Source organism: Talpa europaea (assembly GCF_964194135.1).
Source record: "Talpa europaea genome assembly, chromosome: 5".
NCBI lineage: Eukaryota > Metazoa > Chordata > Mammalia > Eulipotyphla > Talpidae > Talpa > Talpa europaea.
This window is the reverse complement of record NC_140071.1, coordinates 120,211,705-120,355,883: the sequence shown is the minus strand read 5'-3', so window position 1 is coordinate 120,355,883 and position 144,179 is coordinate 120,211,705. Positions and strand designations below refer to the sequence as shown.

At 38.2% G+C, this 144,179-nt stretch overlaps 2 protein-coding genes across 3 annotated transcripts; both read left to right on the top strand.

Annotated features, from left to right (window-relative positions):
- Positions 1–22,639: 22,639 nt before the first annotated feature.
- TMEM33 (transmembrane protein 33) lies at positions 22,640–42,044 on the top strand (the record flags this gene model as incomplete). Its single annotated transcript, XM_084233309.1, has 7 exons — positions 22,640–22,684; positions 26,205–26,299; positions 26,752–26,939; positions 32,036–32,103; positions 33,342–33,475; positions 37,494–37,577; positions 41,915–42,044. 7 exons carry the CDS (start codon positions 22,640–22,642, stop codon positions 42,042–42,044), a joined length of 744 nt encoding a protein of 247 aa, XP_084089435.1.
- Positions 42,045–65,376: 23,332 nt separating this feature from the next.
- Positions 65,377–139,157, top strand: SLC30A9 (solute carrier family 30 member 9; the record flags this gene model as incomplete). Of its 2 annotated transcripts, none has more annotated exons than XM_084233563.1 (18): positions 65,377–65,488; positions 76,233–76,397; positions 87,314–87,373; positions 89,012–89,111; positions 90,426–90,518; positions 90,888–90,970; positions 98,358–98,416; positions 99,640–99,707; positions 102,157–102,259; positions 107,089–107,144; positions 108,949–109,084; positions 111,944–111,983; positions 113,115–113,186; positions 113,626–113,733; positions 117,248–117,413; positions 121,288–121,417; positions 124,471–124,584; positions 139,113–139,157. In XM_084233563.1, 18 exons carry the CDS (start codon positions 65,377–65,379, stop codon positions 139,155–139,157), a joined length of 1,710 nt encoding a protein of 569 aa, XP_084089689.1. The 2 variants fall into 2 exon arrangements, with proteins under 2 accessions (XP_084089689.1, XP_084089688.1); XM_084233562.1 differs by having other exon boundaries at positions 87,311–87,373.
- Positions 139,158–144,179: the final 5,022 nt, after the last annotated feature.

Below are 144,179 nucleotides of genomic sequence, written 5' to 3'. Positions count from 1 at the left end.
TTATCCTTTTAAGGCAATTTTTTGTTGTTGTTCAAGTCAGATGAACCAGGTCCAAATAATACCTTCAGGGAATCTTTGACACCAGATTTTATGAAGGTCACAGAAGGATTTATGGAAAATTGCTGAATTCAAACACCAAAATAAGACCTGTACAACAAATTCTAATTTCCTGTGGGTTTCCCTTCCCAAGGGTGTCTGGGGAGCTTCCCTGATCCCAGAGGACCCGTTTTCTGGGTGACCCATGTTGTTCCTCTTGGAATATTTGCTTCTGGTTTCAAGGCAAATATAGACTTGCTTACCTACCAGGGCATGGATGCTGGGACTGCAGCATTCTGGACCTACTCAACTACTTCCTGACTTTGACCTTCAAAGGGGTTTGTTTGATCTTCCTTTTAGTAGCAAGGGCCTCTTCCTATTAGAACCAAAACACCTCCCATTTCACAGAAGCATGCACTCTTGACTTTTACCACGCCTTGCTGTTTAATCTCTTCATGTTCGATGCTATGCAGTTTCGCTGCACACCACTCTGTATGCAGTCAGCAACCTTAAACGTTGTTGGCCATTGCACATACCTGGGGGTACTGCATGAACCAATTTTTTTTTTTTTTGTTCAACCACTTTCCTAGCAATCCAAGTGGCTCTTGGAAACTACTGGAGGAATTTATTTTTGAAGATAAGAGGAGGAAGAGGATATTCCAGTGGCCTAAGAAGAATAACATGGCTTCAAAATAGTCTAATAGGTCCAGCAATGCAGATGTATTACTTTATCTTTAAAGTGAAAGTTACTGGAGCTAGAAATCTCCCTGCTAATCCATGCTTGTAAGGAAACTCATTTTATATGTATTTGGTTGATGCTTAGTAAATCTGAAAAGAGAAATCACTTCTGCAATTTTATAAAACATTACATTTGACACACACATACACACCCCCAAATAAAATTCTGCTAATTGCCAACCCTAAAATATTGATATAATTAACGTAGGTTTAAACCTAATTTCCTTTTTATTCTCCTGTGGAAAAAAAAATTTTACCATCTGCATTCACCCAGAAGCACATGCATGGTTGAAATCAGAATGTCTGGGTGTTTTGGACACAAAAGAAACCTTTGAAAACTCATTTGAGCATATGAGTGTCAAGAAACCCCAAGACAGAGCCAATCCCAAACGTGCCACAGTGTTTCCATTCAGAGGGTATCAATGTGCCTCTTTAATGGTTTTTCAGAATCCCAGGAAATTGTGATTCCATGGCATTAGCTTTTCATTTTCTAAAGAATGGATGAAAAGCATGAAAGTCCTTTTAACAATGTGAAGAAAAGTATTTTTGGTTCTGGTAAACTTCTGCTGCTCTCTGATAAAAACAACACAGAAAATGCTTAAGATACCACACAATTATAGATACAATTGTAGCTCAGCAGTGTGAGTGCTGCAAAGACTACAACCTCATCCAGTCTGAAAAAGACACCCAAATGGCTCTTTTTCTCCCTAAACAGTCACTTAGTCAAGAATGGTATTCATTGTAGTCATATCATGAATTTAGTTTTCCTTTCTCTGTTGGATGTTCTCATTTCTCCATGGATTTGAGGAAGAAATCACTGTTGGTTTTGGTGGAAATTTTGCTTCATCTAGTTGACTCTGTGTTTGCAGGCCAATCTCCCAAACTTGGCCAAGAAGTAGTTACCCTCTGCACCTTTGCTGCCAATTTAATTGTATGTTTGTAGTATTGCGGTGTGGATTCCCATCAATAAATTCCTATTCTGTTTATATGCATTGGGCTTGAATTGTAAGTGAAACTTTCCTACTTCACCAGATTTTTGCAAGAGATTCCAAGTCCGATAAACTAGTCTCACAGGTAGCTTAGGGGCGGGAGGCCTTCCAGGAAGTGGGCACAGGCAGGTCAAGGCCACTGGTGGACAAGGAAGTTCCACGTGACGTAATTCCTTCTATTTTCAGCTCAGAAGGGCAAGTGAAAGGAGTTGCAGGAAGAGCAGTTGCTTCTCCTCAGAGCTGGCTGCTTCTCTGTCTTCTGCAACAAAGAAAATCTCAAGCTTATTCATCATGACGTGGCAACTTTTTCATCAAGATGTGGCGACTCAATTTTCAGTTTAATCAGTAAGGGAGATATTTATCATTGCATTGAAACCCCTTTCCTAGGCTGGAGGCATCTCTCCTACCCTCAGCAGAGCCTACGTTGAAATATGAAAATGTCACTAACTTACTTTCCCAGCCTCCCTCACAGTGAAGGCAGGCAAGCAATGGCATCACTGTGAGGTACTAGAACTGAAAGAAGCAGAATCCATGTTGAAGAAAGTAGCAGCACAGGTGGCAGATACAAGTAATGTGAAGAGCTGGGAGCATATGCAGTTTTAGCGCAACTATTCCCTGTTCTATGTGGGTAGCAGAGGTGGTTCAAGTTAAGGTGTCTGCTTCTAATATGGCAGCTACAGGACCAATTCTAGAGCATCATCTGGGGGCATTGTTCCAGCCATGCGGTCTCCACGCCTTATTCTGAAGGTCAACTATTCAATATGTTAATAAATTTCTCTTCTCCTTAGCACAGCCAGATTTCTTTCTTTCTTTCTTTTTATTCCCGTGGGACCCTCGCCGGTGGCCAGGGATCGAACTGGCGCTGCAGAGGCTGCTGGCAGCCTCGCAACCCAGTGCTCAAGCACTGCACCACCAGGGGAGGCCCAGCACAGCCAGATTTCACTTCTGCTTACGAGCAAGAATTCTGACCAATACTTTCAATTTAATGCAACATGGAGTGCATGTTTATAAGTATTTCAGAACTGAACTTGTCTCTTTATGTAAAGACCAAGTGATCTTGCATAGGTGGTTAAAAATTTCCACGGACTTTCCCAAATCATTTGCTGATAATATTTGAAATTTACTCTGTAGATTGTGGGAGAAAGGACTAAAGTGTGGGAGCCTATCAGAACAGCTGTAAGGAAAGTGAAGATATCCTTGTCTGAAATGGCTCAAATCCAAAATGTTTTGTCCTTTCATGGAATCTGAAGAAATAGATGAAGAGCCTAGCCTCTTTTGTTCTTGGAAGAGATGAAGAGCCTAGCCTCTTTTGTTATTGGAAAATTGATTTATGGACTTTTATTCATTTGGTCCCTTTTGTTTTAAAAAATGACGGTATCTATAGATGATGCCTTTTCTTTTTTTTTTTTTTAAAGATTTAATTATATACAAGAACAGGTGTACAGACCAAAGGTGTGGAGGGTGAGAGGACTCACCAGAGACAGAGTGGGGAACAGAACAGGCAGACTGACTGAAATCCACTGCTGAGGGAAGCAGTGGGTGAGTCAGGCGAGGTCTGCACGCCATATGGGTAGCTCCCTGGCCAGGGATTGAACTCATACTGCAGTGGCTGCTGATAGCCTTGTAGTGCTGAGACTTAACCCCTTGTGCCACCAGGGAGGCCCCATTTGGTACTTTTTTTACTCTAAAATTTATCTACTTGGGGCCTCTCCAGTGGCACAGCAGGTGGAGCACAGTGCTGTGAAGCTGTCTGCAGCCTCTGCAGTGTGGATGATCCCAACCAGCCGGCAATAATCCCACATGGCGCGGCAGACCTCTCCTGTTGTGCCCCACTGCTCCCCTCAGCAGTGTATTTCGGTTGTCTGCCTGTTCTGCTCCGCCTTGTGTCTCTGGTAAATCCTCTCACTCTCCCGCACCTCTAGCCTGTACCCCAGCTCTTGTATAAAAATAAATAAATCTTAAAAATAAAATAAAAATAAAATGTATCTACTCTACATCACAGAATGGCATGGAGATGTGTGAACAAGAAAGTAGTGTTAACTTGGGGCTTCCCTGGTGGCTCAAGGGGTTAAGATGCAACACTACGAAGCTACCCACAGCCACTGCAGCACAAGTTCAATCCCTGCCCAGGGCGGTGACCCAGATGGGAAAGCAGACCTCTCCTGTCTTGCCCGCTGCTCCCCTCAGAAGTGTATTTCAGTACATCTACTTGTGCTGCTCCCCACTCTGTCTCTGGTGAATCCTCTCACCCACCACATCTCTGGCCTGTACCCCAGCTCTTGTATGCATAAATAAATCTTAAAAAAAAAAGTAATGTTAACTTTTACTGTAGGTGAAAAGAACTTCAGTGTGACAAAGAATTCTCAAGAACATCCATGGCTGTTTCTCCTAAGTTAAGCTGCCAACTGAATTGCACTATCAGCAGATATTACCCTGTTATTGACATAATGATCCCAGAAAAGACAAACTTTAAAATAATATGACCTTGGCGCAGCAGACCTCTCCTGTCTTGCCCGCTGTTCCCCTCAGCAGTATATTTTGTCAGTCTGCCTTTCTGTTCCCTGCTCTGTCTCTGGCGAATCCTCTCACCCTCCCGTGCATCTCGCCTGTACCCCAGTTCTTGTATAAATAAATAAATCTTAAAAAAATTAAATAAAATAATATGACCTTAAATTTACAAATTTGATGAAACTATCATATTCACTTCCCCATATGATATAATTTATAATTTAATTTGCAAAGGCTAAGTCTTCAAGCAACTGGATAGAAAGTAGCCTAGAACAATATATATTTATCTTTTGTTTTCTGTATTATAATACAAACTCCATAAAAGTAAGACCTTTGATTGTTTCAATGTACATGTATCCTCAACACATAGTCTATGTTAGATCAAACTTATCTAGCAAGAGGATCATACTTTCAGGCCTCCCTGGTGGCGCAAGGGGTTAAGCACTGCACTGTGAAGCAATCTGCAGCCTCTGCAACATGAGTTCAATCCCTGGCCGGCCAGGGAGAAACCCACATAGCGAGGCAGACCACTCTGTCTCGCCTGCTGCTCCCCTCAGCAGTGTATTTCAGTCAGTCTGCCTGTTCTGCTCCCCACTCTGTCTCTGGTGAATCCTCTCACGCCCCCCCACCGCATCTCTGGCTTGTACCCCAGCTCTGTATGCATGGATGGATAAATCTTAAAAAAAAAAAAAAAATCATACTTTCTTAGAATCTGTGACAAAGAGAAACTGTATGTGTATATTATGTATCGTTTATTATCCAGACCTTCCTTATCTTTATAACGAACTCTTATCATTGAATATATTTAGGAGGTAAATTATATAACAGTGTGGGCTCCATTCTCGGCCATTTCCAAGTAATGAGTGCCAACCAGCAGATCACATCTCACATAGATCTTGTTTGCTGTACCCATCACTCCTCCTTTTTGGGTTTTATGTCTTCAGTGTTGAACACAGAGGTTATTTATACACAAAAGAACTTGACGTGGGCGTTCAGACTTTTCCATGTAAATCAATAAGGGGTTTGCTTTGTTTTACAACATGACAGGATATATGGAGAGATATCGTTTCAAAAATTATTTTAGTAAAGTATAAGCACCAAAATTCCCCTTGTATTTGAAGCAAGAAGTATGTCTTCTTTTTTTATTTTTATTTTTATTTTATTAAAGATTTATTTATTTGTTTATACAAGCACTGGGTACGGTCAGAAGCTGGGGAGGGTGAGAGAATTCACCAGAGCCAGAGCGGGGAGCAGAGCAGGCAGAAGGACCGAAGTACACTGCTGAGGGGAGCAGCGGGCGGCAGGAGAGGTCTGCGCGCCATGTGGGACCCTCCTCCGGTGGCCGGGGAGCAGCCGGGGATCGAACCGGCGCTGCAGAGGCTGTAGGCAGCTTCGCAACCCAGCGCTCAACCGCTGCGCCACCAGGGAGGCCCTGTCTTCTTTTTTTTTTAATAAATAATCTTTTTTTTTAAAGATTCATTTTATTTATACATACAAGTGCTGGGGTGTAGGCCAGAGATGTGGGGGAGGGAGGTCAGAGAATTCACCAGAGACAGAGAAGGGAGCAGAACAGACAAATCTACTGAAATACGCTGCTAAGGGAAGCAGCAGGCTAGACAGGAGAGGTCTGCTGCGCCATGTGGGTTGCTCCCTGGCAGGGGATCGAACTTGTGCTGCAGTGGCTGCCAATAGTTTCGTAGTGCTAAGATTTAACCCCTTGGGCCACCAGGGAGGCCTGAAGTAAGAACTATTTCAAAGATACTTCTTAGACTTTTCAGAGTGAGTAGTTAGTTTCTATCTAAATCGTCAATTTGTGTGTCTGTGCTTTTCCACGTACTTTGCATAATTCATATTGTAAACGATATTAATGACGTTCTTTGATATTGGAGCTGGGAACAAAAACTTCATTTGAAATGTATTCCATAAATAATTTGATAGTTGATTCTGTAAATGTCATTTTTAATGTACTTATAACTGTTTTCCCAATAACTGCTCTGGCAATAAGCCATACTATGCTGCAAATGTTCTTTATTTTCTTGGATTAAATATTTACCTTGATCTTTGTTTGGTCTTTATTTGCTGTGACTCACTTTGGCAGCTCTGAATTTTATTTTATTTTATTTTTTAAGTTTTGTTTTATTTATTATGCATACAAGGGCTGGGGTGTAGGCCAGAGGCAGGGGGAGGCAGATGAGTGGGGAGCAGAACAGCAAATCTACTGAAATACACTGCTAAGGGAGGCAGCAGGCTAGACGGGAGAGGTCTGCTGTGCCATGTGGGTTAATTCCCTGGCGGGGGATCGAACCTGTGCTGCAGTGGTTGCCAATAGCTTCATAGTGATGAGACTTAGCCCCTTTCACCAGTTTTAAATTTTAGGGAGGCACCAGTTCTAAATGTTAGAAATAAATTCTGTTGGGCTTGTAGTGGCCAACTTAAAATAGCATATATAGACATTGGTTTTAAATGATACACACCTGAAACTTATATGTTATAATGTAACTAAAAAAAAATTTAAAGAGTAAATTCTGACATGTAACTATGTTTGAAAAAGATTAATACAAACTTATAATAAAAATGTAAAGTCGGGGGCGTCCCCAGTGGCACAGCCGTTAAGCCCTGGGCTGCGAAGCTGCCCGCAGCCTCTGCAGTGCCGGTTCAATCCCCGGCCACCGGTGAGGGTCCCACATGGTGCGCAGATCTCTCCTGCCATGCCCGCTGCTAGCCTCAGCAGTGTATTTCGTCAGTCTGCCTGTTCTACTCCTCGCTATTGATACCGGAATTGTCAGGCCTAGTCTCCCAGCCAGGAACGGATCCCAGGCTGCAGGGCAGCGCTGAGCCCCAGCCACTAGACCCCCACGGGTTGGTGTCTCATGAAGCCGCAGCAGGAACTTCACAGACGCTCAGGCAAGCAAGCGAGAAGAGGCAGGTTTGTTTAGAGAAAGAAAAGTTTATTGAGGAGAAAAAGAACAGAAATAAAGTGGGACTCCCAGGCCAGGAAACCAGGCCTGGGAGGGGCAAGGAAGCCAAAGTGGAGCTGTGTCTCAGGGAATATAGACCTTCTTTCCCTCATTATTCTAAAGCTCCACCAGTCTCTTTGTGATTGGTTAGTTCTTGGCTGTCTCACTTAATTTGCTACTGAGTGGGGGATCTTCACATTCCTTATCTAACAGGTCTGTCTTTCCCCATTTGTTGCATCTTTATCTTTATGGCCCAGTCCTCTGGATGGACATCCCTGCATTGAAGTTAAACAGCTGCCCTTCTAAGTTATCCATAAATTAAACCACTCTCCATTTCTTCAATCTCCACCTCCCTTTACCACCTGAAGGAAAACAGGACCAGCTTTAACAATGTTGTCCTTGGTCCTGGGATGTTTGTTTTTCCTAGTGGAATTGGTTACTTTCCCTTGGTTTTCCTTATCTCTGAAGATTCCCTAAATTCTTCAGAGGTCCCTTCCTGCACTGTCCCTAAAACTGCCTAATTCCTAGCTAGCCCTGTGTGTCACTATGGCTCTGGTGAAATCTCTCACCCTCCTGCACTTCTGACTGTACCCAGTGCTTGTATAAATAAATAAATAAATAAATAAATCTTAAAAAAAAAAAAGTAAAGTCGGGGCCTTCCTGGTGGCACAAGGGGTTAAGCACAGCACTGTGAAGCTATCCGCAGCCTCTGCGGCACCAACTTCAATCCCCCGCTTGCCAGGGAGCTACCCACATGGCGCAGCAGACCTCTCCTGTTTCACCCACTGCTCTTCTCAGCAGTGTATTTCAGTCATTCTGCTTGTTCTGCTCCCCACTGTATCTGGTGACTCCTCTCGCCCCTGCCTCCTGCACCTCTGGCCTGCACCCCAGCTCTTGTATGAATAAATAAATCTTTTTTTCTACAGAAGGATCAGAAAGATTTTAAGTCTTTCCTTTAGAATAATTGATTGAAAATAACTTCAAAAATTTCCTTTCAGCTTCACACATATGTGAACTGTAAGACTGTATAAGGGCCTTTCAAATAAATGTTGTGTGAAATATATAATCCTTTAATTGGTGAGACTTGTGGTTGTGGTTAAGAGCTTTATATTCTCTTCATAGATGGCAGTATTGCATTCTGAACAAGAAATTTAAATTAAAAATTTTTTCTGACATAGTCATATAATTTACTCCTCTTCATTAATTAATCAAGCAATTCATGATGGCACATTTTTAATTGCACAAGCTGCATTATTGAATGTATTGCTGACAGGAAAGAAATTCCACTTTGACTAGATCTTAATAAAAACCCTATCCTTCACTTACAGTTTTACATGTCAGATGATCAGAAGAATTTTCCAGGGGGACTACCTTCTGGTTCCATACATTTTAGAGCTTTCTTTATTGATGGGTGCTTTAGCTACAGCCTCTCTCCTTGACTTGCCGACGACAGCTGCTTTCTTTCTGTGTCCTTGTGGATTCTTGTGGTCATCCTTCTCAGCACAAGTATCCATAGTGTCTTTAATTAAGTGTGTCCAAATCTCCTCTTCTGAGGTCACTAGTCAGATTTGATTGGGGCCCACCCTAATGACTTCATTTTAATCTAATTACCTTTGTCAAGGTCTTATCTCCCAGTGCATTCACATTCTGAGTAACTGTGAAGGTATGACTTCCACCTAGGAATGAAGGAGGTGGTTGACACAATTCAAGTCATCACAGACTTAAATGGACATTTCCCAAAGAAGATACTGCAGGTCCTTTTATGACAACACTTGGTTCAAGGTTGTTTAACATGGATGAGACCAACAAATCCCAGGGAAGACAGAATGAAAAGACCTTATCTAGGAACTGTTTTAGTCATAATGCCTGTTTCCTGTAAGTGGCAGTTTCCAAGAATCTATCAATGATGTTAAGTGGAGCAGTTACTGTATATAAATGGCCAAAAGAAGCATGCAAAGATGCTTGACATTATTAATCATTAGGAAAATGTAAATAAAAGCCACAATGCGCTATCACTTCTCACCCATTGGGATGGCTATAATTAAAAAAAAAAAAAAAAAAAAACCAGACAATAACAACTACTGGCAAGTATAGGAAGATACTGGAACCCATGTGCATTGCTGGGGGGTGGGGTGTAAAATGGTGCAGCTGCTGTGGAGAAAAGTATGAAAGTTCCTCAAAAAATTAAACTTAAAATTACCATATCATCCAGCAATTCCACTTTTGGGTGTACATCTGGAGGACCATAGCTACCAGCTTGCCCATTTCTCGATGGTGGCAGATGAGAAAATAGGCCCTGAAGCCCATACGTGGGGCCAGGAACTAGTCTTTATTATGTGGCAGCAGGAGATACACAGGATACATGGGTAACAACAGTGACAGCATCCAGCCCAGCAGTCCCCCTGGGCTCACACTGTAAAAGGGTGGTCCCCAGAAAAGGGGGAGGTTTCAGGTTTCCTGTCCCACCCAAGGGAGGGTGGAGCTGAGCAGGGAGAGAAGAAGCTGCAGAGAGAGGGAGGGAGGAAGGGAGGGAGGGAGGGAGGGAGGGAGGGAGGGAGGGAGGGAGGGAGGAAGGGAGGGAGGGAGGAAGGGAGGAAGGGAGGAAGGGAGGGAGGAAGGGAGGAAGGGAGGGAGGAAGGGAGGAAGGGAGGGAGGAAGGGAGGAAGGGAGGGAGGAAGGGAGGAAGGGAGGAAGGGAGGGAGGGAGGGAGGGAGGGAGGAAGGGAGGGAGGGAGGGAGGGAGGAAGGAAGGCAGGAAGGAAGGCAGGAAGGAAGGCAGGAAGGAAGGCAGGAAGGAAGGCAGGCAGGCAGGCAGGAAGGCAGGAAGGGAGGCAGGAAGGAAGGCAGGAAGGAAGGAAGGAAGGAAGGAAGGAAGGCAGGAAGGCAGGAAGGCAGGAAGGCAGGAAGGAAGGAAGGAAGGAAGGAAGGCAGGAAGGAAGGCAGGAAGGAAGGAAGGCAGGAAGGAAGGAAGGAAGGAAGGAAGGAAGGAAGGAAGGAAGGAAGGAAGGAAGGCAGGCAGGCAGGCAGGCAGGCAGGCAGGCAGGCAGGCAGGAAGGAAGGAAGGAAGGAAGGAAGGAAGGAAGGACTGGGTGACACAGATGTGGGTGAGAGACCCGTGGGGAGTTTTGTCTTGATGGTGGGTTTTGTCTTGCTTTTGATTTTGCTCTTTTCCCTCCAGACTTGTCTGGTTGTTTCTGATGCTTTTCTGTGGGTCCCCACTGGAAGATGCTTTAGACTTGTGGCAGGCTTTGGGGCCTTGTTCTGGGCCAATCCTGCTTGGGTGGACTTTTACCCTCAAAGGGATGGGTAACTTTGGGTGCTTGATTTAGAAACTAGATTCTTTGCCTTTCCTGGATTGTTTCCTAATTGTATTAAAATTCCTTCCCATTTAAGTCTCATATGTTTTGTGTTGATGCAGCAGGCGGCAGAACCTTTTTAGAGCAGGCAGGTTTGCGGAGTCTGGGCTGCCCTTCTCTCTGCCCTGTAACAACACCACAGCAGTGGTCCTGTTGATACTGTAATTTCAGGTTCTTAGGCCTGTTCTCCCAGCCAGGAATGGATCCCAGGCTGCAGTGGCCAGCCTGAGTCCCAACCACTAGACCACCATAGGCTGGTATCTCATGAAGCTGAAAAAAGGAAGTAGAGAAAAACAAACTTCATTTAAAAGGGCAAAGTTTATTTAAAGGAAGAAAGTAAGGACTCCCACATACCCTGTACTTGAAAGGGGTAAGGAAGCCGTTGTGGGCTCATGTCTAGGGGTATTCAAACCTTTTTTTCCTCTATTTTATAATCTCATCATTCTATTCTGTGATTGGCTCTTTTTTAGTGGCCATACTCCTCCAGGCAGATGTGCCCATTTTCCCAGCTCTTATCTTAGACTTTACCTCCCAAGGTCTTATTATCTCAAGGTTTACTGTCTTTGTTTAGTCCTCCTGGACTTTCTGACCTCATTTCTAGAGTATATTTTGGTTAGCATGTGTTAGAATTTATTGTTCTTATCTTAGTAGCCTGTTTAACTGTCCCGAAGTCCCTGCCTGTACTGTCTCTACAGCTGCCTACTTAACCCTTACTTGCCTTGGGACTTACTGTGAGAGCCAGCAAGTGGCCAGAAAGTGGCCCCGAGGGCAGTGAATGTCTATTGAGAAGCCAGGAGTGACTGTGAGTGAACCCCCAAGAGGAGCCCTATTAGCTTTTATATGATTTACAGACAAAGCTGGCACAGGGCCAAGTTTAGGCCCAGTTAACAGAAGTATGTTTTGCATGCGGGAACTACACATCACAGTAACATTATTACTTACTGTTTTCCACACATGAGGAGTACATCTCAAGGCTACATGTTATCTACTAGGCTACCTGTGCTTGAAGTTCACTGTGAAAAACAGCCTGAGAAACTCTGAGAAAACTGTTTCCCCAGGGGCCCTACAATATCCCAAAGAATGGAAAGCAGGAACTAAAAGCCATATTTACACCCCTTTGTTCATAGTGGCATCATTCATATAGCCAAAAGGTGGAAACAGCTCAAATGTCCATTTGTTGAGGGGAGAGGATGTCCTGAAAGAACTCCACAAAGTCAGGTTTAATGGACTCCACCCCCACCCCAGGCCAAAGAAATCCAAGGCACCAAGGACATCAAATCCTATAATGTCATCTCCATTGAAGGGAGGATTGCTCAGAACTAAGGGTGCAGTTAGCAGCCAGGCTTGGTATATAACCAAATATGTGGGCTGGGGCTGGTAGGGTTTTGCAGGGCATGCTATTGAGGTCCCAGCTCAGTGGAACTGTAGGGCACATTCACCAATATATCTCTCTTTCTCCCCAGGTTATTCCTCTTTTCATCCCCTCCCCCCCCCTTTTTTTTTAAAGATTTATTTATGCATATACGAACCAGGGTACTGGCTAGAGATGCAGAGGGTGAGAGGATTCACCAGAGACAGAGTGGGGGACAGAACAGGCAGATGTACTGAAATACACTGCTGAGGGGAGCAGCGGGCAAGTCAGGAGAGGTCTGCTGCACCATGTGGGTGTCTCCCTGGCAGGGGATCGAACTCATGCTGCAGTGGCTGTGGACATCTTCATAAGTTGCATCTTAACCCCTTGAGCCACCAGCGAGGCCCGAGAGAACTTTAATAGTGTTAGTGTTCATAGAGCGTGAGAAAGGGGAAAAAGAGGTTAGGCCAGTGTGGGATAAAAGGAGCAAAATTAAAGTAGAAGTTAAGATAATGGCTGTCATTGCCAGCCTCTCCATGTGTTTCTAGAGTCTCCACATGTGTACACTCTATGTCTCCTCCATGTCCCCCAAGTCCCTGGTGCAAGCTGAGAAGTAAATATGTCCTTCTCTACGCGTCTCTGCCTCTCTGCAAGTGTCTCCAAGTGTTCTCTCTTGAGCTCACCTGCCTTCTGTGTTAAATAGCTTCAACTGGCTGCTCAGCCCCGCTCCTCATTAGGTGGTGCAGGGAACATGGAACCCTCCCTTTTTTATGGTGATATCTGTTACATATACTTAGAATACAATATAGAGCCTAAAAAAGGAATGGAATTCTGATTCCTGCTACAACACAGATGAACAGTGAAGCATTATGCTAAATGAAATAAGCAAGACACAAAAGGGCAAATAGTATGTGATTCTTTTTTATATAAGATACCTAGAATAGTCAAATTCGTAGAGACAGAAAGTGAAATATTTGGTTGCCAGAGGCTGAGAAGGAAGAATGGAAGTTAATTGTTAAATAGGTACAGTTTCAGTCTGAGAAGGAAAAAAAGCACTGCAGATGGATGATGGTGATTGTCACACAACAGGAGTGTATTTCATGCCACTGAACTGTACATTGAAAAAATAGTTAAAATGGGGCCTCCCCGGTGGCGCAGCGGTTGAGCGCTGGGTTGCGAAGCTGCCCGCGGCCTCTGTGGCGCCGGTTCGATCCCCGGTTGCTCCCCGGCCACCGGAGGAGGGTCCCACATGGCGCGCAGACCTCTCCTGCCGCCCGCTGCTCCCCTCAGCAGTGTACTTCAGTCCTTCTGCCTGCTCTGCTCCCCGCTCTGGCTCTGGTGAATTCTCTCACCCTCCCGCGCTTCTGACTGTACCCAGTGCATGTATAAACAAAACAAACAAACAAACCAGCAAACAAATAAATAAAGCATGCCTCTATAAAAAAAAAAATAGTTAAAATGGTAAATTTTATGTTATGTGCGTTTACAATATTTTTAAAAGTTTGATTAGAATTGTGGTGACATAAAGCCTTGCAGTGTTTTTCTAATTCACACTCCCAACTTTCCAGCAGAGTATATTTGGGCAATCCTTAGAAACAAGGACGGATCAAGGTCCTAAACATTTGCCGAATAAGCATCTGTTCAGCCTTTGTCAACTCAGGACATTCTTCTGGAGAACTGACATAAATTCTTCATGGTTTCCTTTATTTCCTTTTTTTTTTTCAAATCCAAAAGGGCAGATTTTATAAAAAAGGGAGAAAAGAGTAAGGAATGCTTGCACCGACACAGGCAGGCAGAAAGAGCTGCCCCAAAAGCGACAGGTTTGCTAAGAGAGGCCTGCGTAGTCACAGGCAGGCAGCCCTGGGGGGACAGTTGCCTCTGCTGCTTTACAAAGGGAGGTCAGTGAAGTGCTCAGCAGCACCTGCTTAGTCACAGGCTGGCAGGAGCGCTGCAGCAGTCGCTGCTCTGCAAGGGAGAAGGTTGGCGACAAGGATCACCTGCACAGGCACAGGTGGGCAGGACTGCTGCTGTTGCTCTGCAAAAGGAAAAGGTTAGCAAAAAGAAGCACCCGCTTGGTCACAGGTGAGCGGGAGAGCTGCTACCTACTTCTTTGTTGCTCTTCCTTCCTTTATTTTTTTTAAGATTCATTCATTCATTCATTTATTTATACATAAAAGCACTGGGTACAGTCAGAAGTGCAGGAGGGTGAGAGAATTCACCAGAACCAGAGCGGGGAGCAGAGCAGGCAGAAGGACCTAAGTACACTGCTGAGGGGAGCAGCGGGCGGCAGGAGAGGTCTGCGTGCCATGTGGGACCCTTGCCAGTGGCCGGGGATCGAACCTGCGCTGCAGAGGCTGTGGGCAGCTTCGCAGCCCAGTGCTCAACCACTGCGCCACCAGGGGAGGTCCTCTTCCTTTCTTTAAAAAGTATTTACTAACGACCTCTGATGTGTATACCACTATTTGGGAGATAGCATGGAAAAAATGGCAGTCTACATAGCAATTAAACACACAGACTGAATGTAAGTGCCAGTTTTATCCCGCTGTTGTCTATGGGCATGTGATTTAAACTCTCCCTGCCTCAGTTTTCACATCTATAATATGAGCGCAACAATACTGCCCAACTCCAAGAGTTTGTGCTGAGTATTTTCTGTTTGGGCCTCCAGATCCTGTCTGTACCTTTTCTTTGCCATGCTCTTGACTCTGGGAGTCTCACCTGAACAGGTTGTATCAACAGACACTCTTGCTTTCTAGCTTCAATTTGCATTTGAACAACGGGGATCCCATTAGAAAATTAGAGAGAGGAGGGAGGGAAAGAATTTGGGTTTTCTTTTTTCACCACTGACTTCCTCTCCACGGAGTTGCTGCAGATTGGCTGCCTCCAGGCCAAAGGTTACAGCTACTCCCACCCGCAGCTCTCTCTGCACGACTTCCTTTTTCTAGCTTCCAAAAACATTTCCTCCCTTTAAAACATCCGCACTAGGAATGGCCATAAACTAGCTACACGGAGGACATGGTACCAACATGGGGCGGTGCTTTTTGAGTAACTGCACGTTTTCTGACCCTTTACCTTTAGCAGCCGGATCCCAGAGGGCACTGTATCTTGGGCTAAAGAGTTTGAAGATCTGACCAACTACAGGATGAAGGCAAGGACAGAAACCTTGTCTCTCTTATAATATCCTTCCTTTAATATTTGGTCCCTAGTTAGTGCTCTTTCAATATATAATGGGTAAGTAAATGTTAGAAAGCCAATTTTGAATAAAATAGAAGGAAATCGTGGTTAAAACTGGCTTCCTTTTTTTTTTGGATCATATGCTCACTGTCTATATATGCTTATTGCTATTCTGTTACAGGACAGGGAGAGGTGCAGCCCAGACCCCGCAAACCTGCCTGCTCTAAATAGGTTCTGCCATGCGCCGCATTAACACAAAACATGAGACTTTAATGGGAAGGAACTTTAATACAATTAGGAAACAATACAGGAAAGGCAAAGAATCTAGTTTCTAAATTAAGCACCCAAAGTTACCCGTCCCCTCGTGGGTAAAAGTCCACCCAAGCAGGATTGGCCCAGAACAAGGCCCCAAAGCCTGCCACAAGTCTAAAGCATCTTCCAGTGGGGATCCACAGAAAAGCATCAGAAACAACCAGACAAGCCCGGAAGGAAAAGAGCAAAATCAAAATCAAGATAAAAGCTGCCATTGTCTCCTCCCCACAGGTCTCACCCACATCTGTGTCACCCAGTCCACGACCAAAAGGCAAGTGCAGTTTCTTTACATATCTCTTGGCTCCATGTGCCTCCTCCAGGTCTCCTTCTGGCTCCATCCTGCTTCCTTTCCTCCTCAGTCTCCTCTGCAGCTTCTTCTCTCCCTGCTCAGCTCTACCTTCCCTTGGGTGGGGCAGGGAACCTGGAACCTCCCCCTTTCCTGGGGACCACCCTGTTACAATACAATATGGATAACAATGATCTTCATGCAAAGGAGATATTCTGATTGTTTTTAAAAGTGTTGGTGAATTTGTTAGGGGGAAAAGGATGTCCCAAAGCAATTCCATATAGGCTTTGTGGACTCCACCCCCACCCCAGGTCAAAGCCAAAGACACTGGGAACTCCAAATCCCATCACCACCAAAGGGAAGGTGGCTGGGACCTGAGGGTGGGGTTAAGCAGCCAGGTGGATACAAAAGGCAGACACGTGGGCTTTGGGGGTCTCTCCATTTTTGGGCTCTCGGCCAGCTCAGAGCGTCCGGCCAGCTCTAAGAGTGACTTTGGGTTTCCAGGTCTTCGGATCGGGTAGGACGCATTAAAGACTTTATTTCCCTATTTTCTCCCTGAGTTGTACATTTCCTTATTTCTTTTTCTCTTGTAAATAAACCTTTTATTAACCCTTTTGCGTGTGTCTGTAGTAGAGTATTCATAAGTCCCTTTAAAGCGCGCGGGTGAGGACCCACAGCCAGGAACCCATTTAATATCGGGGTTGCTCTATAACAAATTCATGGATAAATCTAGTGATTTTGTATTGAATTCATAAGCGTTTTTTTTAAGCCTTTATTGAGAAAGTAATCTGAATTTTGTATTTTGAAGTGGTAACATAACTACTGAACTTGAATTTTTTTAATAGTTTTTTCCTTTTAACTTTTTTTTCTCAAGTGGGGTACAGGCCAGAATCAGGGGGGTGGTGGTGAGAAGATTCACCAGAGAGAGCAGGGAGCAGAACAGGCAGATGTACCCGAAATTCACTGCTGAGGGGAGCAGAGGGTGAGACAGGAGATGTCTGCTGCGCCATGTGGGTTGCTCCCCAGCTGGCTGGTGATTGAACTTGCACCTCAAAGGCTGCAAACAGCCTCACAGCGCTGTGCTCAACCCCCTGCGCCACCAGGGAAGCCCCTGAACTTGATTTTTCATAAACTTTTATGTATTGTTTTATAAATATTCTCTCATAATTAAGACTGTTAAATTTTCAAAACATGGTAAAACTATGACAAATACATAATATTTATAAAGAAAGGATTTTGCATTATCTATAAAATAAATCATCAGTTTTTCAAAACTTTTTTTATTTTTATTTTTTAAAAATTTATTTTTATGCGTACAAGAGCTGGGGTACAGGCCAGAGGTGCAGGGGGGTGGGGGAGGGTGAGAGGATTCACCAGAGACAGAGTGGGGAACAGAACAGGCAGATTGACTGAAATACACTGCTAAGGGGAGCAGCAGGGGAGACAGGAGAGGTCTGCTGCGCCATGTGGGTTGCTCCCTGGCCGAGGATCGAACTCTGTGCTGCAGAGGCTGCAGTTAGCTTCATAGGTTGCATCTTAACCCCTTGCACCACCAGGGAGGCCCAGTTTTTTAAACTTTTTTTAATTTTATTTTTATTTTAATTATTATTTTATTATTATTATTATTTTTAATTTTTATTTTATTTTTTTATTTTATTTTATTTTTATATTCCCCATACAATTGCAACCTTTTAAACTTTTAAAGAAATATTTCAATCTCATTAAATAGAGAATTGAAAAATTTGTTAAAATTGGTACAAAGAAGAAGTCAAAGAACTACAGATATATATATATATGTATATATATATATGACATAGGAATGTTTAACTAACAAGAGTTACGCAAAATTGAGGTTTTCTACTGGATTGGTAGAGAAGTCAATTTAGTCTCCACCCTGAGGAATTTATTTGCTTATAGGTGTGGAAGACAAAATAACTGCCTCCCCCATCTATAAAATGTCCAGAGTCCTAATCCTCAGAATCTCACTATGTTAGTTTACATGGCAAAGGGGAAGTAAGTTTGTGGATGAAATTAAGATTGCTTATCAATTGACCTTTTTATAGAGAGATTAGTCTAGATTGCCCAGGTGAACCCAATGTAGTCCCAAACGTTCTTATTTATTTGTTTGTTTGTTTGTTTTGTTTATACATGCACTGGGTACAGTCAGAAGCATGGGAGGGTGAGAGAATTCACCAGAGCCAGAGCAGGGAGCAGAGCAGGCAGAAGGACCGAAGTACACTGCTGAGGGGAGCAGCGGGCGGCAGGAGAGGTCTGCGCGCCATGTGGGATCCTCCTCCGGTGGGGGAGCAGCCGGGGAATCGAACCGGCGCCGCAGAGGCCGCGGGCAGCTTCGCAACCCAGCGCTCAACCGCTGCGCCACCGGGGAGGCCCTCAAACGTTCTTAAAAGTAGAATACGGTACACTGAAGAGAGTCAGATGATGTTGTGAATATGGAATTACTATCAAAAACATGCAACTTTGCTGGCTTTGCGCAGAGAAAAAGGACCCAAGAATGTAGCGGTCTCTGCAAACTGGAAAAGGCAGGAAATGCATTTTCCCCTCCAGCCTCCAGAAAGAAGTGGAGTCCTACAGATACCTTAATCTTTTTGTCTTTTTGAGGTAACATTTGTTTACAACACTATATAGGTTGCAGGTGAAGTTTCTCACTTCAGGAAGTGTACGTATCATACCACACCCACCACAAATGTCCACCACCAACCAATGGGTCCTGGCTACTTACCTCCATTACCACTCCTATTCCCTTTAGTGCTCATCATTCTGTTGTCAGAGTCTAAGTATTGTTTGTTTAAGATTTATTTTATTTATTTATGCATACAAGAGCTGGGGTATAGGCCAGAGGTGTGGGGGGTGAGGTGATTCACCAGAGACAGAGTGGGGAGCAGAACAGGTGGATTGACTAAAATACACTGCTAAGCAGTGGGCAAGACAGGAGAGGTCTGATGCACCATGTGTGGGTTAGCTCCCTGTCTGGGAATTGAACTCAGTCTGAGGTGGTGGTAGCACTGAGATTTAACCCCTAGGTCACCAGTTAGGCCTTTAATCCATTTTGAATTAATTTTATATACTGTGTAAAGTAAGTCTAGTTTTGTTCTTTTGCATATGCTTGTCCAGTTTCCCCAGGGCCGTTTTTTGAAGAGTGTTTCCTTTCTCCATTGTATGCTCTTGGTTCCTTTGTCATCAATTATTTTTCCACACATGTGTGGTCAGGTACCTTAATCTTAGCACAGCAAGATTTGTGTGGGACTTCTGACCTTCTAAGATATATGATACTAAGTTTGCGTTTTTCTTCAATCACCAATTTAGGGCCTTCCCCATGGCGCAGTGGGTTGAGCACAGAGCTCTGAGGCTGTCTGTGGCCTCTGCAGCACCGGTTCGATTCCCAGCCAGTCAGGGAAGATACCCATATGGCAGGGCAGACCTCTTCTGTCTCGCCTGCTGCTCCCCTCAGCAGTGCATTTTGGTCAGTTTGCCTGTTCTGCTGCCCACTATGTCTCTGGTGAATCCTTTCACCCTCCCGCGCATCTGGCCTGTACCCCAGTTCTTGTATAAAAATAAATAAATCTTTTTAAAAAAAGTCACCAATTTATGGTAAAGTTTTAAAGCAGCAATAGAAAACTAACATAACAGATTAAGAATTAGTGTCATTTCTATCAGTTATCTATAATTTACACAGTTTTAAAATAGCCTAGTGTAAGGCATATGCGCAACAGAAACCTTATACTCGTTCTATAGCTGCACAGCTCATGGAACTTACTTTTTGGGCAGCAAATGAAAGTAAGAATGTATTCCTTATTAGATGAATGACTCAGCACTTAGCAATTGCAAATATGCACTATCTAACCACAGGATCATTAATCACTGAGGGAAGCAGAAATGAGCAAATTGATGACTTGATGGCTCAGTAGAATCCCCCTTGGAAACTGGGAAGAGCCAATTCATCAATAACTCTGGAATCAATTCTGGTTCCATCAGCCAATTTCTAACCAAAAGGAATAATGGCCTTTTGTGGCCAACTGCTGCAACTTCAAAGTTTGTGTTACAGCATAATTTCTCTCCTTAAATTAAACTGGGTAACACTTAGCAATTCACCCTTAGCCTGTGCAAACTCTTATCAAGCAGAAATTGACAGACATTAAGAAAGAAAACAACTGTAAAAAGGATCAGATAAATAATGATGATTGAAGTAGAATTATATTGTATTTGATCTCCTGGCAGCCATAACAAATTTTTTTCATAACACACTAAAGCGTTTCAGATGAAGCTGATTCTGTACATATTTCTCTTACTACCCTCCATTCACACAAGAATGTGTAAATTTGACCCAGGCTTGGCCCACCTGTCTCAATGACTTCTTGGTGGCGCAGGTGGTTGAGAGCAGCACTGTGAAGCTGTCCGCAGCCTCTGCAGTGCCGGTTCTATCCCTGCCGGCCGGAGAGGGTCCCACATGGCACAGCAGACCTCTCCTGTCGCACCTGCTGCTCCCCTCAGCAGTGTATTTCGTCAATCTGCCTGTTCTGTTCCCCGTCCTGTCTCTGGTGAATCCTCTCACCCTTCCGCGAATCTAGCCTGTATCCTGGTTCTTGTATAAATAAATTAATTAATTAAAAAAAAAGTTTATGGGATCAGGTTTGACCAACTGAGAACCAAGTGAATCATTATTTGAAAGTATTAGGCAACAAGCACTTTTTATCCAACAGTCTTGCTAACTTGGTGAATACCCACTCAGTTGAGGGGAAATCAGTTTGACAATGAAGTCAGCTCAGAAGGAAACTGAAATGAGAACATAGAACCGAACCACTGTGCCAACAGGGAGGTCGCTTCATTTATTATTTTAATTCAACTTTAAAAGGGAAAAGAAGCTTTTCAACTCATAACAAAGGACTAGTGTCAAAACATAACTTTACCATTTAAACATTAATTTTTAATAAACCAATAGTAATGGATAATAATAAAAGACAATGAACTCAATAGAAAAAGAGACAACAGAAGAGAAAACCCGAATGTCCAGTGATATGAAAAGCTGCTTAACCTCACTGCTACTCAGGAAAATGTCATTTATTTATTTATTTATTTTTATATAGAGGCATGTTTTCTTTCTTTCTTTCTTTCTTTCTTTGTTTTTGTTTATACATGCACTGGGGACAGTCAGAAGCGCGGGAGGGTGAGAGAATTCACCAGAGCCAGAGCGGAGAACAGAGCAGGCAGAAGGACTGAAGTACACTGCTGAGGGGAGCAGCAGGCGGCAGGAGAGGTCTGCGCGCCATGTGGGACCCTCCTCCGGTGGCCGGGGAGCAGCCGGGGATAGAACCGGCGCCGCAGAGGCCGCGGGCAGCTTCGCAACCCAGCACTCAACCGCTGCGCCACCGGGGAGGCCCAAGAAAATGTCATTTAAAACAATATTCATTTCAATGAGAAAGCATACATTGTACAAAAATGAAGAATGATGTAAAAAATATATATAAAAATAAAACAATATCCATTTACTACACATGAGATCGGTGAGAAGTAAAAATAAAAAATGCTGGCAGAGATTAGAGATATTCTCAGACACCAAGCAGAATTATTTAGGGAATCAAATGACTTTAATATGCAAAGTGACTATACCTTATGACCCACCCATTTTACTTCCAAATGTTTACCCTAGATAAACTCCCATGTAAAGTTGTTCATTGCAGATTGATTTTAAAGGTGAAAAACTAAAAGCCCATCATTATGATAAATTAATTTTGGCAATTCATAACTAGATAATAGTTCTATAGGACACAGCACTTATTAGAATAAATGAAGTACATCTAGGTGTATGAACATGGATAGAAATTAAACATAATATTACAGAGCAACTCCTATATAAAACAGGTTGCCTGACTGTGGGTCCTCACCCCTGCGCTTAGCCACACGACCCTGCAGACTCACTGAGGGGCCATACTAATACTCAACTACAGGCACACACAAACGGTTAATAAATGGTTTATTTACAAAAGAAAAGGAAAATGAAGAAATGAATAACTCAGGGAGAAAAAAGGAAGAGCACCTCATGAATGTGTCCTACCTGCTCCGCCCACCTGGAATTCCAGTGGGGCGCTGACAGCTGGCGAAGAGCCAAGAGCCCTGGGGCCAACAGCCAGACCCAAGGCCCACATGTCTGGTTTTAAACCATACCTGGCAGCTTAACCCCACCCTCAGGTTCCAGCAACCCTCCCTTTGGTGATGATGGGCTTTGTCATTCCCAGTGTCTTGATGGCTTTGGTCTAGAGTTGGGGTGGAGTCCACAAAACCTATATGGAGTTTGCTCAGGACATCCTGTCCCCCTAACAACAATATTGACTGAAACCACTAGGGCTTAGCGATCTCTAAAGGAAAACAGCAAAGAAGACTTTTCTGAGGTTTCTCTATTCCTAAGTAGAGATTTCGTGGCTTGGACATGGAAAGGAACAGCCTTCTGTGAGCTACAAAGGAGAGAAAATTTGCCCTGTCAGACTTCCTCCGAACAGTGCAATGTAGACAGGAAAAACTACATTTCCCATCAAGCACCGCGCCCTCTGCCCCCGCACGTCACCGCCTCTTCCCCAAGGAAGTGAAAGAAGCATTTCCGGTTCGGGGAACCCAGGAGCAGGCGGCATTGGGTCGGCTGTGTTGGGCCTTGCTCCGAGGCTCCGCCTTCACTTGGGTCTTTCTAGAAACCCAGCTTTGAGCTCGGTGCGGGACAGGTATTTCCAGGCCAGTACGGGTGTCCCGAGCGCAGCCCAGTGCACCGAGGTGGGAAAGGCTTATTTCTGCGGAGGCTCGGGGTTCCGGCGGGGCGCGCGGGTGGAGGCCCGGGTGGGAGACCGGTTGCCCGAGTCGTGGTCTCGGCGCTGACAGCCCTTCTTTCTTCTTGCCCGGTTGCAGCTTCCCAGAAGCGCGTGTGAGTCCTCCATGGCTGATACGACCCCAAACGGCCCCCAAGGGGCGGGCGCGGTGGTGAGTGAGTCTGCAGGGTCGTGTGGTTTGCTTTGCTCTGAGAGTTAGAAAGGAGCTGGGGGTTTGCTAGTCGGATTTGGGGTGTTGCAGAAGCTGGGTGCTTTTAAGAGTGGGATTAGTGATTGGTGGGAGGCAGGTGGCGGGGAGATCGTGAGCGAGGAGGTAGATGGAGTTTCAAGTTTGTCTTTCAGAAGCTGCCACGAGCCAACCTGAAGCAGGTGGCTCTCACCTGTATGCCTTAGAATTTGGGCCTTCTTGCCGCTCCCTACTCTTCGGTCTCTGATTGTCCTAGGTCCCAAGGTTGAACAGTCACTTGAGGTTGTGTCATGACACGCGCCTCATTCCGCTCAGGCGGGCAGGCAGAGAACACGTTTTTGCCCCATGCTATGCCACAGTGCAGAAATATGAAAAGGAAGGAGAGCACTCATTCTTTTTTTCATGCTTCTGTATATTTTATATTCTTCTCTAAGGCTTTTTAAAAAAGATTTATTCATGCATACAAGAACTGGGGTACAGGCCAGAGGTGTGGGGGGTGAGAGGATTCACCAGAGACAGAGTGGGGAACAGAACAGGCAGACTGCAATATTCTGCTGAGGGGAGCAGCAGGCAAGACAGGAGAGGTCTGCGGCGCCACGTGGATAGCTCCCTGGCAGAGGATTGAACTCCTGCTGCAGTGGCTGCTGATAGTTTCATAGGATGTGTCTTAACTCCTTGCACCACCAGGGAGGCCCCTAGTTACATTCTTAATGATAGTTAAACCACAGATACTGAAGTATTCTATGTGATAACATGATCACAGTGCAGTCATTGCTATCATTTTGGAGTTAAATTTGGGAGATTTGACATTGATATATGTTATTACTTAATGTACAATCCATATTCAAATTTCCTCAATTGTCCTTTAAAGCTGCTTCATCCTTTCCAGGACTCATTCAAAAAGCATGCATTGCCGTTATTGACTTTTAGTTTCTTTAAATCTGCTAGTTCCTTTGCCCTCTTCTCATTTTGTCTTTCTGGAGTCTAGGCTTTTTTTGTGGAAGTTGTCAGATCTTTATCCCCTGATGACTAAATTCAGGTTAAATATTGCATAGGAGGTGATAGTCTATATTACATCGGTAGGAAGATTTCCTAGGAATAATGGCTAGTTTGTCCTTCTTAGTACATTATCTGTCAGAAAGTATTTGTGTTATTTTAGCCCATCTTTGGCGATACCAAGTTTGATGATTTCCTTAAGGTAGTGTTCACTAATTACTCTATTATTTTTATCTCTTTTGCCTTTGTAATTACTATGTATTCTATGGCTGGATATTTGAAACTGAATAGTTTTCCACACAATAAACCACTGATTTTTTTTTTTCCCCCAGAACCATTTATAACATGTTGGGGCAATTGAGTTCAAATGTAAACCAATACATTTTGTAAACCTTTTTTATTGTGTAATATGTGTAAAAGTGTATGAAATGAGACACATGGCTCCATGATTTATCACAAAATGAACATCTTAAACAAGTCTTAAAAGGAAATGGTCTAAAATTAGAGTTTCAGACTGATGGAGAGTCTGACTATAGAGAAACTGAGCATATTAAATTAGATTCATCCTTTCACTTGACTATTAGTTATCATTTAATATAGAGAATTCACATCATAGTAGGTTTGGATACAGAAAAAACAGAAGCATATTTCTCTAATGACTTGTATTATTGTGAGCACTGTTTTAAAAGACATGCATTAAACATTCTTGAATTTTAAAATGTACTTGGATTTTTTTCCTAGAAGTTTTAAGTTCCTTTTTTCAGAAGATACACTAGATTGCTTAGTGCAGTGTTTTTAGACTCCAGGTTAAGTAAGACTTGTTGGTGAGTTCTCAAATTACTCTGGTGAAAATACTTAAGTATTTACTTAAATACTTAAGTAAAACATTAAATAGAATAAAATACCAAAATCCACACACGGTAATGATTGGTTTTGTGAAATTTTTGTTTTATATACGTAGGTATTTTTTTTTTTTAAAGATTTATTTATTTATGCATACAAGAACTGAGGTAGAGGCCAGAGGTATGGGGATGAGAGGACTCACCAGAGACAGTGGGAAACAGAACAGGCGGATTGACTGAAATAAACTGCTGAGGGGAGCAGCTGGTGAGACAGGAGAGGTCTACTGTGCCAGGTGGGTTAGCTCCCTGGGCAGGGATCGAACTAGTTCTGCAGTGGCTGCTGATAGCTTCTTAGTGCTGTGACTTAACCCCTTGTGCCACCAGGAAGGTCCCCACTGTGGAAGTTTAATCTAGAGTCACTGAAACTAGGGGTAAGACTTATGGGGTAGCTTCTGGATGAATAAGAAAGTCATGAAATCTGAGAGGCAGGTGCTATTTTAACACCGAAAAGCTTTGTTTTGAACACTATGATATGCTGGACTCTTGTGTCTGCATAGGCAAATCAGCCATTGGCCATAGTGATTAATATTAAATGACTACTTGTCTTCTTTGTGACGTTTATTTAAACCAAACTGACTTTGTATGATGCCTTTTATTTGATGCCTTTTTATTCGGATCTGAGAATTACCTATTTGAATTTAAGACTTTCTAAGAATAGGCATTGTGGTTCTCTAGGGAGCAATTAGTTCTTATTTAATGTTCTTTTAAAATAGATGAAGTGGGGCCTCCCTGGTGGCACAAGGGGTTAAATCTCAGCACTATGAAGCTATCAGCAGCCACCACAGCACTAGTTCGATCCCCTACCAGGGAGCTAGCCCACATGGCGCAACAGAGCCCTCCTGTCTCTCCCATTGCTCCCCTCAGCAGTGTATTTCAGTGGATCTGCCTGTTCTGCTCCCCACTCTGTCTCTGGTGAATCCTCTCGTGCGCCCCCTGCCCCCTGCCCCCTGCCCCCTGCCCCCGTACCTCTGGTCTATACCCCAGCTCTTGTATACATAAATAAATTTAATAAAAAACTTTAAAATAGATGAAATGCCAGTATTACAAGTGTTTAAGGACTATGATAGTTGTACTTAAATTTGTGTTCAGATTTTTCTTTCCTAATTAGATTTTTCTTTCCTAATTAGATTGAACTCGTGCTGCAGAGGCTGTGGACTGCTTCATAGGTTGCGTGTTAAGCCCTTGCACCACCAGGGAGGTCCCATTAAAACATTTTGAATAGAAATAACATAAATAGGGCCTCCCCGGTGGCGCAGCAGGTTGAGAGCTGCGCTGTGAAGCTGTCTGCGGCCTCTACAGCGCAGGTTCTATTCCCAGCCAGCCAGGGAGAAACCCACATGGTGTGGCAGACCTCTCCTGCCTCTCCCTCTGCTCCCCTCAGCAGTGTCTTAGGTCTGCCTGCCTGTTCTGCTCCCCGCTCTCTGGTGAATTCTCTCACCCTCCCACGCCTCTGACCTATACCCCAGTTCTTGTATAAATAAATAAATCTTTTTTTAAAAAAATAACATAACATACATAATCATCATCTTTAAAAATAATTTCCATGTTTAGTTATGGCAACCTTTTTTTATCTTTTTTAAATTTAGCAATTCATGATGACCAATAAACTGGACACAGCTATGTGGCTGTCTCGCTTGTTCACAGTTTACTGCTCTGCTTTGTTTGTTCTGCCACTTCTTGGGTATGTATTATATTTTTCTGTGCTTGATATTAATTGTTCAGTTTTTTAATGGAATACCTTTTAAGTGCAACTGTTAAGGGGACTGGGACAAATAAAACATGTCTCATCCTTAAGGCGTTAATAGCCTAATAATATTACCAACTGAGGGGTAGTATATATCATCTGCTTATGAAAACTAACATGAAATTGAAAATCTGAAGAAAACTAGATGTGTGAGAATGAGATGGATTCATATTTTTTGCATTTTTGACTTTTTAACTTAGTAAGCAGAATGCTTTATAAAATTCAGTAGGGTAGATAGATGAAGTGATGCTTCTAAGGAGGTCCAAGTACTTTTTTCTATTGACAAGTAGTAGATTTAGGTGTTGTGCAATTATGATGCAATTCACAAAGGAGGAAGAAACATGGTAGTTGTTTATGTCTCATGATAACCTCTCCTCTGATAATTTTAGGTTACATGAAGCAGCAAACTTTTACCAACGTGCTTTGCTGGCAAACGCTCTTACCAGTGCTCTGAGATTGCACCAAAGATTACCGCACTTCCAGTTAAGCAGAGCATTCCTGGCGCAAGCTTTGTTAGAAGACAGCTGCCACTACCTTTTGTATTCACTCATCTTCGTCAATTCCTACCCCGTAACAAGTATCCTTTTATACTTATTTGACAGTGAAATTGCCTACTGAGCGCTTGGAATTTTTTTCTGATTATTTTTTGCAATAGGAAGAGTTTGATAATGAGGGCATTCATGAATCCTGAGTTGGTTTGTTGATACTTCATTTGAATGAAGATGCAGTAGTATAAGAATTTTTGAACCTAAAGTGTGAAATCTACATTTTAAAGAACTGATATGGGAATTTTAAACTTATCTTTGTTCTTACTGCAGGTAAGCTTCTCTATTAGCAGTGGATATTTTAAAATTCAGATTAAAAAAACAAGCCCCTGCAGTACTTAATTTTAAAATTTTCTAAAATTTGAGTAAAAAATGATAAATGTTAAAATAAAAAAATAAAATTTTCTTTCATTTGATTGACATCTTTGGGAAAGTGTCAGATGTATAGCTTTAAAGAGAAATCCTTAGCTCTTTTAAAGTGAGCTAGAAATGAGATTCATCACAAAGTAAATTATTTAAGCAGAGAATGGAGTAATTAACAAGCAATCAGTGTTTGCAGTGGATTGGGTAGAAAATAAGGACAAGTGGAAAATCACTGGAACTAATGATAATTAAATAACATATTTGGAGTTTTAGGTTTATACATTTAAAAAATGATGTTGTGGGAAATGATAATAGGTGTCCTAAAGAGGAAGAGGGAGGGTGGAGGGGGGCAGGCTGCTGCATGCAGGGAGGTCTATAGTTCGGTAGGTTTGGAAAGCAATGGGTTAAATAATATTAATAGGTTTCTTTATTATAAGACCTTTGATATGCTAATATATTTTGTGAGAATAGAAGAATTACTAGTGTTTCCTAAATTAATCTGTTTTTTCTCCCTGGTGGGTCATCCCTCAGGAAAGTATTTGGGCTTTGGAAAGTACTGTTCAAGAATTTTTTAGTATCTGTGATACAACTACACATAATGAAAAGTACAATAAAATTGGTCTTTAAGACAAAATAATGCCTACTGCATTATTTTTACTTTATGAAATTTTTTTAAAGATTTGTTTTTTAAAGATTTGTTTTTGCATACAAGAACTGGGGTATAGGCCAGAGGTGCGAGGGAGTGAGAGGATTCATCAGAGACAGAGTGGGGAGCAGAACAGGCAGATCTACTGAAATATACTGCTGAAGGGAGCATCAGGCAAGACAGGAGATGTCTGCTGCACCATATATTGCTTAGCCCCCTGGCTGGAGATGGAACTCAGCCCCACATGGTGATAGTGCTGAGACTTAACCCCTACTACATCAGGGATGCCCCAAAATATTAAATTTTAAATAATACCTTTAAAATAATAGACTTTTCTTTTAAATAAAGGAATAGGAGGAAACAAATTTTTGGACACTAGTTTTGCAAGTATTTGTGAATTTGACATATTTAATTCTTGCCACACTCTGAAAAAAAATAATCAGTGAGCATCATATTTTTGAGACTCAAGGACTTTATTTATTTATTTTTTTTAAGATTTATTTATGGGTCTCCCTGGTAGTGCAGGCATTTGAGTGCTGCTGTGAAGATGTCCGCAGCCTCTGCAGCGCTGGTTTGATCCCAGCCGGCAGGCGAGGGTCCCACATGACGAAGCAGACTTCTCCTGTCTCGCCCGCTGCTCCCCTCAGCAGTATTTCAGTCAGTCTGCCTGTTCTGTTCCCCACTGTCTCTGGTGAATCTTCTCACCCTCCTGTGCATCTGGCCTGTACCCTGGTTCTTGTGTAAAAATAAATCTTTAAAAAAAAAAAAAAACCATTTATTTATGCATACAAGAACTAGGGTATAGGCCATAGGTATGGGAGGTGAGAGTTTCACCAGAGACAGAGTGGGAAGCAGAACAGGCAGATCTATTGAAATAACTGCTGAGAGGAGCAGTGGGCCAGATAGGAGAGGTCTGCTGCACTATGTGGGTTAGCTCCCTGGGCCAGGATCGAACTCTTGCTGCAAGTGGCTGGCTGTAGCTTGATAGTACTGAGACTAACCCTTCTGCCACCAGGGAGACCCGAGACTCAAAGATTTTAAAATAATTTGCCTGATAAAACATTGGTTAGTAAGTAGTAATGCTGACAAGGTCTATCTAATCTGCAGTTAATGGGTGAGTAGTACTTAAATGTAGTTTAAAAACATTTAAACCTAGACATAGCTATGTCTGTACCTAGACATACCTGGTAGTTCTGCTTATCTATAACAGTATTTGGAGATGCTTAAATTCCTTGCTCTATGAAGAAAAAATAAATGGTTTGTAATGCAAAGCTAAATTTTTTTTTTTCATTTCAGTGCATGATTAGGTCTGTAATGTCTCATCCTAATTTGTATATGTTAGTTTTTAGGTAAAATTCACTAGATAATCTCTATCATTGGATTGCCATTTTGTCAATCCTGTTCATTTAGGCCCTTTATAGTACCAGTATTAAAATTCTTGCTTTTCTGTGATAATAATGGATATTTTGCACAGGTTGCTGGTTCTACTGTTGAGTAGCCTAAAGTTTCATCAGCGAGAAGCAGAAATGATAGAAACTGTTTTACAGATAATTAATATAGAGCAAATTGAATATATCAAGACTGACTACCAGGTCAGTGTATAGCACAGAATAGGTGGTCAGTGAGATTTGTTGAATTTATGTTTTAGATGGTACGAAATGAGACTCTTGTTCAGTGAAGACAGTGTCTCTGCCCTTTTGTGCAATTGATTATTTGCTAGCTCCTCTATGGGAAATATTGAAGATTAAGTGTCTCATATCCCTTAAATTTTTATGGGGGGAGAGGGGAAAGGGAGCAAGTAGAAGTGGTGAGAATAATGTAAAGTAGTAATTGGCTAGAAATACTAATTTGATTCCTGAAGTAGTTGAGTATTATGGTAATAAATAAAAGTGAGCCCAGAGTCCTGTTACTAAGTTGTGTTCTGATCTTTGCTCTTACAAAGGTGACAAATTGTACTTGCTGTAACAGTGATAGGTGCTTAGGGTTTAAACTGTAGACTTTATATCCCTTATGTTTTTGGGTAGTTTAAAAGTGACATTGAAAACTAAAATTATGAATCTCTTATCAATTTTTTTTTTTTTAATTTATACAAGATCAGGGGTACAGATGCGCGGCGGGGAACAGAACAGGCAGACTGACGGAAATACACTGCTGATGGGAGCAGCAGGGGAGACAGGAGAGGTCTGCTTGCCATGTGGGTTGCTCTGAGGCCAGTGGGGATCGAACCGGCACTGCAGAGGCTGCGGACAGCCTCACAGCGCTGTGCTCAACTGCCTCCGCCACCAGGGAGGCCCATCAAATATTTTGAACTATAGAATGTTAGAAGTAAAAAACTCATTAGAAATCTTTAACTTTGACTACTATGTATTCTTTCCATAGAAGATGAAACTTGGCCTAGAGAAATGTAGTGTCAGAACCTGGACTAGAATCCAGATTTTGACCTGACATTGCCTCTTCATTGAATCAGGTGTCAATTGAGGATGTGTGTCAAAGCTTAAGTTGAATTATTTAAGAAGGAACAGAGTCTTACAGTGTCCTTAGAGAGAAAAGGGTTGTAGCTTTCATCAGTTTCAAAGGAATTCATGATTAATTAATAAGTATGAAATTGCTTAATTTGTATGTTATATGTAATATGTGATGTTAGTATATATTATATGTGCTGTGTTTTGTGTAATATATTGATACAATGAATAAAAATTATATTCACGGCCTCCCTGGTGGCGCAGCGGTTGAGCGCTGGGTTGCAAGGCTGCCCGCGGCCTCTGCGGCGCTGGTTCGTTCCCTGGCTGCTCCCTGACCACTGGAGGAGGGTCCCGCATGGCGCGCAGACCTTTCCTGCCGCCCTCTGCTCCCCTCAGCAGTGTACTTCGGTCCTTCTGCCTGCTCTGCTCCCTGCTCTGGCTCTGGTGAACTCTCTCACCCTCCTGCGCTTCTGACTGTACCCAGTGCATGTATAAACAAACAAACAAACAAACAAATAAATAAAACATGCCTCTATTAAAAAAAAATTATATTCAGGAATTTAACATTTTTTTTCATTCTTATGAATGGCAGGGAAGAATTGGACAAGTTATTAATTTGGAGAACTTCAGTACAGAGTTAGGATTCTTCTGATATTTGGATGTAGGTCAATATCTTTCTTGCTCACCAATTGGAAGTTAGAAAATTTTAAATCCTAAATGAGTTAGGTTATAATGAATTTAGTACTCACATTGTGTCACACCAGATTTTCAGTCAGTGCCCAGAAATGTAATTGTTTGTTTCTTAGAAACTGCTAATATTTTCAGGACAAGTATATTTTGTGTCATTCATGATTGATTAACAATCTGTGCTATTTCATGTAAGTACTTGACAAATTTTTTGTTTTTCCTAACCTGGCAGGTATTGGGGTAAATAGGGTCTTCTCACTGTTTTTTTAGAAAGTTGAATAAAAATGTTGTGTCCGTGACATAAAACCAAACAGTTCAATTCAAAATGTAAGGATCCTTTGCATATGTTTGTAATTAAACTGATGATACTTTTAATTGACTATACACAAACCCAAGTATAAAACTTCTCTTTTGTTTGTATAATTGAGGACTATGACAACCTGATAGGTACAGTACCCAAAATAATGAGGCCCTTGTAGGAAGGAAATGAAGGATCTTTAGCTGAGGAAAATGTGGGAACGACTCTTTAAACTATTAGTCCACACTTTCCTAAGCAGCTGACATGATGAAAGCAGTGCAAAAGACTGTCTTTGTACTTGAAAGCTAAGTTAGTTCTCACTAGGACAGCCATTGTGGGGTTAAAAGCTGTATTAACTAACTCTTTGAGGTGGTTTAGGTTTCTGTTTAATTTAAGAAAGGCTTACAGTATTTTATTATCTAATAAAAATAAATGAAAAAAATCTTTAGTATTTCCATCATAAAAAGAACTCTTGAGCTTTAGAAAATGAATAGTTCATTTTTGCCTTTACAGATTATAAACGTTTCATTTGGTTGTAAAGTATGTCAAAAGCCATCTCTGAGTTCAGTTTAACTGATGCCATTTCATACCTGTTTATTTGGACTTAACGTGTAAAGTGTTTTGCAAAGTACTTGATGAATTTTATGTGTTTTCCTTAATTGTTTTCTTCAGTGAGTATTTTTCCAGTCTTGTTATTTTCTTTGCTTCATGCTGCCACATACACAAAAAAGGTTCTTGATGTAAGTAAAACTATGTTGTTTTTTCTTTTTTTTTGACTCCTGATTTATACAATTGACATGAATTTGAGTTCTAAGACATTTTGGCATTTGTCACAAAAGGTTCCATTACTTTTTAGAAACTGTTCTAAATTATTTAGAGATTTGAAAGTTTAGAATTTTTTGTTGTTGGAGTTTCACAAAGCAGTACATTTTGTAGTTATAAAATTACCTGCCAGTGGGCCTCCCCGGTGGCGCAGCGGTTGAGCGCTGGGTTGCGAAACTGCGCGCGGTCTCTGCGGCGCCGGTTCGATCCCCGGCTGCTCCCCGGCCACCGGAGGAGGGTCCCACATGGCGTGCAGACCTCTCCTGCCGCCCGCTGCTCCCCTCAGCAGTGTACTTCGGTCCTTCTGCCTGCTCTGCTCCCCGCTCTGGCTCTGGTGAATTCTCTCACCCTCCCGCACTTCTGACTGTACCCAGTGCATGTATAAATAAAACAAACAAACAAACCAGCAAACAAATAAATAAAGCATGCCCCTATAAAAAAAAAAAAAATATGAACAAAAGGAAGAGTTGTAAAATTACCTGCCAGTTCCCAGAGGAATTTATGAGATGTGAAATAATATCTTTATTTAAAAAAAAAAAACTTTGACTTTAAATAAATAAGTTTCATACATTGCCAGAGATCTCTTTTTCTGTCAATATTTAACTACCAGTAAGTAGTGTACTCGCTTCTTTTGGACTTACATTCAGAACGGCTGCTTTACTAACATTTCTCTTCACGTCACTGTGCCAGGCAAATTGACTGCATATGAACTGAAATTTGAATTAAAATATCCAAATTTTGCCTTGAATTCACCTTTTTCTTTATTCTTAGTGGTGTTTTTTTTTGTTGTTGTTGTTTGATTGTACTCCTAAGTTTTACCTTTGGTTAGCTAAGTAGTCAAAAGACGTTTGATTGTATTACTGGGTAGTCATATTTTGATAGAAATAACCGCCATTTTTGGTAAGATAATGTGATCTTTCTTAAAAATTAAGCTTGAAAACGACTTATTAAAGTTGTTTTTCTTTTTAATTTTTTAAATATACAAATACAATAAAGAGGAAAATATACCAGATACTGTCTTTAGTTTGTAGGTTTTTGTCATCATTTCCAATGGTCTTTTGGTTATAGTGCCTTTAGATATGCTATTCATCTAAAGAATGAATGTGAGTGATCAAAAATGCTGCTTAATTTCTAACTTTTTTTCCTTATGTTTTAGGCAAAAGGTTCAAATAGTTTACCTTTGCTGAGATCTGTTTTGGATAAATTAAGTGCTAATCAGCAGAATATTCTGAAATTCATTGCTTGTAATGAAATCTTCTTGATGCCTGCTACAGTTTTTATGCTTTTTAGGTAAGAATTAAAATATGTTTGTTTGGGAAAGCTGATGATGAAGTTAGTGAACATAATAAATATATTAACTTGAATTTTATCCTCCTTAAATCTGTTGAAGTAACGTGCTGATACACAGCAGTAAAAGGACCTTAGTGGTCATCTTTCCACTTTAGAGCAGGGACCTGAGACATAATAGTAAATCTAGGAATTTGTATTACTTACTGTTCTTTGAGTTTCATTATGTGACATTTTGAAAATTAATTTCAGAATTACTGTATTTCAAAGAACCTTGGGAAGATTAGTTTAAAACATTCTGCTATTACAGAGAAAAATCTTATATTAGAGAAAAATCTTTTAAGATTATAGTCTGGAATTCATGTTGCTTGCTACCTCCCCATATATTTCTGCATTTTATTTTATTTTATTTTGTTTTTTTTCCAGTGGTTTTTTTTTTTTTTTTTTTAAGATGTATTTATTTATACAAGCACTGGGGTACAGGCCAGAGGCGAGGGAGGGTGAGAGAATTCACCAGAGACAGAGCAGGGAGCAGAACAAGCAGAAGGACTGAAGTACACTGCCAAGGGGAGCAGTGGGCGAAACAGGAGAGGTCTGCCTTGCCATGTGGGAATCTCCTTGGTGGGCCAGGAATGAACCAGTGCTGCAGACAGCACAGGCTGCAGACAGCTTCACATTGCTGCGTTCAACCCGCTGCACCACCGGGGAGACCCTATTTTTGTATTTTAATTGTAGAAATAATGCTTGACAAAAAGAAAACTTTTATTTTTAAAATTAGAACATTAAGGGCCTCTTTGTGGCACTAGGGGTTAAGCACCGCACTATGAAGCAATCCACAGCCTCTGCAGCAAGAGTTCGATCCCTGGCCAGCCAGAGAGAAACCCACATGGCGAGGCAGACCTCTCCTGTCTCCCCCGCTGCTCCCCCTCGGCAGTGTATTTCAGTCAGTCTGCCTGTTCTGTTCCCAGCTGTCTCTGGTGGATCCTCTCACCGCCCCCCCCACCCCCGCATCTCTGATCTTTGGCTTGTACCCCAGCTGTTGTATGCATAAATAAATAAATCTTTAAAAAATATATAAATAAAAATAGAACATTAAAATAGTAGTCACCTCTGCATCAATACTCTTGTATTTAAGTTTTACAACTACAGTTCTGCTCATATTACTGCTTTTTCGACTTTTAGTTTCACAAATAATAAGGTATTACAGATAAAAGCTAAAATATCATTTGATTATGAAGCCTAGTGGCAATTTTGTCTTCTTTCCAGAAGAGTTTGATAAGTATACATGTATGTAGTCCTTTAAAAATACTGAAACAGATATATAGAAAATAAATACTGTGGATGTGGGCTTTGTTCTTTTTGGCTTTTACATCAAAATACTGTAATGCATCAATTGTCTGCATCTTGCTTTTTTTTTTTTCACTCATACAGTGTTTTTATGATCTATTTATGTTGGCATATAGCAGTCTGCTTTGTTCCACTTAATGGCTTTTTTTGTGTTTCATTGTATTAGTATGTAGCATTTTATTACCCATTCCCTGCTCTGGACATACTTTTCACATTTTTACTTTTCCAGATACTGAGGCAGTGAACAGCTGTTTACCTGTCTGCTTATATTTTTGTGCAGTGTTTTCTCTAAGACAGATACCATAGTTGATTTTGCTGTGTCTAAGCTAGAAGTATTTTATATTTAGTAGACCTTGCAGTATTGTGCTCTAAAATGCCTTTATCTCATTTCCGTATCTTTAATTTATAATAAACTTATTTTGTAAATGAAATCTTTCATTTTAATGTTCATTGCCTTGAGTAATTAGTGAGGCTTTTTGTATACCTGATAGTTACTCCTTTCTTTGGCAGTCTTCATATTAGTATAAATGCATTTTCCCCATTCTTTTTAAGAATGTTTTCCTCTGAAACTACAGTATCCCCACATGTTGCTTCAAGTTGTAGAGCCCCAAACTAGATATTATAATCTAGATGAAATCTGGAATGATATTACTGAATGTGAGGGATCTGGATTCTAGTTAATATTTGTCCTTAATTTAGTCTTCTGAGCCTTGATTTTGCACATTTAAAACCTAGTGGTAGTTGGAGTAATAGCTTAAAATCCTTCCAGCTATAATCCATGAATGTTGAATGTGGGATTTGATTCAGCTGTATTTGTCAGTTATTCCACTCTAAAATGTTTGCTTTAAAAGGTAGTTTAGTTTAGGGCTGGTGGCGCAGTGGTTGAGCGCTGGGTTGCGAAGCTGCCCGCAGCCTCTGCAGCGCCGGTTCAATCCCCGGCTGCTCCCCGGTCACCGGAGGAGGGTCCCGCATGGCGCGCAGACGCTGCTCCCCTCAGCAGTGTCCTTCGGTCCTTCTGCCTGCTCTGCTCCCTGCTCTTGCTCTGGTGAATTCTCTCACCCTCCCGCACTTCTGACTGTACCCAGTGCATGTATAAACAAACAAACAAATAAATAAAATAAAATAAAAGGTAGTTTATCTCTCTCTTTTGTGATCCTGATCAGATACTCAAAATTTTACTTAGTAAAAGGAACTTACTGTTCTCTTACCTTTACTCATTTTTCTCTTTCTTGGTGGTGATTCATGCCAAGCTCTGTGGTTTGTTTGATGTAACTTGGTGAATGTTAAAATGGTACATACCAAAACTACTACTCTACATGGAGATTCTAGTATTCTATTAAATTACATGGGGATTTTGTCATTTATTCCCTTAAATAGATTAATTTATTCTCATTAAATATAAACTTTAAATAATTGTATAATTTTACTTATGTATGTATTTGCATAGAGGAACTGGGGTGTAGGCCAGAGGTGCAGGGGAGGAGAAGATTCACCAGAGACACAGTGGGGAGCAGAACAGGAGAATTTACTGAAACACACTGCTAAGAGGAGCAGTGGGTAAGACAGGAGAGGTCTGCGGCAGTAAATGTGGGTTAGCTTCCTAGCTGGGGATTGAACTCAGACTGTGGTGGTGATAGCGCTGAGACTTAACTCCTAGGCCACCAGGGAGGCCCTCCACTTTTTACATCTTAATGTATTTCTGCAGAAATAGTGTTAAAATATAATTTTATATTCTGCTTTCTTCACAGTTCCTGTATTATAATCAAGATTTTAGAATAGTTGCATACTACTGCACAGTTAATGAATTTACATTAAATAATCACAGTGTGATTTGCTTAACTCTGCTACTTAACTATCCATGTTAAGTTGTTACATTTTATTTGTAGTTATAAGTGAATATCTTAATCCAGATAATTTTTCCTGGAGAGAATTTCAGACTTAGAATTTTATAAACATATATGACTCTTGGGGTATTATAAATGTGCTTCTCACTGGAAAAAAAAAATTTCGTAGGGCCTCCCTGGTGGCGCAAGGGGTTAAGCACCACACTATAAAGCAATCCGCAGCCTCTGCAGCATGAGTTTGATCCCCATGCAGCCAGGGAGCAACCCACATGGCGCAGCAGACCTCTCCTGCCTTGCTCGCTGCTCCCCTCAGCAGTGTATTTCAGTCAGTCTGTCTGTTCTGTTCCCTACTGTCTCTGGTGAATCCTCTCACCCCCACACCTCTTGCCTATATCCCAGTTCTTGTATGCATAAATAAATAAATCTTAGAATAGTATAGGCTATCTAAATTTATTAGTGAGCCTTTGTGATTTTGTTACTTTTTTGTTTATATAATTTGAGCCATTTTTCATTTTAGTATTTTATAAAGCTTTAAAACTTAATTATCAATTAGTGATTATTATGTAATCATTTATATAACATTCACTGATTTATTTAGTAATTTTTAAAAGTTTAAAAAGTGATACATAAATATATGTTTGTAGAAATTTACACAGCCACATTTTACTGTTCAACAATTATAGATTTATTTTCTAAGAGTAACTTCTGTTAGACAAGAAATTTGATGAATGAAAACATACTCATTCTCCAGTTAAATTGCCTTGTAAGTTTTGAGACTGTACACATAAATTGATAATGTATATTTGTTACCCTGTATTTGTTTATTTCAGTGGTCAAGGAAGTTTGCTCCAACCTTTCATATATTATAGATTTCTTACTCTTCGCTATTCCTCTCGAAGAAATCCGTATTGTCGGTAAGCTGTTAATTACTTTAAATCTATTTTGTTGAGGGTATTGTGAAATACAGTATTTATAACTTTTTAGAGTTACAAATTAGGTTTTATTTTAGAATTTGGAAGCAAGTAGTATTTTGTACCTTTCAGTTTTAGGCCTTAGGACTATGGAGGGTTGATAAGAAAGTGATTGTTATTTCTTTTCAGAAACTGACACTGGAATTATCTTGACCATTTCTAAAATAGTGCCACAGCTTAAGTACTTTAAAGATGTGTACGACATAAGTCCTATTCTCAAGGAACTTTCCTAGTTGAAAGAAAAAAATGTCAGATGATGAAAGAAGGAAACAGAAGTTCATGATACAGTATATACAAGTCAGTATATGATGAATTGTCCTGTATTTGCTGTATCATAATAGTGTAATCCACAGGAGGAAGGGATCATGGAGCTAGAAGATACACTAGTCCAGGAAAATTTCATGAGATGGAGGTTTTTATTTGTTCTGGAATGATTTAAATCCTTCGAGTAGACCATGGAAAAACATTTTAGATAGTGAGACAGCCCAAGTTCAGAGGCAAGAAGATATAACTCATGTTGAAGGGGTCTTGAGATTCTAAATAGTATGAGTGATGGGCCTCCCTGGTAGCGCAGCGGTTGAGCCCTGGGTTGCGAAGGTGCCCGCAGCCTCTGCAGCGCCGGTTCGATCCCCGGCTGCTCCCCGGCCACTGGAGGAGGGTTCCGCATGGTGCGCAGACCTCTCCTGCCGCCCGCTGCTCCCATCAGCAGTGTTCTTTGGTCCTTCTGCCTGCTCTGCTCCCCGCTCTGGCTCTGGTGAATTCTCTCACCCTCCTCTGCTTCTGACTGTACCCAGTGCTTGTATAAATAAATAAATAAATAAATCGTTTCTTTAAAAACTAAATAAATAAATAGTATGAGGGATTAGAGCTAAAATTTAAAAAATGTATTGAAGCCATATCATAAAATTCTTGAGGTTTTGGATAAGCAGTTTAGAATTTACTGTTTCAGGTGTAGAGGAGTTATGGTTTTGACAAGATAATCTTTTGATAGTCTTATGCAGAATAGTTTGGAGTGGAAAATCAGGAAGCAGGGAAATACTTTAGTGAATTATTCTAATGTTTTGGAATGGAGGCTTAAATTATGTATTCTGATCTCAAAGATTGGAATATAATTAAACTGAATAGCTAGCTTTTTAAAAGATTTGTTTTTATGTATTTGTGCATACAAGAACTAGAGTGTAGGCCAGAGAGAGAGTTGGGGAGTATAACAGGCAGATCTATTGAAATACATTGCTGAGGGGAGCAGCGGGTGAGAGAGGTATGCTGTGCCATGTAGGTGGGCTCCCTGACCAGGAATTGAAATCGTGTTGCAGAGGCTGGCGATAGCTTGATATTGCTGAGACATTAACTCTGGTGCCACCAGGGAGACCCTGAATAGCTGTTTTTAATAGTTCCATGCTATTCAAATAGTAGTGTTATTAATATACCAAATTTTTGTTTTCAAGTTTAAAATAAATTTACATGGTGTGGTAACATCCATTTGAACAGGTGTGAATCTTATCTCTGAATCATATAAGGTGTTGTAAACCAAGTTCAGTTAAAACAAAATACAATCTTAAAAAATGCTTGCTACAAGAGAAAATAAATTCTTCATGTACTAGAATTCAGCCAAATAGCCAGTGAGTATATTAGTGCTGTCTCTATTGTGCTTTCATAAGCAAAGTAAAAATAACTGAATCTGAATGCTGCTCATCATTTCCCACATATATGACTTTGGACGATTTTTTCCCCATTTTAATTTCTTTGTTGGTAGAGGAGAAAACCTGGCAGTGATGAAAAAATTATTTTAAAGTTCTTAAAATTCTATTAGGTTCTTAATAAATAATGTTTTTCTTGCTCTTGTTGATTCTTATTTTTCTCCTTTGGAGGGATGTTTTATTCTCTTAGACAACATCTTTTTTGCAATACTATCTAAATTAAAGTTTTCTTAGGTAGATGTGGGGTTTTTTTTTTAAAGATATATTTATTTATGCATATAAGAGCTGGGGTACAGGCCAGAGATGGGGGGGGGGTGAGAAGATTCACCAGAGACAGAGCATGAAACAGAACAGGCAGACTGACTGAAACACTGCTGAGGGGAGCAGCGGGCGAGGCAGGAGAGGTTGCTCCCTGGCCAGCTGGGGATCGAACTCATGCTGCAGAGGCCGCGGATTGCTTCATAGTGCTGTTCTTAACCCCTTACGCCACCAGGGAGGCCCAGATGTAGGTTCTTAATGAGTCCCTAGCTACAAATAAACCTTCAGTTTTGCGTTTCTATTTTATGTATTCATGTCAGACCTTACCTTCAACCTGCCCTAACATCTGTTTTTCATCAGCAGATTTTTTCTGCTTTCTTGTATACTCCATTCACATTTTCTCCACATATATACTGATTGATATACATAGAAATTTAGATGTGTTCAGAAAAGAAAGGGTAGCAGTGGGTCAGGAAAACAAATACGTGCTAATAAATATCTTCAAAGATCTCCCTTAAGCACATATTTCAAGAAAATAGTAGCAAAGTAATGGAAAATATTCGAGCTTGTAAATATCAAACAGGCTATAAAACTGTTTTCAACACGACACTTTTTTTTTAATAAAGATTTATTTTTATTTTTATAAAAGAATTGGGGTACAGGCCAGAGATGCAGGGGGTGAGAGAATTCACCAGAGACAGAGCGGGGAACAGAACAGACAGACGGACTGAAATACACTGCTGAGGGGAGCAGCAGGTGAGACAGGAGAGGTCTGTCCTGCCAAGTGGGTTTCTCCCTGGCCGGCTGGGAATCGAACTCATGCTGCAGTGGCTGCAGATTGCTTCATAGGTTGTGTCTTAACCCCTGCGCCACGAGGGAGTCCCTCAACACGACACTTTTTAAAAGGGTTTTGAGACAGTCTGTATCACCACCCTGTACCATTTTCACCTATCATATTATTTATTCTCAAATGATAGGTTTCCGTCTTTTGTAGATGTCCAGTGCAGACTGATCAGAGCTGAGCTGCCACAATACTGCAGCCACTTATCACATTTCATTGTTTAAACTTTAGATAATGACAGTTCATAAAATTTAAAACTCAGTTCTTGAGTCACATTCACCACATTTCCAGAGTCACATGACACACATTTCAAGTGTCAAAAGACATGTATGGTTGATAGCCACTGTATTAGACTGCACAGTAAGACATTTTCATCATCCCTGAAAGTTCTGTCCCCACTGCTCCGAAGGAATTCTGTGATTTGTGCTAAATTATGCCAGTAATAGAGTCAGAAGGCCTCATCTGTAACCTGAAGGCTTTGACTAGATTATTATTATTTTATTATTATTATTATTGTTATTTTATTATTATTTATTATTATTTTATTATTATTATTATTATTTTCTAGCTTTATTCATTAGATTCACTTTTTCAGAAGACAGTGAATTTGTGTTGTTGATAACAAGTTTATGAAGAATTGAAAATGTGCTTTGTAGGGACTTAGAGCTGTGTGAATTAAAGAACTGTATAAGGATAAGTTGGAAGATATTAGAAGGGTAGGAACTTTGGGTTTGGGAAAGAAGAATGAGTTAAAGAGGGGCTCTAGATTTCTAGCATGAGAACCCGAGAGTTGTGAGTGATGGGGCTGTCACATAGAAAGGAGATACATCTTTCCAAATTTGCTTCCTGTCTTTGTGTGAAAGTACTTTAAATAGTAGATTAAAATACTGACCATAAAAATAACACAGGAAGATACAGAAAGGTAGAACAGGACTTGTGTCTTTATGCAAGATATATTAGAACATAAGGTGAAAATTCTGAATGGGTACAATTACGCTTGGTGCTTCTTCAGATCATTTATAAATTTCAGTACAAAAATGCATGGTTTTGTTTCTGCTAGCCTGTACATTATATGTGTGATGTGTAAAATATGAAATATAGTCCTATTTTTACAGATAAGGAAAGGTCTAAGAAGCACTGTGTTCATTTAAGGAATTGTAGCTGGGGTTGTCCATATTACTTTCTTACTCTTTTAGAACTCATTGAACTTGCTTAAGTTAAATGTGAAAATGATTGTAAAGAAGACAAATCATTTCTAATCAGCACTCTGAGATAATCATTTATTAATGCTTTTGTTAATTCTCCTCTCCTCAAAAAAAATGTATTTACTTTGAGAATTTTATTTGCGCATTCCATACAACATATTCTAGTTATTTCTTTAGTTTCAGATTCTTTAATAATTGTGGAAAATTCCTTCATTAGCATTTGCTTTTACACTATGTTGCTTTTTCCTTGTTTCTGAAAGAAACTATTTTATCTTGCAGAACCTTGTTTAATGAACTGAGGATTGTTGTTGAACATATAATAATGAAACCTGCTTGCCCTGTGTTTGTGAGAAGACTTTGTCTCCAGAGCATTGCCTTTATAAGCAGACTGGCTCCAACAGTTGCGTAGTTTAACATCCAGCTAAGTTATATATAATCTAAGCATTATTTGCAGCTGGTACTTCTGCTAGGAGTTTTTAATTTCAGGTGTAAAACTGACCTCAATCCATTTTACATAACTTACATAAGTACATCTCAATGGGAAGAGATAATTTTTCTGGCATGTTAAATCAAGCCTTTAAAAAGTTTCTGAGAAAATTTTACTGTGTTATGTTGTTAATGATTATAGAAGTTTGTATCTTGTAATAAGTGTACTGAGGATTTTTTTAGATGCTGCTGTGCCTTTATCATGAACATTTATTTCTCTTGTAGAAATGGCTCTAAAATTTCTTTCAACCTAATTGGTACCCTGAATTTATATCTGGCCTGAGTTCATTATGATAATATTACATATATGAATTCAGTATATTTTGAGACAGTATTGTTTTGCTGTTCATTAATTTTGGTTGATGATTTTTCAGAAGCAATTCTCACTATTTACTTTCAAATTATTATTTAGAGTGACTTTGTGCTGCTTTGTTAGAACAGATTTATTTTGAATGTATTATCATGAGAAATTCTATCTTATGCTGTGACCTTCCAAAATTTTGTTTTTCCATACTTACATCTGTGAGCTTGAGTATGGTTTTTAAAAGGCTCAACTGTAAGCTTGTTAACCAATTGTGTAACTATTTGGGGTTCACCTAAACATTTTGCACTGGAAAGCAGAAGTCATACATTCTTTCAGAGATCTATTGAGTAAGTAGCATTTCTTAAGTAGGAAATCCTTATATAGATATGGACACATAGTACTATCATAGTTGGTAGAAGTACCTAGATGAGATTCTTGACTGCCAGTTTTCTCGGTTTCTTAGGCTTGAATTTTAACTGACAATTGCAGAAGTTCAGATGACTTTTGAAAGTGATGTCACTGAAGATTGAGCATATGATATCCTTGATTTCTGTTCTGATAAAATAATGAAGATTATCGTGTTGATTACATACTTACTCATCAAATCCGATTTAAAATGTTAAAATGAAAGGATTATAGGTAAGATAATTGACTGGGAATGGGGCAAGAGGAAGAGTTATGGAGAATAGTGTGCATCTAGTTTTGTAATTCATAGATAGATTTGGGGGAATTGGATGTATTATTCAACTGTGATTTGAGTTGTGCGATATGTTCTGTTCATTGAACTTCCATCAATTCCTTTATAAATTCATTCCAATCTTTATTACTATTGCATGATTGGAAATGTTTAAAACATCAGATTTTAGTAGAGTAATGTGATGATTTTCATAACCAGTTTTTTCTGTCTGCATGTGAATTTCTCAAAAACATTCATTAGTAACTTAGTTACATCAGCTTTCTTTTCAAAGTCTCACTATATAGAAATGTGATATCCTCTTGATAACTGTAACCAGCTATTTTTGTATTTTTGTAATATTTATGTACTAAGTTCAAGAAGCAGCCTCATAATATTCAGTTGATTGTGTATGTGTGGGTGGCTAGCCGCCCTATTTACTGAATGTTTAATTTGATGGTTTAAAGCTAAATTTTCTAGAGCAATAAAGTGATGATAATGTTAAGTAAATAGTATATTGATTTCTAATAGTGTTTTTAAAAATTAAGTCTTGAATTAGATTGTTTTGGCAGCTGAAGGCATATTTATTTTTAAGTTACTGGGTTGGTTTTTTTGGTAATATTTTTATCTTGATAGTCTTAGGTTTATAGAAGAGTTGCAAAATCAGTACAGAATTCCTTATACCCTTTACTCAACTTGACATTAAAAGTTATATAACTAGACAACATTTATCAAAAACTAAGGAATTAATGTGAACAATACTATTAACTGAAGTACAGAACTGAATTCAAATACCCCCACTTTTTCCATTTCTTAATTTTTTTCTGTATGCTCTATTTTTACCATGATGATTTATTTTTCATGACCTATAAGTCTGCCATTTTGAGTTTTTCCTTTTTATTTTGGAAATTTCATTGGCCAAAAAGATTTTCCTAAAGAAAAGAATTCATACTAACTTTAACAGGCATAATTTTAATATTAAAATTGTAATTTGAAACACTGCTTTGAAAGTTTAGACTTTTAATCACATTAATAGGATTCTATTTCTGATTTGCCCATGTTTGGCTATTTAAGGAAGGCTTGATTTACAAATAAAACACACTCATGAAAAAGTAAATTGTACAATTTGAGCATTACTAGATACTTAGTTTGTGTGAATTTTAGATAGAAATTCTGCAATATGATTATGTACAGCTGGCTAATTTGGCATCTGAAATTATAGTGTAACCTGTACACCTATTGAGTTAAAATTATGAAATGTAATAGCACTATATAGAATGAACGTAGGAGGAGGAATTATAGCTCAGTAGCTTTTTACTTGCAGGTCTGAAAAAGGTTGGTTTAATGTCCAGAATATCTAATTCTTCTGAAAATGGTATAGTAATGTTCTTAATAGCACTTTTAGATTACTCTTTTGGATAGGTAGAAGCCACATACAGATATTTTAACAAGGATTTATATTCCTTTATATACTTGATTCCTGCTGAATAACTATCATCAGTCCAAAGAGAAATTTCTTTTTTTTTTTTTTTTAAAGATTGATTTATTTATCCATATAAGAGCTGGGGCAGAGGCAAGAGATGTAGGGAGTGAGAGGACTCACCAGAGACAGAGCGGGGAACAGAACAGGCAGACTGACTGAAATGCACTGCTGAGGGGAGCAGTGGGTGAGACAGGAGAGGTCTGCTGCACCATGTGGGTTGCTCTCTGGCTGGCTGGGGATCGAATTTGTGCTACAGAGGCTGCAGATCGCTTCATAGTGCGGTGCTTAACCCCTTGCACCACCAGGGAGGCCCAAAGAGAAATTTCTTAAGTAACAGTTTATATTTAAATTCATGTGGAATAAAATTCACCAAGACGGATGGTTCATGGGTGTCTTGGTGGTGGTAATTTTATGGGGATTACTCTAAGAGGAGAATGAACAGTGACATAAAAAATTAATTAAATTCACCAAGGCGGATGCATCTGGAAGTAAGCAAGAAAGGGCCTCCTTGCTGGTGTAGTGGTTAAAGACTCAGAACTATAAATTTGTCACCAGCATGAGTTTGGTCCCCAGCCAGGGAGCTAACCCACATGGCACAGCAGATCTCTCCTGTTTCGCCCACTGCTCTCCTCAGCAGTGTATTATGGTAGATCTGCATATTCTGCTCCCCACTCTGTCTCTGGTGAATCCTCTCAACCCCCTGTACCTCTGGCCTACACTCCAGTTCTTGATTGCATAAATAAATAAAAATAAATCCTTAAAAAAAAGTAAACAAGGGCCTCCCCAGTGGCGCAGCGGTTGAGCGCTGGGTTGCGAAGCTGCCGGCAGCCTCTGCAGAGCCGGTTCAATTCCCAGGCTGCTCCCCGGCCACCAGAGGAGGGTCCCACATGGCGCGCATACCTCTCCTGCCGAGCCCACTGCTCCCCTCAGCAGTGTACTTCGGTCCTTCTGCCTGCTCTGCTCCCCACTCTGGCTCTGGTGAATTCTCTCACCCTCCTGTGCTTCTAACTGTATCCAGTGCTTGTATAAATAAATAAATAAATATTTAAAAAAAAAGGTAAACAAGATAACTAATTTTTAAAAAAATAAATTTAGATACATAGGAACCTCCCTAACAGAGAAAGTTAAGTCAATGCTAATTTAAAGCTGAAGTTACACATAAAAATTATAAAATTATCAGAATACTTTCTGAAAATCCGGATCAAAAATTCAGATTAGGTTTGTAAGGTTAAGATATTAATAGTATTCATTGTGGAAAGAAAGATGAGTATGTGAAATAAAACCATTTTATGTGAAATAAAACCATTAGAACTGAGAAATTTAGGATTTTTAATGTTTGAGATCAGAATGAATGAAGTTAATTTTGAGGGATTGTGGTAAAGACCCTTACCTAACACCAAGAAATTTGATTATAATTTTCTAAAATTCCCATCCTTCCACCCGCCATCCCCTTGGAATCTACTAGCCTTAAAATCATTGCTCCTATTTACGCATTTAGTTTTGATACTTCACTGTGTAATGAAAACCTTAAGGGAGAAAGTAACCGCAATTATATTTATGATCACCAGGTGGCACTCTTTCCTCAACACCCCCTTCCATTGTTTCACATGCCAGTTTCAAAGGTAAATGCCACCAAAAGTGCAGAGTCAGCAAAACTGAGGATCTGGGTTCCATGACTCTTTAAATGTGTAATAACTCAATATTTGACAAATATTTAGTAAGCATTCTCTGTGAATATATTCTTGAAATATTGAAAAGGTGAGAGAATTATCATACCTGTTTTCTAGGTAAGCAGTAAAATAGGTGACAATTGAAAGTGGGCATCATTCAGATCATGGTCTCCCTGGTTTCTCTTTTTTTTCCTTTTCAGTATAAGTGCCTAAATCACCCAAACATATCAAATATAAAATTGTTTTTCATTTTCAGGTGTGTAGAAAAATAGTACTTAATTTTTTTCATGGTCACTTTGTAGGTACACAAGGCATAGTCAGTTTAACCTCTTTAAATTTTTAATGGTAACATAAAAGCATATTGAAGTTTTTTGGATATTATATCAAGAAAAGTACTGGAATTTTAAATTCAGTTTGAAGTTACTAAAACAACTAGTTTGTCTTATCACTTCATTGGAACTTCACTAAGTTTAGGAGAATTGTCCAGAGGCTGTATGATTAATAGTATAATTTCACAGATAGCATACCAAAGGCATACATTTATAAATCCAAGAGTTATTTCCAGAGATAGTTTTAATGAATAGTCTTCTTAGAATATTCTGGATGGAAAGTTGGTGTATCTGGTACTAAGGAAGAGAAAGGAGCTGCTAAAAGTTTTGGGAGATTCTCTGGTAGTAATTATTCTAGGACATGTTTATCTTTTAGGGTGAGTTCTTAGAACACACCGTTTCTAAGTGAAGGATTAATGGTAGTCTTTCTCTCATGCAGTGCAAATAGGAAAACTGATATGCACTGGATTTGAGTTCATATAACAAGAGATAAAGTACAGTATTCTTTTAATCTAAAGCAAATTCTTTTTCTTAGAAAATGATAGGAAAAAAGTGATTGATGAATGTCTTTCCTAGAATCTAAAACTTAGTTCATATTCCAGGAGGAAAAAAGGGCCCAAGGATCATATCACTTTTTCCTTATGAAATGGATTTTTCTGATTGCTCAGTACTTTTTAAGTAATCTTTTTTGCTTAGTTCATGCAGTTTAATTCTAAAACTTGACTTTGTGTGTGTGACTTTAAAATAGAACAAAAGCTTTGACATGAATTTTTGCTTATATATATATTTGTAAGTTGCGACCAATGGGCAAAGTCTTGAGCAGGTAGCATTTGTAATGTGTGTATATAGATATTGGAACAAATGTAAAAGGGTCACAAAGATTAGAGAGAGAGTCATAACAAAACTGCTTGATTTATAAATGCATTACTTCTGGTGCTCTATATAATGGGGTATATTGAACTAAAAAATCTTTACATACAGAATGTCAGCATTTCTTAGTCACTCCTCTTGAATCCATTTTTAATATCTAATAGTATACAGGTTGGGGAGTTACACTCTTCAGGCCAATGCCACCCAGACTATATAAATTTATAAAATAAATTGAAAAATTCATCATTCCTCCTGTATTCAAGACCAAAGCACATAAATGCTAATGTAGGGCTCAGAGGGGAAATATATTTCTCCTGAATATTTGAGAAAATGTGAAGTCCTTTCAAGAAAATCTAATAAACATAATAATCATAGCCTGCTGACACTAAGGAAAAAGGACCTCATTCGCTCTTTCTTTTATGCAGCGATTTACTGGTCCCTACTGATTTCCAAATTGGATCACTCTAGTAAATTATCTATGCTGGTACCTGTGAAAGTAAGCCCTGGGATCCATATTTGTTTTGTGTTCTGCTTAAATCAGCAAGAATGATAAATTTGATGGTGTGAAATTGGGAGTGTCAAGGGCTTTCTTTGGTGATTGAGCAAAATAATGTCTCCACTTGTAATTTATTGTGACCCTTTTTCATTGTATGTGCTTTGTATATCTGATATTTATTTCAATACAAATTAAATTGTTGTTTCTTCGTCTGTATTGTTATATCTAAGGTTTTATTGATGTAAAAATTAAATTGTGTAATAAAAATCTCTCTGAATTTAAGCAGATTTTAAAAATGTCATGTTGCAGAAAAAATTACCATTGGAACTCAGCTTCCCATTGTACTTCATTACCTTATTGTTAGAATAAGGTGAATTTGGAAACTTCTGTTTTCCTCAGCTCATCACAAATAATAGAAATGGTATAATTTTGTGGTCTAATGTGAAACTGGAAAAAATGGCCTAAGTGAAACTGAGAAAAGAAAAAGTAGAGTGGATTTCACAGTTGTTTGCTAACTTGCTTCTGCACATTTTTAAAAATGAAATATAGAGCCTAGTGATGGATGAGTTATTTGTAAGCCTAAAATGATTCACAATATACAATACATCCAGTGTCAACACACTTTCGGTTTTTCAAGCAAAATGTAAAAATGTCAGAGGGCGCTTTTTTTATTCTTTTAATATTATGGCACAGTCAAGGGATCAACCTATTAACCATTTTATTTGGGTTTTTATGCTCATATTTGCCCTAAGATGTTTTTGTGGTCTCTATAATTAATGGTACGTATTTATATAATACTAATATGCTTTCAATACTATCAATAAATTTTAATCCTTTTACATTAAAATGTACAGATACTCTTGAGGCAGGTTTATAAAACCATACTTAGTCTAATTTCTATTTACAGTACTGATAGTTATCAAATGCTCAACTTTTATATACAATATGAGACTCTTGTTTTAATTACAAGCCGGCTGCCCCCTGCTGGTAAGTTCTTAAAAGTAATCCTAGTGGCTCTCCATGCAATTAGAAACTGTAGAGGGGTAAAGAAACATAGCTTCTTGATTTTATTTCCAATTGGATTTTACATTAAATATCTAATTAGGCTGTAGAGGGCTTCTTATTCACTTAAACCTTCTAATAAAGTTTTAGGACATTGCTTAGCAGTAACTAATTTTCAAGTTGCCTATGCGAACTAATATATTTTCCCATTGTATTTATGAAACAAATAGATTTTTTTCTTTTAAGATTGAGAAATCAAAATTCCACTGGCAAATAAGTAGGTATTCCTGATTGATAATTTATGTAGGAAACTATTAGAGTACAACCTTAAGTCAGACCATGTTCATTGAGTGTATTTTTATAGTCAAAATGGCAGTCTTAGAAAACAACATCCCGGGCCTCCCCAGTGGCGCAGCGGTTGAGCGGTAGGTTGCGAAGCTGCCAGCAGCTTCTGCAACGCCGGTTCGATCCCCGGCCACCGGGCAAGGGTCCCACATGGCACTCAGACCTCTCCTGCTGCCCGCTGCTCCTCTCAACAGTGTACTTCGTCAGTCTGCCTGCTCTGCTCTGCTCCCCGCTCTGCCTCTGGTGAATTCTCTCACCCTCCCACGCTTCTGACTGTACCCAGTGCTTGTATAAATAAATAAAATAAAAAAAAATCCCACTTATATTTATAATGTGGGTATTCAAGTGATTAGTTCCCTTTTTTTTAAAAAAAAAAAGTACGTAGAAAAAATGATTCAGATTTTAGATGTCTCCATACACTTGCCGTTAGTATGACCTCGAAGATTGTCTGAGACATTCTTACGCAGGACCACAAAGTTTTTTTAAGCAGAGAGAAAAGATGAGATATAATTTTCTCGTAAATGAACATTTTTGATGATCAGTAATGGTTCTCAGAAATGGATCGTGTGACTACTATCCTAACAAAAAACATTGCATTAGCATTTATACAACATACTGAATTTTTTACTTTGAAATAGTATATAAGAATTTAATAATTATTTTAGTGTCGATTCTGTATAATCTTATAGTTTAGCCCATCCACTGTATTTTAGTCTCGCCATTAAATGTATAAAAAGCTCTTCTAAAGAATACAAAACAAGTTTGGGTTATTACCAAGTAAATCTGGTTGTAAATCACAGTGTATTGTCACATAGAATCCTTTGGGGGTTTTGTTAAATGTTGATGAAGGCTTTTAAGAATTAACAGATGGATCCTGGGCCTCCCCGGTGGCACAGCAGGTTGAGCACAGCGCTGTGAAGCTGTCTGCAGCCTCTGCAGTGTGGGTTTGATTCCCGGCCGGCCAGGCATACCTCTCCTGTCTCGCCCACTGCTCCCTTCAGCAGTGCTTTTGGTTCTGCTCCCCACTCTGTCTCTGGTGACTCCTCTCACCCTCCCAAGACTCTGGCCTGTACCCCAGCTATTGTATAAATAAAAAAATCTTTTTTTTTTTTTAAAGATTTATTTATTTATTTATACAAGCACTTGGGTACAGTCAGAAGCGCAGGAGGGTGAGAGAATTCACCAGAGCCAGAACAGGGAGCAGAACAGGCAGAAGGACGAAACATACTGCTGAGGGGAGCAGCGGGCGCGGCAGGAGAGGTCTGCATGCCATGTGGGACCCTCACTGGTGGCCGGGGATCAAACCAGCACTGCAGAGGCTGCGGGCAGTTTCGCAGCCCAGCGCTCAACCACTGCGCCACCAGGGGAGTCCCTAAAAAATAAATCTTTAAAAATAAATTAAAAAAAATAAACCACGGCCTCCCCGGTTGCGCAGTGGTTGAGCGCTGGGTTGCGAAGCTGCCCGCAGCCTCTGCGGAGCCGGTTCGATCCCCGGCTGCTCCCCGGCCACTGGAGGAGGGTCCCGCATGGCGCGTGGACCTCTCCTGCCGCCTGCTGCTCCCCTCAGCAGTGTACTTCGGTCCTTCTGCCTGCTCTGCTCCCTGCTCTGGCTCTGGTGAATTCTCATCCTCCCGCGCTTCTGACTGTACCCAGTGCTTGTATAAATAAATAAATAAATAAATAAATAAATAAATAAATAAATAAATAAATAAAATAAACCAGATGGATCCCAACTTTTCAACTAGGTATTTACTACTGAAGGAAAATTAAAAGGCTAAAACTATACACAGTGTATTTAGGGGATCTAAAATGATGAGTTGGGTAAGTTTGAACCAGTCTTACTCATTCTTTTGCCTGCAGTAATCAATTTGACCAGAGAGAATGGGAAAGGAAGGGAAATGGGCACCTTTCAAGTGGAGGGAGATCCTCAGTTGAATTGTCCTTGGCACCTTTGCTCACTTATATGATATAGAAAGACAAATACAGGAAAGAGAATTTCCTAAGGCCTAGAGGTCAGTTTAGATGAAAGCCCAGCACCTTGAAAGGCCTGGGTGAATCATCATTTCTAACACCTTTTCTCTTCCTTAACTAAGTCTTGCCTTTATTTCCTTTTTACTCTCTACCTCAGAACGTCTCTTTAATGTTTCTTTTGTCAATGACCTCAACACTCCTGCCCTGTTCTGTTGCATTTACCTGGTAACTCCCAATCACCAATCTAAAGTACACACATGCACACATTGTTTTTCAGCACTCTATTTTTCCTCTAAACTTGTTCCTCGTTTGTTGTTCAAACTTCGTCTTTTCTTATTTGAATTATTTGCTTTTACTATTAAATACTCGTGTGTAGAAGTTACACTGTAGTAGCAGATTTATCAATTCCTCCTTTGTTAAAAGATAAGTAGGAATATTTAAATAAATGTTTAGTAGCTTTTTTTTTTTAAGATTATTTATACAAGAACCGGGGTACAGGCCAGATGTGTGGGAGGGTGAGAGGACTCACCAGAGACAGAGCGGGGAGCAGAACAGGCAGACTGACAAAATACATTGCTGAGGGGAGCAGTGGGCAAGACTGGAGAGGTCTGCCACGCCATGTGGGACCCTTGCTGGCCAGCTGGGATCGAACCTACGCTGCAGAGGTTGTGTACAGCTTCACAGCGCTGCGCTCAACTGCCTGTGCCACCAGGGGAGGTCCTCAGTAGCCTTTCTTGAGCATAAGTTGATTTGAATGTGACAGTGCCAAACAAGGTGATTAGTAATGGTCTGTGGCAGGAGCTAGGGGAGGCCTTATTAAGAGGAAACACAAAAACAAAGGAAGGAAATTATTGGATGGAGTACAGCTTAGGAAGTGCCTTGTTTGGGAAAGTTAGTTGGATTGGTTGTTCTTAAGAGTCCAGGATTAAGACCCCATAGCTGGAATAGAATTTAGGGGTACATTGAATAAAACAGTTATACTTAGTTTCTGGACATGAGGAGTTCATGTGGTTTATATTAATATGTCCGAAAAGTGAAGTCATGACTGAACATTCTTTGGGATTTTGTATAATTGGTCAACAATATGATTGTGTTTTGTAGATTTAACTGTCGTTCTCTGCCATAATAAGGTGTTTTAGTCTGGGGTGCCATAAAATAATCCATTTGTTTTTTTACTTAAGCAATAAATTTATTTTCTCATACTTTGAGAGGCAGAGAACAAGGTCAAAGCACCAATGTCAAGATCCTCATTTTAAGGCATCTTTTCTTGGCTTGCAGGTGGCCACTATCTCACTGTATGTTTATGTGGCCTTTCCTTGGTGCACGTATGGTGAGAGATGGTGAAAAATACCTCTCTCTTCTATCCTATTGATTCAAGGCTCCATTTTTTTTCATTATTTAAATTTTATTTTTATATTCCCCATACAATTACAACCCCCTTATTTTGACCCCAAGCCCTCCTTTCCTTGCCCCCTACCCCCCATAGAGTGTCTCTGGTTCATAGTTGTTTGTTGATTTTGATATTTTCTTTCTTATTGTTATCCTTTTTCCTGGTCCCTTATTTAAGTTTTCTAGATTCCTGCTATGAGTGAGACCATCCAGTATTTTTCTTTTTCTTTCTGGCTTATTTCGCTAGGCATGATCCCTTCCAGCTCCATCCATGTTGCTGCAAATTGCATGTGTTTATCTTTTTTGAATGCTGAGTAATATTCCATGGTGTATATGTACCACATCTTCTTGATCCAGTCATCTATTTTTGGGCATTTGGGTTGTTTCCAAAGCTTAGCTATTGTAAACAGTGCTGCTATAAACATAGGGGTGCAGGTGCTCTTTGGAATTGATGTTTCTGTGTCCTTTGGGTAAATACCTAGGAGTGGAATTGCTGGATCATATGGAAGCTCTATGTTTAGTAGGTCCAGAAATCTCCACACAGCTCTCCACAGTGGCTGGAACAGTTTGCACTCCCACCAACAGTGTAGGAGAGTTCCTTTTTCTCCACAACCTCGCCAACATTTGTTGTTGCTAGTTTTTTTAATAGGTGCCATTCTCACTAGTGTAAGATGGTATCTCATTGTAGTTTTGATTTGCATTTCCCTGATTACAAGTGATGTTGAACATTTTTTCATATGCCTGTTGGCCATTTGCATTTCCTTTTCAGAGAAGTTTCTTTTTAGCTCTTCTGCCCATTTTTTGACTGGGTTATTTTCTTTGTTTTTGTTGAGTCTCATCAGCTCTTTGTAGATTTTTGCAATCAGTGCTTTATCATTAGTGTTGTGTGCAAAAATGTCCTCCCAGTCGGTGGGTTTTCTCTTTGTTTTTGTTATTGTCTCTTTTGCTGTGCAGAAGCTCTTTAATTTGATGTAGTCCCAGCTGTTTATCTTTGCCTTCACTATCACTGCTTTGGGTGATGTGTCTGTAAAGATGTCTTTGATGTGCATATGAGGTAGTGTTTCGCCTATATTTCCTTCTATGTATTTTATGGTTTCAGGTCTTATATCTAGTTCTTTAATCCATTTTGAGTTGGTTTTTGTGCATGGTGTTAGGTAGTAGTCAAGCTTCATTCTTTTGCATGTAGCGACCCAGTTTTCCCAACACCATTTATTGAACAAACTTTCTTTGCTCCAATGCTCCAATGCATATTCTTTTCTCCTTTGTCAAAGATTAGTTGACCATAAATCTGTGGATTTATTTCTGGATTTTCTATTTGATTCCATTGGTCTGTATGTCTGTTCTTGTTCCAATACCATGCAGTTTTGATGATTATGGCTTTGTAGTATAGTTTGAAGTCTGGGCGTGTGATGCCTCCATTCCCCTCTTTTTTTTTTTCAGGAGAGCTTGGGCTATTCAGGGTTTTTGGTGATTCCATATGAATTTCATCAATAATTGTTCTATTTCTTTGAAGAATGACATTGAAATTTTGATTGGAATAGCATTGAATCTGTAAATTGCTTTTGGTAGGATGGCCATTTTAATAATGTTTATTCTTCCAATCCATGAGCAGGGGATGTCTTTCCATTTCTTTGTGTCTTCTTCTATTTCTTTTAACAGTGTTTTATAGTTTTCTTTGTATAGGCCCTTTACCTCTTTCGTTAGATTTATTTCCAAGTATTTGATTTTTTTGTTTTGATAATAAAAGGGATGTTTTTTTTTATTTCTTCTTCTTCAGATTTATTGTTTATGTATAGGAAGGCTACTGACTTTTGCGTGTTGATTTTGTATCCTGCCACTTTATTGAACTGATTGATTAGTTGAACTAGTTTTTCTGTGGAGTTTTTGGGGCTCTCTATGTATATTATAATATCATAGTGATAGTTTGACTTCTTTTCCTTTGGATTCCTTGTATGTCTTTCTCTTGTCTTATTGCTCTGGCTAGGACTTCCAGTATTATATTGAAAAGCAGCGGTGAGAGTGGACATCCTTGTCTTGTTCCAGATCTTAATGGAAATGCTTTCAGCTTTTAACCATTGAGAATGATACTGGCTGTTGGCTTGTCATATATGGCCTTTATAATGTTGAGGTATGTTCCTTGTATCCCAAGAATTTCAAGGATGTTGCACTTTGTCGAAAGCTTTCTCAGCATCTATTGATGTTATCATATGGTTTTTATATTTCTTTTTTTATATTTCTTTTTGTTGATGTGTTGGATAACGTTGATTGATTTTTGGATGTTGAACCATCCTTGTGTCCCTGGAATGAATCCTACTTGGTCGTGGTGAATTATCTTATGGATACATTGTTGGATTCTGATAGCTAAAATTTTATTGAGGATTTTTGCATCAGTGTTCATTAGGGAGATTGGCCTGTAGTTTTCTTTTTTTGTGTTGTCCTTGTTTGGTTTTGGTATAAGTGTAATGTTGGTGTCAAAGAACGTGTTTGGTATTATCCCTTCCTCAATTTTTTGGAAGAATTTGCGAAGGATAGGCACTAACTCGTCTCTGAACGTTTGGTCGAATTCATTTGTAAATCCATCAGGTCCTGGGCTTTTTTTTTTGGGAAGGGTTTTGATTACCAATTTAATTTTGCTGCTTGTAATTGGTCTGTTTAGGTGTTCTATTCCTTCTTTATCTAGCTTTGGGTGATTGTAGAGTTGTAGGAATTTGTCCATCTCCTCTAGATTGTTGAACTTGTTTCCATATAACTGTTCATAGTAGTTTCTGATTATTCTTTTGATTTCTGCTGTGTCCATTGTGATTTCTCCTCTTTCATTTGTGATCCTGTTTATTTGTGCTTTCTCCCTTTTTTCCTTTGTGAGCCTGGCTAGGGGTTTGTCTATTTTATTGATTTTTTCAAAGAACCAGCTCTTGCTTTCATTGATCTTTTGGAATTTTTTTTAAATTCGATTTTATTTATTTCTGCTTTGGTTTTTATTATTTCTTTTCTTTTACTGGTTTTGGGGTTTTTTTGTTGTTCTTTTTCTAGTTCTTTGAGCTTCGAGATTAGGTTGTTTCTTTGAGTTGATGAAAGGTTTGGCAGGGTAAATAAAAGGAGAGCCAGGCTAAATTTCTCAAAGGAAGGGAAAATTTATTGCGCCCTGGGCGGACCTCACGGACCCAAGTTGTGGGGTCCGTGAAGCCGCCTCAAGGCCCCATTCTTATGACTTCACTTAATTACATACTAAAGGGTCCTAGCTCCAAATGTAGTCATATTGGCAATTAGGACTTCAACATATGAATTTGGTGATGGGAGAAACACAACTCAACCACAGTATATGAGCATAGTGTTGAAGTTACAGATGTAGATAGTAATTTTATTAAGAAACAAAAGTGAAACTTCAAAGAAGGGAGAATGCCACTTTAGAATGTAGCTATCATGTAGAATTATCATTTATGAATTAAAGGATCTGGCTGTGTTCAAGACTTGTTCTTCCAATTATTAATAGGTGACCTGAGGCAAATCACTTATTTTTCAGAGTCTCAGTTTCTTTGTAAGATAGGTAATACTTATCTCTTAAGGTAGCTGGTGAATTTAATAATGGATGTTTAAGTGCTTTGTAAGCTCTAGTGCTATTTAAATTTTTTATGATGTTATCAGCTGAGCATATCTTATATAAAGTAGACACTGAAAAACATTTTGTATAGTAATGATATGTCATTTTATGCATCAGATAGTGGTAACTTTCATGCTCTGTATCAATGTAAGGGTCTACAAATTGTGTTGGCTATTCCTTCAAAATTTATCCAGAATGTGATTGTTTCTCTTTACCTGCCTTGTCTTAAAAATATCAAACCCCAAAGTGAGAGGAAAGGGGCTGAAGAAGCAGTTGGCTGGAACCCCTTCCACAATATCTTCTTTAGGGACAATCCTCATTTTGACTTCCAAAGATAAATAGTCCCCACCCCCCAATACAGTGCTGCATATTATTATAAATTTACATACCAAATTACCTTCATCTCTCTGTTAAAGTAGCTTCCTCATTTTTTCTCTTCTGCTTTTGCCAGTACCCTTCCACTATTTCTGTTCTTGATGCAGCAATCACAATGATCTTGTTAAGTCACATATCAGAACACATCTCTGCTCAGAAACCTTCAGTGGCTTCCACTGAAATCCTTGCTGTGCCCTACCTGTGCCTACTTGATTTTCTTTTTTTTTTTTAAAGTTTTTTTTTTTTTTAATTTATTTATACAAGCACTGGGTACAGTCAGAAGTGCGGGCGGGTGAGAGAATTCACCAGAGCCGGAGGGGAGAGCAGAGCAGGCAGAAGGACCCAAGCACACTGATGAGGGGAGCAGCCGGGGATCGAACCGGTGCTGCAGAGGCTGCGGGCAGCTTCGCAACCCAGTGCTCAATCGCTGCTCCACCGGGGAGGTTCACCTACTTGATTTTCTTAAACCAATGTCTACTTGATCACACTCTTCTGATCCTCAATTCCTACTACCTTTTCCTCTTTCCCTGTGCTCCAGACACACTGACTTCATTACTCTTTGCAACATTGTAGTTTATAGGAGATAATATATTTTTTATCATCTCAATTACCGAAATATATATTTCTCATACATTTTGGGGGTTCATCTATGGTTCCTGGCTCAAATTCCCTGGAATTTCTTAAATGTCGAAAGTGTCAAAGGTGTCTCTTGTTAAGTTAATGAAGGTAATTTTTGGAAAACTCCTTAGGGAGGGAGGCTTTTACCAAGTTAACCAACTAGAATTGCCAGTGGGACTTTCAGTTCTAAACCCTGATGATTTCCTGGAAGGGAAGAGGGTCTAGAGGTGAAGTTCAGTTGCCAATTGGCAATGATTTAATTACTCCCTCCTATGTAATAAAACCTCTAGAGAAGCCCTAGAGCAAGGGGCTTCTGACAGCTTCCAGGTTGGGGAACCAAAGCGCTTTCACATGTTCCTGCTGAGAGGACAGACTCGCCTTTGTTCCTGGAGCCTGGAGTATGTTTCTCTTTATCTGGGTGTCGATTTGTATCCTTTAATATCCTTGATAATAAATCAGTGATCTAGTGAGTAAATGAGTTTTCTGAGTTCTGTGCCATTCTAGCAAATTAATGGGACCTGAGGAGAGGGTGGTGGGAAACACTGTTTGACAGCTGGTTGGTGAGAAGCATAGATTATCTGGGCTTGCTGAGGTCTGAGGACAGCGCTGTAGGAGCTTCTTGTCTGTAGCCAGTTGGTCAGAAGCACAGACAACTGCCAGGCCTTGCGACTGGTGCCTAACATGGACAGTGGTTTCAGGAGACTGAGCCTTTGGAAGCTGTAGACAGTGTCAGAATTGAATTGAATTCTCAGACGCCTTACAAGATTGCTTATTGGTATGGGGAGACCTCTGTGTATTTATCTGTATTGGGTTCAGGAACCACAGTAATGCACTCTTCCTTGAACTTGCCAGGCAGTTTCCTGCTCCATGTATGTAACTTCTTGTGTCCCTGTTAGAATGTTGTCCTACACATCCATTTCACTCATTCCTTCATCTGACTCCTTGAGATCTTTATTCAAATGTCATCTTGATAGAACCTTTCCTGACCAGCCTGTCTAAACACACTTCACCCTTCCTCTCTGCTGGCATTATTCTCTTTCCCTGCTGTTTTTCTATGTAGTACTTAACACTGCCTTATAATGCTTATCATGTAGTTAGCATCATCATATATTTATTTATTTTCTTTATCTGTCTCCCCCATCAGTATAAGCTTCATTAGGATAACAATCATTTTCTGTTTTTTCATTATTTAAAATTCAGCTCCTAGAACATAATAGGCACTTAATAAATACACACTGGATGTTTGCGACAAAAATCCTCCCTAGTTAAAAAGAAAAGGAATTTTTTTTTTTTAAAGGATACTGGATAGCTATGAAAATCGGGAAGGTGTGAAGGGTCAGGCTTGGAAGCTATATAACCAGAAACGATACAGCTTCTTATGGCAGCTTCCCTTGAAAACAGTTGCCATCACTGTGGGACACTCCTAGACTTCCTGTGGTCTACTACTTTTTGAAAACTGGATGCATCTTTGCTTCATATCTCTTCCCTCATTAAAATATATTTTATGAAGGAGCTCCCTGGTGGCACAAGGGGTTAAGTCTCAGCACTATGAAGCTAATGGCAGCCACTGCAGCGCGAGTTCGATCCCTGGCCAGGGAGCTAACCCACATGGCGCAGCAGACCTCTACCGTCTTGCCTCCTGCTCCCCTCAGCAGTGTATTTCAGTCAGTCTGCCTGTTCTGTTCCCCACTCTGTCTCTGGTGAATCCTCTCACCTCCTCTGCACCTCTGGCCTATACCCCAGCTCTTATATGCATAAGTAAATAAAATAAATCTTTTAAAAAATAGGCATATTCCATGAGCTGCCTTGCTTTCCCCATTGCTTTCTTTCAAATTGAAGCCTCTCAGATTTCTGAGGATTGGTTGGAGCCTCCACATCTTTGGACCCATAGCTACAAAGGAACTGGGAAAGTAAGTCCCAGCCTTCTACCTTGGGGAGGTGGAGTCACAAGATGGAAAATTCCCTAGATACTGGAATTAAGTTTAGAATATGCTAGGCAGCCAGGAAGTATGATAAAAGTTCTTCCTGGTGCTGGATTCTATCATTGGAAAAATTCCGGGTCAAGGACTTGGAATTAGTTAAAAACTTTGTTTAGCTCACAAAATTTATTCCTAATAGCAACTGGTAAAGTGTTTTCAAATTTATTCTTCATTCCTGACTTTGTTTCTAAGCTTTATCAATTGCATGTTTTCTCATTGGATATCCTGGTAAGTGGTAGTCAAACACATTGCCTGAAGTATGGTTTCCACCATGAATTTGTACTCCTTGATGGGGTAGGAGAGAGACTATGCAGAGTGAGTAAACAACTTGATTCTTTACTTACAGAAATGGAATAAGAGTGTAAGCCCATCATGAGTAAAGTAGCAAGAGTGGGCCATTTCAGAGCTTCTTACCTGTTACCATAAAAACTGCATTAGGCAGCGAGGTGGGAGAGCAAGCAGCATGCTCTGTGCAGTGCAAATAGTATATTGAATTCTGAGAATAGTCCTCACACTAGCCACTTTTTCTAAAACCTTTATTTTTTTCTTTCTTTTTTGGGAAAGAATGAATCAGGAATGACTTAAATTATTGGAGATTCATGTTTAGAATTCATTGTCAGTACCGCACAATTTAGTTGTTGAAATAACATGTAGCTGATGCTACTGTGCAAGTTAATGAATAATTTTTTTTTTTTTGTACTCTGGCCTCTGATTGCAATTCATTTGTCACAGCCATGTGGGTTTAGTAATTATTCCTTTGACACTTTCTGAAATGTTTTTAGCTGTATAAAACACAAAATGGGTTTTTTTTTTTTGCCTATTTTTTATTTCCTTGTTTGTTTAGCTCTTGCTATTTATTAAGTTCTTCCATTTTCTCCAATTCTTTGGGAAGTCTCATGACTCTATGGTCTACTTCTGTTTAAGTATGAAGAGGAATTTGAAATTCTTCAATTGTAAATAAGTGAAAGTCATAGTCAAGCTTGTTTACCACTTCATGGGCACAATCTGGGCCTTACCTTTCAAGGAAAAAATTCCAGCATATTATAAATTATATTCTGGCTTCCTTTCTCCAAAACTGGCTCCCTCCTAACCAGGAAACAGGACAAGAACAGGATTCTTTTCTTCCCTTTTCAGTTTCAGTTAGAAGTAGATATAGCCAGATTTAATACCATAATAGTTTCAATTCAATCTTTTTTTTTTAATGCAGGCTAAAAAGTAAAGGCTTAGATATTTTTAGAAAGAGCAAATAATCCATGTAAAATTTCACAGAAATGTGATATGTGTGTGTGTGTGTGTGTGTGTGTGTGTGTGTGTGGCAAAAGTATTTCCAGTGAGCTACCCAAAGGCAAGAAAAGGAATGTTGAGGTATTAGGAAAAAGTGTAATCATGTTGGTTGGAACTCAGAAGCTGTGGTGGAACATGTCCATGCAGCTGAAATATTTGGAAGATGGGTTTGCAAGAAGCTAAAATATAAGAATCTAGCCCTGTTTATTTTTTTTACCTTCCTATCCCCACTTGTATAGATATTTGAGGCAAGAAGATGAAAAATAATAACCCCATTCCTCTCCCTGACTCCCAGCAGCGATGCTGATGTAGGTAAATGATGTTAGGCAGGGACAGAGCTGGTGGATGGGTAAAACTGGCAATGTTAAGATGCATATGTGAGAATTTAGGAATTTAAAATATATACACACATGTATATGCTTGGTAGAAGCTGGTGGCATTGCTTATAACATGTAGTTTTGAACTGTGACTACTTTTTTTTTGCGAAAAGTAGGGTCTTTCACTTGTGGCACTATTCACGTTTGAGGAGTATAATTTTTTTTTAAAGATTTATTTATTTATGCATACAAGAACAGGGGTACAGGCTAGAGGCACGGGCGGTGAGAGGATCCACCAGAGACAGAGTGGGGAGCAGAACAGGCAGATCTACTGAAATACACTGCTGAGGGGAACAGTGAGACAGGAGAGGTCTGCTGTATCATGTGGGTAGCTCCCTGGCCGGGGATTGAACTCTGCTGCGGTGGCTGAGGTTAGCTTCATAGGTTGCATCCCAACCCCCTGTGCCATCAGGTTGGCTCTTGAGGGGAATAATTCTTTGTTGTGACAGGCCACCCTGTTCATTGGAAGATATTCAGCACCATCTATGGCTTTTACCCACCAGATGCCAGTAGCATCCAAACAAAATGTCTCCAGACATGCCATAGTTGCCCCTGGTTGAGAACCACTGCCACAAAAGCAACACAATGTGGTTGGTGGGAGAATATAGATCCTGAGCTGGGGCGGGCAGGCTGACTGGAGGAGCAGGGCCTCCCTGGTGGTGCAGGCAGCTGAACGCCACTCTGGGAAGCTGTCCGCAGCCTCTGCAGCACGGATTCCATCCCAGGCTCGCCAGGTGGTGAGAATCCCACATGGCGTAGCAGACCTCTCCTGTCTCTCCCGCTGCTCCCCTCAGCAGTGTATTTCGTCAGTCTGCCTGTTCTGCTCCCCACTCTGTCTCCGGTGAAGCCTCTCACCCTCCCATGCATCTGGCCTGTACCCCCGTTCTTGTACAAATAAATAAATTAAAAAAAAAAAAAAAAACAAGGGCCTCCCCGGTGGCGCAGCGGTTGAGCGCTGGGTTGTGAGGCTGCCTGCAGCCTCTGCAGTGCTGGTTCAATCCCCGGCTGCTCCCTGGCCACCGGAGGAGGGTCCCACATGGCGCGCAGACCTCTCCTGCTGCCCGCTGCTCCCCTCAGCAGTGTACTTCAGTCCTTCTGCCTGCTCTGCTCCCCGCTCTGGCTCTGGTGGGTTCTCTCACCCTCCCGTGCTTCTGACTGTACCCAGTGCTTGTATAAATAAATAAATAAAAATAAATCTTAAAAAAAACAAACAAAAAACCCAAAACACTGGAGGGGCAGAACTCTGAGGGTACCTATGGAGAAACCAAAAGAGAGGGATGAGGAAATTGAGTGGAATGCTGCAGACAGCATGTAGATTCCTAAAAGAGAAAGATCCTGAAAGTCAAGAGAACCTTTTAGGAATAGGGTGAAAGCCATGTAACATAAATGTCAGTTTTCCAGATCAAGCCAAAGTAGTCTCATGATCAGAACTATATTTCCCCAAAGGAATAGATAGCATGAAACCAAGGAATAGACAATTAAATGATGAAAGCAAATTTCTGATGTTGTAATTTCTTCAGAGAAGAAATTAATGGAGAGCCTTGTAGGAGTTGTAGTATATTGTGATAAGTAAGTGACTCTTCACCCCTTTCCTACTTCTATTTCCATCTATCTGACTTAATAATTCCCTATATTTAGATATCTATTTATATCACAGATTCTCATGAAACTCATTTTAACATCTTGATCACACTTAAAATGACATAAAAGGATCTCAGCCTACCTTTCAGAAGGCAAAGACCACATTGTCATTTGAGTCCTTTGAAAGACTTGATAATTTCTTCCAAGAGATAAAATCCACTGACTTAGTAAGCAAAGTGGTGGTTAAGAGCATGATCTTTGTGCCTCAGTTTTTTCATTGATAAATTTACTAAGATGTTATAATGTATACAAACGGTGTGACAACTAGTAGGTGATGCATAGCAGTACTACAAGTATCAGTATTTCTGATGAGCTAGGTGTTTATTTTTAAATTTTATCTCCTTCAGCAGAAAATAAACGATGATTATGGATCTTACCTGTTTAGTACATATAGGTAGCTGCTGAATGCTAAATATGGAGCATTAAAACAGCCTCTTGGCAAAGATAGGATTTCTCAAACAATTCAGGCTGAAAGAAGTTCTCCTGTGGAGCTCTAAAGCTAACATCACCTTAATTTTCAGCACATGGGGAAAGTTGAAGACTATTCAGAGGGACAGCATATGATGACAGTGTATTTTAGCTCAAGTTCACGGAGACCTGGGCCTCCCTGGTGGCTCAAGGGGTTAAGCACAGCACTGTGAAGCTGTCCGCAGAGTCTGCAGTGCAGGTTCGATTCACGGCGGGCCGGGGAGCTACCCACATGGTACAGCAGATATCTCCTGTCTTGCCCAGTGCTCCCCTCAGCAGTGTATTTCAGTCAGTCTGCCTGTTCTGCTCCCCACTCTGTCTCTGGTGAATCCTCTCATCCCGGCACCTCTGGCCTGTACCCCACTTTTTGTATGAATAAATAAATCTTAAAAAATGTTCACAGAGACCATTTATTGCATGATACAGCATTGTGAGGATTAAGTAAGATAAACACAGCGTGATCGACCTTATTTTTCAAAATTTTTGGCAAGTCAAGACTTGGATCTTCATCAAAATTAATATGGTATGATAGTAAATTTATACCCCCATTTTACTGTGGGAAAGGAGGGTAGAAGAAAAAAAAAAACCTAACAAATTGTGAAAATGTACCGCACACTTATGTTCTACATATTACACAGCTGTGTTATTAAAATTATTTTACCAACCCTGCAAAAAATGTAAAAACGTTACTGGTAGGATGCATTCACGAATTTATCTCCCTCTTTTTCTCCCTGAGATAATCATTTCCCTTTCTTTTGTAAAGAAACCTTTCATTAACCTTTTGAAAAATGTAAAAATGTTTATCACAAAAGGAATGACTTCTTTAAGAACAGACAACACGTATACATTAAAATTATATTTTATATAATAAATCTCTTAAGTTTTGAGGGCCTCCCTGGTGGCGCAGGCGGTTGAGCGCCGCACTGTGAAGCTGTCTGCAGCCTCTGCAGCGCGTTCGAAACCCACATGGCGCAGCAGACCTCTCCTGGCTCACCCTTTGCTCCCCTCAGTAGTGTACTTAGTCCTTCTGCCTGTTGTGCTCCCTGCTCTGTCTGTGGTGAATCCTCTCACCCTCCCGCGCCTCTGTCCTGTACCCCGGTTCTCGTATAAATAAATAAATCTTAAATAAAAAGAAGTTTTGATTAAAATTATGGTTGAAACTATTAACAGTGTGGTCCCTAGAGAAAAGGGACGTTCCAGGTTTCCTGCCTCATCCAAGGAAGGGTGGAGCTGAGGAGGGAGGAGAAGCTGAGTAGACTGGGAGAAGGAAGAATGGAGGGACTCCACTGGTGGCGCAGGAGGTTTAGCGCTGCGCTGTGAAGCAGCCTCTGCAGCACGGGTTCGATTCACGGCTGGCCAGAGAGCTACCCACATGGCGCAGCAAACCTCTCCTGTCGCGCCGCTGCTCCCCTCAGCAGTGTATTCTGATATGTCTGCCTGTTCTGTTCCCCGCTCTCTCTGGTGAATCCTCTCACCCTCCCGTGCCTCTGGCCTGTACCCCAGCTCTTGTATAAAAATAAATAAATCTTAAAAAAAAAATAAAGATTGGAAGCTAGCAGTGCGAGGACCTCATTCTGAAGTATCAGCATTCATGGTAACGGCCACACAGTGATGTTACCGTGATGAAGTTTGGAGAGTACAGAGGATACATTAGGCTCCACTCTGGTCTTTCCAGTTTCCCACTTTTTTTTAAATTAAAGATTTATTTATTTATACAAGAAACGGGGTAGAGTCACAGGCGCGGGAGGGTGAGAGAATTCACCAGAGACAGAGCAGGGAGCAGAACAAGCAGACGGACCGAAGACACTGCTGAGGGGAGCAGCGGGCGAGACAGGAGAGGTCTGCCGCGCCATGTGGGCATCTCCCAGGCGGCCGGGAATCGAACCCGCGCTGCAGAGGCTGCTGACAGCTTCACAGCGCGCCGCTCAGCCCGCTGCGCCACCGGCCCTCCCCGCTTTTTTCCACTAACACCACCAAGGCGCAGATTTCGAGACCAGAAAAAAAGGAAGTAAGCAGGCAGAGGTCCCCAAAGACGGTCGTTTTTCCCCAGGCTTTCCAGGCTGGTAAGATACCATCAATCTAGGCGACGAGGTCCACGCAACGCGCAAGCGCACACGGGACGGCTAGCACCTTTCCCCGTAGCCACGCCCCCTCAGCACGTCGGGGGCCGCCCGCGAGCTCTCCCCGTGCGTGCCCCGCACTTGCGTCACTTCCGCTTTCTCCGCCGCCGGTGTAGCTAAACGGCGCGACGGCTTCCGGCTCCGAGGCCGCCTAGGGCGGCGCAGGCATCGCTCTTCGCAGGTGCTCGGTCTATGGAGTCATTTGGTGCCGGCGGCGCTGAGGCAGGAGGTGGTGTCCGAGTGGGAGCCTCTGCCCCGCCAGGATGTTACCGGGCTTGGCCGCCGCCGCTGCGGCCCACAGATGTAGCTGGTCCTCCCTGTGCCGGCTGCATCTGCGCTGCAGGGCGGCGGCCCGCAGCCCCAGCTACCGCCAGGGTGAGTGTCCCGCGCCGGCCGCTGCCTCCGCGGAAGCCGGACTGGAGGACCAGGCCGGGCTCTGCGCCGGCGCCTCTCCTCGGGCTGCGCGCCCGCCGGCCCTTCCCCGACGCTGCCACCTTTTTCCGTCTCTGCCTTTGCATCCAGCTGCCCTGTCCGCGGGGCTTCTGACAGGCCGCCCTGGCTGGTCTCACCTGCGGTCCCCGCGGAATGTGGCGGCAGGTCGCGGGCCGAGTCGCATCCGTGACAGCGACCGCTTGTTCTAAATAAAATGTTAGGCCTGGGCATCTCTGGTGCCGCAGCCTCTGCAGCACGAATTCAAGCCCTGGCCAGGGAGCTACCCACATGGCTAGGTGGACCTCTCCTGGCTCTCCCGCTGCTCCCCTCAGCAGTGTATTTCAGTAGATCTGCCTGTTCTGTTCCCCACTCTGTCTCTGGTGAATCCTCTCACCCCCCACACCACTGGCCTGTACCCCAACTCTTGTGTGCATAGATGGAGAAGTCTTTAAAAAAAAAAAAAAATTTAGGCCCAGTTGGCGATGTCTGGTGATGACCCTGGTAGGCAGGAGGATATTACTGGCGCCACCGAGTTCTTGGGTCTTGGGAGCTCGCCTCCTGGTTCATCTTTGAACACTTTTGGCCAGGTAGATTTTATTGCTCTGCTCCTTTTTTCATACTCCCAATTTGTTTACTTACATTTCCTGAGGGGGATAAGGGCTTGCTATAGTTACAACTCAGTCTTAGGTTTGAGGGTATGACCTTCCCACCATCATTGAATGAACCCCGGTTTGCCAGAAAAGCAAAAGAACTCCTTAGCTCTGTTGAGCAACCTTTGATGAAAAGTGTTTTCTGGGGCTGTAACCCCCCAAAAATGTGGTTGCCGGGAATTTTTATCTCCCCGTCAACATTTTTTCTTCAGTTACATTTGTTCAGCAGTTTCCAACATAACATTGATCTTGTGAATTTTAATCAGGCTTACCTTATTTATTTACTGCCATTGCTTGGATGCTGTAGCTTGAGAGCTGGAAGGAATGAGGGAAAAGACAGTAACATCCACTCTTAATCATAGCCTCCAGATTCTGGGGCATGCCTCGAGAACCATTTCCTAAATACCCACAACACTTGTATCATGTTTATGACTTCGCAATAGAAGTTGGAAGTTACAGTCATTTATACTAATATTAGAATATATGTTTCTTTTAGTTGCAATAAATGTAAAAACTGGCTCCTGAAATTTCAGATGGGTTAATTTTAACAGCACTGGATTGACAGTATACAAGGTTCACATTTGAACAAAATGAATCATCTTGGTTAAACAGTACTCCAAGATTTCCAAGTAAACCTACTAGCCTTATTGCTTCTGTTGACCAAGTAGTTTTAGTATTTTGCATTTAAATTAGGTGTGGTGGTGGCTTAATTTTGCCTGAAGTACTCTTTATTTGTTGATAAAAAGAAGTTGAAATAGGGTAAATTTATAATCCCTCTTCTCTGTAGCTTGTCATTACTTCAAAAACTACGTGCTGTCTGTCTCATCCATCTGTGAACCACAGATAATAATTACCTATTTCACCAGTCAGAATGACTTTGCAAAGTTCTTTGGAATGTTTATTACCACGAAAAAATAAAATTATTTTTACATTTAATAATACTAAGTAGGTTTTAAAAATGATCTTGTTTGTGAAAATTTACTTACAGTAATACTGAAACAATATATTTAAAAGGGCAATCAAAATTATGGTAAAAATGTTAAATCAAGTTGGTCATTAAGTTGGATGCCTGTACGAAGAAAAGAATATTTGAAGGACTTTTGGGGAAAAAGTCTAAAAGTATTTTTTTTTGTTGTTAAGCGATAATTTATTCTAAAATTATGTGGCAGGGAAAAACTTAATAAGAAGAGGAAGAAATTTTGAGGGGAAAAATTAAACCACTGAAAATACTTAAGGGTGAAAACAATATTCTATACCACCACCTTACAAAATATAATGTGAACCACATGTCATTTTGAGTTGTTTGATAACCATATTTTAAAAAGTAAAAGCAAATGAAATTAATGTTTTATGCAGTATACTGAAAATATTTTGACATATAATCTTTGTAACAATTACTGAGATATTTTCATTATCTTGATTTGTACTAAATCTTCAGAGCCCAGTGGGTATTTTACACTTCTGGCACATCTCAGTTTGGACTATCCACATTTCAACAAACAGTGATTACTTATTTATATTACAGTGCAAATATAAAGTTAGTGTCACTAATTTATAAAGAAATTTTATAAACCTTGTACATTCCAGTAGAAAAATGGGCAAAGGAAATAAATAAGGAGTTCAAATGGCCAATAAAAATGCAAAAATGTTCTATAGTCACTAATAAGAATGTAAAAATACAAGTTTACAGGTATACTACTTTTGGGCAGGTTCATATTGGCTTAATTTTTCATAATGACGGTACCTCATATTGAGGGTGCAGGAAAACAGGAGCTCCTAATACCGATTGAGGCATAGTTGAACAGTTGTTTAGAGGTTATTTTTTGATAATAAAGAATTTTTTAAATATTTATTAAATATATTTTTAACATCATTTTTCATTTTTGCACAATGTATGTATTTTCATCTTGGTTATAGTCCCTATACAATTCCCCCAACCCCCTTTATTTTGACCCTAATCCCTCCTCTTCCCCCCCCAGTGTGTCTCTGGTTTATAGTTGCTTGTTGATTTTGACTTATACTTTATTATAATTAGTCTTTTTCCTGGTCCCTTATTTAGGTTTTCTGAATTCCTGCTATGACTGAGAACATCTGGTATTTTTCTTTTTCTTTCTGGCTTATTTTGCTGAGCATGATCCCTTCCAGCTCCATCCATGTTGCTGCAAATTGCATGAGTTTATCTTTTTTGATTTCTGAGTAATGTTCCATTGTTATACAAAGAACTTTAAAGGTTTATACTTTTTTTTTAAAGATTTATTTATTTATGCATACAAGAACTGGGGTACCGGCCAGAGGTGTGGGGAGTGAAAGAATTCACCAGAGACAGAGTGGGGAGCAGAAGAGGCAGAATGACTGAAACACAATGCTGAGGGGAGCAGCAGGCGAGACAGGAGAGGCCTGCTGTGCCATGTGGGTCACCTCCCTGGCCGGGATCGAACTCTGGCTGCAGTGGCTGAGGGTAGCTTCATAGTGCTGTGTCTTAATCCCTTGCGCCACCAGGGAGGCCCCTAAAGGCTTATACCTTTTGTTTCAATGGTTCCACTTCAAGGGATTTACTTTAAGGAAATATTCAGACGTACATTAAAATGTGTGCACAAATTTAGTAGTCATCGTAAATTGCTAACATTTATAGCTATGAAGCGTTGAAAGCCAAAATATGTTATGGTACATATTTTGTGGCAGTATATGCAGCCATTTAAACAACTCGTAATTTAGAATAATATTTAGTACCATGAAGAAATGCTCTTGTATAAATAGGTAAAAATTAATAGATGAAACTAGGAGGAAAAGTAGGAATATATGCTATTTTATTAACAGTGGGTTTTTCTAGAAAATTTAATGTGTTTTTTACATACTCTGCAATATGCACATAGTTTTACATGATAAACGTTAGTTTTTATAGTATATATAACTTTTTTTTAAAAAGCTCCTTTGGCTTTGCATAGATTATTTTATTTTTTTCAAGTATTTGTATTCATTTGACAAAATTTTAAATTGGGAGGATGCTTTTTTTTTTTTTTAAGATTTATTTATTTATACAAGCACTGGGTACAGTCAGAAGCGTGGGAGGATGAGAGAATTAACCAGAGCCAGAGCAGGGAGCAGAACAGGCAGATGGACTGAGTTACACTGGGAGGATGCTTCTTTTTAAGTACTACATACCAAACTAGCAGATAAATGCTTTTGCTCAAATCCCACATTAATAAAAGTAGTTTTTAAATAAAAAGAAGTTACACTTGTCTACTTTAGTCCTGTCTAATTTATTAGTATTTATTACCATAAGAAAAGTAATGTACAAATTTTACTTTTGGTCTTAGGTCTCTCCCATCTCCTTAAATAATAGAAACACTGGCAGTTATGAAAGACCGTTTTTTCAGACTGATGTATGATTCCTGGTGGTTCAAGTTAATGATAGACTTTTTAACTGATATGAGGCTAACCATAATATGTAGGGGTTTTTGTGAGAGGGGTTTTTGTGAGAGGATCACTCAGCAAAAAGGCAACAGGCATAAGGTTTGTTTGTATAGTGCTACCCATTATTGGACAGACATTAGGATTGAGAAAACTAGTGCTATAAAAGAAATACGTAGTGTGATGGGCTGGGATGTAGCCAGGAGGAGCCATTTCATTAGATATGCTGGCTTGGGACTGCACCTTTTCCAAAGATGTGGTGACTAAGCAAGGTGTGAAAAATGAAAATGAGCAAGCTGGGGCTAAAAAGGAATCCTGAAGACCAGACTGATAATGTTCAGAGACAGAGAGGAAGCTGCTTCAAGCTAGGGTAAGGTGGGGGTATATGAAATGAGGTTTGAAAGATATCAGAGCCTTATAGGCTGTGGGTTTAAAAAGGCAATGTTTCAAAAATATTCTGATTACTGATGGAAAATGGATTGGAAAAGTAAGAGTGTATCTAATGGCTATTATAGTTAGGCAAATAAGGTGGTACGGTTGGGCTGTCTTGGTTAGCAGTGGAAATGGAGAGACATAAATGACCTTGACATATGCTTTGGAATAGAAAATGTGATAATATGTAGGTAAAATATTCTGGCATCTGGTAAATTCTTAATAGATGATGTTTTTATCTATTCTTTTTTGTAAACATTCTCTTTTTAAAAAAAAGATTTATTTATTTATTTATACAAGCATTGGGTACAGTCAGAAGCACAGGAGGGTGAGAGAATTCACCAGAGCCAGAGTGGGGAACAGACAGGCAGAGTGACGAAATGCACTGCTGAGGGGAGCAGTGGGCGCGGCAGGAGAGGTCTGTCGAGCCATGTGGGACCCTTGCCCGTGGCCAGGGATTGAACCGGCGCTGCAGAGGCTGCGGGCAGCTTCGCAGCCCAGTGCTCAACCGCTGCGCCACCAGGGGAGGCCCTGTTTTTATCTATTCTAAGCAAATATTGAAAAAAAATTAAGCTAGGCAGTAGAAATGTATGCCAAAAGGAAGTGCAGGAACTTTTCAGCATCTCCTGTTTACTTATACTCTTAAGGTTTCCCTATTGCTTACTGTGTTCTGGAAAAAAGTCACATTTGCAGTGTTTAGCTCTATGCTGGGCTACCTGGTTTAGATCCCACTTTTGTCTGCTATATGATTAAGCATAAAAGGGATTTTCCTGTATTTAGTTAGCTGAAAGCATAAAAGTTAATAAGAAATGGTAAGTGTGTTAGTATTAGCTAATATTAGTTGTTAATCAATGGTTATATTTTTAGTTTTCTTTAATTTTAAGCATTTTTTTAAATAGAAAAGTATAATGTATAAAGTAAAAATGAAGGATATTCTGGATAACTTCACCAGTCAAATTACTTCCTACTTTTCTTGTGCAATATTGTAACATGAATGTTTTTCCATGTCATTAAAAGTTTTAAATGAGGGCCTCCCTGGTGGTGCAAGGGGTTAAGACACAACCTATGAAGCTGTTTGCAGTCATGCAGCACGAGTTCGATCCCCAACCAGGGTGCTACCCACATGGCACAGCAGACCTCTCCTGACTCGCCTGCTGCTCCCCTCAGCAGTGTATTTCAGTAGATCCATCTGTTCTGCTCCCCACTCTGTCTCTTGTGAATCCTCTCACCCCCCCCCATACCTCTTGCCTGTACCCCAGTTCTTGTATGCATAAACAAATAAATCCTTAAAAAAAAGTTTTAAATAAGGGCCTCCCTGGTGGCACAGGGGTTAAAGACTCTGCACTATCAAGCTCTTGCCAGCCACTGCCAGCCACTGTGGCATGAGTTCCGTCCCTGCCAGGGAGACCTGTTTCGCCTGCTGCTCTCCTCAGCAGTGTGTTTCAGTAGATCCACCTGTTTGCTCCCGGCTCTGTGGTGAATCCTCTCACCCCCCTGCATCTGTGGCCTAGACCCCAATTCTTGTATGCATAAATAAATAAATCTTGAAAAAAAATTTAAATGAACACATAATGAAAATGTAGGACTACCCATAACCTAGCCATCCTTCTTACAGGGGCATTTAATTTGTTTGGTTTTTGCTGTGATAAAATCTTGAACATTCTTTGCATTCTACAGTATTATGTATGTATTGGGCCATGTGCTATATGCTTATTGGTATCTTTTTCATTCACATTTACTAACTTCTTTAAAAATGAGGATAGCAGGTATTTAGTTTTCAGTATGACAGGACTTTAGAAATGTTTTGGGGGAAAAACTGAAATATCTTCTTAAGAGACTGACTTTTAGAAGGCTTAGGCTACAGGTTTCACTCTGATCCTGAAATTAGCCAGAAATAAAACTTTCTAAACTTCAAGAAATCTCTTGTTTGTTTTAGTTATTGTTACAGAAGCAACATACACAATAGTTTGCATGGGAGAAAAGGAGTGTCTTGTCTGAGAAAAAAGGCCAGATTTCTCCTGAAATACAGGGTAAGTGGTAGGTGCAAACCATATTGGAGAAAGGACAAGTGCTGATCAGTAACAGTGGTCTTCAGGGGCTGGAGAGGCAGTTAGCAGGAAAATAAAAGCCATGAAGACTGCCTGTTACGATGAGACTAATGAAACGATTCCAGCAGGTTGGTACATAATGAAAAAGATACCCTTACATATATAGCAATAAGAAGGTCCTTGCCCAGGCCTTTGAGTGCCAAACTCAAGACTGATCTTCTGTATGTAGTTTATTTTAGAATTCACCTTGATGGGACAGTATTAATATTGTATATTATTTACTATATTTCTGCCTCCTAGAATTAATTTAGCAAATGATTGTTAGATATTATGTCTTATTAAAGCAAATGCATTTTGATGGAATCAAATGTCCTTTGTATTTTTAAAAAAGATTTATTTATTTATGCATACAAGAGCTGGGATGTAGACCAGAGGTGGGGAATGAGAGAATTCACCGGAGACAGTGGGGAGCAGAATAGGTGGATCTGCTGAAATACTATCGGGAGCAGTGGGGGAGACAGCAGAGGTCTGCTGTGGCAATGGTGATACTGTGGTAGCGCTCAAACTTAACCAGACCTAACCAGGAAGCCCTCCTTTATATTTTTAAAATATAAAATGTTGGAAGTGATAATGTGTTCTGCAAATTCTGTGTTATTTTTTATCTTGTGCTAATGCCAGATGTGTACTTTTAAAGTTGCTGATGCCTGAAATTCTACTGAAGTTAAAAATTAAGGAGTTTTTGAAACAACTAGCAATGAAGCTATACAAATAATACTAGGATAGTGTCAGAAGGCTCTGGAATCAATTTGAAGAAACCCCTACTGGCCAAAATGGGACAGTTTGAACAGAAATCAAGATAATCTCTAAAATGGATTGAAATACATCAAATAATGTTTAAATCTGTGAAATCACAGTGATAAATACAGAGAAAGAGGGAGCGATACATTAATCTCACTACTATAATATGTAAGGTAATGAGGAATTCATTATTTTGAGAGCTGGTAAATAAAGGCAAAGAATTGAGTATTCAGCCTGACCTTCCTGTATGAACTGTACTGCTAGATAAATAAGTGAGGAAAATTTTCTCTGTAGAAATAATCTTCCTAGTAAATGAAGAAGGGATAAAATTAGAATATTGGGCCTCCCTGGTGGTGCAAGGAGTTAAGCACCGCACTATGAAGCAATCCACAGCCTCTGTAGCACAATTTGGATCCCCGGCCCACCAGAGAAAAACCCATATGGTGAAGCAGACCTCTCCTGTGTTGCCTGCTGCTCCCCTTAGCAGTGTATTTCAGTCAGTCTGCCTGTTCTGTTCCCTGCACTGTCTCTGGTGAATCCTCTTACCCCCCACATTTGTGGTCTGTATCCCAGCTCTTGTATGCATAAATAAATAAATCTTTAAAAAAAATAAAAGGGCCTCCCTTGGTGGCACAGGCGGTTGAGAGCAGTGCTGTGAAGCTGTCTTCAGCCTCTGCAGTGCCAGTTTGATTCCCGGCCGGCTGGGGAGGGTCCCACATGGAGTGGCAGACCTCTCCTGTCGCGCCTGCTGCTCCCCTCAGCAGTGTAATTCGTCAGTCTGCCTGTTCTGTTGCCCGCTCTGTTTCTGGTGAATCCTTTCACCCTCCTGCGCATCTGGCCTGTACCCTGGTTCTTGTGTAAATAAATAAATCTTAAAAAAAAAAATTAGAATATCACCATTTTCTAATCTCCCAATGAATAAATGGTCCCAACACTGAATAGCAACACATTATCACAGGTAGACAAGCAAATATTATGTGGCTTCTGATGAAATAATTCACAACTTACAAGTGAGTGATATTAGCCTAGTAAAAAGAACCTGAATTTCGATAAAGCCCTTACATGCGCCAATTTATAGAAAATATATAAGAGCAGCACAAAAACATGGAATTCAATTAGCAAAATTCAAACTGGAAACTACCAGAACAAAAATTCAGGACAAACAGCTTGGTTTCATCAGTGGATAATACTTAAAAAGATAACCTGTACTTTAAAGAATTTTAAAAGACACCTAGTCTGTAACAGCTCTGGACCTTTTTAGTTTCCACAAACATTTTAACATTTCTAACAACTAGAAAATTGAAACTGAAGATATTTGATGACATTAATAAGTTATTATTAATGCTTTGCTTGTGATGGTGTTGTTTGTTAACAAAAGTTCTCTTAAGAATACATTTATATTTAATGAAAAATTATGTGTGAGATTTGCATTAAATTAATAGTTATTATTGGAGGCAACCACCAAAAGAGCAAAGAATGGTACTGGGTAAAAGTAGAGGTAAAATGGGTAGGAAAAAAAATGATTATTGTACAAAAAAAATTAATATAGAGGTGAGGAGATAGTGGTGTAGGTAGAGATGAGATAAGATTGACCATGAGTTGGTAACTGTTAAAGGTGAGAAGTGGATACGTGGAAGTTCAAACATCTTTATATAACTTCTTTCTTTTTGAGGTTTATTTATTTATGCATACAAGAACTGGGGTATAAGCCAGAGGTGCAGCGGTGAGAGGATTCACCAGAGACCAGAGTGGGGAACAGACCAGGCAGATCCACTGAAACACACTGCTGAGGGAAGCAGCCGGTGAAGCAGAAGAGATCTGCTGTGCCATGTGGGTTTCTCCCTGGCTGGCTGGGGATTGAACTCTGGTGATAGCTTGATAGCGCTGTCTTTAACCCCTGGGCCCCCAGGGAGGCTCTTCTTATAATGTCTATGAAGTACTCAATCTGTGGGTGAAGAGAAAGTGTTAGTGGCACATTGTCTTTGGTTTTTATCACAAAAGATATTTTGAATAAGACTGACAAGTCAGACCACCAGTGGCTATGGTGAAGATGCTTTTCTGGAGGATGGGTTTCTTAGGAGAATTAGATTTTAGCCCCTGCTTCACTAATTTCACTGGTAGCCTCCATATTTTAATGTACAGGAAGATAATATTGTTAGGTTTGCTTTGCTCGCCTTTGAGAGATAGAGACAAATGACAAAAATACTCACTAGATCTTCAATAGTTTTTTGCCAAATAAGTGAAGAGTATGTTTACATAGACAGTTTTCAAGAAAACTTTTAAGCCACTTGTCCTTTGTGTTCTTGAAATTATCTTCAGTATTTACAATATCTGATGTTCCTGATGAATTCTTGACTCTCTAAGGAAATGTTTATTTTTCTTTATTTCAGGAGGTATATATCTACACATGTACTTGAAGATTATTATTAAGCAGTTAGAAGTTTCAACCCACTCTTGGGGAAACTTGACTACTTTTTAATTGTATACTTTATTTCACCTAAAAGTAGAAATATGTAAGTTATATCTAGAAATGGTTTCAAGTTCTAAGTACTCATTGTAAAATAAAAAAGAGGGTTACCTGAGAGTAGGGACAGGTTTACTTATCTACCAGTTCAGTGTAACTGTGGAATATATTTTTCTACTGTATTTCGGACCTCCAAAGCCCAGGCAACCCAGATGCAGCAGCTGAAGTACTTTGTAATTAGTCTTCTATTCTTTCCTCAATTAAAATTCCTATATATTAAGGAATTACACCAATTGTTGATCTAATTATCTGATTAAAAAAATCAGTGACAGTATAAATGACTGATTATGATAATTCTTTTTGACTGAAATGAAATAGAAGTAAGTCTCCAGCTAGCAGGAAAAGGACACTGGGTAATTTTGAGTAGAAAGCTTTCATGAGTGCCCCCATCCTCCAGAGTTTTTCTATTCTGCAAAGTATATTATGGTATGCCATCATTTTTAAAACATGCAACCAGTTTACAAAATAAAGAATATTGTATGCTAGAGACCTTTCGGAATAACTCAATAATGCTTTATTTGATTTTTAATATTTTTTAACGTTTCCATATAAATTTCCAAAATAGGGAAAATAGAAATGTTATTTTCTACAAAATGTAGTCTTTGTGCACCTAAATGTAGTCTTTGTATGCCTTTGCACACTGAAACGCCTCTAGTGTCCAGAGTGACTTGGAATTGTGCATTTGGGTACCTGGCAGTATTAAAGTTTTTCTGTTACTTTATTCTGTAAAATCATTCTCTCCCTAACCATAGTAGGCATGTTTTATTGGTTATAAAATCTCTGTTACAAATTTGTTTGAAATTAATTTTTTTGTTTTATTTTAGAATGGCAGAATTTGGTGACATATGGAAGCTTTTTGAACTTGGCTTCCTGTAATGACCCGTACGTCTTTATGCAGAGACGAGAAAAGTACTCCACAGATGTTCAGAAAGGAGGACAGGGATCACAGACCCTCAGAGTAGAAAAGGTACCATCAATTGATGAAGCAGGTAGGTATACATCTTTTTAATCTCTTTTCTCCTGTATATTGATAGAGTTTGTAGAAGGTTATTCCTTAAATGTTTATAGAACTTGCCTATAAAACTATCTAGACTAGTGTTTTCTTTGCCAGGAGCTATTAAACTGTTATTTTAATTTGTTAATTTTTCTATTTCTTTTTGACTCAGTGTTGGCAAATTCTGTTTTTTGTTTTTTTTTTTTTAGGAATTTGACCACTTAAACTTAATTTTTAACTTACTGGAGTGAAATTCATGATACTTTATTTATACTTAATAGTATATGTACTTCCATCCTTTCGTATTCCCAGTGGTGGTTATCTTTTTATTATATTGCCAGAATTTTGTGCATTTTATTTTTTCAGGACATTTTTTACTTTGAAATTTGTATGTTTGTTTGTTTCCCTTTTTATAATATCTATTTTTATCTTAATTATATCCCTTTTTCTTCCTTTTGCTGTTTATTCTGCCAATTTTTAACTATCAGATATTTTGTTCATTCATTTTGAACCTGATTTTTTCCTAAAGTGGGCTTTTAAGCCATAATAACTCTGGTGGTAAATTTGACAGTCATTCTCCCTTGTGGTTCTCCCTAATTTTTTGCTTTATATATTTTCCTTGTTATTAAATGCATATTTAGGATCGGTAAATTTCACCAATGAATTATACCTTCTGTCATTATGTAACAATTGTTTAATTACATCTTCATTTTTTGTTATTAATACTTGCCTGCTATAGCTTTTCCATTCTTTGACTTTAACCTTGTTTTGTCCTAATTTGATTATCTTTTAAAAAAACTTTTTTTTAAGATTTTATTTATTTATACAAGTACTGGATACAGTCAGAAGCGTGGGAAGGTGAGAGAATTTACCAGAGCCAGAGCAGGGAGCAGAACAGGCAGACTGATGAAGTACACTGCTGAGGGGAGCAGTGGGCGCCGCAGGAGAGGTCTGCGTGCCATGTGGGACCCTTGCCCGGCACCCGGGGATTGAACCGGCGCTGCGGAGGCTGCGGGAAGCTTCGCAGCCCAGCGTTCAACCCCTGCGCCACTGGGGAGGCCCTTAAAATTTTTTTTTTAATTTTATTTTTATATTCCCCATACAATTGCAATCCTATTTTGACCCCAATTCCTCCTTTCCCCGCCCCCCCCCCAAATTTTTTTTAAGATTTATTTATGCATACAAGAGCTGGAGTACAGGCCAGAGATGGGGGGCTGAGAGGATTCACCAGAGACAGAGCGGGGAGCAGAATAGGCAGATTGAGTGAAATACACTGGCGAGGGGAGCAGCAGGCGAGTCAGGAGAGGTCTGCTGTATCATGTGGGTTTCTCCCCAGCTGGCCGGGGATCAAACTTGTGCTGCAGAGGCTGTGGACTGCTCCACAGTGCCGTGCTCAACCCCTTGTGCCACCAGGGAGGCCCGATAATCTTTGTTTTTTAACTCAAAGTTTAGTCTATTTACATTTGCTGTAGGGCCTCTGTAGTGGCACAGGGGTTAAAGTCAGCACTATCAAGCTGTTGGCAGCCACTGCAGTGCGAGTTCGATCCCCAGGCAGGGAGTAACCCATATGGTGATGCACACCTCTCTTGTCTCGCCCATTGCTCCCCTAACAGTGTATTTCAGTAGATCTGCCTGTTCTGCTTCTCCCTTTGTTCTTCTGTCTCTGGTGAATTCTCTCACCCTACCCCGCAACTCTGGCCTACACCCCAGTTCTTGTATGCATAACTAAAAATAATAAATCTTTAAAAAAATATATTTACTGTAATCACTAAATGTTTGGTCATATTTCTGCCACTGTATCATGAGCTTGTGTGTGTGTGGTTTTTAATTCCTCTTTTGCTTTTTAAAATTTTTTCTTTTTTCCTCATTTAGTTATTCCCTCTCCCCCATAGGCACATACATTTGAAAGTTTTATATGTGAATGTGCTTCAGAATCTAAAGGTAGTTAAAAAAGTTTACTTTTCCTTTTGAAATACACAACTTAGAATTATCCCGTCTTGCCTCCCCTATGAGGCCCCCTTCCCAACTTACATGGTGTTTTTTGGCTAGTATTTTGCATCTGTTCTGCTTTTCTATAATACGTATTTTGACCTATACTTATATTTTATATAGGTCCTGCTTTCCCTTTGTTTTTAAAAAAACCTCTTCAGATAACTTTTTGCTAGCTTAGTAATACATTTGAAAATGTTTTATTCAGAATATTTTGAAATTCTTTGGTTTAAGCTGCAGTTTTAATGTGAAGTGACCAAGTATATATTTCTTTGTATGTATCCCATTTGGGATGTATTGGGCTTCTTCAAACTGAGAATTGGAATTTTTCTGTAACTGTGTCACTTTAGTGTGCAACATTGAAGAGAATCCTTTATTTGGTAATTTATTCAAGAAGTATTTACTGAGCGCTTTTTATATGGCAGCAATGAGAATGACTCTGAGTTCATAATCTCTATTACTGACATAAAAAATCATACAAATAAATATAATATGTGTAGTAAGTTCTGTGATAGAAGAAATACTGTGTGCTGCAGGAGCACATGGGAGAGACACCTAACTGAAAACTGAATGTTGAGTGACAGGAAAAGATTCCTTAAGAAAATATCTACCTAGGGATCTAAGAGCGCATAGGTACTGGTGAGATGATGTGGACAAATTGCAAGTAATTTATTGAGACTTAACTAGTGTATAGGGAATTTGGTGGGATCAGTAGTTTTGAAAGTAGAGGGATGAAACTAAATAGGTAAGCACTAGTCAGACCATGGTCTTTTTCATATTTGGCTCTTCCCACTGCTTTGTAGGCAATGGGAATCTATTGGAATGTTCAAGTAGAAGATCAGATTTGAGGTTTTAGAAGATAAACACCTGCAGACTTAAAAAACATTTCAAAGGAGGGAGATTTAAAGTAATAAAATGAATGTCTAAACTATGTTAATGGCATTGATGTTTTTAAGGGAGTAGATGAACTCAAGAGATTTAAGAGCTGAATAATTACAATGTGGTGATTGAATCTGAGGGGATGAAGGAAAAAGAGTCAAGTAAAGAATGATGCCTATTTACTAGATTGGACAATTGTGTAGATGACTTCATTGACTTCTAAACTTAGGAATACCAAAGGTAGAGTATATTTTAATGTGAAGATAATGATTCCATTTTGGACATTGGAATTATAGATGCCTACCTGGTTGGTGTAAGGAATATGGGTACTCAGGCTGTTTATTGTCTCTCCCTGCCAACCTCTGCAGCTGCTACTTGTGGCTTTGCTTTCCTTCCAGGTTTCATTGCCCCCATGCGATAACAGTTTATTGCAGAGGGCACTTGGGAGTATGAGCACAGGGCATGCACACCTGTAATTGCAGACACCTGGACAGAGAAGCCAGGGAGCATGGGGTGTGTGCATGTAAATATGAACACATGAGCTGAGAAGCAAGGGATAAAAGTGGAGATTCTTGGGGCTTAGGAGGCTTAGTTGCTGCCTCCCTGCCTCCTGGTCTGGTCCCCTGATTGAGCATTAAAGGCATGTTGGAGATACTGAAGTCTCCAAAATTCTCTTTTCAGCTGCCCGAATCAACAATGAACCTGCCCAGTATGGAATGGTTGCACAATAGTTGGGTATAATACTTTTCTGTGAGACATCTCTTAGCTCCATTACTATAATAGCCTTCTCCCTGTGATGTCTCTTTCCAGTCTCTTGCTTGCTCATTATGTTTCAGCCAGATTGGTCTTCTTAGAAAATACCAAGCTTGTTCTTGTTATAGGGCCTTTACTTGAGTTGTTTTGTTTTTCCAAGGTGCCTTTCTTCATGTGGCTGATCCCCTTTGGTCACTACATCTTAGTTGAAATATTCTGCAAAAAATCGCTCTTTAATCACTCAATCTCAAGTAGCTACCGTATCAGTCTTTAATATTACCCTAATATTGTTTCTCTTTGTAGGTAGCATTTAACTACTGATATTTTCAGTGTTTTATTTCTTCATTTCCCACTTGTTTGCAAGCCCCATGACTGCAGGAACCATGCTGGCTTACACCAGCAGTTTGCCCATAGTAGGGGTTTAATATTTGTTTATAGGGCTAATGCACAGAGTTCTAACCTAGGGGCAGAGATTTCATAGTAGCTATACTCAGCTGTCACCTGTGTATTTCAGTAAGGAGATAAGATCTTCTAGTACAAAATCTCTAATGAACAAGAGGCAAGTGGACAAAAAGCCTGCAAAAAATTCTTGAGGAGCAGCTGTAAGAGACAGGGAGAAAAGCCAGGGAGAGCTTAGTTTCAGGAGAATAGTGAAGGATAATAAGCATTTCAGGACTATTTTTTATTTAGATGTCTTTCACAGGGAAGATTTTACCGCTTTTTAAAGAAACCTGTATTTATTTTTATGGCAGCTGTTCTTTTTTATTTTTAAAGATTTATTTATTTATGCATTCAAGAGCTGGGGTACAGGCCAGAGATGCGGGGGGTGAGAGGGTTCACCAGAGACAGAGTGGGGAACAGAGCAGGCAGATCGACCGAAGTACTACCGAAGTACACTCTGAGGGGAGCAGCGGGCGAGTCAGAGAGGTCTGCTGTGCCATGTGGATTGCTCCCTAGCCGGGTGGGAATCATACTCGCGCTTCAGAGGCTGCAAGTTACTTCATAGTTTAGTGCTTAACCCCTTGCGCCAGCAGGGAGGCCCTATGACACCTGTTCTTAATCCTTTTCCTTAAAGTTCTATCCTCCCTTTGAGTTTACTGTACAGTTTTAGCCAATTTCTTTTCCATGTGGTGATGGAGAACTATAATTTTTGAGTGAGAGTTTGATATGAGAGGCTAAAGGAATGGAGAATTTAGTGAACTTCTAAATTTGAGAAATAGGCATATTTAATAGAGCATAAAATGAGATGATACAGGTGAATGTGCTAAGGGTGAAATATGCTAGCTCTTCTGAGGTGAACATAGACTCAGAAAAATATTTAATGTTGGTACCACTATATACACAGTGCTTGAAGTTGAAATCCATGAGTAGTTTCTTTTTTCTCTGTTGACTAGAATCAAAATGTTAATTTTATTTTCTTGTATTAGACGTATATTGTTTATTGATGGTCTAATTTTGGTCTCTTTTTTTTAGGATTTGCTTAGGCTAAATTAGATCTTGTTAGCCATCATATAGACAGCAAGTAATTGCTTGATTGAAAGATAATGTGTGTATTTAAGGATTTGAGATAGACTTTTGAATAATTCAAATCACATGATAAAGTCAGGAACAGCTCATTAAGAGGCAGAGACTTGCTAAAGAATCCTTAAGTTTTTAAGGAGCATTCAGATGTTTTAAATTTTAGGAAAATTAGTTTTAATTTTGCTAATGACAGCAGATGTGTGGCAAAGAGCCAGGCCTTGCGCTTAAAACAAACTGTCTAGAGGCATTCACGGATAGAGTATCAGGTTATTTATTGAAATCATAAAGATTCTGCTCAGTGATACTGTGTAAGTATATTAAGGTGGTGGTATGCAAAATAAGTATTCATACCTGTGTTTGAGCCATCTACTAGCATTTCTTGTTTGTGATTCTTAACATAATTAGTAACATCTAGGCAGTTTGTAATGAGAAGAATATACAGAAAATATTCTTAGAGCAGCTCATTTTATGTGATTTGGTTGAATCACTTTGATCATTGGAAAGAAGGGCTGTCTCTGAAACTTTTTTTTAAAAAGATTTATTTTATTTATTTATGCATACAAGAACTGGGGATGTAGTACAGAGGCCTGGGGGGGGGTGAAAGGCTTCACCAGACACAGACTGGGGATCAGAACAGGCATATCTACTGAAATACACTGCTGAGGGGAACAACGGGGGAGACAGGAGAGGTCTGCTGTGCCATTTGGGTCAGCTCCCTGGCCAGCGATGGCTAGTGATAGCTTGATAGCACTAAGACTTTAACCCCTACACCACCAGGGAGTCCCTGTCTCTGAAAATTTTGACAGATTTTAGTTGTTCCAACATTAGATGAATGTTGAAAACTTACTTCACCACCTCTCTTGCTTTTCTCTGCCTTGCTGTCTATTCCCCAAAGCAAAATTTTTAGAAATTGGTACATAGGTTCTATAGATAAAGATGTTTTAGAATTTGCTTACTGTGTAACTGGACAAAAATTGATAATCATTTAGCTTTTTTTATCATCTAGCTATTCAATGTCAGGTTTTACAAGCTATAGTTACTACTTGAGTAAGAGTGTTTTTTTTCTCTCTAAAATTATTCATGCGTACAAGAGCTGGGGTACAGGCCAGAGATGCAGGGGGTGAGAGGATTCACCAGAGACAGAGTGGGGAACAGAACAGGCAGATTGACCGAAGTAAATTGCTGAGGGGAGCAGCGGGCGAGACAGGAGAGGTCTGCTGCGCCATGTGGGTTGCTCCCTGGCCGGCGGGGATTGAACTTGTGCTGCAGAGGCTGCGGATTGCTTCATAGTGCGGTGCTTAACCCCTTGTGCCACCAGGGAGGCCTGAGTAGAAGTGTTTTTAATGTTGTAATAAGCCATTGAAACCTACTTAGACGTTGGTGAATAATCAGTCTGGTAAGGTTTTCTGCAGATTTTAGTTATTAAAACAATGTTAAATCATCTCCACTGTTGATTTTCACTGAAAAATAATTAAGAAATATACTAAAAATCATAATATGAACAGTTTTGCTATTTCAGATTGTTTCACCTTTATTAGTGCTTTGTTGGCCTTTTAATTTGTTCATAAATGCCTTTGAAAAAGGTAGATCTTTGTATAGGCAGAAATTCTGATCAAGGTGATACTGTGAATAGGTATGTTGAGGTACCCCTTGTACTTCTCACTTACTGGAGTGATAGAATGTAAAAACAGAAAACTGAAGACACAGCTGGACTATATGTATGAAGTAGAACAGAACGTGTTGGGCTCTAGTTCTATAAACAGGAACCAGGAGTTTGGCTTGCTTGGAGTAATGGATCTTCAAGTGCTATTTAAATACTTAGGTGCTTGAATCAGAATCGTTGTTCAAACTTAACCAGTCCCCTGACCCCAGCCACTCCATTTGTTGCCTGAGGCTGTGTCTTGTAAAAGGCTGTGGGGTAGGAAAACTAGCAGAACAGCAACTGAAATCTATTTGCTGACTTGGAGTAGGAGTTTCAAACTGGTGGTATGAGATCTGATTCAGGACAGAAGGGTCAAATTGAGTTCTGAGCTATAGAGCATGAGGAGAACAGAGTGATATATTTTATTTAGGATAAGATGGCAAATTCCAAAGTTTAAAAATACTAAAAGATAGAAGTGGTAGCTAGCTAACTAATGCTATGGTGTTGATCATATTGTAATATATAAATGTATCAAGCCATTATGTTGTTGACCTTAAACGTACACAATAGTATATGTCACTCATATCTCAGTAAATTTTTTTAAAGACAGGCAGAATCCTAATGCTAACAAAATTAAAAAAATCAAATGTGAATATCTCCAGATGATATTAAAAGGCTGAATTGCTTTAACATAGGCTTAGTATATTAAATAAGTACTCATTGCATTCTATTCCTTTCTTACCTCAGCCTGTTGCCGCCATTCAGATTCTTCTTGCTAAACCTAATATTGTCGTAAGGTTACTAGTGATTTCCATGTTGCTAATTCAGCTTTATTTCCAGCCTGTTTTTTTCTCCCCATGAAATTTTCCCCATATCAACTCATGAATCAAATGCTATTTTTAAGATTTGTTTTATTTATTTATGCATACAAGAGCTGGGGTGTAGACAGGAGGTGTGGGGGGTGGGGGAGTGGTGTGAGAAGATTCACCAGAGACAGTGGGGAGCAAAACAGACGGAGTGACTGAAATACACTGCTGAAGGGAGCAGTGGGTGAAATAGAAGAGTTTTTTTGCGCAATGTGGGTAGCTCCCTGGTCAGGGATGGAACTCATGCTGCAGTGGCTGCTGATAGCTTCATAGTGCTGTAACTTAACCCCTTGTGCCACCAGGGAGGCCCTTTAAATGCTATTTTAAACATAAAGGCAATATAGGAAAGTGGTTAAGGTTATAGATTAATCAAAATGACTTGCCTTTGAGTCCTGACTTTGGCTCTACAATTAAAATGTTAACTGTGATTTTGGGAGAAGTTACACTTTCCTGAACATAAAGTTTGCTCATCTATAAGCTCATGATAATAGTAATGGTACCCAAAGCAGTTTTGTGAGATAAAATGATGTCTATAAGCCATATAGTACACACAGTACATGAAAAATGATAAATGACTAGTTACTATTGGTTAATTAGTAAACTCTGAGTATATAAATAGAATAAGGGTGAAATTTTTGTTAGAAAATATTTGATGCATGTAAAAGAATATATCCAATGTACATGTAAGTTACGACACATGGTAAAATCAATACTTGCAAATTTACCACTCAACCTAACAACCTTATATTATTTATCACATTTTCCTCACATTCTTCTGCACAGTGTGAACTCATGGGACTTTTCCTGAATTTTGTGTTTCCGTCCCTTGATTTTAAAACAAGGAATTAGGGTTTGGAATTTTTATATATCCCTAATTATTTAACTTGTTTTTATACTTTATTGTGGTAGTTGATTGTCTTGTGATTTACTTTTTTCATTAAATTTTTGTTGCTAAGATTTATCCTATGTGTATAGTTCATTAATTTTCATGGCGATAATTATAGCATGTACTTTTTTAGGGCTGTTGTGTGAGTTAAATGACTTAATAAATGAAAATTGCTTAGAATAGTGCTTGGCACATGGTAAGGACTTAAATAAGTCATTATTATGTTTATTATTATTCATTGCTGTATGGAATGTATGAATGTGACATGGGCTATTTATCTTGCTTATGGGTATTTGGGTTTACAGTTTGAAATATTGCAGCACAGTTGCTGTTTTGGTCATTCATACAGTTATCCTTCCTTATTCCTTTGTGCACGTTTCTATATAAACCAAGTATATTGATCTAGATGTGAAATTGCTAGGTTATAAGTATGCAACTGTATTAGAGAATGCCAACTTGTTTACCAAAATAACTATGCCTGTTTGTATTTCTACCAGTGGTGGAGGCTCTTGTTGCCCCATACTCTTTTTTTTTTTAAATTAATTAATTTATTTATACAAGCATTGGGTACAGTCAGAAGCACAGGAGGGTGAGAGAATTCACCTGAGCCAGAGCTGGGAACAGAACAGGCAGACTGACAAAATACACTGCTGAGGGGAGCAGTGGGTGCAGCAAGATAGGTCTGCGCGCCATGTGGGACCCTCGCCGGCGGCCTGGGATCGAACTGGCGCTGCAGAGGCTGCAGGCAGCTTCAAAGCCCAGCGCTCAACTGCTGCGCCACTAGGGGAGGCCCGTTGCCCCATACTCTTGCCAGCATTAGGCTTTGCCATATCTTGTAATTTTTCCTAATCTGATCGTTGTAAAATGACATTTTGTGGGTTTGTTTGGATTCTCTTAACATCTGTTAACATCTCTGCATATTAGCTATTTATATTTCCTTTCCTGGACAATTTTGTTCTTCTGCCCCTTTTTTCTAATGGGTAATTTGTCCTTATTGATTTGGAAGAATTAAATATTCTTTTTTTTTTACAACAAACTTTATTTTTATTTATTTTTTTGTTTATTTATTTGTTTGTTTGTTTATACATACAAGCACTGGGTACAGTCAGAAGCGCGGGAGGGTGAGAGAATTCACCAGAGCTAGAGCGGGGAGCAGAGCAGGCAGAAGGACTGAAGTACACTGCTGAGGGGAGCAGCGGGCGGCAGGAGAGGTCTGCGCCATGTGGGACCCTCCTCCCGTGGCCGGGGAGCAGCCGGGAATCAAACCGGCGCCGCATAGGCTGCGGGCAGCTTTGCAACCCAGCGCTCAACCGCTGTGCCACCGGGGAGGCCCAGAATTAAATATTCTTGATCTTTATTATTCTCCTTAATGGATATATCTTCTTCTTTGATGGATATATTTGAGGGTTTCTTTTTCTTTTTTTGAGGGATCTTTTGATGAAAACTTGTCCTGAATTTTAATTCAGCAGAATTTATCCACATTTCCTTTTGTTTGTTGTTTGTATGTATTTAAGAAATTTCTGCCATAAAAATATTCTATATTATCATCTATGAGACATGTAAATGCCCTAATATTTAAGTCATTGATCTACCCAGAATAGTATATGTTGTAAGGTAGATTCCAGTTTCCCTTTTTTTTCATTTCTTCTCATTTAGCGAACATATAATTGAGTGTTATGTCACAGATGCATGTAAGATATCTAAATGTTTGTTATTTAAATTAAATACTGATAAAAGTTATATAATGTTTTGTTTTGCTCCCAAAACGCTAAATTATCAGAGAGGTTGTTCATTGAAAACTGAAATTTATACATCCTGAGACTTAAAATTACTTTGTCTTTCCCAAGGAATCACAGTGAATTCATGTCCAAAGATGTCTTTATTAAACATGATACCATTCAGTTTCCTTTTAATTTTGGGTGGATGGTTGTACATTTTTTCCATTAACCACTTAATAATAATTATTTCTTCATTGCATATTATTTCTATAACAGTTTTGAGTAGAAGAATCAACAGTGTCCTTGTTTATTTCCTTATTTTAAAGAAATGCGACTCAAGTTTCATCTTTAAATACAATGTTAGTTTTACTTTTTATGGAAATTCCTTTGTATTCTAATTTTATGAAGGGGTTTGAAACTTACCTGGGTGTTAAATTTTATTCAATAATTTTCTTCTGAAACTTTAATCTGTTGGTAAGGGGAATTAATAGCTTTTCTGATAATTAACTACATTTGTATATCTAGGTTAAATCCAACTCAGTCTATGATGTATCATCTTTTTTATACATTGTTAGATTGTTAGCTGATAATAAGTTTTTAGATTTGTATGAAAACAACTTCTTATTGTAAATTTTTTTATAATTAACTTTACAGCAGAAAATATAGGTGCAGAACTCAAAGCTCCACTTACGAAACAAGAAGCTCTCCAAGTAAGAGGTAAATGTATTTTATTCTTTTTTAAAAATTATAATGGTGTTTTATTTTTTAAATAATTATTTTTAAAGATGTGTTTATTTTTGCATAGACAAACTGTGGTGTAGGGAGAGATGTGGGGGGGTGGATGAGAGGATCCCCCAGGGAGACTCTAGGATAACTTTGAACATGATACATTGTGTGCAATCACAATTAACAGTGATTAATGTGAGGCCTCCCTGGGGGTGCAGGAAGTTAAGACTTGGCACTATGAAGCTATAGGCAGCCACTGCAGCACGAGTTTGATCCCAGCCAGCGAGCTAACCCACATGGCCAGCAGACCTCTCTTGTCTGGCCTACAGTTCCCCTCAGCAGTGTATTTCAGTCAGTCTGCCTGTTCTGCTTCCCACTTTGTCTCTGGTGAATCCTCTCACCGCCTCTGTATCTCTGGCCTACACCCCAGTTCTTGTATGCATAAATAAATAAACAAATAAATAAATAAAAATCTTAAAAAATAAGAATGATTAATGTGATAGTTATAATCATCATCATCAATAAACTGGGTTAGGACAGGCCAGTGGATTTCTAGGCACTTTAAAGAAATTTTTAAAGAATTTTTTTTTTTTTAATATTTTCAAAGAGAAATGTAATTCTCTCCTGTACTCCAGAGGAGTACGAATTTTATTTTGAGTTTTAGGATTATTGGGGGAAAGAATTGAAATTCATACAAAAATAAACCTGACTTCAGATCCTTTAAAAAAAAAAAAAGGTTTTTTTTACATTAAACTTTATTTTTGAAGTGTTATTGTACATTTGACTTATTCATTAATACATTTTTAAAAAAGATTTTTTTTTTAATTTATGCATACAAGAGCAAAGGTATAGGCCAGAGGTGGGGGTGGGGGGTGAGAGGATTCACCAGAGACAGAACGGGGAGAACAGGCAACTGAATGAAATTCACTGCTGAGGGGAGCAGTGGGTGAGACAGGGGAGGTCTGCTGCGCCATGTGGGTAGCTCCCTGGCTGGGGATTGAACTTGTGCTGCAGAGGCTGTGGGTTGCTTCTTAGTGCTGTGTTTAACCCCTTGAGCCACCAGGGAGCCCCTGCTAATATACTTTATTTATTTATTTATTTATTTATTTTAAAGATTTATTTATTTATACAAGAACTGGGGTACAGGCCAGATGCATGGGAGGGTGAGAGGATTCATCAGAGACAAGAGTGGGGAACAGAACAGACAGACTGACGAAATACTCTGCTGAGGGGAGCAGCGGGCGAGTCGGGAGCGGTCTGCCATGCCATGTGAGATTCTTGCCGGCCAGCAGGGATAAAACTGGGTGCCGCAGAGGCTGCGGACAGTTTCACAGTGCAGCGCTCAACCGTCTGTGCCACCAGGAAGGCCCTGCTAATATACTTTAAACAGACCAATAATATTCATACAGTGGTTCATAAGGCAAAGTGATGGACTGTGAAGATAAAAGTTCTATGTCTGCAATATAATTCTGTCTTATTCTGTACTTGCAAATTTTTGTTTTTTAAATGCCTTTCAGTACTTCAAGAAAAATAAATATTCTTTGGAATTCATCAGCAACCCCCTAGCATATGGTCATCTTCAATTGTTTCATTGTGACTATTTTTGTTTTTCTATATTTTTTGTTTTAGTTAAAGCAGTCCTTAAAAAGAGGGAGTATGGACCAAAGTACACTCAAAATAATTTCATCACTGGTGTCAGAGCAATAAATGAGTTCTGCCTTAAATCCAGGTATTTAAAAAAAAAAACCTGACGCTTTTGTCTATCTAATCATTTTTTTTCTTAGGATGTGTAACCTGCTACCATTTATATGGAAATTTTTTGTGGCTCCATCCTAAATTGAAGAAGTATTTTTTATTCACTTAAAAAGTGTTAAATGTGTTAGCTTACTAAACTGAATTCTCCTTCAGCATTAGCAATTTTATTCTTTCCAGGCTTTATAAAAAGGAAACTTTTTCAAAACCTCTATCACAGACATATTTTAGGAGTTTTATTGAAATAACATTGTTACTGTGTGGCAGAATTATCAGTCAGATTACTTGCATATTTGTATGTTTGACTTTTCAAAATTTTGTTAATGTTTTGGCTAGCAGAGTTGATTATTTAATTTAGTTAGGTATATTTATGTTCATCCGCTAACTGTGGTACCTGTTGAATATGTATTATTTTTACTTTCTGGTACATTTTGTTACTAATTTTCTTATAATAGAGATTGAGATTATATTTGTCAAATTTTAAAATCTCCTCTGCCTTTATGTTTACCTAGACAAGCCTTATTAATGTGGCATCTACTTGATTAGAGAGATTCTCCGACCTTTTTCCCTCATGATCCCATCCTCTTTCATCAGCATCAAGAAATAAGGATTCCTATAATCAGTTTTATAACTTATATAACTATTATAACAATAATAGATGATAATATTAATATAAAACTATATTCTATATCACAAGAGTTTTTCATTTAGTTCTTGCAAGCAATTTATGAATTGAGTAGCTTAGGTATTGCCAGGAAACAAAGATGTTAGTGATGACTGAGCTCATTTAGTGAGCCTGTGACAGGAAGGAATCTGCAGTAGATATCTTTTTATACCTGACCCAACTTTTAAAACGAACATTATGAAGGCTGGTTGTTGGTTTTTTTTAGCTCTAGGTTTAATTTTTAGAAATTAATAAAATTCTATAGTTGCCAGAGTTTTATTTATAGGTCTTTTCATTGCATAGCACAATTTACTTACGAAGACCAATGATCACACGTAAGAGGCTATTTGATGAAATCTTTTGTAATTTTAAAAGATAGTATAATAATTAAATAATGTGAAATTGACATAACCTCTTAATTACTAGAAAGTTAGAAAAAAATTTTCACACTCTCTCTAGACCAATTTTTGTGTTTAAAATGTAGTCTTTTAACTGATTTTAAAAGTTATAAAGATGGATTGTTTTGTAAGATGAGGATCAATGTAGTGAATTTATCTGCTGTTAATAATCATTTTAAGTATATAAACTATATGAAATTTGAATGCTTCAACAAGTTTCTTTCTTCAGTGATTTAGAACAACTTCGAAAAATCAGACGGCGAAGTCCCCATGAAGATACTGAATCATTTACTGTATATTTGAGATCAGATGTGGAGGCAAAGTAAGAACATAGTTCTTTCAGAATTAATGTACAAGTTGGATTTGGGATTAATAGAAACACGTATTAGATAGATTCATGGTTTTTTAGATGACGTGTTTTAAAAGCAGAATATTTTCATATTTGCAAATTTGTTCATCTGTTAGTTACTGGCATCTACTAATTAACTAAAAATGTAATATATAAGAAAAATTGCTGTTGAATTTACTGATTGTTTAATTTAGAAAAGTTGCTTAAGTGCTTTATATTTTCCCTAAAGGAACTTATGCTTTGATGTAAGATTTTTATGTAGGGATGATATATCTTGATTTTAATAGGATTACAATTAAATCATTAAAATTGTCCTTTTCTGGTCAATGTGTGTATGCACAGATCTTTGGAAGTTTGGGGAAGCCTTGAAGCTCTTGCCAGAGAAAAAAAACTGCGTAAAGAAGCAGAAATAGAATACAGAGAAAGTAAGTATTTTAAATTCAAGTTCAGTGACCTAAAAATTAACTTGTAGTGAGACCTGCCCCTATCATAACAATGCACTCCCTAGTGGTTGCATACCCCATGACTTTGGCTCTAAAACTTAAGTTTTTGAGGGTCTCCCTGGTAGCGCAAGGGGTTAAGATGCAACCTATGAAGCTGTCTGCAGCCTCTGCAGCACGAATTCGATCCCCTGGCCAGCCAGGGAGCAATCCACATGGCTCAGCAGACCTCTCCTGACTCGCCCACTGCTCCCCTCAGCAGTGTATTTCAGTCATTCTGCCTGTTCTGTTCCCCACTCTGTCTCTGTTGAATCCTGTCACCCCCCCACACCTCTTGGCCTGTACCCCAGTTCTTGTATGAATAAATAAATAAATCTTTAAAAAAAACCTTATTTTTTGAAGTCTATACTTGCTTACTTCAGCTTTATTATGTGACTTTCTAAAAGAAGTATACAGTAAGTTCTTTCTTACAGAAAAATCTGTTAATTCTGCTATCATAGTCCTACTTTAATTCATTCAGCAGATATTTATCAAACATCTACTTTGAACCAGAAGCTGTGCTTAATGATTGAGGTTTTAAGACTCAGACTTTAGTCGTTTTATGACAAAGCCACCTTTATAGAATTAGGATTTTGGATAATGTGAAATGTTTTATATGATTATTTGAGATGTATATCTATTAATGATGAAAGTGATATATGTACTTGTTATTGAAAAAAGAACACCGAAATATAAAGAATAAAAGGTCTCCTTTCATTTCCTCTAATACTGTTTCATTTTTCTCCTGTTTTATTAGGGATTTCAAATTATGAATTATAGAAGAAAGTATAATTTTACTGCAACTTTTTTGGGATCATGGCTAAGATTGATTTTTTTCCCCCAAATATACCTATTCTTCAACTACTCATAATCAAATACTAAATGGCTTAGGAAAATTATCTTTTCTTGAAGAGTTCATGTTTCTTAATGTATTATGTTTAAAAGTACAAGACAATCAGTCTTAAATACAGACAGCTTAACTATAAAACTTATTCCCAGTAAAGTCATTTTGACAAGTTTAGCATTGTTTGAATCACAGGTAGTGTTAGTCAGCTTAGTATACTTTCCCATACTGTTAAGAATTAAAACAGCAGGGCCTCTCCTGTTGTTATTTTTTTTTTAAAGATTTATTTATTTATTTATACAAGCACTGGGTACAGTCAGAAGCACAGGAGGGCGAGAGAATTCACCAGAGCCAGAGCAGGGAACAGAACAGGCAGACTGACGAAATACACTGCTGAGGGGGGCAGCAGGAGTGGCAGGAGAGGTCTGTCGCACCATGTGGGACCCTCACCGGTGGCAGGTACTGGAACCGGTGCTATAGAGGCTGCTGTGAGCCTCGCAGCCCAGCGCTCAACCACTGTGCCACCAGGGGAGGTCCTCCCCTGTTGTTTTTTAAATCTTAGTGCTACCAACATAAAGGCTCACCTCCATGGCCTGAGTTTGATCCCCTGCCAGGTAGCTAAGACACATGGCCAAGCAGACCTCTCCTGTTTTTCCCAATGCTCTCCTCAGCAGTGTATTTCAGTAGATCTGCCTGTTCTCCCTACTTTGGTGAGTCCACCACCCCCTCCTCTGGCCGGTAACCCAGTTCTTCTATGTAAAAATAAATATTAACAAAAGAGGAATTTGAATTTTATAGAATTCTATAAATGCTTTACAAGCACTAAGTATGCTCATTTAAAATCATGTTCTGGGCCTCCCCTGTGGCGCAGTGGGTTGAGTGCAGTGCTGTGAAGTTGTCCGCAGCCTCTGCAGCGAGGGTTCAGCTCCCGGCCAGCCAGGGAGATACTCACATGGCATGGCAGACCTTTCCTATCTCACCTGCTGCTCCCTTCAGCAGTGTTTTCGGTCTGTCTGCCTGTTCTGCTCCCTGCTCTGTCTCTGGTGAATTCTCTTACCCTCCTGTACCTCTGGCTTGTACCCTAGCTCTTGTATAAATAAATGTTTAGAAAAAAATCTAATTAAAATCATGTGTTCCTTTAAATTCATATGTTCATGTATTGATACCAGTATTTGGCAGCACTTATTTGTAAGAACAGAAATTTTCAAATATGAAATATGACAAATCTCATTTCACATCGGCATTAATAGATCAGCATGTCTTATTGTAAGGAAGGCATACCTGTACCCTTTTAGTATCTTTGGGTAGGCTTGAGTATTGAATTGACGTAAAATATTTAACAAGAAAAAAGCATACAGATTTATTTGATACCAGTTTCATGTGACATGTTAGCCTTTTTTAAGGAAATGAAGACCCAAAAAGTAGTAAAATCTAGCTATTTTTATGCTAAGTTGAACAAAGAGGTAATTGGGAAAAAGTAACAAATATTTAGGGATGCTAAAGGAAGATAAATTATTTTGACAAGATTTGTTTTTAGAGAATTCCTCCACCTTGACTCTCCATCTCTGGTGATAAGAATGTTTCTTTCCTCTTGGTATAGGAAGGATATCTTTTACATGGAATTTACAGCGCCTACATTTAGGAAGAAAAGGAGAGGTCAGAATGTTCTTGTATCTGCTGTTTTTTAAGTGATACAGTTCCAAATAACTCTTATGCTAATGTGACATATTTTGGTGTGGCATACTCTCCCACCCTTCTCAATCAATTCTTTTTCCAACTTTATTGAGGTATAATTGACAAGAATTGTATTTCCTTAAGGTATAAAATGTTACTCTATATACATCTAACTGTGAAGTGATTATCACAATCATCTAATTAACACATTAATCATCTCATATGGTTAGCTTTTTTTGTGTGTGGTGAGAATACTTAAGGTCTACTCTTGGCAAATTTTAATTGTATGGGACCTCCCTGGTAGTGCAAGGGGTTAAGCACAGCATTGTGAAGCTATCCGCAGCCTCAGCAGCAAGAGTTTGATCCCTAGCTGGGGAGCTACCCACACGGCACAGCAGACCTCTCTTGTCTTGCCCGCTGCTTCACTTGGCAGTATATTTCAGTCAATCTGCCTGTTCTGTTCCCACTTTGTCTCTGGTGAATCTTCTCACCCACCCCCCCTCACCCCCGCACCTCTGGCCTGTGTGTGCATAAATAAATCTTAAAAAAAATTTAAGTATGCAGCACAATATAATTAACTCTGGTACCTTGTTGTACATTAGTGCCTCTGAATTTATTCATCATAACTGAACATTTGTATCCTTTGACTGGCACCTTCTCATTTTCTTTACTCTAAACCTTGACCAACTACCACCTTGCTCTGCTTCTGTGTGTTGACTTTTTTAGATTGTACACATAAGTGAGATGATACGGTATCTTTCTTTGGCATATTTCACTTAGCATAATGTTCTTTAATTTCATCCATGTTGTGGCAAAATGGCAGGAATTCCTTCTTTTCTATGACTGAATAATAACTGTGTGTGTATGTGTGTAGTACATTTTCTTCTATTAATTTATCTGTTGATGGACAGTTAGTTGTTTCCATATCTTGACTATTGAGCGTAATGCTGTGATGAGCATGGGAATACAGCTATTTCTCTGAGGTACTGATTTCATTTCCTTTTTATATTTTTTGAAGAACCTTCATCCTGTTTTCTACAACACAATCATTTTTTTAAAGATTTATTTATTTATGCATACAAGAACGGGGGTGTAGGCCAGCAGTTGGGGGGGTGAAAGGATTCACCAGAGAAGGGTGGGGAGCAGAACAGGTGGATCTACTGAAATAAACTGCTGAGGGGAGCCGCAGTCAAAACAGGAGCGGTCTGCTGCACCATGTGGGTTAGCTCCCTAGCCGGGGATCAAACTCCTGTTGCAGTGGCTGGCGATAACTTGATAGAGCTATTTCTTTAACCCCTGTGCCACCAGGGAGGCCCCATAATCATTTTTGATGATAGAGAACACTAACTTTGAATCCCAATTAAGTGAAATGTTATCCACTCCCCCAAGAGTAATTTCATTCCTCTCATTAGTAGACCTGTATTTCAAATAACTGTCCTGACATATTTTATGTTTTTATTTTATTATACTTGTTATGAAAGATAGGTAGAAATGTTTTCTCTTGTTATATCCATACCTTTATATATCCTTTATATTGCCCTTGGCCTTCAAAACATAAAATATTTCCTATCTAGGCCTTTCTAATCTCATAAAGATTTTTGTGTTAATGTAAAATAATGTGAAACTGATAGCCTTGGAATACAAATCTTTACGAGAATTCTGAGTTCTTTAACTGTATTTCTAAATTCTACACAGAACCAAAACTGTAAATTGATAATATTTCCTCTGATGAGGTGGTGAAATTTCCAAGTGAAAACTGTGAGACAATTATGGCCAGTAAAACAGGAGGAAAAGAGGTAGAGAGAATTTCTTTTTTTTTTTTTTTAAAGATTTATTTATTTGTTTGTTTGTTTATACAAGCACTGGGTACAGTCAGAAGCGCGGGAGGGTGAGAGAATTCACCAGAGCCAGAGCGGTGAGCAGAGCAGGCAGAAGGACCGAAGCACACTGCCGAGGGGAGCAGCGGGCGGCAGGAGAGGTCTGCGCGCCATGTGGGACCCTCCTTCGGTCGGGGAGCAGCCGGGGATCGAACCAGCGCCGCAGGGGCCGCGGGCAGCTTCGCAACCCAGCGCTCAACCGCTGCGCCACCGGGGAGGCCCCCTAGAGAGAATTTCTTGAGAGTATGGGAGTTAAGTATCAAGACGGTGGGTAGTACTGGGATAGGAAGGGGATGAAATAGGAGTAGAGGGTGGAGAAGATAGACAAAACCAGGACAAAGTGGCATAGTAATGGTGTGCACATTGTCTCATTGTTGGCAGTGGAAGCGCACTGCAAGTTGTCTCCTTAGTCTTTTTGTCATAACCCTGGTATTATGGCATCTTTGCTTTTAGTTCCAATAAGATGTTTTGGTTTCATCTTGTACATTTCCTGCCCCAGAGTGGTAATCAGTCATTTCTAAAAGGAATCACTTCCCCCATTTTTTTGGAAATAACATTGAGAAGGCATACAATTGGGCATTATGGGTACTCATTTTTAATAGGTTGACATCTTTTAAAGGTATTCAGTGAACAGAACAAGAAATTCTTTTTTTTTTTTCCTTAAGACAAAAATATGTAAGTTATTCTGATAAACTTACTGGATTTTTCCCACTTTGCTTTTTCTAATTAACATAATTACTTACTTGATTTATGTGTTTGTATACATGTAGAAAGAATGCAGTGCAATGTCAAAATACTGGTATTATTGCTATCAGAGTGATTAAGGTTTCTCTGATTTTTTGGTTTGTTTTTAATATAAATTTTACTCTGCGGGTAGTTAGAAATAATTTGATTTATTTTTATTTTATAATTTTCGGATTCCAAAGCTAAATATTCTAGGTAAAATATTTCAGAGAAATTATACTATATACACTTCTATTCTTGTTTTTTTTCACTCAACATGTCCTGGGATTGTTCCATTGTGGTAAATACAGACATTTCTTTATTCCACTTAAAAATACTCTGTTTTTAAGGCTATACCGTAATTTATTCTATCATTCTCCCGTAAGTGATTTCCAATCTTTTGCTGTTAAAATAATGATACTGTGAATAGCCTTCTACAGTATATTAAGGGAAATATTTAAGGTACAAAATTTGTGAAAATACATTAATAGAAAATTATTTTCTTCTGTATTTTTAAACTGAGCTAAAAATGTAGAATTGGTTCTTATGTGAAGTTTAAACCACTCACATTTTACAAGTACTATAGTGAAGAGTATCTTATCTGTTTTTCTCATTGCAAATCTAGTTTTCTCTTCATCTTATACATTTTTAAGTGTACCTTCCAGGAGTGTTGACTCTCCTTGGTGGTCTGTTGCTTGGAATTTGGCACTTAGAAATATTAAGTATATTCATATTGTTATCAAACAGAGCTCCATAACTTTTCATTTTGTACAATTGAAACTATATCTGTTGAACATCAAATCTTTGTTCTCACTTGCCTCTCCCCTAGTAACTACCATTCTATTTATATGAATTTATTCTGTGAGTTTATATGACATCTCATATATAAATGGAATCGTACTTGTCTTCTTTTACTTATTCCACTAGTGTAATGTCCTCAAGGTTCACTTATATGACAGGATTGACTTCCTTTTTAAGTAAGCTGAATGGTATTCCAATATATGTGTATTTGACAATTTGTTTATTCATCTGTTCTTGAACATTTTGCATGCTTCCACTTCTTAGTGATTGTGAATGATTACTGCTATGAATACGAATGTGTAAATATGTCTTCGAGACCATGCTTTTCATTTTTTTGATGTATATCCAGAAGTGGAATTTCTGTGTCATGTGATAAGTTTTTAATTTTTTGAGGAACTTCCATATTGTTTTAATACATCATTGCACCATTACAGTCCCACCAACATGTGCAAAGTTTCTTATTTTTCTATGTCCTCACCAACACTTGTTTTTTTATTTTTTGTTTTTGTTTTTTTAATGTATTTTTTTAATGCAAGAACCGGGGTATAGACCAGATGCGCGGGAGGGTGAAAGGATTCACCAGAGACAGAGTGGGGAACAGAACAGGCAGACTGACGAAATACACTGCTGAGGGGAGCAGCGGGCGAGACAGGAAAGGTCTGCCGTGACATGTGGGTTTCTTCCTGGCCAGTCAGGTTCAAACCCGCGCTGCAAAGGCTGCGGACAGCTTTACAGTGCAATGCTCAACCACCTGCGCCACCAGGGAGGCCCTGTTTTTGTTTTTGAGAGTAGCTGTGGGTGGGTATGAAGTGATACCTCACTATGGTTTTAATTTGCATTTCTTTGCTGATTGATGATATGAGCATCTTTTCAAGTGCTTGCTGATCATTTATATATCATCGTTAGAGAAAGGTCTATTTAAATCCTTTGCCCATTTTTAAAAATTTTCATGAAACCTAATGAGCCACCTTACTTTTTTTTTTTTTTTAAGATTTCTATATTTATGCATACAAGAACTGAGTTACAGGCAGAGGTGCAGGGGGTGAGAGGATTCATCAGAGGCAGAGTGGGGAGCAGACAGGCAGATCTACTGAAATACGCTGCTGAGGGAGTAGCGGGCAAGACGGGAGAGGTCTGCTATGCCATGTGGGTTACCTCCCTGGCCGGGGATTGAACTTGTGCTGCAGTGGCTGCAGATTGCTTCATAGTAATGACTCTTAACTCCTTGCGCCACTAAGGAGATCCCATGCCCGTTTTTTAATTGGGTTGCAAATCCAGATTTCTTGTAACAACTTGATATTTTTACTAGTTCTAGTAAAGCATAATCTTAAAGAGAATAATTATGTTCATCTAAAATGTGACTGATAAGAATAGAAATGAGCTAACTGTATTTTATAATTTTTTTTTTAAACAGGACTATTTAGAAACCAAAAAATATTGAGAGAATATGGAGACTTTCTGGGAAACACCAAGGTATAATGTTATGTTACACAGTAAAACCCTAGTTATCAGTTGATTGTGAAATGTTTGTGATATTTTAGTTTTATTTTAAGATTTATTTATGCATACAAGGACTGGGTTCTAGGCCAGAGGTGTGGGAGGTGAGAGGATTCACTAGAGACACAGTGGGGATCCAAACAGTTGGATCTACTGAAATGCACTGCTGAGGGGAGCAACGGGCAAAACAGGTCTGTTGCACCACAATGTTTGTGATTCTAATCCAAGATTTCCTTGAACACATTGTAATGCAGCAAATTGCAGTGTATTTGTTTCTGTCTGCTTTCTTGAAATTAAAAAAATTGAGAGATAAATTCTCTTTAAATTCATAACTGTTATAAACCGTAAGCCCTATAGATTAGAAGGGAGAAGGCTATATTAGATTCTTAGCAAGATTCAGCTCTTTCACATATACACCTTTAATTTCCTTGAATCTTCTCCTTCTCTTTACCTTGGTTAAACATTCAAACTGTCATCCTGTGTTTGTAGTGAAGAAGCATAGCCCTTGGAAGAGAAAATTGCATATTCATTTTGATTTTTCTTTCTTTGTTATGAGTATACAAAATCAGTGGACACTTACTAAACTTACACAGTGCATTCACTCTCCAACTCTGTGAGGTGGTGGTTGTGAGCCATTTCCTCTTTCACCAGATTTCTTACAGCCTCTCTCTTTATTCTAATGACCTTACTTCATATATTCTTGAATAAAATAGATGTTATCTCTAAAAAGCACTTCATCTTTCCATCACCATATTTACTATCTTATCTACATGTGTGCCAGAATACTCTTTTTCTTCCTACTAGAGGGAAATTAATATTGAGACAGCATGAAAGGTTTATCTTTACTATCCCATCTCTTACTCTCTTGAGTTCTCTCCAGTTGCACTTTGATCCCCACTCTACTGAAATGGCCCTTACCAAAGTCACTTATATATATATATGTATTTCTAGTTTCTATGTAACCAACTAAGATCCTTTTTGGAAATAGGCAGACTTTCCATGAATTATAAGGAAATAAAATAAAGCTCTGGAGAAAGAGCCCAATGTCTGCTTTTTAAAGAATTATTTCTTGAGAAAAATAAGTAAACTTAGTTATTTAGAGGTTTTGATGGGAGATGCTTTCTGGTTTGTGCGTTTGTGAGTCATTTATAAGCACTATAGTCCTGCTCTGAGAAGATGTTTTTGATTTTTTTTTATAGCCACGTTCCAGAACTACATCAGTTTTTTTTAAGGGCCCGGGTAAAGTTGTGATGGTTGCCATTTGCATGTAAGTACTGAAAAATAAGCCTTTTAAAGTAGTAATGTATTATTTTTAATGTGTATATCCTTGAATGTATACATTTATTATTTGGTATTTATGTAAAAAAATTAAAAGTTTATGTTGCTTTATGGTATTTGTAGCAACATGGATGGAGCTGGATTATGCTCAGTGAAAAAAGCCAGAAAGAAAAAGAAAAAAAAAAAAAAATCAGATGGTTTCATGTAGAGAATGTAGAGAAATGTAGGAATGTAGAGAAACCAAATGAGGGATCAGGAAAAAAAAATTATAATAAATCGAAAAACAAAACTAACAGGCCACTATAAGTTAGAGACATTCTGCAGGGGAGGGGTAGGAGAGGGGAGGGAAACAAAACAGGGGAGGGAAGAGCACAATGGACTGTGGTGATTGTACAGGGATGAATTGGTGGTGGGAATTTTACGGGAACTACACCTGAGAGGAGAAAGCATACATTGTACAAAAATGAAGAATGATGTAGAATGTTTATATATATATAAATTTATGTTGTTTTAGCATGAGTTCAGTAAGTTTATGTTTTATCAGTAGAGTACTGCGGAAAGAGCCCATATAGAGGCCTATCTTGTGCCTTGTATGTTTATGATGTGGTCAAGATCTAAGAATAGTTGCTCTCTGAAAAATCCTCTATTTTAATTGCTTTAGATGGAAATCTTTTTTAAAAAGTTAAATTGGCCAGGATTATTTTTAGAATACCTAAAACTTAAATCAGGGTTATAGCTTCTAAGGTAGATCTCCCACTTACTTTGAAAGAGCATAATTGGTATTTTTGCCTCTTTTTTGTTTCTTCTTTTTGATTCCTGTTGTTTTTTCCTCTTTGTAAATTTTGCTGATTAATTTATTTTAGGATGATTAAAAGCATTACTTCTACAATTCATTAGTTCTTTTTTCTCCCCCCACCCCCCACCAGCTGTCTTTATTTCTTGAGTAAAACATGTGTATTTTATGTGTGTTAGGAATTGTGAAATCTGGAAACATAAAAAATATACATAATACAGTTTTGGAGGGGCACTAGACTGGAAGAAGTAATTTGACATAATACAGAAAAGAGATGATGAAGTACTGAATTAGGATAATGTTGACAAAGATGGGCAGACATGTTTAGGTTCAAGAAGTATTTAGGAAATAAGGTTAAGAATGGTGCCCTGGCATCTAGTCTGGATATTAGGTAAGATATTGCATCATCAACTGAGAAAAGAAGCTCTTGAAGAAGGGGAAGTAGCAGGATGGGAGCAAAAGAAATCAGGTGCCTGGGCACCATCCAAACTCATTTTTGAGTTTGAGTTATCCATCTGTAGGACACCCAACTGAAGTTCATTAACAGGATTTGTTCTTTTCATCAGCAAAATGGGGTTAGCAATGAAAGCATTCTTTACTGGATAAATGCATGTAATATATGTAATCTGCTTAGCATAAACCTGGTGCATGATATATATTTATAGTTGTTATTGTTAATGTATATTGATCTGAAGCATTGAAGGAGATTTGGATTAGAGATTTAGAGTTGAGTGTTAATTAGTATGTAGGGGATAATATAAGCCATAAAAATTAAGATTACCTGGAGAGTGTAGATGAGTGCAGGGAGTGAGTGAGGAAGAAAAAGCATTCTGGAAAAACCTTGAAGAAAGCTTAAAATGTAGGAAATGGGTAGAGGAAAAAGATTCTGTAGAGGAAGAATATGGAGCAAGGTAGGAAGAAAACTAGGGATGTTATGGAAGCCAAGGAAGCATTTTAAGAAAATAGTGACAAATATTTCTGTGAAATTATGGAAATCACTAAAATGTTTCTAGGAATTTAATAGCAGTAACCATCATAACTGGTGGTTATGATAAGACCAGCTGAAAGAAGTATCTGATGCAGAAGTTGTTTCATGGATTGAAGAATTAGTGCAAAGTGAGGAAAACAGAGAGTAAGAGCAGATGATTCTTCAAGAAATTATTTGAAGTGAAGAAGAAGGGAAACAGGTAGCTGGGGGAAGATGTGTGGTTTTCTTATTTATAAGATGAGGATGTTCATTTATATTTACATTAAAGAGTTATAACAAAGCATGGTAAATGATTAGTGCCTGAGCTAAATCCAGCCAGTCATTTCACATTGGTCTCCTGGACAATATTAATTTCCATTCTAATTCACTTAGTCCAAGTGCAGAACACTCACTTTTCTTACCAGTTCTCATAATGCACTTAAGTAATTTGCTTTACACATATCATACCTGTTCATTTGAGTATTTAATGAAACCATTATCTGTACTTCTCAAATTTATACTCATTACATAAAATATAAGAGGTTCTTGAAGGTTAGGGATTCTTTTAACTTCATTTTGAACAGAATCTAGTATAGAAGTATATACAGTCAATAAAATAAGCTTTTGGTGGAAATTGTTAGCCAAACCTATGCTTGATTATTTTCTCTTTTCTCCTAGCAATGGATTAAACTGTTTCTTTAAATTCCTTGCCTGGATTTATACGGGTTCAGCAAGTATGTTCTCTGAAGCTATACACTCTTTATCTGATACTTGTAATCAGGTGAGGGATAGAAGCTTTTTCTGATTAATTTTAAAGTAAAAATTTTAAGGGTTTAGTCTAAAAATTGTATTTAAAACTGAATGATTTCTAAGGTTGGCTTTAGAAGAAAATGAAAATTGTTTCACTTTTAAATGTTGAAATATACAGGAATGTGAGCATAGTATTTTAAAGCAGTTTGCTATGCTTTAAGAATTTTCAACAATGGAATATGAAATGTAAAATTATCAGTCACTAATTTTGGCAGAGGCTTTTGTAGATGAGATGTTATTTAGATAAGAATATGGTCTCTAAATATGAGTTCTTATGACTTTCAGTTTTTTGAATAAAGATATAAAATAGTCATGTGAATGATGAATTAAAATGATTCCTATATTACACTGGTATTTTAAATTTCTTTCCTTAAATTTTCAAATGAAGAAAGATTTTTTTAAATAAATTAAAATGCCTTCTTAAACCCTCTTTGATGTAAACATCAAATACTAGAAACCCTAAGCCATTTTTACGAACAAAAAAAAAAAATTTCTACTTGTGTATCATTTCACATTTTAAAGAATGTGGTGTACTAAAGAGATGCCTTTTCATTATTTATACTTACAGTAATCTTAGACACAGATACATTAAGAGTAGAAAGAATAATTTTTTTTTAAAAAGGTTTATTTATGCATACAAGAACTGGGGTACAGGCCAGAGGTGCAGGGGGTGAGAGGATTCACCAGAGACAGAGTGGGGAACAGAACAGGTAGACTGACTGAAATACACTGCTGAGGGGAGAAGCGGGCGAGACAGGAGAGGTCTGCTTTGCCATGTGGGTTGCTCCCTGGCCGGCTGGGGATCGAACTTGTGCTGCAGAGGCTGTAGATTGCTTTGTAGTGCAGTGCTTATCCCCTTGCGCCAACAGGAAGGCCCAAAAGAACAATCTTAATTAAAAATTCAATCTGAGAACTCATCTAATATACTATCAAATGTATTTAACCCTTTGTAAAGGTTAGGAAAGTACATAAACATTTGATATTATATTCAGTAAATAATAACTATTATATGTAATATTTTGCCAGTCAGTCATGGTGTGGAGTGAGGGGAGAGAGAACACATAATAATCTATTTTGTCACAGGCTTACTTGAAAATAAGAAAATTGTTATGCAGAAGTATTTGTACATATGGACATGGAAAAATATGTAGATTATTTGTTTCGGTATTGTTATTTAAAGTATTGAAGTTAACTTTTAAGTGTCTGTACTTTGAAATACTACTTGGGTTTAAAAGAATGTGGTAGATAGGTATCTATGTACTCAGCAGGAATAATAGCTGATAATTTAAATAAAAATTCTACTTGTAAAATATCGTGTCAAGAAATTCTGCTTCCCCCATGATAGACTAATGGGGACTGGACATATCACATTAAACAGCTAAACTAGACAAAATACTGGGTTGTCAGAAAAAGTCATGATGGGAAGTAAACCAAGGAGAGTGTCTTCTAGACCTTAAAATAGGACTCAAAAACAGAATTATGTAAGAAATAAATTTATAGATTAAACTCTAATTTCACAATACTCAAGAAAATTAATTGGGAGAAAATATTCACAAAGCATATGATCTGACTAAGGGCTGGTATTCGGGATAAAGAAATTGTATGATTCAGTACTGAAAAGACAACTCAGATTTTTTAAAAACCTGAAGATTTGAACAGGTAGTTCACAAATAAGATACTTGAAAGGATGCGTGAAAAAGTACTTAACATCATTAGTCATCAGGAAGTGTATATTAAAACCTCAATAAGACATTTCTGTATATCCATTATAATGGCTATAATTAAAAACTGACAACAGAATGTTGATGAAGATATGGAAAAGCAAGTCTTAGACATTGTTGGTAGATCATAAACTGTAACCATCACTCTTGAAAACACTTGTCAGTGTCTTGTAAACCTAAACCTATTGTATGACTCAGTACTCCAAAAGAAATGGGAATTTTCACAAAACTTTTATAAGCATTTTTATAGCACCTTGTAATGGACAAGAAACTGGAATCAACCTAAATGTCCATCAGCAGTGGAGTAGATAAGTTTCTGGAATACTGATGCAATACAATATTACTTAACAATAAAAAGAAATACATATAGGCAGCATATAGGCATCTCCAACAATATGCTAAATGAATGGTGAACACTTAAGAATACCTATTGTGTGATTCTGTTTATATGAAGTTTTAGAATAGATCTATAATCTTTGGTTAAAAAATATTCAGAAAAATTTTTGTCTAATGTGAGGGAGGATTGACTGAACATACACAGGAGAGCTTTTTGAGGTGATAGAAAGAAAGGTTCTGTGTCTTAATAAGAATATGTGTTATGGGGCCTCCCTGGTGGTGCACGTGGTTAAGACACAGCCTATGAAGCTATCCGCAGCCACTGCAGCATGAGTTCGATCCCCGGCCAGGGAGCTACCCACATGGCACAGCAGACCTCTCCTGACTCGCCCTCTGCTGACCTCAGCAGTGTATTTTAGTCAGTCTGCCTGTTCTGTTCCCCACTCTGTCTCTGGTGAATCCTCTCACCCCCCCACACCTCTGGCCTTTACCCCAGTTCTTGAATGCATAAATAAATTTTTTTTTTTTAAAAAGAATATGTGTTACAAGGCTGTGAATTTGTCAAAAATCAGAGAAGTACATTCAGGATTTGTGCATTTCATTGTGTGAATTCTACTTCAGAATTTAAATATGTGAAATGTCATTGAATAGATGTTTAATAATAATAAACAATATTAATTTTTAAAAGTATGATAATTTTCTTAAAAAGTTTAGTTTTTTAAAAGGGATTAATCCAAAATATTTAAAGATGAAATGGTATGATATTTGAAATTTACTTCAAATATTTATGAGGGAGCGGAGTGGATTGACTTAGATAAAATAGATGTGATTATATATTTGCAGTTGTTGAAACTGAGTGGAAGATGAGTTTGGCTTATTGATATGTTTTATTAGATTTTTTGAATTGTTTTTTTCTGTTTATCTGTATTTTAGAAACTTTCCATAAAATAAAGTGCAAAAAGGCATGTAGATTGTGGACAAAAGCAACATTAAAAAATGTACATAGGCGGGCCTCCCCTCATGGCGCAGCGGTTGAGCTGCGGGGCTGTGAAGCTGCCTGCAGCCTCTGCAGCACCAGTTTGATCCCTGGCCGCTGGCGAGGGTCCCACATGGCTCGACAGACCTCTCCTGCTGCCCGCTGCTCCCCTCAGCAGTGTATTTTGTCAGTCTGCCTGTTCTGTTCCCTGCTCTGGCTCTGGTGAATTCTCTTACCCTCCTGCGCTTCTGAGCGTACCCAGTGCTTGTATGAATAAATCTTAAAAAAAAAAAAAAATGTACATAGGCGTTTATAAAGATAGTCTGAAACATGCCCCAAATTCTTAAATGGTCTCCTTTTCTATACTATTTGAATTTCTTTATAGTGAACATATATTAGTTTTGTAACTAGAAAAATAATTTTATAAGAAATTGAGCAATAGTAGCAATAAATAAAACCTGAGATCTCGTGATACCAAGTACTTTGAGCATTCCTTGGTCTTGATTAGAATGTCAGAAAGGCTTTGATGAAAAGATTTCAACTGGGTCTTTTTGAGTAGATGGGAATTATATTTCTCATGTCCTTTTGAAAACAGTAACTTTTGAGACCTGTTTAAAAAAATGTAATTCTAAAGAACTCATACAACTGGATAGCAAAAAATCCCAAACAATCTAATTTAAAAATGGGCAGAACATCTGAGTAGATATTTGAAGGAGACACATGGCTGGCCTACAGGTACATGAAAAAATACTGGGCATCATTCATTAGGGAAATTAAAATCAAAATCACAGTGAACCTGTTAGAATGGCTAGATCTTTCCTGTGTTCTTTATTAGATATAGTTTACAATAAGTACATAACATAAGTTATTCCTAAATTTGTTTTTTTCTCCTTTCCACTTAATGGTGACTAGGAGCTTTTGCTGTGTTAGTGCAGAAAGTTTTATCTCAATTGCACTCTTTTAAACGGTTATAAAAGTTGTTAATGGTCACCTGCACCCCTATGTTTATAACAGCACTGTTTACAATAGCTAAGCTTTGGAAACAACCCAAATGCCCAAAAATAGATGACTGGATCAAGAAGATGTGGTACATATATACCATGGAATATTACTCAGCATTCAAAAAAGATAAACACATGCAATTTGCAGCAACATGGATGGCGCTGGAAGGGATCATGCTCGGCGAAATAAGCCAAAAAGAAAAAGAAAAATACCGGATGGTCTCACTCATAGCAGGAATCTAGAAAACTTAAATAAGGGACCAGGAAAATGAATAACTATAAGAAAGTGAAAATCAAAATCAACAAAAAACTATGAACCAGAGACACTTTTAGGGGGGCGGGGGCGGGAGGGGAGGGATTGGGGTAAGAATGGGGGGACTGCAATTGTATGGGGAATATAAAAATAAAATTTATTTAAAAAAATGTAAAAATAAATCACAGCGAATAAAATACCAATAAAAAGCCACATTTGTTTCTAAAAAAAAAAAAAGTTGTTAATGGTTTGGTTATCTCATTTGTCTTGCATTTCCTCATTGTTGGATTTTTATATTGGCTTTTTTCTTCTCTGTAAGCAATAGTGTTTTGTACCCCTTTGGGTTTATATTTGTTTCTATAAGGTAAATCCGCAAATAAGAATTATTAGGTTGTAGTATATGCATATGCTTATGGTTTCTTTGTCATTGTCAGATTATATTCTCCAGACTGGTTTCACTACATTATACTCCCCATCTTGCTAATGATTTATTTAACTTTTTGTTCTCTTTAGGGTTTATTAGCAGTGGGCATCAGCAAGTCTGTTCAAACACCAGATCCTACTCATCCGTAAGGACATTGCCTTTATTTTGTTTTAGCCACTAATCATTGATATAAAAGCAACTGAATTATAGAAATCTGCAGTTCGTATACACACACACACACACACACACACATACACCCTGCAGTTTTGTGTTAAAGAGTTGCTCATTTCTTCTGCTGTAATATCAAAAATGCAGAACTCACTGCTATGTCAAGATATAACTTCAAAATAGAGTTTAAATTATGTTTTGCAATGAAGAATAGAGACCTTGTCCTCTTCATATTTGATAATTATAACAAAGCACATATGTTTATCTTAGAGTTCAGTTTTGTCATAGGAAACATACTCTGCATCTAGACTAATGTATCACTCAATCTAAAATTTTGGGAATAAAGTCTGTTAAATCCATACTTAACTTATTTTAATCCTCTTGCTGTGATTTGGAATAGTATTGTTAGTATTTCAAAATTATGCCTTTTAGAGTGTATTATTTTGGATCATATCAGTTAATACAGAGGTTTTTTTTCTGTTGCTTCTACTAACATAACCAGCTAAAACACATGCATAATTGTTAAAATAAGTTTTAATAGTAGAATTTGATCAATCTCAAGGCAAAAATTTTTTTTCTTATTATAAAGGAGTCTACCTATATAATTTATATAAATTTTTTTGTAAAAAGCAAGAAACTACTGTTTTCTTATTAATATATTTTGAATAGTCGAATGATCAGTAACTAGTACATAGAACAATTAGCTTTCTAGTTTGATAATTACAAATCACTGCAATGTTTTATTTTCTCAGGAAAACTTATTTTCCTGACCAGTTTTATACAGTAGAAGTTTAAAAACAGGTTAAATTTTTTTTTAATTTTAGCTTGTGACAATTTATTCTCAAAGTACCTTCAATAATCTATTTTAGTGCTGTCCAGTAGAATTTTCTATAATTATAAAAATATTTTGTATCTGTCCATTATGTTATTAGCTACTGGTACAAAGTTATATTTATAAATTGAGAAGTCCCTATTGCAAGATTATATGTTTGCAAAAAGAATTTAAAAATCAGTCTTAATTAAGAATTCCTGTTTAAATTTTCATCTGCTGGAAGGGTGCTATAGAGTTTGTGTTTGAAAGTAAATTTTCTAGGAAATATTTTTATTTATGAGTGATTCTTTGCTTCTTATAGTGTATTATATTTTTGATTTCATAATACTCAGTATTTTATTGGTACAGATAATAATACAAAATAATGCACATATTGAGCAAAGATACTTGGAAAATGATTGAAATGTAAAAAGCATTTGTCATAAAAACATCCAGAAAACTTAAAGTCCTAATTAAACAATAGCAGTCAGTTGCTGTGACTGAACTGTTCAGGACCAGTAATAAATATCCAGCATGAAACTATAGGTAATACAAATCATTGGTTGTACAAGAAGATCAAAATATTCAATTATAAAATACAGTATAAGAAAAATGTTAATACTGTTCCTTGAACATTTGAATGTATTTTTAAAAAGATTAATTTACCAGCATTTTGCTACGTAATAGTAAAGTAGCTCTACTAAATCAAAATGGAAAAAGGATTTATGGAAAAGAGATTAGAAAATACCTGAATTAAATTATATGCACTCCATTTTTGTATATTTTCAAAGATCTTGTAAGTTTTCCACTTATTGAAATTTTGATTACATTTCAATTGGCACTTAAATTTTACTTAAATATAAATCATGCTATCTTGATAATTTTAGAAATTTTAAAATTTTCTTTTCATTGACCAAACATATCTTGAAAAGAAATCATTTGTATTTAAGCAATCTTTTTTATTTTTCAGGTATGGATTTTCAAATATGCGTTACATTGCTTCACTAATTAGTGGAGTTGGTATTTTCATGATGGGTGCAGGATTATCTTGGTACCATGGAATCATGGGATTGCTTAATCCTCAGCCGATAGAATCTCTTCTATGGGTAATCTTTTTTTCTTCTCTCAGTTATGAAATAATAGGAATCATGATTAAGTACAATAGACTGCTTTTGTCATATTGATGTGAAGGAATGGGACTAACAGAGAAGGCGGGGAGCAGAACAGGCAGACGGACCAAAGACACTGCTGAGGGGAGCAGTGAGCGAGGCAGGAGAGGTCTGTCACACCATGTGGAATTCTCCCTGGCCGGCCGGCGGGAATCGAACTGGCACTGTGGAGGCTGTGGACAGCTCAATATTGTGGTGCTCAACCCGCTGCGCCACCAGGGAGGCTCTCTGCTGAGATTATCTTTCATTTAGCAAGGTAATCTTTTCAGAAGACCCCTAGTCAAAATCCCATGTTTGAGCCCTAAATGTTAAACATCTTTTCTTTTTTTTTTTTTAAGATTTATTTATACAAGAACCGGGGTACAGGTCAGATGCGTGGGAGGATGAGAGGATTCACCAGAGACAGAGTGGGGAACAGAACAGGCAGACTGACGAAATACACTGCTGAGGGGAGCAGTGGGCGAGACAGAAGAGGTCTGCTTCACCATGTGGGATTCTCGCTGGCTGGCCGGGATTGAACCCACACTGCAGAGGCTGTGGACAGCTTCACAGTGTGGTGCTCAACTGCCTGCCCCACCAGGGAGGCCCAAAACAAGCATCTTTGACTCTTGGTGCAATTGCAGATTTTTTCCAAAACACTATCACCTATGCTGACTTGGCCAATATCACATAATAGACTTGCCTATATATTTTTCAGGTGTGTATTAGAAATAGTTCACTGTGATCTCTAAACTCTGGGTACATGCATCCAGCTTTCTAAACCTCAATCGCTTAACAGGTTTCTTCAAAAAACTTTTACTTTTGACCTCCTTATCTTCAGCATTTAAGTGGGCTAGTGGGTGTGTAGGCAAGGCATTGTAAAACAAAGATTGGACCACCTCTGTGTAAAAATCTGAAGAGGTGGTATAGCACCTCATTTTGGAATGTGGGGGTACTTGGAACCTATTTTGTTCACAACCAGAATGTCTCATTTTAATATTTTTTAATACCTTCACATTTATATAATAACAAGGCTATTAAGCTAGTCTTTTCCTGCAGTTTTTATTGACTAGTTTTCTCACTTAATAGATTTTATAATATTAAAAGTAAACAAGCATATTTTTTCCATTTTGAAAAGATGGAATACTTTGAAAAGATGGAATACTTCAATAACAACATTTCATTCAATATCATTTTGTTAAGCTGTTGAGAGCAAAAAAATTGATTTCCACTTGGGTCCACTGTCTGTGGAGTTTGCATGAATCCCCCATGTTTACCTGGATTTTCTCCTGGTACTCTTAATTTCTTCCCACATGTCAAAGATGTGCATGCATGTGAGGTTAATTGGTGTGTCTCAGTCTGCCTTTGATAGAAACATGTGCAATTGAGACTAGCTTCTTACCTTGTACCTTGAGCTGCTGGGGTAGGCGCCATCTACCCACAACCTTGAAATGAAATAACCAGGTTGGAAAATGAATGAGTGAGTGAGTACAAATTATTGTATTAGAAGTGCTTTGTATCTTTTTATAGAAGTTTGATGGTGTTTTTGTGACAGACGTATGCTGTAGAAACATAACTCTTATTTATTAATCAGTTAGCTTAGAGTAAAATTGGCTTCTTTATATGTCATTTTGCTTAAAGTTGCAGTATCAAGAACTGAGGATTTGCTTTATTTCATTCTCCTAACAGTCATCTAATTTTATACATTATTACTTTATAGAGGCAAAAGGGTTGAAGACACTAGAGCTAAGGATTGATGAATTTTCAATTATGTATAACTTTTAAAGCTTCTTGATGCTTTTATATTTTTTAGTAATAACTAAAGTTTCCATCAGACTGTGACTTCCTTGGTAAATAATATACTCAATATGCTATAGACCAATTTATGTTTATTAGGTATTATTTTGGAATCTTGGCTGATATATACTGTCTCCCTTTACTAGGTGATAAATGTGTCTTAAGTTATTTCTAGAAAGAAAGGGATTAAAAAGAATTGCTGGGAATTTAACTGTTTTTCAGATTGGCCATAAGATGCAGTGAAAAAAGTTTAGAATTGAGACTGGAAAGCCTGGATTTTAGTTTTTAATCTGTGCATTCAAGCACGTCATACAGCATTGGGAAATCAGTTTCCTTAACAGAATATGAGTGTTGAACTAGGTTCAAAATTTCTAAGCCTCCATTCCAGAGAAGCCTAACAGAAGGATAATGTTGAAGATTCTATAGGCATTTGGTTTGAATTTCATTTAAAATTTATAAAGAATTTGTGTGCTTCTCTTGCTGTTTAGCTTGATTTAAAACTTCTATTGATATCTTTAATTGGAGAGTGTCTTGGACTGTAAGGAAAGTGGTGTTATCAAAACCAAAATTGTTAACTTTTCATAACAACTTACCTCTTTGAATCAGGATTCAGAAAAGATTTTCTTGGTAATGGGCAGCCAAACAAATCCAGAAATTACTTTGATATGGATGTAGATCTTACTGCTTTTGTTATCCACACCCCAGATTTGAAATTTTAGTACTATTTAACTCTTTTATCTTTTGTATTGTGAATTTAGCTTAGGTTATGACATAACACTCTGTAGAATATTATGTTACTTATACTTTCTGTTTTTAAAAAGATGGCTTTCAAATTTTTAAGTTGTCTCCTCTTTTGAGATGTCATATCTCATTGTATCTGTTGAGCTATTTTTCATCAAGATTCTTATCTGGATTGGATTGAAATTTATGTGTTTGTTTTAAACATTACAAATTTTATGCAGGAACAATTCTGATTCTGCAGTGAAATATTAATTTATGCTTCATTTTAATATTTTCTAGGCATATTGTATTTTAGCAGGATCATTGGTGTCTGAAGGAGGTATGTACTGTCATAATATTTATTCTTAATTTATGAACATTTTGTGTTTGCTTCAGCATCACATATACTTAATTTAGTAATATTTAGCATTTCACTAATATGTTATTAAATATATATTTATTAAACTAATATGTATTGATTAAAGAAAACTGTAAGAAGAGAAATCTAAGCTTTTTCTGTCTTTAAATAGTAAATTCTTTGTTTTTGTAGTGGATGAGGGGAGGGAAAAGCCATTTTTTTATTTTTTGTTTTCATCATATATCTTTACTCAGAACATTTGAAATGTTTTTGAAATGAGTTTAAAAACTAACTATATAATGAGTTTTTAAGAATCAGATTTTGTAATGTTAATCAGAGAAGGCTTTTTCAATATGAATATTTCAAAGCTTTTGAAAGTTTTAATTATAGCAGTAGAGAAGTTTCACTATCAGGTATGAACCTTCTTGATTTTCTGCTTCACTCATAGTGTGTTTACTTCAGAAACACACTGTCGCTTTCTTTTTTATGTTTTTAAAGATTCATTTATTTATGCATACAAGAACTGGGGTATAGGCCAGTGGTGCAGGGGGTGAGAGGATTCACCAGAGACAGAGTGGGGAGCAGAACAGTCTGATTGACTGAAATATACTGCTGAGGGGAGCAGTGGGCGAGACAGGAGAGGTCTGCTGTGCCATGTGGGTTATCTCCCTGACCAGGGATGGAACTCATGCTACAGTGGCTGCAGATAACTTCGTAGTGCTGAGACTTAACCCTTTGCACAACCAGGGAGGCACCCCACTGTTACTTTGTGTGTTTAGTACTCCCTTCATCTTTTATAGTCTATAAAGTGGTGATAATACCACTTGTCTCAAAAGGTTGGGAGGATCAAAGTGATTGTTCTTAGTGTAGTATCTGCCATGTAGCAACTGTCTAGTAAATTAAGGATGTTGTAGTAATGATATTTAAGTTACTGTGATTTAGAAATATTCATTATATTATGATGATTAATTGGAGTGTGGGTGACTAATGTAGAATTTTCCTTATTGGTAACCTTGGCATTAAAATGTTATGCCTATTATCTTTTGAGATACCATCTTTAAAGTTTGGAGGCATGAAGTTTCTTTCTTGCTGATATTAATGCTTTTCTTTCAGCAACACTTCTTGTTGCTTTAAATGAACTTCGTAGGAGTGCTCGAGCTAAAGGAATGTCATTTTACAAGTATGGTATGTAATTTAGAAACCAGGTGTATTATTTAATCTCCTTTATTTGCTTAAAATTACCCAGTACTTTTGCTTTGTTCCTTGTACATGTGTTCAAAATATGTCTTGTCTTCCCTCTGTGACTCTTAAATAAACATTTCTTTTATAAAGAGAAATATAATTTGAACACGACTACTTTATAATTGGATTTAACTTAGGTGAAATACCATATTTCTATATATGTTTATATAATTTGAAAGAGTAATTTGACTTTAAGTAACAAATGTTAACATTGAAGCAAAATACTAGTTTTCATTGAACAGGGTTTTACAAATTAGGATTTTATGCATTTTTTAATCTTCATTTACACTACAGTTTTAAATGAATGCTTATTATCCAGTTACCTGATGATGTCAAAGTAAGATTTCAGAAAATTAATTTTGTCTCTTCCCCAATGATCAAGTAATAGAAAGTCGTGATCCTAGTACAAATGTTATATTATTGGAAGATACTGCAGCAGTCTTGGGAGTGACAATAGCAGCCACTTGTATGGGCCTTACCTCTATAACAGGTAAAATTTCTTAAATTATAGGCAATTTATTTCTACTACTGAAATCTCTAATATGTGAGAATTTTCTTTTATGTCTTTGAATAACATTAAACTGGTATTGTTGAATGTTAATTTCATACTAATCATTTATTTATATAAAACAATTGGTCAGTTAGAAATTTCTGTCATAAATGCAGAATAAAGTTCATTTTTGTAATGCTATAAACCTTTTTTTGACTTAATAAATAATGTGACCACTTTCAGCTTTTAAAGAATTAAAAAATTATTCCTTACCTATGAAAGTATTGATAATATTTATTTTAGTGACTTCACAGTTTATTAAAATAGTTTATTAAAATAATATATGAGAACTTTAACAAATCTTAAAGTTCTAAATAAATGTATATTGTAGCTGTTGTTCCTTTTCCACAATCAGTGCCAATAATAACTGCTGTTACTTTCCTATTTTCTTGACTTTAAAGTTGGTTCTATCCTCAGTTTTGGTAACTAGTTAAGTGCTTTGAACTCCAGTACAATACAGGTGAATGAGAATAAAGGAAATCATTGTATTTTTTTTTTTCTAAAACAGAAGAAAGCTTTAATATGTAAAGATTCATTTCTAAAGTTGGAATTCTCTTAGAATGAAATATCTTCCATTCTTACCCATTTGTCCTTGCATATTTAAAATAATGGTGATGAGCCTCCACCATTCTGCAGTGTTTCTTAAAATAGTCCAAATCATGAATAGATCTTTCTCTTTTTGAATGTACATTTTAAGACTTTGATGTTCACTGTGACACAAAATATTTCTAAAAGTTTTGGGTTTTTTTTCTGGTTAACCTTACAGTTTGAGCGATTTTTTGGACAAAAATTAGTACTTAGCAAAATTTTAGGCTTAAGAAAAGTATGACTTAGGGACCTCCCTGGTGGTAAACACAGCACTATGAAGCAATCTGCAGTCTCTGCAGCACGAGTTCGATCCCCGGCCAGCCAGGGAGCAACCCACATGGCATAGCAGGCCTCTCCTCTCTCATCCGCTGCTTCCTTCAGCAGTGTATTTCAGTCAGTCTGCCTGTTCTGTACCCCACTGTGTCTCTGGTGAATCCTCTTACCCCCTGCACCTCTGGCCTGTACCCCAGCTCTTGATGCATAAATAAAAATAAATCTTTTAAAAAAAAAGAAAGTATGACTTTGATGACTAAGTCAGCTTTTAATAGGTTATTTTCTTTTACATAATAATACAAACCAAATTAAACTTATTAAGTTTAAATTTGGGTATTTTATATGAGTTGAATTTTTTTTAAGATTTTATTTTTGCGTAGAAGAACTGGGGTATAGGCCAGAGGTGTGGGGGATGAATGAATTCACCAGAGACAGAGTGGGGAGCAGAACAGATCTACTGAAATACACTGCTGAGGTGAGCAGCAGGTGAAACAGGAGAGTTCTGCTGCACTATGTGGGTTAGCTGGGGAGCAAACCCAGGCCACTGCAAAGGGCCTTCATTGTGACAGTGCTGAGACTTAACCCCTAGGCCACCAGGGAGATCCCCTGAATTAAATTTTTTTTTTAAAGGTTTATTTATTTATACACGCACTGGGTACAGTCAGAAGCACGGGAGGGTGAGAGAATTCACCAGAGCCAGAGCGGGGAACAGAACAGGCAGAGTGACGAAATACACTGCTGAGAGGAGCAGTGGGCACGGCAGGAGAGGTCTGCACACCATGTGGGACCCTTGCCGGTGGCCAGGGATCAAACCGGCGCTGCAGAGGCTGCTGGCAGCTTCGCAGCCCAGCGCTCAACCGCTCCGCCACCAGGGGAGGCCCTGAATTAAATTTTTTAAAGTTAAATAACATGCCAAGATATGAAGTATTTTTCAGCCAGTATTCATGTGATTTCTGTAATAGCACCTATACACTTTTTTTTAAAAAAAATTAAATTTTGGTTTCTAAAGAGCAATATTTGATTTTTTTGACCTCTATAATTAAAAACCTATTAGTGGATTATATTTTACAAGTGGGTCATTCTTAATCGTTCAGCATAGATAATTTCAGTTTACTTTTTAGTGTTATATTTTGATTATTAAAACTAGTGCAACAGGTTATTTTTTAGTAAAATATTTTATCAAGCATTGAAAGAGATTCAATATTGACATTTCATCCTTGAAATAAAGACTTCTAAACTGAAAATGTAAAATTATTATATTTAAAATATAGTTAATAATGTCTGTTATGAATATTAAATTATACATCCATGTATGATAAATCTGTTCTTCTCATTGTTTCTAGGAGAGAATTAACCCCTAACAAATTGAGGAAACTTTTAGAATCAGAATCACCTGGATGGGGCCTCCCCAGTGGCGCAGTGGGTTGAGTGCAGTGCTGTGAAGCTGTCGAAGCCTCTGCAGCACAGGCTCGATTCCCAGCTGGTCAGGGAGATTCCCACATGGCATGGCAGACCTCTCCTGTCTCGCCCGCTGCTCCCCTCAGCAGTGTTTACGTTCTCTCTGCCTGTTCTGCTCCCCACTCTGTCTCTGGTGAATCCTCTCACTCTCCTGTGCCTCTGGCCTGTACCCCAACTATTGTATAAATAAATAAAAAAATAAATAAATCTTAAAAAAAAAAAAGAATCACTTGGAGGACTTAGGAGGCCACAGAATGCTGGACACTGCTTCCAGTTTCTGGTTTAGAAAGTCTCAGGTGAGATCTAAGATTTGTATTTTCACCAAGTTATCAAATGTGATAATGGTTCTACTGTTCAAAAGACTACACTTTTTTTTTTCAATGATTTATTTTTATTTGTGCATACAAAAACTGGGACATGAGTAGAGGTTCAGGGAGTCGGGTGGGGTGAGAGGATTCACCAGAGACAGAGTGGGGATATTTATTGAAATAACACTGCTGAGGGGAGCAGTGGGCGAGACAGGAGAGGTCTGCTGCGCCATGTGGGTTAGCTCCCTAGCTGGGGATTGAACTCAAGCTGCAGTGACTGGTGATAGCTTGATAGAGCTGAGACTTTAACCCCTGCACCACCAGGGAGACCCCAAGAGACTATGCTTTGAGAATCACTGCTTTATACCCATAGCATGCAGTGAATTATTTGTATCTAGAATAGCACTAACTTTACATGGCTTCATTTTCTCTCAGAACCTTGCTAAGAATCAGACCCCTCAGAAATGGTTTTTTCAGCTTTTGATTGATCTCAATTGTTTTGTCAATTTGGGATGGGAAAAGTGCTACTTAAATGTAAAAGAAATGTGTGCACACAAACACACACACACACAATGTGACTAATCTGAAAATACTCAGAATCTTGACCCATGTAATGAACTAGATCTTAAAATATTAGACCACTAATACTTCTTGTGTAATATGAAGCGAGAACACTTTTAGTAGTATAGTAAAAATATTAGAAGTTACTAAAGGAGTTAGAAATTATTTTAAGTTCCTTGATTTGCCAATTCTGGTTCTTTGCTTACTAAAATTCACTAAAATAACAGAAAATGTTAATTTACTAACATCTTATGTGCTTTATTTAGGCAATCCACTGTATGACAGTCTAGGTTCTTTGGGTGTAGGCACCTTACTAGGTGTGGTCTCAGCATTCCTCATCTACACTAATACAGAAGCACTATTAGGGCGATCCATCCAGCCAGAACAAGTACAGCGGCTTACTGAACTTCTGGAGAACGACCCCTCAGTAAGGTCAGTTTATAATGGTGATGCTGTTAGGATTGCAAAACATATTAAGAAATACAATTAGTATATCTTATAGTTGTATTTCCTAGTATGCTTGTTTGTAAATATTTTCAAAGGAGGCTTTGGATTCCTAACCTTCGGAACTTTTTAATCTCTTTTCAAGATTGCAACTTCACAAGAAAGTAAATGAATGAATTGGGAATCTCCCTAAGTTTCCTTTTAAATTTTGCAAATCTTTAAATTTTAGAATAAAGTACAGTTAGATGATGTAATGGGGACAGATGTTTGCAAAGTAGTTGCCTCTTTTGTCTGGAATCCCATATGTGGAAGTTTCTTATTTATATTTGCCTTATATTTGTATTATAATTGCAAATTGAATGTATTAAATTTAAGATTTTTATTCTTGGGGAAATGCTTACCATATTAAATATAATTTATATTCCTTTTGAAATGTTTTCCTTATAATTTATATTATTTAAATAAGAATAAAAATCTGAAGACTTAAGAAATAATAAGAAGAGACAGAGTTTTAATAGTTTTTTAGAGTGAAATTCGGCAACAGTCTGAATTGGAAGGGACAAAACTTTAAGATCCCAATTTTCCATTAGCCACATAATATATATTAAATTTTAAATTTTGTGGTAACATACATTTGAAGAGGTGGGATCCTGTTTTTCTGAAATATACACAATGTTATAAACCAATATTACCTATAAAAAAGGATAAAATAATGTATTTCTTCTTTATTTTAGAGTAAATATTTAAGCTAAATCTTTTAAGAATGACTTTTATGTCTGAATCAGTAGACTAGATTTATATTCTAAGCTATACATGTTTAATCTTGAAAAGTAGTTACATAGCTGGATCAAGATTAACGACTGAGCATTGTTAGAATCAGTATTAGGCTTAGTAATTTACTGTGAGATAATCCATATTAAATATCCTTTCTTTGTGATATCTTTGCTTTAGGTATCAAGATAATGACTGACCTTACAGAATGAATTGGTGCCTATGTTTATAATTTTGCATATATCTCTTAGACTTAAACTCTTAAAAAAGCGCTGCAAAGGGAAGACTCACTGGCAAATTTTCTGGAAGAGTGAAGATCTGTAGATTAAATTGCTTGGGAGAAAACATGTTAGTAACCCAGAAAATTCACACAGTTTTTTAAACAGAGCATTAGTTATTTACTACTCTGTGACAAATTACTCCAAAACTTAATGACTGAAAACATGTATTATCTCATAGTTACATGGATCAGAAATCTAGCCCTGGTTTGCCTGGGATCACTGTTTCTGGTTTTTCACAGACTGTAATCAAGGTGTAATCAAAGCATATTGCTATTTCTTGGGGAAGACTCTGCTTCAAAGTTTATGCAGTTATTGACAGAATATGGCTTCTGGTTACATGGGCCTCTTCAGCATAGTATCCTGCTTAATTGAGGAGTGAAAGCTGAAAAGGCAGTAGATTGAGTATGACCAAGACAAAGTCTCATATCTAGTTTGGAAATGACATCTCATCATTTTGCCATATTCTGTTGGCTAGGAGTAAGTCACTAGGTCTAACACACATTCCAAGAGAGAGGATTACATAGTTGCATTGAACACAGGAGACAGGGTCATTAGAAGCCATGATAGGAGCTGCATATCATAATTTGTATCTGCAAACCAGTATGAAAAAATAAGGGAAATTTTACAAAATATTTTCATTTGCCGCTATTTAAATTTTAGTCAAAAATGAAAATTTTAAATATTTTGAAAGGACTCAAGTAGATAAAATTTTTATATTTTATTGTCTTTACATGAATAAATTATATAGTCTCTTGCCAATCCCAACAGGTTTTATTTTGTTTCAAATTGGGCATCTATAACTTTATAAATATTAAATAATTAGTTCTTCATTTTACCCTAGATATTTCATAAATATACATCTTTGGGTAATGAATTTTAGACTCTATTTAAATAGAGGATCACTCTTAAGGAGTATTTGGAGTTTCTTTTAGATTTGTTTCCCCGGTAGTTCTCTATGTCCCCAGAATTCACAGTGTTTATTTTTGTATATGTTCTGTAAAGAAAAAAATGTTATAGTAATTGCCATGGAAAGAAAAGAATTTATTTTTTTCTTCTTTCTTTCTTTTTTTTTTTTAAAGATAACGTTTTTTGTAAAGATTTATTTAATTTATTTATTTATACAAGCACTGGGTACAGTCAGAAGCGCGGGAGAGTGAGAGAATTCACCAGAGCCAGAGCGGGGAGCAGAACAGGCAAAAGGACTGAAGTACACTGCTGAGGGGAGCAGCGGGCGGCAGGAGAGGTCTGCGCGCCATGTGGGACCCTTCTCCGGTGGCTGGGGAGCAGCCGGGGATTGAACCGGCGCTGCAGAGGCTGCGGGCAGCTTCTCAACCCAGCGCTCAACTGCTGCGCCACTGGGGAGGCCCAAGAAAAGAATTTCTTAACAGTTGTCTAGGGAAGCTGGATTCCTGAGATAAGCAGGAAGGATGAAAAGTTGTTATACTTGAGCATTTGCTTCTTTGAGCCAAAGTGGTATATTGGAACAATCATTGGGTTTGGGTATCTGAAGATCTCGGGATAAGTCCAAGCTCTACTATCAACTAACTGAATTTCCTTGGGCAAGTCTCTTATGTCCCTATGAGGCCATTTTATCATCTATCTGTAAAGGTGCAATCTTACCTACTTGATGAAAGGCATTCATTAAATGCCCGTTATGTAGTCGGTACTGTATTAAGCATTTTATAAATGTTGGCTCATTATTCCCCATATCAGTCCCTTTAGGTAATTGTTACTTTCTTTTTGTTTCTTTTTTTCTTTTGTTTTTTAAATATATTTTTTACAACCTTGTTCATTTTTATTTTTTAAATTTTTTTTTTACCCTTTTTTAAAAAGATTTATTTTATTTATACAAGCACTGTGTAGTCAGAAGCGCAGGAGGGTGAGAGAATTCACCAGAGCCAGAGCAGGGAACAGAACAGACAGACCGACGAAATACACTGCTGAGGGGAGCAGCGGGCAGCAGGAGAGGTCTGCGACCATGTGGTACCCTCACCTGCGGCCTGGGTTCGAGCAGACGCTGCAGAGGCTGCGGGCAGCTTCACAGCCCAGCGCTCAACCGCTGCGCCACCAGGGGAGGCCCCCTTGTTCATTGTTCTCAAAGTTTGCTTCCTGCCCCTGTCCCTCAGGTATAGCCCCCATAGAATTTTCTTCAGTGCACCCATGCAACATCACCACAGTCCCCTGTGCTTCTGTCTTCCTCCCTCTGTTCCCTCTCCCTCCTCCTCCCCTGCAGGATGTCCCTGGTTTATAATTGTCTGTTTCTTTTTGTTTTGTTTTATTTTGTATTGTTATTATATTTCCCCCGATGTCTTATTTGGCTCACCTATATTCTTCCTATAAGTGAAACCATCCTATATTTTTCTTTTTCCTTCTGACTTATTTCACTGAGCATAATTCCTGCTAGCTCCAACCATGTTACTGCAAATGGCATTAGTGTATCTTATTATCTCCTAATAGAGTGTGTCACAAAATTTTATGAAGACTTTCAAAGACTTTGAAAACAGGAAAAAAAGGAGTTGATTTTTCATAAATCACAAACTTCACAATTTATGTATATACAAATCATGAAATTATATATCTAAATATACAAGCAATCATAAAATTATATTTATTACATTTGCATCTGTGTATAGCACTATACAAAAGAGCTAGATGGACATTTGTTTGGAAAATGGTAGGTGGCATTTAATGGTGGTATTTAACTCTGAAAGCATATCTTAATCCACTTTCATCACTGTCGAAGATGAACAAAAATTCTTGACTTTGCATGCACGTGTACATAAATTTATGCATTTTTTTATTGATTGCAGGGCAATTCATGATGTTAAAGCCACAGATCTGGGATTAGGTAAAGTAAGATTTAAGGCAGAAGTAGATTTTGATGGACGAGTTGTTACAAGGTCATATTTGGAAAAACAAGATTTTGACCAAATGCTTCAAGTAAGTTTATGTGTCTATTGTTTTCTTATATAATCAAGGGTTAGAAAAATTCCTTTTTAAGTAAATAAAATGAAACTTTTCCTTTTACAGGTCTTAGAGTCATTTCAGCTTTCAACTACTTAGGGTTCCAAAATTTGACAGAGATCCTTTTATTTACTATAGAATGGGTTGGAGGAGACAGCAGAAGAGCAAACTTATTATTAAAATGCTTGTTATATGCCAGGCATTTTACATATGTTACCTAATTTATTTCTCAGCAAGCCTGTGAGGTAAAGAAATAATATTTTCATTTTTATATATAGGCAAATTGAGATAAAGAGATTAAGAACTTTCCCAAAATTGCAGAGGCATAATATGGAGTCAGATATGGTTTTAGATTTCTGTAACTCCAGAATGCAAGCTTTTTCATTAAAAATAGGTTAAAAGAATTTATAAAGTGTTGAGCTTACCACTTGCCTTTATTTGCTTATCTTAAAAAAAGAAATCATTACAAAATCACTCGAAGACCTTTTTTTTCATTCTAGATCTTGTTCCCCTTCCACTAGAATAAACAGTTTTCCTGAATTTAACAACTACCACTTCCATTCAGTTTCTATACTTTTTGGCAGTTTTCTTAGTAAGGGAATTATGTAGCTAAATATAAAATAGGGGCCATCAGGTGTACATATCTTCAGTTTCTCTAGATACGGGGAGGTTGTTCTTAAGGTGTGTCAGTTTTATTTCTACCATCTATTTCTGCACATTCTTACTAGATTTTATTGACAGTTTTGAAATTTTTATCATTGTGATAAGTATAAATAATATCTTGTTATTTTTACTTTTTTTTTATACTTTTAAACTTTTTTTTTTTAATAGAGGCATGTTTTATTTATTTGTTTGTTTGTTTGTTTTTGTTTTATACATGCATTGGGTACAGTCATAAGCGCGGGAGGGTGAGAGAATTCACCAGAGCCAGAGCGGGGAGCAGAGCAGACAGAAGGACTGAAGTACACTGCTGAGGGGAGCAGCGGGCGGCAGGAGAGGTCTGCGCGCCATGTGGGACCCTCCTCCCGTGGTCGGGGAGCAGCCGGGAATCGAACCGGCGCTGCAGAGGCCGCGGGTAGCTTCGCAACCCAGCGCTCAACCGCTGCGCCACTGGGGAGGCCCTATTTTTACATTTTTAATTTCCTGATAGTAGTAAGGTTGATAAACACTGAAATTTATTGACCATTGGAATTTCCTCTACTTCAGTTTTGGTTTTTTTAGTTAATCAAGGGTTTGATAGATTTGTAGGCATCTTATTCTAAATATACTGGATACTAATTTTAGTAAATATCTTTTTCTAGTTTGTGATTTCCATTTTACCTCATTGAACAGAAGATTTAATGTGATTATGAATTAAATGTCAAATTTGTAGTTTCTCTATCCATTTTATTATCTTGCTTGAGAAATTCTTATCCATTACCAAAAAATATTCTCTTTTCTAAAAGTTTTATGGTGTCTTTTTTACTGGTAGATTTTTTTTTTTTTTTTTCAGTTGACTGGGTTTGAGTTTTTTTTTTTTTTTTCCCAAAAGATTTATTTATTTATTTTTAGTTTACATTTTATTTTTATATTCCCCATACAATTACAACCCCCTTATTTTGACCTCAATCCCTCCTTTCCCCGCCCCCCATAGAGTGTTTCTGGTTCATAGTTGTTTGTTGATTTTGATTTTTACTTTCTTATAGTTATTCTTTTTCCTGGTCTCTTATTTAAGTTTTCTAGATTCCTGCTATGAGTGAGACCATCCGGTATATTTCTTTTTCTTTCTGGCTTATTTCGCTGAGCATGATCCCTTCCAGCTCCATCCATATTGCTGCAAATTGCATGTGTTTATCTTTTTTGAATGCTGAGTAATAGTCCATGGTGTATATGTACCACATCTTCTTGATCCAGTCATCTATTTTTGGGCATTTGGGTTGTTTCCAAAGCTTAGCTATTGTAAATAGTGCTGCTGTAAACATAGGGGTGCAGGTGCTCTTTGGAATTGATGTTTCTGTGTCCTTTGGATAAACACCTAGGAGTGGAATTGCTGGATCATATGGAAGCTCTATGTTTAGTAGGTCCAGAAATCTCCACACAGCTCTCCATAGTGGTTGTACCAGTTTGCACTCCCATCAACAGTGCAGGAGAGTTCCTTTTTCTATACAACCTCGCCAACATTTGTTGTTGCTAGTTTTTTTAATAGGTGCCATTCTCACTGGTGTAAGATGGTATCTCATTGTAGTTTTGATTTGCATTTCCCTGATTACAAGTGATGCTGAACATTTTTTCATATGCCTGTTGGCCATTTGCATTTCCTTTTCAGAGAAGTTTCTTTTTAGCTCTTCTACCCATTTTTTGACTGGATTATTTTCTTTGTTTTTGTTGAGTCTCTTCAGCTCTTTGTAGATTTTTGTGATCAGTCCTTTATCATTAGTGTTGTGTGCAAAATGTTCTCCCAGTCGGTGGGGTTTCTCTTTGTTTTTGTTATTGTCTCTTTTGCTGTGCAGAAGCTCTTTAATTTGATGTAGTCCCAGCTGTTCATCTTTGCCTTCACTATCACTGCTTTGGGTGATGTGTCTGTAAAGATGTCTTTGATGTGCATATCACGTAATGTTTCGCCTCTATTTCCTTCTTTGTATTTTATGGTTTCAGGTCTTATGTCTAGTTCTTTAATCCATTTTGAGTTGGTTTTTTACTGGTAGATTTTTAATATACTGAAAGTTGTTTAAAGGTCTGACACAGAGATTTAATATTTTATTCCTATAAAAAAATAATAGTCCTGGCACTGTTTATTGAATAGTCCATTTTTTCCCACTAATTTTGTAATGCTACTTCTGTGTAAGCTGTGATTTCCTACTTTTTCTTGAAAAAAATTCTTTTTTTTGGAAATAGGTTGCCCATTGACTTTGACTTAAAAGTTTTAAATTTTCCATTAACCTTCATGATGTTTGTAACAGTAAGCTATTTTTTTTTTTAAGAAATCATCACCATACCACCATGATTTTTTAAATACTTATTTTGTTTTTCTGTCTTCATTTTCTTTATAGGAAATACAGGAAGTGAAAACTCCTGAAGAACTAGAGACCTTTATGCTTAAACATGGAGAGAATATTATTGACACTTTAGGAGCTGAAGTAGATAGACTTGAGAAGGAGCTGAAAGTAAGATGAATTTTTTAATAATAATTTCAACTATTTTTTGAGTACTTCCTCTGTGCCAGGCACTATGCTAATTGCACGCGCGCGCACACACACACACACACACACAATGTTCTTAGTAACCCCATGATCTATTGGAAATTATTGTTGAGAAAATGACTGGGCTAGAGAAATTGGATAATTTACCAAAGGGAGTAGGGGAATTGGGAATTTTTTTTAAAAGATTTTATCTATTATTGTGTAGAAGAACTGGTGTGCTGGCCAGAGGTGCAGGGCAGATGGTGGAGGGTGAGAGGATTTACCACACACAGAGTGGGGAGCAGAATAGGCAGATCTACTGAAATATATAGATATAAATATACTGCCAAGGGGAACAGTGGATGAAACAGGAGAGGTCTGCTGCGCCATGTGGGCCAGCTCCCTGGCTGGGGATTGTACTCATACTGTAGTGATGGGCCTGCACAGTGGGAGCACTGACAGTTAACCCCTAGGCCACAGTGATGCCAGGAATTGGGATTTGAACTACATGTAACTCCAAGTTCTGTACCTTTAGCCACTAGTTTATACTGCTTGCTTAGCTTCTAAAATAGTCAAAAAAATTTTGTTATTTCAAAAGTTTTAAAAAAGCATTTCAAAATATTTTAGAGAAAATAAAAGGTCATAAGTTAGGAAAAAGAGAAGGTTACCATAAACATACATGGACATCTTGCTTTTAGTCCACCTCACATTATTTTATCTTTGTTTCTGTTTAGTTGGTGATCATTACAACCTATTGGTTATTTTATTGAAATATTGAGTAAAGCTTATAAATGATCTTTAACATATATAGTGTATGTATTTTCTTCAGTTGATGTTGACTATTCTTTAGTTTGTTTAAAAATTAAAGGAAACAATTTGAAGGGAAATATATCACTACTTTTGCTGTCTTTTCTTTTAAAATATAGATATTGGGTCAGATTAATAAAATCACTTCAAATAAGATGATTTTTTATGTTAATATGCATAAATAAATCTTTAAGTAAAAATTATTGAGGACCCGAAGATGCTTTGAGTTAGATTTATCCAATTATAAATTTTTAAAGATTTATTTATTTATGCATACAAGAGCTGGGGTGCAGGCCAGAGATGCGGGGTGTGAGAGGATTCACCAGAGACAGAGTGGGGAGCAGAACAGGCAGATTGACTGAATTACACTGCTGAGGAGAGCAGCGGGTGAGTCAGGAGAGGACTGCTGCGCCATGTGGGTTGCTCCCTGGCAGGCTGAGGGATCAAACTCGTGCTACAGAGGCTGCAGATTGCTTCACAGTGCAGTGCTTAACCCCTTGTGCCACCAGGGAGGCCCTCAAATTATAAATTAAGACTGAGAAATTTAAAGATATTTGTTCATTTAACAAAGTATAATAAGCCTGTTAAAAGCTCATTTAAATAACATTTTAACAAAAAATAACATTTTCCAAAATGAAAAAATAGTGAGAGGTGGTACTGTTTCATATTTTTGCAAAAATCTAAAGTAGCTGTATTCTCACATCTACTTCTGTGTTCATTCTGTTGCCATATATTGGTTTGGTTGTATTGGTTTGGTTGAAGAATATGAAGAAAAGGGAGGAAATCTTTTTAAGTACTCTTAACTGCTTTTTCAGATAATTGTTTTATTCTCTTTTAATACTACACCAAAATTTGACAACTGATAGCCTCTTAAAGCTTACTGAAATCTTAAAGATTTCAGTATGGAATCTAAAACCGCATCAGTGAACTTTCAGTATACTGTTTATGAAGTCATAGGGTACAATGTACAAGACTATCCTCATTTCTAACTAATTGCAATTTAAAGGGATTGGTAAGACCACAGTCAGGTTTGATAATTCACTAGAACTCACAGATTTTTCTGAATGATTTTACTAGACAAAGTTATGGTTTTTTTACTATGATACCTATTCAAACCAGCCAAGGGAAGAGGTGCATAAGACAGAGATCCAAACTTGGGGATTCAGTTGTCCTCTCCATGTTGTGTCAGGAACAGTGCTACTCTCCTGACAACGAGGTGTTGATAGTCTGTATGGAGTATTGCCAACAGGGAACTCAGAGTGTCCAGAGATTTTTTCCTGGGATTCTGTAGTTGATTGCCTGAGCAACTAACATTTCAGTCTCAAGCTGCCCTGAAGAAAGCTGACACCTTCCTTCTGGAGGTGGAGCAGCCACTTCTGGAGTTAGAGCAGATCACTGCTCTCAAGATAACTAAGGACATAATTATCAGGCAGGACATTTCAGAGGCTTAGAGGTTACCTTCTAAGTAGCTGCGGGTAAATGTTAGGAGCCCCTCTTTGATTACAATTCTTACTATCCACTGTTATATTTAAACTCGGTCAGTCTTTGTACTCTAAGGGAATCATTTGCCAATGCATGATTCTATAACATAATGAATTGGCATTTGGAAAATATTGGTTGAATTTTTGCACATCTTTTATTTTTATTTTTATTTATTTTTTATTTTTTATAAATTTTATTGTTATATTCCCCATATAATTGCAGCCCCCCCATTCTGACCCCAATCCCTCCCCTCCCGCCCCCGCCCCCCTAAAAGTGTCTCTGGTTCATAGTTTTTTGTTGATTTTGATTTTCACTTTCTTATATTCATTTTCCTGGTCCCTTATTTAAGTTTTCTAGATTCCTGCTATGAGTGAGACCATCCGGTATTTTTCTTTTTCTTTTTGGCTTATTTCGCTGAGCATGATCCCTTCCAGCGCCATCCATGTTGCTGCAAATTGCATGTGTTTATCTTTTTTGAATGCTGAGTAATATTCCATGGTATATATGTACCACATCTTCTTGATCCAGTCATCTATTTTTGGGCATTTGGGTTGTTTCCAAAGCTTAGCTATTGTAAACAGTGCTGCTATAAACATAGGGGTGCAGGTGTTCTTTGGAATTGATGTTTCTGTGTCCTTTGGGTAAATACCTAGGAGTGGAATTGCTGGATCATATGGAAGCTCTATGTTTAGTAGGTCCAGAAATCTCCACACAGCTTTCCACAGTGGTTAGACCAGTTTGCACTCCCACCAACAGTGCAGAAGAGTTCCTTTTTCTCCACACCCTCGCCAACATTTGTTGTTGCTAGTTTTTTTAATATGTGCCATTCTCACTGGTGTAAGATGGTATCTCATGGTAGTTTTGATTTGCATTTCCCTGATGACAAGTGATGTTGAACATTTTTTCATATGCCTGTTGGCCATTTGCATTTCCTCTTCAGAGAAGTTTCTTTTTAGCTCTTCTGCCCATTTTTTGACTGGATTATTTTCTTTGTTGTTGTTGAGTCTCATCAGCTCTTTGCAGATTTTTGTGATCAGTCCTTTATCATTAGTGTTGGGTGCAAAAATGTTCTCCCAGTCGGTGGGGTTTCTCTTTGTTTTTGTTATTGTCTCTTTTGCTGTGCAAAAGCTCTTTAATTTGATGTAGTCCCAGCTGTTTATCTTTGCCTTCACTATCACTGCTTTGGGTGATGTGTCTGTAAAGATGTCTTTGATATGCAAATCACGTAGTGTTTTGCCTATATTTCCTTCTATATATTTTATGGTTTCAGGTCTTATGTCTAGTTCTTTAATCCATGTTGAGTTGATTTTTGTGTATGGTGTGAGGTAGTGGTCAAGCTTCATTCTTTTGCATGTAGCGACCCAGTTTTCCCAGCACCATTTATTGAACAAACTTTCTTTGCTCCAATGCATATTCTTTGCTCCTTTGTCAAAGATTAGTTGACCATAAATCTGTGGGTTTATTTCTGGATTTTCTATTCGATTCCATTGGTCTGTATGTCTGTTCTTGTTCCAATACCATGCAGTTTTGATGATTATGGCTTTGTAGTAGAGTTTGAAGTCTGGGAGTGTGATGCCTCCATTTCCCTTCTTTTTTTTTCAGGAGAGCTTTGGCTATTCGGGGTTTTTTGTGATTCCATATGAATTTCATCAATAATTGTTCTATTTCTTTGAAGAATGACATTGAAATTTTGATTGGAACAGCATTGAATCTGTATATTGCTTTTGGAAGGATGGCCATTTTAATAATGTTTATTCTTCCAATCCATGAGCAGGGGATGTCTCTCCATTTCTTTGTGTCTTCTTCTATTTCTTTTAACAGTGTTTTATAGTTTTCTTTGTATAGGTCCTTTACCTCTTTTGTTAGATTTATTCCCAAATATTTGATTTTTTTTTTGTTTCAATAACAAAAGGGATGGTTTTTTTGATTTCTTCTTCTTCAGAATTATTGTTTGTGTATAGGAAGGCTACTGACTTTTGCGTGTTGATTTTGTATCCTGCCACTTTACTGAACTGATTGATGAGTTGAATTAGCTTTTCTGTGGAGTTTTTGGGGTTCTCTATGTATAATATCATATCGTCTGCAAATAGTGATAGTTTGACTTCTTCTTTTCCTATTTGGATTCCTTGGATGTCTTTCTCTTGTCTTATTGCCCTGGCTAGGACTTCCAGTATTATATTGAAAAGCAGTGGTGAGAGTGGACATCCTTGTCTTGTTCCAGATCTTAATGGAATTGCTTTCAGCTTTTCACCATTGAGAATGATACTGGCTGTTGGCTTGTCATAGATGGCCTTTATGATGTTGAGGTATGTTCCTTGTATCCCAAGAATTTCAAGGGCTTTTATCATGAATGGGTGTTGCACTTTGTCGAAAGCTTTCTCAGCATCTATTGATATTATCATATGGTTTTTATATTTCTTTTTGTTGATGTGTTGGATAACGTTGATTGATTTTCGGATGTTAAACCATCCTTGTGTCCCTGGAATGAATCCTACTTGGTCATGGTGAATTATCTTATGGATACATTGTTGGATTCTGATAGCTAAAATTTTATTGAGGATTTTTGCATCAGTGTTCATTAAGGAGATTGGCCTGTAGTTTTCCTTTTTTGTGTTGTCCTTGTTCGGTTTTAGTATTAGTGTAATGTTGGCTTCATAAAACGTGTTTGGTATTGTCCCTTCCTTCTCAATTTTTTGGAAGAGTTTGTGAAGGATAGGCACTAATTCGTCTCTGAATGTTTGGTAGAATTCATTTGTAAATCCATCAGGTCCTGGGCTTTTGTTTTTGGGGAGGTTTTTGATTACCATTTCAATTTCGCTAATTGTAATTGGTCTGTTTAGGTGTTCTATTTCTTCTTTATCTAGCTTTGGGTGATTGTAGAGTTGTAGGAATTTGTCCATCTCCTCTAGATTGTTAAACTTGTTTCCATATAACTGTTCATAGTAGTTATTGATTATTCTTTTGATTTCTGCTGTGTCCGTTGTGATTTCTCCTCTTTCATTGATGATCCTGTTTATTTGTGCTTTCTCCCTTTTTTCCTTTGTGAGCCTGGCTAGGGGTTTGTCTATTTTATTGATTTTTTCAAAGAACCAGCTCTTGGTTTCATTGATCTTTTGGATTGTTTTTTTAGTTTCAATTTCATTTATTTCTGCTTTGGTTTTTATTATTTCTTTTCTTCTACTGGTTTTGGGGTTTTTTTGTTGTTCTTTTTCTAGATCTTTGAGCTTCGAGATTAGGTTGTTTCTTTGCGTTCTTTCTTGTTTCTTGATGTGAGCTTCTATTGCTATATATTTTCCTCTTATTACTGCTTTTGCTGCATCCCATACATTTAGGATATTGGTGTCCTCCTTGTCGTTCAATTCAAAAAATTTTTTAATTTCTTCTTTGATCTCCTCATTAGTCCAATGGTCTTCCAGTAGTGTGGTTTTTAATCTCCATGAGGTAGGAAAGTTCCTTGCCTTCTTTTTATGGTTTATTTCTAGTTTGATGCCTTCATGGTCAGAAAAGATGGTTGATATGATTTCAATCTTGGTGTATCTGTTGATGTTTGTCTTGTGCCCCAGTATGTGATCGATCCTGGAGAATTATCCGTGTGCGCTTGAGAAAAATGTGTACTCCGTTTTTTTGGGGTTTAGTGTTCTATAGATGTCTGTTAAGCCCAATTGCTCTAGGTCCTTATTTAGAGCTTTGGTTTCTTATTTTTTGTCTTGTTGATCTATCCATTGTTGATAGTGGTGTGTTGAAGTCTCCCACTACGTATGTGTTTTCTCTGATGTCTGTTTTCAGAGAGGACAACAGTTGTCTGATATATTTTGGTGCTCCTTCGTTTGGTGAGTATATGTTAATGAGTGTTATTTCTTCTTGAAGTATTGTCCCCTTGATCATAATGTAGTGACCATTGGGGTCTCTTTTTATCTTTTTGAGTTTGAAATCTGTTTTATCTGATATAAGTATAGCTGTTCCTGCTTTCTTTTTTGGTCCATTCGCTTGTAGGATTGTTTTCCATCCTTTAACTTTGAGCCTATTTTTATCTTTTGTAGCTAAATGTGTTTCCTGGAGACAGCAAAAGGTTGGGTTTTGTTTCTTAATCCAGGCTGCAACTCTGTGTCTTTTTATTGAAGAGTTTAGTCCATTTACATTTAGAGTTAATATTGATATGTTAGCTTCTGTATTTGCCATTGTGTTTGTCTTTCCTTTGATTTTATTTATTTATTCTTGTAATAACTTTTTTTTTTTGGCCTTCTTTCATTGTTATTCGTCTCTCTGAGGTTCTGGCTTTAGGACTCCTTGTAGTATTTTTTTGGAGTGGGGGTTTAGTTGCAATGAAATTCCGGAGTTTCTGTTTGTCAGGGAAGGTCCGTATTCTTTCTTCAAAGAGGAAGGAGAGCTTTGCGGGATAGAGTATTCTTGGTTGGCATCTGTTTTCTTGGAGTCTGTTGACTATGTCCCTCCACTCTCTCCTTGCCCGTAGTGTTTCTTCGGAGAAGTCTGATGTCAGCCTGATTGGTTTTCCTTTGAATGTTATCTGTTTCTTCCCTCTTGCCAGCTTCATTATTTTTTCCTTGTCCTGGATTCTTGGGAGCTTTACTATTATGTGTCTTGCTGTATTTTTCCTTTCGTCGTGGAAGTTTGGTGTTCTTCTTGCTTCTTGTATATCAATTTTCAGCTCCTTCTTCACATTTGGGAAGTTCTCTTCAATTATCTCTTTGAATATTTTCTCTGTTCCTACATCTCTCTCCTCTCCTTCTGGTATTCCTATAACTCTTATATTTCCTTTCCTCATGGAGTCAGATAGTTCCCGAAGTCTTTCCTCGTTCTTTTTCCTTCGTACTTCTCTGTCCTTTTCTGTTTTAGTTCTTTTTATTTCTGTGTCTTCAAGATTACTTATTCGTTCTTCCATTTCATCTATTCTGCTTTCATTGCTTTTCCCAGAATTCTTTAGTTCTTCCATTAATTCTTTGATCTCCTGCATTTCTTTTACTTCCCTCTTTAGGGACTCAATTTCTTTCTTCTGACCATTGTTTTCCCTCTCTAGGGACTCAATTGCATTCTTCTGATCGTTGATTATTTTTCCCTTATCATTGTTTTCCTTTATGACTTCTGTCAGTTTTTTAATCACGGCAATTTTAAATTCTCTTTCTGGAAGGCTCAGAAATTCTTCCAAGTTATTGTCGTTGCAATCTGGGGGCTGGTTTTCTTTTTGTGGTGTGCTTTTTCTCTGGAGAGTTGCTAGGTTGCGTGTGGTTCTTCTCCTCCCTACTGTCTGTTTTCTAATTTGCCGTATGCGTTGGGACACTGTGTTGTTGGGACTGGCCGACATCTTGGGTGGGCTTCTCTGCTCCCCTCTGGTTCCTCCAGGAGTCATCTGTCAGTTTCAAGCAGTCTTTACTGGAGAAAGGTCCCTGTTTTAAAATGCCGATGTGGGGACACACTCCCCTGTGCGCCTGGTCTGCCCCGGTGGTGGGTTCCTGCTCCCCCTCTGGGCTTGGACTGCAGGCCAGAGGGGGTCTGGCGTGGGCGAACTTCCCCCACTCACCTCTGGCTCCTGAGGAAGCCTTCTGCCGGTAGTCTTTACTGAAGAAATGTGCCTGTTCTAAAATGGTGATGTGGGACACACTCCCTGCGCGTCTGGTCTCAGGCACACTCTTCTGCGCGCCTGATCTGCCCCGGCTGTGGGTGCTCGCTCTCCCTGTGGGCTCAGACTACTTGTTCGGAAGGGGCCCGGTGTGGGCTAACTCCCCAGCTGGCCACTAGCTCCTTCAGGAGCCTGTGCTGGCTTCAAGTCGCTAGGTGGCGCCAGAGATCTCTCCTAGAGCCCTTGGGGAGCTGATTTTCCACCCCGTGGGACAGGGAGCAGAGCGGGGATGGTAGGGTACACCTCAACGGCTTTGGGGTGCTGTGTCTGCCTTGTGCCCCACCGTCGTGGGGAACCCACGCCCCTAATTTCGTGCACCGGGTCTCAGTTCCAAAGCCCTCAGTTCCAGGACGCGGGCTGTAGCCCAGATCAGTGGCGCGGGAATGGCGCCTTTTGAATCCCGCTTCCCTGCCTGGGCGCCTTGTTCCTGCTCACTCAGGGAGGGCCTCCGCCGTCTCCCCGCAAGCCTAGGTCGCAGGCGCGGGGACCTGGGCAGCTGCGATCCGGTCCGGATCCGCGCCGCTTTCCGCGCAAGCTTACCGGGCGGCCGGGGCTGTGTGCTGGTGCTGGTCTCCTCCTGGGGGGCGGGGCTCTCTTTAATGGCGCCTGGAGCTCACCTCCGCGTCGGATCCTGCAGGGTTCTCCACAGCTCCCGTTCACGGGGTGTGGTGGCTGAAATAGTTCCTTTCCACTCGCATTCCCACTTGCTGCGTCCGTTTTTCTTGTTGGCCGTTTTGGTTTGTTGTTTCCCTCCTCTCTGCCAGTCGGAGAGTGCCGACTTTGTGGGCGGGGGAGGGGAGCAGGGTTCTGCGCTTCCCTCCCTTCTCGTCCTCTTTTATGGCAACTTTCTTCTTTGGGCAGTTTGCTGGAGTCGTCCGTTTATCTTCCGTGTCCCAGTTCTCACTGGGACCTGCCGCTTTTCCTCCCTATTAACTTTTTTTAATGGGAGATCTTACTCGCAGCGTCTCCTCGCCGCCATGTTGCTCCGCCCCCTCCGTTGCACATCTTTTAAATGTTGATACATTTCTAAGTATTGGGAAGCTGTTAAGACCCAGTATAGGGAAGATGTAAGACTTAATGGTAGTGGTATGAATTTTTTTTCAACATCCTAATTTTCACTTGAAGGGTTGCATTTTATTATTAGCAACAAATACTGTTAGTTATTTTCCTTGAAGTAACAGAATAATTTGTTCATTTTTAAAAGAAGTTGCCTGTCAGATGCCCACAAATGAATACCCACTTTTATTCTTTCAAGTGAAAGGGTGTTTGGAGAAAGCATTTGGTTCAGCTCATAACTCAAGCAGTCACACAAGTGCTTTTCCTTTTGATAACATCAAACTTCAGTATGAAGCAGAAGGACTTTATCCATTCTTTCCATATTGTCATAGAATATTTTTAAGTGTACTTCAGGGTTGAGGTTTAATAAATCAAAACAGGACCTCCTTGGTGGCGCAACAGCACAACACTGTGAAGCAATCTGCAGCCTCTGCAGCATGAGTTCAATCCCCGGCCGGCCAGGGAGCAACCCACATGGTGCAGCAGACCTCTCCTGTCTTGCCTGCTGCTCCCTTCAGCAGTGTATTTTTATTCAGTCTGCCTGTTCTGTACCCCACTGTATCTCTGGTGAATCCTCTCACCCACTCTGCATCTCTGGCCTGTACTCCAGCTCTTGTATGCATAAATAAATGTTGAAAAAAAAATCAATATGTTTTACTATTTCAAGAAGGCTATTTTAAAATGAAATTACCAGAAAAGGAGCACAAAGACTTCCAGTATAGTTTTATGCCATTTGCTTTGACTTGTGCAAAGGTGACAGCAGTTTCATCCATAATTTCTTTTATACCATGAGGGAAAATGTTAGCATAGTAAAAAAGGCAAATAACAGTGTTATTATTAAACAATTTTGGCACTGGACTTCCCTAGAATAGATCTCAGGATCCCAATGATACTTGGTCCACTTTAAGAACCACTGTTGTAAATAAAATGTGAGGTGATTATTTTTGCACAAGGTGACATGAGAATTGCTTTTCTGTTCTGTTTTTATTACCCTAGCAAGGAAGATAATGGACTTTTAAGCTAAATCTTTAGCTTTATAAATCAGCAGTCAGGTATGAGAATAATTAACAAATTGGTCATTCTAAACTATATTTATACTACTTACAATCAGATAAGTTTACTTTTATTTAGCTAACTTTGTGCTTTAATTAGAAGCTGTTTAAATCATTAATAGACTGAACTATCTCAAAGTGGTTTTGAATTATATAATTTATTCAATTTGGACACCATTTTTAAATAGCACTTTCAGGTAGAAACATCTCTGGCTAAGCTAATGAGACATAATTAATCTTAAGTCAAAGGGAAAGATTTTTTCATAGTTGAGCTACCAAATCTAAAGAATAAATGAATGTAATTCTTGTTTGTGAAAATAAAGCTGATTTTGTTTTGGAAAATTAAAATTTTGTATACTAGCATAGTTCCTCCTTTTTAGTATCTAAGTATGGTTGTCCTTTAAGTTTAAATTTTAATAATTATTGAATTAGTTTGCAAGGCCACACTCAGTGATAAAATTATGCACAAATACTGTTAGTTGAGTGCTTATCTCTGTTGAGTAATGCATTGATCCAAATATTAGAATAGGTGATACTTTTTTTTAAAGATTTATTTATTTAGGCCTCCCTAGTGGCGCAAGGGGTTAAGCACCGCACTATGAAGCAATCTACAGCCTCTGCAGCATGAGTTTGCTCCCCATCCGGCTAGGGAGAAACCCACATGGCGCAGCAGACCTCTCCTGTCTTGCCCAAATGCATACAAGAGCTGGGCTATAGGCCAGAGTTGTGAAGGGTGGTGAGAGTATTCACCACAGACAGAGTGGGGAGTCAAACAGGTGGATACACTGAAATACACTACTGAGGGTAACAGTGGGCGAGTCAGAAGAGGTCTGCTGTGCCATGTGGGTAGCTCCCTGGCCGGGGATCGAACTTGTGCTGCAGTGGCTGCTGATAGCTTCATAGGTTGCACCTTAACCCCTAGTGCCACCAGGAAGGCAGAGTTCTTTGAACTGTTAACTTAAAAGTTTTTGTTCTACTGCTATGTTTCAGTGCATGTGTAGACCCTCCTCTATTTCTCCAGGAAATTTTTTGTGTTTGGGCTGAAATAACTATTGGTAACTAATTCAGTGGGAAGATGCCATAGCATTTGCAAATTTATAAGTAATGTTCTGGTTAAATATTTTGCCCTTTTACTTTGTCTTTTGCTTCTCTAATTGCATCCTCCTACAGTATTTTCTTAACTTGAGTATATAACATTGCAAAATAAATTACATAGTTTGGTTTTATCTCCCCTAATATGAGTGTTGGAATAAAATCTGTCTGTGATGTGTAAAATGTTCTAGTTTGCATTGACTAGTGCCTGGGACATAATAGATCAATACATATTTGTTGAATAAATGAATAAAAATTATAAGTTGGACAACAATTACTGATTTTCAATTATTTTAAACAAATATTTATTCAGTGTTTACTATGCACATGATATCTTGTTAGGTCCAGACACACAAAGATATTAATACTGTTCTTTTATTCATTTAGTCAGCAAACATATATTGCATGTGTCTGCTTTATATTGGGTAGACTGCATTTTAGGAATTTGATTAGTTTTCTCTCTGAAAATTTGATTTTAAGAAAGTAGAATAAATTAATTTTTGTCGCCTTTTCTTGGAAAACTTATTAGAACATGTAGTCTACTAATAGTGCTTTTTAAATAAAATAACTTCAGACTTGCCTGGTAAAAATTCCTAAGTCATAATGGGATGAGAAAGGGTTGATTGGAGTAGGAAAATAAAATTCAGTTTCATTTCTGTTTGAGGAAATCTTTATTACTTATGAAATTTAAGCAATTCTAGACATAGAGAATAGTTTGAGATAAAATATTGAGAACAGAAGTATGCTTTCTGTGATTTTTGGTCACTCTCACACTAGGATCTAGGGGGAAAGTAACAACACTAATTATAAGAAACATCTCAGTGTACATTCAATAGAATAGTGGGAGCTAAACTCCAGTAACTTACCAGAATTTTGTTTGATAACTGAATTTCTTTAATATGAGAAATATACCTATGTTTCTAGGATATTATTTACTTAAGGTCACAATTAACCGGGATGATTATCAAAATCAGAGGAGCTTTTTTACTCTTCTGATTTATCTTTCTATATTTATTCAAAATTTATTAAGTTAAACAGAACTGAAGAGCTTATATCAGAAGTGTCAACTGCTTCACCCTTCTAAATCTTTAAATCTGCTTCTGAGAATAACCAATGTTTAATACTTTCAGTATTTCTTTTATATTTATGGATAGATTTTACATCTAAGTTTTTTCTCTACCTGCTTTGACATCATTTGTTTTTTCTTTGATAGGTATATATTTAGTTATCTTATTTACATTCTCTTCTGCCCTCCATTCTTACAGTATCATTATATTACATTTTATTACACTTTTCATTTTCCCAAAATTGAACTAGGTAAACTTCCTTTATGTACCCAGAGGGGAAAAATGCCAAAACCCTTTAATTTGTTATGTTGTCATAGACTTGTAATCACCTGATTACTTATCTTCACCAGTAGCTGTAAATTCATTGAGGAGAGATACTGTTTGTTTCCTGTTCATTATTTTATATTTCAGTGCCTAACATAAAGTAGAAATATAATAAAGATTTTTTTATTGTTTTGAAATTCCTTAAGCAGGAATTTAAGATTTTTTATAATTTGACCTCTGCTCACCTGTCCAACCTCATTACTAACTCTCCCCTTTTTAAAAAAAAATTATTTTATTTATTCATGCATACAGGAGCATACATGTAGACCAGACATGCGGGGTGCGGGTTTATGTATGTGAGAAGATTCACCAGAGGCAGAACAGGTGGCTCTACTGAAATACACTGTGGGGAGCAGTAAGGAGAGGTCTGCTGCACCTTGTGGGTTATCTCCCTGGCTGGGGATTGAACTCATGCAGCAGTGGCTGCTGATAGCGTCATAGTGCTGAGACTTAACCCCTTGTGCCACCAGGGAGACTGTAACTCTGCCATTTTTTGCAACTTCTTTGCAAACTGTACCATTCTGTTAGTACATAGCAAAGCTTACTTTCTAGACTGTCTGACTGTGTTAATGCTGTTTCTTCTACTTAGATCTTCTTTATCGTTTGTCTGGAAAACTCACTGCGTTCAAATCTCACATAGATATTATTATTATATCCTCAGGGAAGTCCTTCTGGATCTCAAAGTAATACAGTACATCTCGCACTTTTATTCCCAGAGTTATCATTTAGTACATTGTAATTGTTAGGAACTTAGAGTATGAAGTCAGGCCTGAATCTGTCCTCCCTTCATCACTTACTAGCTGTATGACTTTGGGCAGTTTAACTTTTTCAAAATTCAGTTTTCCCATTTGTAAAATGGAAATAATTGGATTATTATGAGGATTTCAAATCACATATTTGAAGCCCCTTACTTAACACAGTACTTGACAAAAAGTATTCATTAAACATTAACTTATTAGCCATCATGTTTTTACTCATAGATTGTTATTGCTATACTTGTCTTCCTAGCTAAACCGAGCCATTCAGGGTCAGGAACAGATTCTTATTTAATAGTCATACCCTGATACACTTTCTAGTCCAGCACCTGACCCAAGGCTATATGAATTGTTACTAAAATATGTTAGGTAAGTAAATACCAATTTACTTATTTTGATTATTGCTTTATTTATTTTAGATTTATTTTTATTTATTTATACAAACACTGGGTACAGTCAGAAGCATGGGAGGGTGAGAGAATTCACCAGAGTGGGGAGCAGAGCAGGCAGACGGACCAAGGTACACTGCTGAGGGGAGCAGCGGGCGACAGGAGAGGTCTACTCGCCATGTGGGACCCTCCTTCAGTGGCCGGGGAGCAGCCTGGGATCGAACTGGCGCCGCAGAGGCTGTGGGCAGCTTCGCAACCCAGTGCTCAACCGCTGCACCACTGGGGAGGCCCTGATTATTGCTTTAAAGGGGCCTCTCTGGTGGCACAGGGGTTAAAGCCTCAGCATTATCAAGCTATCGCCAGCCACTGTGGCATGATTTTGATCCCCAGCCAGGGCTATAATCCACATGGTGCAGCAGATCTCTCCTGTCTCACCCGCTGCTCCCCTGAGGAGTGTATTTCCGTAGATTCGCCTGTTTTGCTCCCCACTTACCTATTCTGGTGAATCCTCCCCCCACCGCCCCCCACACCCGGCCCCGCACATCTGGCCTATATCCCAATTCTTGTACGCATAAATAAATAAATACATAAATCTTTAAAAATAAATATAGTGATTTTCTTTTCATCACAAACCAGAGCAAGTACCAGGGCTTTGTAATGCTTGTTGCATACATGGAGGTGGGGGAACTACTTACTCTATTCATCTATTGATCTTATTTTTTCCTTATGCAAATATGCCAGTATGCTACAATGAAGTAGCTTAATCAGGTGGTTTCAGTGGCTTTAGTGACCAAAATAAACAAAGGAAGATTTTGTTTTGTTAAGAATAATGTGGTGGTGATTTTTCCTTTCAGAAACGAAATCCTGAAGTTCGACATGTAGATTTGGAGATACTGTAGATGTGATGGAATGAATCATCTTGGAGGGAATCTTGGAAACAAGTTTGTCAAGCCTGATCTCGCACCCGGAAGGAGTTAATGCCATTCAGAAGCCATGTTTTTAAAGATGAGGAAATACTTTATGTAAAGGCAATTCAACAGTCCACAGAATTAAAATGACTTCATATTTCTATGAGACATATTACAAGTTGAATTAATTTGAAAATCATGGTTTTTTCTTTTTGTTTTAGTAAGAGACATTTACTTAAATTTTTCACAATTTCTCATTTTAGCCTGTCAAGAAGTATTGTACCTTGCAATCATGTTCTTTTTTTGGTAAAAATAAGCAGCAGGCACAGGATTATGATTTTTAATTTTGTAGCTACTAAAGATTTCACTCCATCAAAACCTGCCAATCTTGAATATTCTAGCTAAATTTTGGTTAGTAGTTTTTAAACTGTTACTATTTCAAGTTTGTCTTTCCTTATAGAATATAGAAGTTATTTCTACATAACTTGTCATTTTGCCCTGAGCACTAATAGGAAGAGTCTTCTAACTTAGTTATCTGTCAATGTTCATTCCAGAAATGGCTTAGTTACTGAATTGAAGGAAGACATTTCAGTATACTTTTAGGTCATACTAGTTATTTTGTAAAGTTTCTTACCTTTCCTTTGCCTTTTCCCCTTATTATGCATAATTTTTCTAATGATAGGAGATATAAAATAACCCTAGATGTTTTCCATGGATCAGTGTGATGACTGGTTTTTTGTTTTTGTTTTCTAACTGGCTTTACTGCCACAGTGTATATTTACTTGGAGATAATGCATTTACGAGCATTTAAACATTCTGTAAAATGGACTAGAATATTTATAATTTTACTTACAGGACAGCATTTTATTTTTAATTTATTTAAAAAGATGCACTACTTATGTAAATCTGAACTGTGGAATATTTCTTGCTTTAAGAGAAAGAGAAGTAAATCTTTTACGTGGAAACTTGTGGCCATGATTTTGTATAATATCATAGTCAATGGTGTGTCTGTAACATGAGTTTCTTGCAGTTGTAAGTGGGCATTTATCATACTATGTGGCTATAAAATTATGTAAGTAGCATTGTAATGATCATAAGTTACCAAGTTGAAAAAATATCAATCCAGTAACCAAAAATTTAGTGAAAAAACACAGCTTTGTCTCCATTCATCAAAACAACTCATAATGCACTTTAAATTGTCAGGTAGCAGTGAGCATTGTCCATACAAGAGTAGTGGCTGAGTGATCTCTTTGCTGGATAAGTGAGTGCTTGACATAAAGACCTAACTACCTGTATGAGGTCAGTGTCTAAAATCTTACTTAGATTGAAGTTTATGAATTACAGCAAATTGTAATGCTGGAAACAAAAATAAACATTTGATTAAAGATTTTGTAATGGCAATTTTTGATCTAGAAATGTCATTTATTGGAAAATTATGAAAATTTACATTGGTGTAAATTTTTTTACCTCTACAGAGAATTTTTCAATCTGTGTATTTTAATTGAAATAACATTCCAGTTTTATCTTTTAGGATATAAAATTGTTTTATATATACAATTGATTCTGTGTTCTTAACAGTTTCAAATTCTTCGACCTGACTTAAAAAAAAAAGCTTTAAAAACCCATTGTAATTCATTCTGTTTCCTATGCTCTTCTTGTTTCCCCTCTCCCACCTGCCATTTGTTATTCCATGTCATTGCCTTATTGAAAGGTACTAAATTATATCCAATTTCCTCCTAGTAAAATTACTCTGAAAAATTTCTCCTAGGTAGACAAGAATAATTAACTCATTAAAAAAAAAATTATGTTGATGTGAAGTTATTCCAAACGGTAAGATTTTTTTCTTTTAGGATTCCCTTAAAAGGAGGCCCATTCTTGGTATTTAAGTTTCTAGTCTGATTTTGATTGAGATCATATCTATTCCTAAATAGTAATTGAAAGCTTATGTTTTTATCATTTCTTTCCAGTTCTGTTCTGCACTGATATTTTAATTTGTTTAAGCAAAATTTGATATAAAGAAGTGTAGAATACCTAAGAATTTGAGTATTTCTGTGAAACTAGGAAATGTGTGACATCCTTTTTATTTTTTAATTTTTTGAGTCAAATTTGATTTTTAAAACTGAGGAATTTAATCTCTTTCTTAAAAATAAGATAATAGGATTCTTGGATTTTTCCCCCCAAAGTTGTCTTACCCTGATGTATAGCATTTGAATGTTTAAGTATATGTTACTCTTATTTCCAAGGAAAATAACTTTTATAGTAAGCTATGATAACTATCAAAGGTAAGGTAACTTGTTTTCCGTTTTGGCTGAGAATGAATCTTTAATCAACTATATAAGTAGCAGGCCCCAAACTATTAAAAGTGGCACATTTTTAAAACCATGGCAGTGGGAGGATGAGGAAAGAAAATCTATTTTTAAATGGATCATGCTGGCGGTCAATTGTATCCAGTTCTAAAGAGGAAGATTTCTGAACATACATTGAAGAAACTGAGAATCAGATTGGAAAATTTTCAGTTTTTCATCAACACGGTTTATTTTTGCATATAACCTCCTCCTCCGACATGTGCGCATGCACACATGAAATAGCCCAGAATAAAAATATGATAGATTTTGGATTTTAAGTTGACATATATTTAAATATTACCTTAACTCTCCCCAAAATTTGGGTACTTCTTTTTGCCAAAATTATACCATCTCAGGAAAATGACTTAAGTTTGAAATCTGATAACTTTTTGAGTTAAAATGCTGGGAATTACAGAAAATCACATAGGAATTTGGAATCTATGCTGTCTTTCTTAGTTTGCATTTGTCAGGCTTTGACATTTCTTTTAAATGTGCTGACCCCCAATTTGCCATCGTTTCAGAAGTCAATGAAGCAAAGAATTGGAGGTAAGATGTTGATTCAAAGATTATCTCCCCTAAATCCCTCTTCCCTGTTTCTGGAATGGGATTTTGAAAGGCATTTATACAGAAGATGGGTCTGGCAGCCTTTAAATTTTAATTTAAGTTTACTAGCATCCCTAGGCTTGGTTTTATGGAAAAAGAAAATTTTTCTTCCTGATGTGTTGTATGATGGCCCTGGTACCTCAGGATATGTTTTTCCTTAATAAGTGCCACGTGTGAGTTAGGGCAGTTCACTTACTAGTTTGGGATTTTTTTCCCCCTTGATAAAAAAATGTTAAATGCTTCTTTACTTCATATGTGTAATCTTACATGTTTTACCTTGAAAATGTTATCTGTATCTTTTAACAGGACATATTATTGAGTTTGCTTGTTAGATTGTAAGTTTTCTGGTTTTGCAAAACCAAAATATAACAATAGTTAATTATTTTATAATCAGGTTTCATCAAAAAGAAATCTATAATTAGTGTATCATTAGGATAATGTGCCTGGTAAAGCACAAATCCAAATATATCCCTTAATACATATTATCATTACATTTTGTCAAAAGTAGATCACATAACTAAGTAATTTCTTTTGTGATATATCTATATTGTTTATTTAGAGGAAAAAACACAAAATATATCATCAAAAGTTATACCCTAAAGACAGTATATGTTGGGATTCAAGTTGAATTCTATACTGTCCTGTAGGAATTCCAAATATATTTTCTTTTTCAAAAACTATTTAAAGTATTTGATATTTTGAGAGTGTATATAGTTCCTTCCACAAAATCAAAACATTGAAAAATAAAAATACTATAGTTTAGAATCTACAGAGCAAAATGTAGAATTTTGTCTGTTTTTAAGGTTTGTAGAAGTTTTAAAACAGACTTAAAAGCAAAAAATACTTATTTGTATTATAATAGCTAGCAACAGGATAATTTGAGCTCTTTATGCCAGATCTCATTTTACTAGTAGTAATCCATTTAATCCTTACAAAGAGTGAATGGAGATGATTATTCTTTTTTGGCCAGATAACAAAACAAATACAGTAGATACTTACTGTGTCTGAGGTTACACCCCTTGTAAAGGATTTGAACTCACAGAACCTGTTTCTCTACAAGTTGCTCTACTAAAAAGCCCATGAAAAGTAATGGTGTATAGAAAGTAGAAATGAAATCTTAATTTTATTTTGAAGTAATCAATTAACATTCTGTGGTCAGAATAGCTAGCTGGATCTAACTTGAACTGCTTAGGACAGAGGAAGGGATGGGTGGGGGGCATGACAACAGAACACTGATGTTTTGTGAAGTCAGGCTATCTGCCACCTCTGAAATTTATTTTCAAGCAATATTTACATGTTACCTTAGAGACATATCCAGAAAGATAATAATTAGTTAAATTGTTGCTGACTTGTACTTGTAAATTTCTTTGCTACATCTAGCAAAGAAATTTAGTGACTACAAAATTGGTATTAATCAAAAATTTTTGTATTTGAATAGATAAAACATTCACATGATCAACAATTAAGTATGTTCAAGTAGATGCATAGGAGGCATTCTCTCAATTCTAACTCCTAACTGCCCATTTTCTTTTCCCAGAGGCAACTAATACTAAGATCTTGTGTTCTTCTAAATATGTGATGTATATATTTATGTACATACATACACTTTTATATAAATTTCCCTCATTCTGTGCAGATAATGAAAAACATACATTAATCTTGTGATTTTAAAGATACACAGCCAGTTTCCAGAGTTTCATGTTTACTGAAAGTCATTACATCAAGAAAATGTATAGTGCTGTGCATTACCATATGATAAGCTCTTGTGATACGGGGCTGTTTTCATTTAAATTAAATAAAAAACTGAGTTCTTCAGTTTTATTGGCCACATTTTCATGAGCTTAGTAGCACAGATGAAGGCTAGTGGCTACAATTTTGGACAGTGCAGATACAGAACAGTACCATTATTACAAAAAGTTCTTTTGGTAGGTTAAATTAATCCTAATCTCTTATACTTGAGTGCATTTTATAATGTATGACAAAATAGTGCCAGTTTTTAATTGTTGGAGGCAGAGGGGAGAAATCCTAGCTTGGTTCTTAGAAATGTACTGATACATAATTAATT